Source organism: Talpa europaea (assembly GCF_964194135.1).
Source record: "Talpa europaea genome assembly, chromosome: 7".
In the NCBI taxonomy this organism is placed as follows: Eukaryota; Metazoa; Chordata; class Mammalia; order Eulipotyphla; family Talpidae; genus Talpa; species Talpa europaea.
Genome location: NC_140074.1, coordinates 3,701,685 through 3,812,472, shown reverse-complemented (window position 1 = coordinate 3,812,472; position 110,788 = coordinate 3,701,685). Strand labels below are relative to the sequence as shown.

At 52.7% G+C, this 110,788-nt stretch overlaps 2 protein-coding genes across 14 annotated transcripts; one reads left to right on the top strand and one right to left on the bottom strand.

Annotated features, from left to right (window-relative positions):
- Nucleotides 1-11,659: 11,659 nt before the first annotated feature.
- Nucleotides 11,660-38,662, top strand: USP20 (ubiquitin specific peptidase 20; the record flags this gene model as incomplete). The annotated part of the gene is made up of 24 exons (XM_084236568.1): nt 11,660-11,740; nt 15,268-15,321; nt 16,981-17,043; nt 17,333-17,464; nt 18,067-18,163; nt 18,579-18,648; nt 19,965-20,078; nt 20,969-21,047; nt 23,101-23,545; nt 23,773-23,916; nt 24,163-24,278; nt 24,444-24,616; nt 25,243-25,337; nt 31,437-31,470; nt 32,083-32,128; nt 33,029-33,209; nt 33,291-33,417; nt 33,784-33,953; nt 34,041-34,122; nt 34,867-34,975; nt 35,642-35,744; nt 36,740-36,811; nt 37,191-37,366; nt 38,151-38,662. 23 exons carry the CDS (start codon nt 11,660-11,662, stop codon nt 37,349-37,351), a joined length of 2,748 nt encoding a protein of 915 aa, XP_084092694.1. The 3' UTR covers nt 37,352-37,366; nt 38,151-38,662.
- A 5,241-nt stretch (nt 38,663-43,903) lies between these two features.
- Nucleotides 43,904-102,567, bottom strand: FNBP1 (formin binding protein 1; the record flags this gene model as incomplete). 13 transcript variants are annotated; one of them, XM_084238964.1, is made up of 15 exons in its annotated part: nt 43,904-44,038; nt 47,431-47,589; nt 49,472-49,611; nt 49,695-49,816; nt 50,809-50,941; nt 53,329-53,438; nt 56,424-56,438; nt 58,761-58,844; nt 62,086-62,181; nt 63,205-63,402; nt 67,476-67,622; nt 68,469-68,597; nt 87,648-87,752; nt 88,158-88,220; nt 102,445-102,567. In XM_084238964.1, 15 exons carry the CDS (start codon nt 102,550-102,552, stop codon nt 44,031-44,033), a joined length of 1,617 nt encoding a protein of 538 aa, XP_084095090.1. In that variant the 3' UTR covers nt 43,904-44,030. The 13 variants fall into 13 exon arrangements, with proteins under 13 accessions (XP_084095090.1, XP_084095092.1, XP_084095085.1 ...); XM_084238966.1 differs by lacking the exon at nt 43,904-44,038 and having other exon boundaries at nt 47,284-47,589; nt 62,086-62,268; XM_084238959.1 differs by lacking the exon at nt 43,904-44,038 and having other exon boundaries at nt 47,284-47,589.
- Between the last annotated feature and the right edge of the window lie 8,221 nt (nt 102,568-110,788).

Here is a 110,788-nt window from a genome sequence, read left to right as displayed (position 1 = left end):
GGCGCCCCACGGCGCGCCCCCGGGGGCTCGTCGCCTCCGGGCACGGGGGCTGCCGTCTCTCGTCCCCGCCGGAGCCCGGGCCCCCGAAGCACGCCAGAGGTGCCTCGGGCGTGGACTTGCCTCCCCGGGGTCTGGGCTCTGACGTGCATTTTTTTCCCTTTGGGGACAAAAGGTGACCACTTCTTGGGGTGTTACAGCAACGTCCCAGCGCCTCTGCCCCGCCTGTCGCGGCCTTAGCCTCTTCTCCCCAGGAGAGGCGCACCTGGGGCTTGCAACCCCCTCGGAGGTGTCGGGTGGAGGGCTGCACCGCGTGTGTGCGCCCTCGCCCCGGGCCTTGGGCCTTTGTCGGGAGGGCTGTTACTCTGCCCTCCGCCCCTTCCATCCCGAGGATGCTATGAGATTGCAATTGACTTGAAAAATGGGGGTCCAGAAACGCTTAGGAAATCACTCAAAGCATAAAGAATGGCTCACGGGACTTTGAGGACCCTTAGATAGTAGTTTTCCTTTTGTCAACATAGGCCAGGCTTTTCCTTTGAAAGAACTATCTCTTAAAGCACTTGCTAGGTGGCGGGCACAGAGCTAGCTGGGCATTATCTCCTCAACCACCCCAGCAGTCCTATGGGGTACAGTCAGTTGTTTTTCATTTATAAGTGGAGATACTGAGGCTCAGAGGCTATCAGAGCCTCGAGTTGCCCAGCTGGAAGGTGGGGCAGGCATGAGTTCCAGGCCTATCTCAGCTGCTGCACGTTTGGCAGTACCTGGCACAGTAAGATTTTGGAAATGTTTGCTGCAGCCGCTGCTATTGCAGCTACATTGCTGGGGGAGGAGCTGGAGGCCTCTTTTCCTGGTTCCCTCTCTGGAAGACCCTTTTGAAGCAGGGCAGCATTTCTGGGATGCTTGGCTTTTTTTCTCTGGAACCGTCTCTTCTGAGACTGTTGTTCTCTTCCTCGGACTGAGACAAATAGTGTACTCAAGACAAATAGTGACTCAAAGCCTTTTGGCTTTGGTCAAAAGCCATATATTAAATATGTCAAAGTCTTGCCCTCTGCAGTCCAGTTCTGCCAGACCCAGGTGCATGTGGGAATTGCTGGACGCGGTAGTTGAAGGAGAGGCCCCTCAGGAGTCACTGCGGGAACCTAGGGTGTCTCCCACCACAGCATAACACTCGCAGGCAACTCAGATTCTGCCCTCCCTCCAGGGGTACTGGACAGCGCTAAGGAGAGGGCCAGGAGGCCACAGATATCTCTGGTCCCCCCCTTGGCTGGAGTCCCAGGGAGGAGCATCTGGTACAAATGAGCTGCCTCCACCGGGCGAGGCCAGAGTGCCCAGTGGTACCACCTGGTCTCTGGCACATGGAACTAAGGCTTGTTTAGCAAAGTACTGCTGAAAAACTGGAGCTGTGAATCTGGCGGTGGGAACCTGGTTGGAGGGACTGCAGACCCCCTGAGGTCTTGCTGGGCTGTCTCAGGGGCGGGGGGATGAAACTGCTTCTCAGAGGGAGCCTTCAGGAAACGTGGGCTCTTTTCAGGTCAGAAATGAGTCTGTGGCTTCGATTTTGTTTGCGTTTCATTGTTCAGGGAAATATACAAGTTTGGCTTGGATTTTGGTTGGTTTATTAGCTCCTTTCTGAAACCAGATGAAATGACGGCTTGTTTCAGGGTTCATGAGCATTAGTGTCTGGTAGACCTGAGATCCAGCTAAGTGATCACATTTCACAGCCTGGCCAGAGTAAGTATTCAGTGAGTGTTTAAGAGATTAATTTACTTATATTCAATAAATAGTGAAAGCTTTTATTTTATGAAACGGGCATCGTTCTAGATGCTTGAAGTCAGTGAGCAGAAGAGACAAAGGATCCGTGATCTAGTGGACTCTACATTCTCATAACGTAGTACCTGAAGCATGTCCAAGGCAATGGATGTTCTAGAAACCAAAGGAGGCAAGGGATCAGGAGTGGGAGGGAGGATCGGGTTCCACATTTAAGTTAATATATCCTTGTTTGATATGGTCGATAACTTGACAAATGCAGCAGTGGACTGAAGAATAGGCCCTGAGGTCAAGTCCCAGTTCTGGCAACTTCCCATGTGACTTGGGGCAGATGCCTTTTTCTCCCTGCCATGTCCCTGCTCTGCCTTTCCTAGCCGTGTGATATTAGTCATGAACCCCTCAGACCCTCACGTGCTTTGTGGTCTGTGGTCTTAGTCCAAGATCTACGTATACCACAGGGTTTGCAGCTTCTCAGTGATCTGTCCAGTCTCTGCTAGCAGCCTGCTAACCCCCAGGGACTGCCAGCCTGTGACAACCCCAACCTGTGCATGCTCCAGTTAATTGGCTTATGGGGCCCAAAGCAGAGTGTAGTACCAGACTTGGGGCTCTCTAGCCATGTTACCCTAGACTTAAGGGATTTAAGTTGAGCAGAAAGATGCACTGTGAAGAATGACTCAGAAGAGGCTCTTGTAAGGGAGGCCCCCAGGGGGCTGGGAAGGCTTCCCCTTGGAGTGTGAGGAGGTAAAGATCATGCCATGCTAGCTGGAGCTTTGGGAGAGGTTGTAGAAATGACTCTTCAGACCCATGATGATGAGCAGATAGTCCTGGGTTTGGAGCTGGTTCAGTTACTTAGTAGCGGTGTGACCACCCACTTCCCTCTCCCAGTCTCTCCAGTTCTGATGGCAGTGCAGGGGATCTTGCTCCCACCCACCCTCCCACCTCCCCACCCCCCCACCCCCCCAGGGTGGTTATGAGGATTCAGTGAGGCTTGTTCATATCAGCTCCAGCACAGGGGCCTTTGGGGCAGGAAGAGGCCTGAGGGCTCTGCTGTGAGAGCCAGAGGGTGCGCCTGTAGGGAATGGAATCTGGCTTCAAGGAGGGCTGATTCAGTGTTTAGGGAAAATAGAGTTGTTTGGAAGTAGAATAGAGGGTTGGGGGAGCAGGGAGGAATATGGGTGCCAGTGTGAGGGGGTGGGATGGCTAATGTCAGGAACAGGGCAGGAGGGTGTCCCTGTGTGGGTGGGTGGCTTGGCGGCCTCACCGTCTGAGGAACTTGGCTCTTGCCTGGGGGGAGGATGTAGCCAGAACCTTCAGGAAAATGATGAGTAATGGGCACCTGAGGCCTGGACTCAGCTGCTGGTGCCAGGCCCCGGGGGTGGAGGAGCACTTACCCCCTCATTAGCTGCACGCATCCGGGAGAGAAAAGTGCCTGCCTTTAATCAGGATGAAGCCTCTTGAATGAACTTCCGGGGCCTGGAAAGGGAGGGCTCTTTGCCAGACCTACCTCCCAGCCTGCCTCCTTCCCTCTTGCTTTCTTGTCCCCAAGAGAGGAGCGGGACTGGTGGGTCAGGTGGGAGAAGTGCTCTGTGGGACGCAGCCCCACAGCTGGCATTCAGGCACTGAACTATGGGGTGGGCACCTCGCTACCCCCAACACAATCGGGCCAGCTGCCCGGATCCAGATTTCTAAGCAGCAGGTTTTCCCCTCTGAACTTTTATTAGATGCCTATTGTGCACACTCCATGTGTTTGGGGGGGCCCCGGGGGCATGTGAGGTAGGGAGGAAGGACTGAGGATGCAGACCCAACCTGCTCGCCCCAGTTGTGTCCCTTCCTGGCTGCGTGGTCCTGGGCACGCACTTCCCATGCTCGGCTCCCCAGTGCGATGAGCAGCGGTGAAGCTCTCGGCCTTGTGCCTTCCTCCAAGTAGGCGCTGCATCCTGGGCTGCTGCTGTTGAGTTTGGGTTGCCCTTTCCAGTAACCTGTCCCCCCTCCCTGCTCCTAACTCAAACTAGGGGAAAATACAGAAAGTTACCAGAATAATAGTGAATTCCCACTCATACCCTTTACCTTAACTTACTAATTATTAACATTTTCACCCTCTTTACTTTCTGTGTGTTTAAATGCAGGTGACCCTTGAACAGTGTGGGTCTGAGCTGTGCACACCACTTGCGCAGAGGTTTTTTTTTGACCCTGGGGCTCTGCATTCATCAATTCAACCCCTGCAGAGCCCCAGCCCTCCTTGTTCAGGAGCCAGCTGTGCTCATTATCATCATCCCTATTATTGCTGCCCCATTTAGGAATAAGTTGCAGACATCACGACCCTTTACCTCTAGTTTCAGGGAGATTCTTCTGAGAACAAGGACATCATAATATGAACCAGGAAACAATTTTTCTCTGCAGGAACTTGCCAGGGCTGCTGTAACCAGGCACCGCAGCCAAGGGCCTCCGCGCGGTTCTGGGCTGAAAGTCCTCAACAGCCTCTCCTGCTGAAAGTCCTGCTGCAGCCTCTCCTGCTGCGGGGGGCTGTCTGCGGTATCCTCACCCTTTCCTGTGTGCAGACATTTTGGTGGCTTTCCTGGAATCCAGATTCCCTTCTGACCAAGTCAGATTGGTTTAGGGCCCACCTAATGACCTCATTTGAACTTATCTCCCTATAAGATACATCCTGAGGACCTCCCCTGGTGGCACAGCGGTTGAGCTCTGGGCTGCGAAGCTGCCGCAGCCTCTGCAGCACCAGTTCCATCCCGGCCACCAGCAAGGGTCCCACATGGTGCGCAGACCTCTCCTGCAGCGCCCGCTGCTCCCCTCAGCAGTGTATTTCGTCAGTCTGCCTGCTCTGCTCTCCGCTCTGACTCTGGTGAATTCTCTCACCTTCCCGCGCTTCTGACTGTACCCAGTGCTTGTATAAATAAGTAAATCAATCTTTAAAAAAAAAAAAGTTAAAAAAAAAAGATTACATCCTGAAGTATTGAGGGTTAAGGCTTCAGCATATGAATTTGGGGGTGGAGGGGTGAATCAACCCATAGCAAATACTGTTATCTACTGTGTAGTCCACTTTAAAATTTGTAGCTTCTCCCAGTAATGTCCTTTCTCCCCACAATGATTCAGGGTCCAATACTATCTTGTCTCTTTAGTGCCTTTTAGCTAGAAGTTTCTCAGCCTGTGTTAAAAAGAAGGGTGTCAAGTTGCCAGGAAGCAGAGGTGCTGGCGGCATCAGGAAGGATTGTGCTCCATTCCCTGGGGTTGCTTTTCTGATGTCAAAAGTGCCAGGAGATGAGCTCCCTGAAGAGCGCCATTAGCCAACATTAGTCCCCGGCTGTGTGCCCCACTTCCTCAGCCTGCATGTTTCTCAGCTGGGCTAGTGACCCATCCCCACCTGGCAAAGGAGCCCTTCGAGGAAAGTCGGTTGGAGGGTCCCCCTGGACTCGTGACACGTTCTTCCCAACTGCAGTTTCCTGATGTACAGAACATGAACAGTAACACGAATTCCAGTACTAAACAATTTTGAACATTCATGCTGGGCAGATAAATGCCGAGCTCTGCCGGAAGTCCACGTGTTCTGAAGTCAGGGACACAAAAAGATACGTGCTCTATGCAGTGTCTCGCTTCATCCTTTAGTAAGCCCATCTGTTAGCAGCTGTCTTTGTCCCCATTTCATGGATGAGGCAACTGATTTCTCTAAAGACACACACCTTGCAAGTGACAAGAACACAGAGCTGCTACAAACACGAATCATCATATTGTACACCTGAAACTAATATGCTCTACGTCCAAGATATCACAGCTCATTAAAAAATTGAGCTTTTATTTTTTAAAAAGATTTATTTACTCACGCATACAAGACTCGGGGTACAGGCCAGAGGTGTGGGAGGGTGAGAGGATTCACCAGAGACAGAGCAGGGAGCAGAACAGGCAGATCTACTGAAATACACTGCTTATGGGAGCAGTGGGGGAGAGAGGAGAGGTCTGCCATGCCATGTGGGAATCTCCCTGGCCAGCCGGGATGGAACCGGCACTGCAGAGACTGCAGATAACTTCACAGTGCTGTGCTCAACCGCCTGCGCCACCAGGGGAGCCCCAAAATACGAGCTTTTAAAGAAAAGGAATTTGCTAAAGACAGGGCTAGCTGTCTGTGTTACAACGTTCTGCAGTCACAGTGAGACGCAGGGACACCAGTATGCAGAGCATCTGATTCATGGTAAGAGGACCAAGTGGCTGCCTTTGGGTGAAGAGAAGGCCCCTAGTGGCACCATTCAGGTCCCTTGGAGCTGAAGTGGATCTCTGCACCCAGGAGAGCAGGGCCCCAGCCTGCTTGTTTTCACCATCCAGGTCATCACCTGAGTTGGTGTGGGGTCCGTGCTGGTTGGGCACCAACATAGAGTGCAGACCTTCAGGCAGAGGAAGCAGGTCATGTGCAGTCCTGGCAGACCCCCGATTCTGCGGTGTCGGGTCCGGGGGCTGGCATCTCAGGCACCTAACCTTTTCCATACTAGAACTCCACTTCCCCCGCTATTTTTTTTTATTTTATTTTTTTAAAGATTTGTTTATTTTTTATATAAGAACCGGGGTACAGGCCAGATGCGCGGGAGGGGGAGAGGATTCACCAGAGACAGAGTGGGGAACAGAGCAGGCAGACTGATGAAATATACTGCTGAGGGGAGCAGCGGGGAGACAGGAGAGGTCTGCCGCACCCTGTGGGATTCTTTGAACCTATGCTGCAGAGGCTGCGGGCAGCTTCACAGCTCTGGCCTCAACCTCCCGCGCCACCAGGGAGGCCCCCTCCCCCTGCTTTTAAACACCTCTTTTAAGCCTGTAACTTAAAAAAAAATGTATACCTTGAACTTTCTTTTTTTTTTTTTTTTAAATAGAGGCATGTTTTATTTATTTATTTATTTGTTTGTTTGTTCGTTTGCTTTTGTTTATACATGCACTGGGTACAATCAGAAGCGCGGGAGGGTGAGAGAATTCACCAGAGCCAGAGCAGGGAGCAGAGCAGGCAGAAGGACCGAAGCACACTGCTGAGGGGAGCAGCGGGCGGCAGGAGAGGTCTGCGCGCCATGTGGGACCCTCCTCTGGTGGCCGGGGAGCAGCCGGGGATCGAACCGGCGCTGCAGAGGCTGTGGGCAGCTTCGCAACCCAGCGCTCAACCGCTGCGCCACCGGGGAGGCCCTATACCTTGAACTTTCTAGGTTGGGTGTGTTCCTGCACTTTGGTAGGTAGATAGATATATATGGTCTCCCTGGAGGGAAGTTTGTCACTGTAACCCAGAGCCTTCAGGACATACATTTTGATCTGTAATTTTTCTTCTGGCCAAAGATGTATCAGATTTATATTCTGAAATATTTCTCACAGCCTTACTTACAATGGACAACCACCCTGTGTGCCGCAGCAGAAAGTGTTATGTGTGGCATTGTAGCCTATAAACTGTTTGTGGTATAATAGTCAACCCTTAGCAATGAAGTTGTTAAAAAGACAGTGACATGGGAAATGTATATGCTATAAAGTGGGAAATCTGTGCACAGACTGTTACATTCCAGTTCCATACTTGAGGTTATGTGGCCGCACGCATGAGTAAGGCCGGCGGTTCTAGAGTCCCCTCCCTCTACCCCATAGTAGGGCCTCAGGTGATTTTTTTTTTCATTGTCTTCCAGCTCCTACAGAGTAGCGTATCCATTTTATTAAAACCAAACAGAACTGCCTTTTTCCACCTCATTTTCAAGATAGGTAGAAGAATATGAAACATGGTAATCCAAAACAGGTTAACAAGGCAGAAACGAAGGTGCTAAGAAATCTCCAAATTGTGGGGAAAATGTTGCTTTAAAGCCATCCTGGCAGCAGCTTGGGCACTTCCTCCGTTGGGGCTTCTGGGACCACTGAGATCCTGCCTCTGGAATGGACTGCAGGTGTCTCGCTCACACCATGTGGGCCTGGGGGGCTGCAGGGATCGAGATTCCTTTCCCCCCCGAGTGTTCTCAGGGGTCTGAAAAGCAAGGGCAGTCCCAGGAGGGAAACCTGATGTAGGAGAGAAGTCAGACATACTTTTATTTTGTGAACTTCAAAAATAAAAGTAACCCAATCGGTGATTTGTTGTACAAAGGGAGCACAAATTCACGGTGGAAACTGCAGACAAAGCCTAAAAGGACTCTCCTTCCCAGTGGTAGAGCTGAAGCAAGTGTTAGGGATGAAGGCGAAAGAAAAGGTTCAGAGGCTGGGGCACTCCGAAGCTGAGTTCCAGCCGTGCCTGGGAAAATGACCAAGAACTTGGAAGCCCGAGGACTTAGAGGGAAATGTCATTAGTTTCAAGATAGCAAACCTCGAAGCAGGAGGAACTCCGAGAACCTTGGAAAAGATAAAGTCAGAAGGGGAGAACTTTTAAACCTCTGATGTCTACCAGTTATGTAAAGTTTGTGATCTGTTGCTATTTAATTTTTATATCTGATAGGAGGTAAGGGATAAAGTTAATTTTTCCCTCATCCAAAGTTCTCTTAACCATTCATTTATTTATTTATTTTTAAAGATTTATTTATTTATACATCCAAGAGCTGGGGTTAAGGCCAGAGATGTGGGGGGTGAGAGGATTCACCAGAGACAGAGTGGGGAACAGAACAGGCAGACTGACTGAAATACACTGCTGAGGGGAGCAGCGGGCAAGACAAGAGAGGTTTGCTGCACCATGTGGTTATCTCTCTGGCTGGCTGGGGATAAAACTCGTGCTGCAGAGGCTGCGGATTGCTACATGGTGTGGTGCTTAACTCCTTGCGCCACCAGGGAGGCCCTTAACCATTCATTTAAAGGACTGTCTTTTGCTTGTCTGCTGAGTTACATCGGTACCTTTATTGAAAATCAGTTGACCACAGGTATGGGAACCTAATTCTAGATTATTCTGTTGAGCTGTGTCTGTTTGAGCCAATGGCCCATTGACTTGATTACTGTAGCTACATAGAAAGTCTTAAGTCAAGAGGGATAACCCCACTTATTTTTTGTTGTTCTTTCTCAAAATGATCCTAGGTTCTTTGATTTTCCATGTACATTTGAGAATCTGCTGGACAATTTCTACCAAAAAAAAAAAACCACACCTGGGATTTTGTTTGCAACTGCATTGAGTCTGTAGTTTGTGGGGAAGGGACATCTTAGCAATATTGGGCCTAGTAATCCATGAACATGGTCTGTCCATTCATTTAGATCTGATTTAATTTCACAGATAGAAAAATTCAATATTTGTCCTTTTGGATGACTGTGTAGTGCAATGTGTGGTTGTGCTGATGATTATTTTTATTATTCCAGAGAATATGTTATAAAGATTGATAGTTGCCCACAAAGCCTAAAATATAGAATTACATACCATTTTATAAAAATATTTAATATTTATAGAAAAGTTTTCAGACCCCCGATTCAGAGCAAACCTCTGTACCTTGTCCGTGTTTGGTTCCTTTGGTCCTTAAGCTCCAGTTCTGTTCCTTCACCTGTAAAAGGGGGCAGTGAGGGTGTATAGAGGTAGGTTGGCCACCGAGTTTGCTTTGTTTTTGCTATCTGAAGTGGCAGTTAGTCTGATTGCTTGTGTGAATCAAGTGTGGGCCTGTCTGCCACCCTCATCCATTCTCGCGGTACCGGGCACCAGGGTCCTAACTCAACTCCCATGTCATAGCAAAGACGCAAAAATCCCACCTTCTGCATCTTAAACTGGTGTGGGTCTGGCCTCATGGTCTCTGATTGGTCTAGGGAGGGGACACCCCCTCCTAGAAGAATTCTGGGCTATATTCAGCCTATAGACAGTACTCAGGGTGATGTTTAAATGACGGAACTACAGGAAGTGTTGGCTTGTTCCCCCAGGTTCCCGCGGAGGCCTGCCCTCACTCCAGCCCTCTGCAGCCTGCCACTGCCAGCTGTCACCGGGTTGCCCACGGAGGATGCAGATGTGGATGGAGACTGCTTCCTGGGGCCCTGGCTTTACTCAGAGGTAGGCCCACTGCCTCCCCTCTGCAGCCCTTGAGCAGGGACTGAGGAAGAAGTAGGGTGTTTTCTCTTTAGGTGCAATAATGGGATTGTGACTTTTTTCTCAAGGCCCTGTTAGAGAAAGATACATAAGTGGAATGATGTGGTGTCTGGGATGGTCTGCAAAAAGGAGGTGGAAGGTTGAGATGAAGCAAGGTTGGCCTTGAGTGGCTGCTGTGGAAGTTGGGGATGGGCACGTGAGCCTGCCTTACCAGTCTGTTTCTGCTAATGTTTGTTTTTTTCCCTGACACAGGCAGAGTGAGCAGTGGCCAGGCTGCCAGACTCTGGGCCACTATGGCTCTGCTTTAGCTCCAGCGCACCTAACTGCGAGGCTTGGGACAGGGAGTCTTGTCTCCTAATCTGTGGAATGGGCTGATCACAGTTTCCTCCAGTATCACTGGGGGTGGTGTGATATGCGCTAATGCATGGATTCTGGTGCCTGCTCCTCACCCCTACTGACTTGGGTTCTGGCTGGGAGTCTAGACCAGTTGAGCTCTGGCTGACAGCTTGGGTGGGGAGAAGACTTCCGGGAGGAGCCCGGGGTCCACCTCCTGGGTCCAGTGGCCATACAGCCCCCACCTTTGATCAAATCCTTTTCTCCACTGACATTTGGTGATTTTGAGCCTTTCTTGGCAATAGCTTAGAGCTAGAATTTGCAGTCATTCTGGGGTTTGCTCAGAGAGTGGGTGGTTGAAACACTTGGTTATCTTTAAGCAGTTTCTTTTGAAATAGAGATTCACAGGGAGTAGCTAGAAATGTACCAGGAGGGTCCCTGGGCCCAAAGGGGCCACATTTTTGATGCTCCTAGAACAATGTCATAGCCAGAAAAGTGGCGCTGGTACCACCTGCAGAGCTTGCTGTGACTTCACCAGTTTTACAGGCACCCATGTGTGTATGTGTGTGCAGTTCTGTGCACTTAGTTCTGTGCAGTCTTACTGTGTAGAGCTAGAGGACCCACCACAGTCACACAACTGCTGTTGCCACCAAGGGGTGCCCTCCAGGGAAGCATTTATTTTTCAAAACAGAAATAGCTTTTTCTCTTCAGATTTAAAAAGAAATCACACACAGAAGAGTCGGGAAGGACATTTGCCGCATGCCCTCAGCCATGGGCATGTTGCCCTTTTTTATACCGTCCGAGTTTAGTTTTTATCGTGGGCACTTTCTTTTTTAAAAAACAGCAGAACTTTTTTTTTTTCCCATCGCTTGACATCTGTCACCCAGATGCACTGCTGCTGACGCTGGGGAACATCTCTCCAGGCCTCTTTCTAGGTTGGCTCAGGCGCTCGCCCCTCTCAGAAGGCATTTTCCAAAGGAACCACTATTCTGACAGCCCCCCTGGCTCATGTTAAAGGGCTTTGTAGGTGAGGATCTCATGGGAGGTGGGATCAGTGAGCCTTGGGGCGCTCGGCTTCTCCGAGGCTCTGAATGGAGGGTCGTGCTGGATCGGAGAAGTCATAGTCTCCGTCTGCTTCTTGCCTGCCCACTCGGCTTTGGCACCCAGCCTCTCCACACTGCCCCCTTGGGTGGCGTGGTCTCATGGTCACGGATTTGGTCTCTTTCTTAAAAAGCACCAGAGCGTGGGGGCTCTCTGGCTGGCGGCTCCCTGAATGCAGGCAGGACTCTGGCATCTTCTCTGTCAGTGCCTCTAACCACCAAGTGCAGTGCTGACCACCTACCCTCCTGTGTGGGCCCGCTGCTTGGCCTTCGACACATCATCTCTGGGAGTCCTCCAAGCAACTGACTGGGAAGATGTTCTCCAATAAGAGGAGGGAGGCTCAGAGAGGTCAGGTGCAGCCAGTCACCAGCTGACGCGGCGCAGTGGGGACCAGTCACGCCTCCCCCCTCCAGGGGCTGCCTTTAACCCAGGACTCTTGGATTCTCTTCTAGGTGAGCCCAGGCCAGTATGGGGGACCCCAGGGACCTTTGCCCTCACCTGGACTCAATCGGGGAGGTGACCAAAGAAGACTTGCTGCTCAAATCTAAGGTAAAGGGCCAGGCCCCTTGGGGCTGAGATCCACACCCAGGGCCTGCGGTGCAAAAGTTTCTGAAGCAGGGGAACAGCTGGCTCCCGCATAATCTCTGCTTCACCTTTTGTGTAAAGCACAGCAGGCATCTGTGGGAGGCTTGCTCCCAGGCTGTGGCCTAATAGCCATTACTGATCATTTAAAGCAGCCCTCTGGGAGCCACTAACTAATGGGCCTGCCCATTAGCTGGTGGGGCCGAGGCACAGAGCCTTACTGAGACTGGGGCTGAGTCATGCCAGAGCTGTCCCTGGGCATGAATGTGACCTGAGGGGGCACAGGGAGGCTCAAAGCCAGAAGCGGGCCTCTTTGAATGAGGAGGGTGCAGTGTTGTCTTTTTTGCTCAATTAAAGGTTTTTGAATAGGTAACACTTTCCCATGGGTTAAAACTGAAACAGCATTAGATGATAAATATTAACAAGTGCCCCTCCCGGCCGGTGCCTGTCCTCCGATCCCACCCTCCGGTCACTCCTAACATTAGTTTCTTCTGTATCTTTTTTTTTTTTTAAGATTTATTTATTTATTTATACAAGCACTGGGTACAGTCAGAAGTGTGGGAGGGTGAGAGAATTCACCAGAGCCAGAGTGGGGGAGCAGAACAGACAGACTGACTGAAATACACTGCTGAGGGGAGCAGCGGGCGTGGCAGGAGAGGTCTGCGCGCCATGTGGGACCCTCACCGGCGGCCAGGGATTGAACCGGTGCAGCAGAGGCTGCGGGCAGCTTCGCAGCCCAGTGCTCAACCGCTGCGCCACCAGGGGAGGCCCCTCTTCTGTGTCTTTTCAGAGTTTCCTTAGGTGAATAGATGCAAATGTACTTATTTTTCATTGCCCCTATATGTATGTAAGTGGCAGCTGCTGGTGACCCTTCTGTAACTTGCTTCACTCACATGACAGCGTGTCTTGACGCTCGCGCCACATAGCCCATGACACGCATTCTTTGGTTGTCTGGAAGTCGTGTCTCTTTCATTGTGTGGATCCTTCACTCATCCTCTCTGGGTGGACACCACGGCTCTTTGCAGCCTCTTTCTGGTGCAGAGATGCTGCTGTGAGTGGGCTGGGAGGGATGGCCCTGTGATGTGGACAGGCAGGTAAGGGCTGCACTCCCAGCAGTGGAGTCCTGGGCCAGAGGCCTGGCACACCTGGCTCTTCCTTCCAGCCGCCTTGGGGTGCTTGTTCAGCCCTCTGCACCAGCAGGTTCTAGGCGGCCGCCCCAGCTGATTTAGTCTGGGCCTGCCTGAGGGAGTGGTTCTTCAAAGGAACGGGGGCTGCTTTTGAAGTAGTTTGGCTGCTAGAAGTGGGGCAGAGCCAGGTGCTGGTGTGCTCGCCCACGGAATGCTGGGCTTCTGGAACAGGTGAGACACATCAGGAAGATTTCCCTTCCAGAGGGCTCAGAAACTAGGCTGATCCAAGATCAGGAAGAGGAGATGAAGGAGGTGGGGAGAAAGAGAAAGAACCTGGGAGTCTGGGGCTGGAACAAGGTGGGCTTTGCCAGTGTCAGGGCTTCTAGGGCAGCAAGAGCCTTCAGAGCCTCCAGGCCTGCGTTTCACAGTGTGTTGGCTGTGCCTCTCTGAGCATCTAGAAATCGACAGAAGGCGTGGGCCTTGTTAACAGTGCCCGAAGTGGCCAGGGTATAAACAGGTGGTTCATGTGAACTGTAGTGAAAGTGTCGATGACAGAGTTTATTAAATCATCAAGGCGGGCTTTAAGCCTGTGAAATAGTCTGACAGATTCTCCTACAGTCCCCAGTTTGAGTCCAGCTTCTGTGCCTTTTACAGAGTCGCATGTGTGCAGAAGCAGCACAGGGACAGTGTGTCATTGATGCCAAAATGTAATCATCGCTGACAGGTTTTGGTCCATAGGTTTAGATCTTTTGATTTCCCAAGTTACCTTGATCTAAAGAAATGTCGACGTCACCTACGCACAGAGGAGGGCAAATGCCAGGATTAAATCATGACCCTGACTTCCAAAGCATTGGTAGTGGGGACACAAAGGCCAGGTATCTGCCGTCCACATCTTCTTTGACTGACTTCTTTGGTCATAAGCAGGGTCGTTTCTGCAGGCACCAGATTCCTGCCTGCTGCTTCACAGAGCAGGACGGAGCCCACACTGCCTTCCAGCTGCTGCTAGGCCAGGGGATGGGATCCCCGATCCTTCACACTAAGTTCACTCTCCCGATGGAGGAAATGCAAATGGCTGAGGAAGGTTAGGAAAGAGGGGAAAAAAGATGTTTAAGTTCACTGGTGGCTCAGGATGCGGCTAATGAAATCAAGTTGATAGCATCTCCAGGCGGGCCTGTCACGGAGCTGCTCCTTGAGGGCCGCTGGAGCAAGGGGGAGGGAGCCCCGTACCTCAGAGTGGGGCAGAAAGCACCATAATCCTCAGAGTCCACCTCTGGGAGTTTACCTTGTAGCCATCAGTACCACTCAGGGAGGCACAAAGACAGCAGATTTATAGCAATGGTTGTGAAAGGGAAAAAGCTGGTGGCAGTTTGAATATTCATCAAAAAGAAAATGGGCAAATAGGTTGTGATGTGGCCTACAGTAATCGCCACAGAGGGCAGCACTCCGAGTCCGTCTCCCCACCGCTGGAGGCATGTTGGGCATTGTAGAAGCGTAGTTGGGCACTGCTAGGCTAGCTGTGCACGGACATTATTCAGGGTACGGATGAAGTTGTTACAAAAGACCCCGAAATAAGTGGTTCAAATGACTGTAGTTTAATTTCCTCTCACAGAACAGTCCAGAGGTAGGTTGGATGGTAGGTGGCTCTGCCATTCTCGCCATGTGGCTCTCACCCCTGAGTCCAAGGTGGATGCCCCAGCTCCTGCTGCCACAGCTGCACACTACCTAACGGGAGGGGAGAAAGTGCAAGGGTAGTAGTGCAGGACCAGCCAGCACTGGCCCCCCCTGTCATGCCATCAACCGGACCACCATCCTTGATAGTGGTGTCATCCCCTTTGGTAGAACTGAGCCCCGTCATCGCAGCGGGGGGCGGGAAGCAGCCTGGCTGGCCATGTGCTCGGCCCAGAACCATGCATCCTGTCAGGAAAACCAGAAAAGGGAGACACTGTCAGACAGGAGGCAGCCTCTGTTCCCAGATCACCAGAAACCTAAGTGTTTCTTGTGGGCAGCAAATACAGTGAATCCTAATTTGTACCAGGCTCTGTGAAGTCATGGGGGCAGGCAAGACAGCCTCTCGCTCTCTCATGCAGCCTGCACTCGGGGCGGGTGGCTTTAATGCCTGCAACAGAGAAGGAGCCGGTAGTGTGAGGAGAAACTCTAAGGGTGCACCCTGTTTACTCAAGTTTTGTTTATTGATACTTTGTAGGTCTTACCTGATCACACTTGAGAATGTTTTTGTGGGCACAGAATAGAAAACAGCCCGCTGTACAGGAAAGGTGCCCTGTGCGATCTGGAGGCCTTTCCAAGCTCGGGCTCCGCGAGCGCCTCCCAGGCCCCTGACGTTTTGCTCTCCTCCCTCATCTCACGCAGGGGACCTGCCAGTCATGCGGCGTTACCGGGCCGAACCTGTGGGCCTGTCTCCAGGTAAAAGCACCATTGCAGCCGTTTGGCTGGTTACCCAGGCAGGAGCTCGGCCTGCATGTCTCGGGTGTGGAGCCCTAGCCAGGAGGGCGCCCGGGTCAGCTAGTCCCTGGGCCGGCATTAGAACTAGCCAGAGGAGAAGGCCACTGGGAAGATGCTGGCTCAGGTGATCCCATCACACGACAGGCAGGACTCCAGAGCCGCCGGGTGCATGCAGCATGTCTCCGAGCCCGGGAACCACTACCCAGCAGCCTTCTGTCCCGGGGCCAGCCGGGGCTACATCCCTGGCTCTCACAGGAGATGCTGCCTGTGTGGATGCAACCCAGTAAACTCGGACCAGGCGGGGTGGTTATTGCTCACTGGAGGGCTCATGGCGGCGCAGCGAAATGTGACGCTTTCTACTGAACGGTGGCATTTGGGACCATTTTCTTTTAACTTTATGGTCTTTTCCAAAATTTCTGCAGTTAAGTATTGGGTTTTATAGTCAGGAAAAATGAATGCAACTCAAAATTTCTTTCTTTTTTTTTTTTAAAAGATTTATTTTATTTATTTATGCATGCAAGGATGGGGGGTCTAGGCCAGAGGTGCAGGGGTGAGAGGACTCACCAGAGACAGAGTGGGGAGCAGAGCAGGCAGATTGACTGAAATACACTGCTGAGGGGAGCAGCGGGTGAGACAGGAGAGGTCTGCTGCGCCGTGTGGGTCAGCTCCCTGCCTAGGGATCGAGCTTAGGCCTCAGTGGCTGGGGATAACTTTATAGTACTGAAACTTTACCCCTGCACCACCAAGGAGGCATAACTTGAAATTTCTTTAAAAACAAAAACACAAATAGAATAAGCTAGCCAGCCTGAGGGTGTGAGGACCTCACAGTTCAAGTCTCTTGGCAAAAGAGCTGGGGCTCCCACACCCTCTGACCTGTCACTTGTGGTAGAGGCTGCTGCCAGACACCATCTGGGCCCCCAGGGGACAGTAAGAGGCACAAGACGTGGTCCTACTTGTGGGAGCCCATAGTCCCCGCAAGAGACAGACAGAGAAAACTCATGCAGAAAATGACGCAGCCCTCATGACTCAGCAAAGGTCATTTCCTCAAAGGCCCTTCCTTGCCTGGGCCACAGACCACCTGTGGAAATGGCCCCTGCTGGTGGGGAGGAGGGGCGCACTGGGGAGGCGCTTGAGCTGGGCCTTGGAGGATGGACAGGTTTGAGATGGAAAGTATAAGGCTAATGGCAGGGGCTCCTCCCATCTCCTCCCCACATGGGGCACTCCCCACGTGGGTCAGCCATGGGCCTCAATAGCCTCTGCCCATTCAGTTCTCCCCATTAGAAAATGGCCATGAGGCCCAGCCTTCCCCACAAAAGTGTGGTCCAGATAACGGCCCTTCAGGAAGTGGGGTTTTAGGGGCCAGGGTCTGGGTGGCCAGTAGCCGGCCTTACCTTGGCCGAGGTCCATCACAGCTCTGCCTACACTGCTTGCAGGAACTCAGTAGCCTGGGCATCCTGCCTGTCTCACTCCAAGGGCAGGGGCAGCTTTTATAGTGGCCCTTGCCCGATGTGAATGTAACCTCAATCTCAAGCCCCTGTGGATCCTATTGGGTAGAGATGGGGCACTCGCTCCTGGCACTGCCCACCGGGCCAGCCCCATCCACCTCCTCCCTCTCCCCAGGTCTCCTGCCCCTATGTTGGCTGTGGAGAATCCTTCGCCGACCATAGCACCATTCACGCACAGGTGAGTGTGGTGGCCAGGAGCGCTGGCTCTGCCAGGGTGCAGCCCCAGCCTACAGCCGCGCTGACCTCACGGAGCCTCGGTGCTGGTGCTATGTGTGTGACAGTCACAGCGGGCTTGCTGCAGGCGGAGCCCTCAGCACAGTCCAGCACGCGGCAGCCCTTGGCGGGGTCGGGGTGGGGGGAAAGAGCCTCTGCTGCCGGGTCTTTTACTGAGAGTCCAGGGGCCCTCAGCAGACAGGCACCAGATAGGCCCATGTCTCCTTGTCCTTACTTGGGATTTTGTCTTCCAGGCAAAAAAACACAACCTGACCGTGAACCTGACCACCTTCCGCGTGTGGTGCTACGCCTGTGAGAAGGAGGTGTTCCTGGAGCAGCGGCTGGCGCCCCACCCACCAGGACCCTCGCCCAAGTTCTCAGAACAGGTCGGGGGTACCATGTTGGGTTGGTGTGACAGTTGTTGAGGGTGGGCACTGTGACCCCAGCATCCGTGGGACCCGGGCTGGTGGGGCCCAAATGGCATCTGCCCCTGGCCAGTGTCCCCAGGTGGCTCTGAGGAGCTCTTGTCAGCAGATGCCCCCTGAGGCCCATCCACATGCCAAGACCCCGGGGTGGGGGGTGACGAGACACCAAGGTGACTGAGTAGGGCCTCCCTTGGGGAGCTTGCAGGGGGGAGGCCAGGTGTAAGTGCGGGGTTGGGACTGGGGCCTGTGGGGAGCTTGGCCACCCCAGGTCTAAGACACTTCCCAAGGGCATCACAAGTGGTCCCCGCAGCTCACTTCTGGAGCACCCTAATACACCTGAAATAGAAGACAGCTGCAGTAGAGGCGCGTTGTTTGCCTGTTGTTTTCCTTTGTTTCCATTTTTCTCTAACTTATTACCAAAAAGAATGATGAGGATTCATTATTGCAAACATAATCCCAATCTAGGAGTTCCCAGGGTGAGGACACCAGTGTCACCCCTTTACATAGAGTCCTCTGCCCTTCTCCTCCTTCCACCATGATTCCTCACTCTGAGCCCTTAACAGGACCCCCCACAACACCCCCACCCTCTGAAAGCCGTCCCTATTGCCGTGGCTGACGAAGGGGAGTCTGAATCAGAAGATGATGACCTGAAACCTCGAGGTAAGGGCCCCCAGAATAGTGGTGGGGGCACTTGTGGGTCCCATCAGGGGCTTCGGTGGCTGCTGTGACAACGTGGTGGCTGCCCTTGGAGTGCCAGCTGCCCAGGCAAGCCCCAGAACCATGGCCCCCAACATCTTGCTCGCCGCATGGTCCAAGGCAGTCCAGCCCCTGCGCCCTGGCCTCCTGCCTGGACCATGCACATGGTGGGCCGGGCTGGGTGGAGGCAGAGGAGTGTTTGATGCACTCAGGTCACCGTGGTCATGTGAGCCTCAGCCACATTCACTTAGGGTTAGGTTCCCGCAGCCAGCCGGGGCCACCTTGTGCCGGGTCTGGGGGCTTGGGAGCTGCAGCTCCTCTCTAGGTGTGAATCAGGAGCGTCCTTGCCAACTCCCTCCTCATGTGCTTTGGCTTCTAGGCCTCACGGGCATGAAGAACCTGGGAAACTCCTGCTACATGAATGCGGCCCTGCAGGCCCTGTCCAACTGGTAGGTTGTCACCGTGTCTGGGAGGTGGGGGAGCGCGCCCTGTCCCTGGCAGAGCCCTGAACCAGCTGCATCAGCCCCCGGGCTGTGCTGTGGGTGTGCGTGGACGCCTCTGCAGGGGTGCGCACCAGAATCCCTGAAACTTACATGCCCTTCGACCCAGCAATCCCTCCTTCTGGAATTTCCCCTGAGCACATAACCAGAGAGGTTGAAAAAGTTTTCTGTACCAGGATGTCCGTCATGCTGTTGGCTATGGTGCACCGAGCCTGAATTCCCAGGAGGCCGGCCTTATATTGCGTGCAGGAGTAAAGGGTGCAGGGAAGCGCTGAAGGAAACCCGACAGGGTGACAGTGCATTAAATGGGACAAGGCGGTTACAGAGCTGTGGTGCCGCCCTGATTTAGGGAAAAGATTAATTTCCATTCAGGATAGGCCGTCAGGTCTCCAGAGTCCCTCCTGGCTCGGGATCGGTGCGTGTCTGTATGTGAGCGGGAGGGCTGAGGGGCGTCTGCATATCTGGAATCTGCCCAGGTCTTCAGAGTGTCCTCACGTGGCAGGATCACGGTTGATTATTACAGTCTGCTTGTCTGCATTTTCTACTTTTTCCACCATGAAGGTGTATTTGCTATGTGATAAGTTTTAGAACTAGGTGGGAAAGGGGAGGGGACTCGCCCTTGGACCTGGGCAGTTCCCACGGAGCAGGCTGGCCGAGGCACAGGTGGTGGTCTCCCTTCATGCACCAGTCCCCGGGCCACAGGCCCGAGGGGGGAGGCTCCTCCCGCCCGGAGGCTGGTAGTTTCCCTGGGCCACCATCACAGGGAGCACAGACAGGGCGGCCTCAACAGCGGTTTATTCTCCCACAGTTCTGGAGCCCAGAAGGCCGAGGTCAAGGCGTCTACGGGGGTGGTTTCTCCTGAGACCTCTCCCCTGGGCTTGTGGACGGGTTTTCACGTCATTGTCCCTACGTGCATGTCCATGGCCAGATTTCCTCTTCTTACAAGGGACCAATCCTATTAGATTAGGGCCCCCCCGAGATCTCATTTTCACTTAATTACCTCTTTACAGACCCTGACTGCAAATACAGTCACATTCTGAGGTCTCTAACGTGAATTTGGGGGGCACAGTACTGTGGGATACGCTGAAGGAATCCAGACATCTGGATTCCCATACTGTGGGATCCAGACATCTGCAGGCGTTTCTGGCTCCAGGGGGTCCCCTGTGTACCCCCAGATGTTACACCTCTACCCTCCACCTAGCCCTTTCTGAATGCTGCCGTCTCCTCTGTTCTCTCCTGACCGGGCTCGCTCCGCCGCCCCCCAGCCCTCCGCTGACTCAGTTCTTCTTGGAGTGTGGTGGCCTGGTGCGCACGGATAAGAAGCCAGCCCTGTGCAAGAGCTACCAGAAGCTGGTCTCCGAGGTCTGGCACCGGAAACGGTGAGCGGCCAAGCCCCTCCGCAGCTGCGGGAGGATGGGTGCTTTTCGCTTGCCCCCTCAATCGAGCCTGGCCATGCTTTGCCCGGTCGGTGCTCACAGGAGCCCTGCAAGGTTGCGTCTTACACTTCGGGGAAACTGAGACCCAGAGAGATTGAGATCCCTGCTTAAGCTCACGCAGTGGCGCAAGGTAGAGAATTTGGACCTGGCAGTGATCTTGGCTGGCAGCCGCGCCTGCAGACATGCATGGTGACCACGCCGGGGCCTTGCTGGCGGTGCACCTGGGCACTCTCCCTAGCGGCGGCGGTGCTGACGGGCCGGGGCTTTAGCTCCGTGTGAAATGAACTTAAAGGCCAGAAGCTTGGGTTAGGTCCAGGAAAAGTTAAAACTGGGTATAATTTATGATGGGTACGTGCAGATATATTAAGTGTAAACGATTATAACACATTGTCTTGCTGTTTAATTGCAGCTCTGTAAGGAGCCACGTCTGTGTGTTTGCGTCTGTGTATTTCCATGGAAAAGTCTGGATACCTTAATGGTAGCTCTTGCTGGGAAGTGCTGTTAGTGGTGATGCCTCTTTGTTGGGCGTCTCTGGAAGTTTAGATTTTTCAACAATGAGCATGTGTAACTTTTGAAATGAGAAAAAGTGTAATATTTTAGAATGGAACAGTTTTAAAGTGGGCTTGTCCTGGGTTAGCGGGAAGTGATGCCATCTCAGCCAAAGCTCTGCCCGGTTGAGTCACAGCTGACCTTTCCCCTCTTGCCGTAGCAGTGCGCATGCCCGCCTGGGCTCCTGGCACTCTCAGTCCGGCCCATACTGCTGGCGGCCGCCGCCCTGGGAGGAGAGAGGCCCTCGGCAGGGCGCCTGCGCTAATGGTCTCGTCTTCCTACAGCCCAAGCTATGTGGTGCCCACCAGCCTATCCCATGGGATCAAGTTGGTCAACCCGATGTTCCGAGGCTATGCCCAGCAGGTAGGCCATGCAGGCTGCCCCAGGACACCCAGGGCCACTACCGAACAGGCCTGGCTTTGAACCCAAAACTGGCGTGGGGAATCGTGACAGCAGCTGAGTGTTGTGAGGTATCCTTTTGCGACCTGAGTCCTTTGTGTGCGAGAACATGGAGCCTCCCAGCCCCACTTGGCAGATGGGGAGACAGGCTCAGCGGATTAGGTCCCTGGCCTGGTCACTCAGCTGCTCCATCGCAGAGGGGAGATGTTTGCTGCAGCTGACCCCAGGGTCTGTGCATCTCAGCGCTGCATTCAACCCACACATGGTTTCTCATTCCCTGAACCATTGGGGCATGTCACTCGGGAAACCTTTTAATGATAAGTGTCTTTAAAATCTAGAGAACCCCTTTTGAAGCCAAGGCTGCCTTTCTGTTGCGTACAGACATGGGACCACAGCAAAGCAGAGCACTGTGTGTGTCTAGTCCCTCCAAGCGTGGTTCCGTGGTCCTGTCTCTGACCCAGATGGCTGTGTGGCTTAGGGTTCCTCCACCGGGCTGTGGGTGCAGCTGGACCTCTCTGGGTGGCTGTTTCTACTGCCTGGATGTGGGGGCGACGTCACTCCAGGGATGCCGTTAGCCCCACCACTTACTAAACAGTCTCTGCCACCAAGCGGACCCCATCCCAGGGGAGCAGCTTGGCACAGGCAGGTCCTGCTCCTCACTCAGGTTCCACAGTATGTAGTGGCAGGGGTGGAGTGCAGGCCGTGGCTAGGCCATCCCTCCGTGCAGAGTGTCTCATCTGTGCGAGGCACCCTGCCAGGCCCGGGCTTCTCCGTGCGGACACTGTGGATAGGACCCGGTATCCATCGGGACCCCCGAAGTATCCTCTCTGGATCCTGGGCCTTTGAGTCTGAGGTGTGGATGCAGCTGTGAGTTTCTGTGGTCAAAGGATGAGGGCCTTGGATGCTGCTGCTATGCTGCCACATTGCTGGACAGGTAGCGGACACAGAGCCCCTTTGTTAAAGGGAAGAATCAGAAAAGGAAGTTGATGGCTTACTGAAGGCCTGTTTCTTAAAAGAACTTTCCAGACACGGAGCACACATCTCTTCCTCCTCTCCCCACTGAAGATCAGCCAGCAGCTCATTTCTCTGATCTGAATGCTTGACACTTGGCTAAGGAAATCCATCCAGAGTCCCATCCTCCTTCCAGTAGAACTGAGGGAACAAGGACACTGGGGTTCTTGGCTGGGTCTGGCTACAGCACAGCCCCTGCCTCTCATGATCGGGAGCGGGGCCCAGGGCTGAGTGGCCGGGCACCGAGCAGCCCTGCTGTGGAGGGGGGCCGCCACCATGTCCTCTGACCTACTGCACCTCCCGTGTGCCAGTTCTCAGCTGGGCCAGAGGCCTCAGCACCCTGGCTTCCTGCTGGCTTGGCCAGCTGGTCCCAGGGAAGCCTGAGTGACAGTGTCACTGCTGTGACTGGAGCCTCAGCCAGCCTGCAATGGCAGCTTGGTGCAAGGCATGTCCGGACTGGCAGGAAGGTGGGAGGCACAGGGCCACAGGTCATGTCGTGGGAAGGAGTGGGCACTGGTAGGACTGGGAGAGCAAAAGGCCTGCGGGAAGACCAAGTATATAATCGGCCTGGCCTGCCAGGGGGCAGTGTTCCCATGGCACCCAGCCAGGTGCTCCAGGTGCACACACCACTGGTGTTGCTCACTTTGGTCTTTCCACGTGCTCCGTGCCCACCCACTCACCCGAGGTGGCGGCAGTGCTGCTGGTGGCGCAGAGCAGAGCAGGGTCCGATAGACTTGGGGCAGGAGTTCTCGGCTCTGCCTCATCATAGCTGCCTGGCCCAGAGGGTCCCTCGGCCTCTGAGCCTCAGCATCCTCAGCACAGCAGCGGCTGGGGCTGAGTGGCCAGGAGACCGCCGCGAGGAGGTAGCAGTGTGTCTGCTCGGGTGCCTTGGAGGACCCTCCAGTGACGTAGCTGGCATCCTGGTCAGCAGAAGCAGGGGGTGCGTGGCCAAGTCCTGCCCTCTCCCGGTGCCCTGGCAGCCCTGCTGATGCAGCCCCCATTCCAGGACACCCAGGAGTTCCTGCGCTGCCTGATGGACCAGCTGCATGAGGAGCTCAAGGAGCCGGTGGTGGCGGCGGCCATGGCGCTGGCAGAGTCCCGGGACTCAGACTCGAGTGACACAGATGAGAAGCGGGAGGGTGACCGGAGCCCATCAGAGGACGAGTTCCTGTCCTGCGACTCGAGCAGCGACCGGGGGGAGGGCGACGGGCAGGGCCGCGGTGGGGGTGGCTCGCCGGCTGAGACGGAGCTGCTGATCCCGGACGAGGTGGGCCGCGCCATCTCCGAGAAGGAGCGGATGAAGGACCGCAAGTTCTCCTGGGGCCAGCAGCGCGCCAACTCCGAGCAGATGGACGAGGACGCTGACGTGGACACCACCATGGCCGCCCTGGACCAGCCCGTGGAGGCTCAGCCACCATCCCCCCAGTCCACCAGCCCCTGCCGGACGCCAGGTACCCATCTGGGACCCACAGCACAGTTTGTCCCGCACTGTGTCAAGTAGCCCACTCGGCTCGCTGACCCACCCTCGGGTGCCCACCCAGGCTCAACTTCGGAGCCAGGACTCGCTTAGTTAGTGAGGCTGGTTGCAGTCCAGAGCCCACCCTGGGGTGAGCGCAGGCAGAGGAGAAGACACAGTGGGCTCTCGCCTCTGTCGCAGCCTTGTCCCTTCTGCCCCCAGAGCCGGACAACGAGGCCTACATGCGCTGCGCCTCTCGCCCCTGCAGCCCTGTCCACCACCACCATGAGGGCCATGCCAAGCTGGCCAGCAGCCCTCCTCGCGCCAGCCCCGTGCGGATGGGGCCGTCATACGTGCTCAAGAAAGGTTCGGAGGAGTGGGTGGGAAGGGCGCATCGGGGCTGGGCCGGGGGGATATGCAGTCTTGGGGCTGAGTGCGGGATTCCTGCCTGGGGCTGCCACCCCAGTGCTGGCTGTGGGGCGGGGCCATGCGCTGTGACTCCCCCTGAGAGGGGAAGGGAAATGCAGTCACACGATGTGTGTGGCCGTGACCGTGCCCCACTGCCCCAGGTAGGCCTGTGGGCGCTGGGCCTAGTCTGTGCTGTGTCCTCAGCCCAGGTGCTGAGTGCTGGCAGCCGGAGGCGGAAGGAGCAGCACTACCGCAGTGTCATCTCCGACATCTTCGACGGCTCCATCCTCAGCCTCGTGCAGTGTCTCACCTGTGACCGGGTCAGTTCTCCAGGAGGATCCTGGTTCTGGGGCTCCCGTGTCCCAGGCTTGGGGACAAGGCCCTCTGCCCTCACCTGCCCTCTAACGACTGGTGTACAGATATTGCACCATCTGGGCAAGGCAGCTCCGGGAGGTGGAGACCCAGGCTGACCTTCGCCTCCACAGGTGTCTTCCACAGTAGAGACTTTCCAGGACCTGTCACTGCCCATTCCTGGCAAGGAGGACCTGGCCAAGCTCCACTCGGCCATCTACCAGAATGCTCCGGCCAAGCCAGGTGCCTGCGGCGACAGCTCTGCTGCCCAGGGCTGGCTGGCCTTCATCGTGGAGTACATCCGCCGGTAGGCCTGCCCTCCTGCCCGCCGGGACGTGCTGGCCTTCCTGGGATTCGCAGCCTGGAGGGCTGGCGGGACTGAGGGCAGAGTCTGGGAGGGAGCTTGAGTGGAGGGTGCTCAGGAGTTAGCTAAGCGGGTGGGGCATGACCTGGGTTGGGGCTGACTGGGCAGCAACTGGATCCAGCACCTCCCTCCCCTTACCCACTGTCCAACAACATGCAGGACCCTGCTTTACCTGCCTGACCTCAGGACCCCACAGCCAGCCCAGGGAGGGGCCAGTGTGAGTGGGAGCCCTTCACAGATGAGAAACGCAAGGTTGGGAGAGATGATGTCACCTCTAAGGACATGGAGCTGGTGGCTCCAGGTGTCTGGCTCAGACCTCTGTCCGTACCTCTGTCCATTCCACCCTCTCTGGGTCTGGACAGACTTCAGCCCCAAAGCCCCCCAAGTCTATTCTTGCCTAGCCTTGTCAGCACCCAGCCAGAATGCCGGCCAAGCCAGGCGACTGCAGGGACAGCTCTGCTGCCCAGGGCTGGCTGATATGATTAAGGGGGACGCCTGCCGGCAGGTCTGCCTTCCCACCTGCCAGGACGCTGGCCTTCCTGGGGCTCCACAGTTCTTTGTCTCTACAGGTTCGTGGTATCCTGTACCCCCAGCTGGTTTTGGGGGCCGGTCGTCACACTGGAAGACTGCCTCGCTGCCTTCTTTGCTGCTGATGAGCTGAAGGGTGAGTGGACTGGCCTGGCTAGGGTGGGGTGCAGGGTTTGGTGGGTGTCTGTGCAGAGCCCCACTGACCTCAGATCAGCATACAGGTCAAGGTTTTGGGGACTCACTGACAGACATTGCTTCCAGAGTCGCACACGTTACTCCCCACCTCTCCGGCTGGGTCTATCCTCCTGAGCACGCCACCTTGTAGCTCTTTGGCTTTGCTTATTTTTATCTTTTACGCATTTTGGTGGTCAAAAAGGATTTCATGCTTTAGTTTTGCATTTCCTCAATTATTAAAGCTCCAGCATTGCTGCATAAGTGTATTGGCTGTTTATATTTCTTGGTAGGAAATTTCCCATTCCTGCGCTTTTTGTATTTTCTTGTGTTTGGGATCTAATGAGATCTTTTTCAAAGGGATTTTTTACTGAGGTAAAATACACATAAGCTAGCATTTGCCACCGTAGCCATCTGACTATGTTCAGATGGTCACACACGGTTGTGCGAACAATATCCAAAAAACAGTTCATTTTGCAAAACAGAAACTCCTATTAAGCAGCAGCTCCCAGGCCTCCCCAGTGACACAGCTGTTGAGCGCTGGGTTGCAAAGCTGCCCGCAGCCTCTGCAGCACTGGTTTGATCCAGGGCCACTGGGCGAGGGTCCCACATGGCGCACAGACCTCTCCTGCCGCCCGCTGCTCCCCTCAGCAGTATACTTCGTCAGTCTGCCTGCTCTGCTCTCCGCTCTGACTCTGGTGATTCTCTCACCCTCCCGCACTTCTGACTGTACCCAGTGCTTGTATAAATAAATAAGTAAATCTTTAAAAAAAAAAAAATAAGCAGCAGCTCCCTCTACCTGCCCCAGCAGTTCCGCTGGACACTGTATCAATGACTTACCTCTCCAAGGCCTTCTTATAAGCACCATGATAGACTATGTGTCCTTCCATGTCTGGTGTATTTCACTTGGCATAATATCCTCAGGGCCCAAAGTGGATGGCATCGAAGGCTGGGTACCATGTCTTTGTGTGGCTAGACCAGGTTTTGTTGGCCCAGCTGTGGGGCAGTGGGCGCTCTTGCTGGTAGCTGTTACGGGTGATGCTGTGAGCGGGGGGTGCAGATACCTCCCCAAGTCCCTGCTGTGTGTACTTTTGGGTCTCTCCCCACAGGCGGGATCGCTGGTTCCAAGGGATGTTCTGTTTTTAACATTTTGAGGAACTCTTTTACCATTTCCCATAGCATTTGCACCATTTTCCAGTGTCCTCAATGGCTCACAGTTGTTCCTGTCCACGCCACGTGGGTTATTCTGGTTTCCCCATGGCAGCCATCCTGGGGGCGTGCGGTGCTATCTGGTCTCCCTGTGGTTTTGACTTACATCCCCTGCTGTTTGGGCACTGAGCAGCTGTGCCTGCAGCCATTTGTTTATCTTAGAGAAATGTCTGTTCAAGTCCTTTGCCCATTTTTGTTGTTGTTGTTTTAATTTTTTTTAATTTATATACATTTTAAATCATTGTTCACTTTTAAACAATATTTGCTTCCCCCCCCCAGGGTAGTCCCCATAGAATTTCCTCCACCAGTGCACCCGAGCACCGTCACCTCAGTCCCCTGTGCTCCTCCCTCCCTCCCTCGGATCCCGCTCCCGCCTCCTCCCCTGCAGGATGTCTCTGGTTTATAATTGTCTGTCTGTTTTTTGTTGTCTTGTGTTGTGTTTTGTACTGTTATTATTTTTTTCCTCTGATGTCTTTTGGTTCCCCTGTATTCCTCCTATAACCATCTGATATTTTTCTTTTTCCTTCTGTCTTACCTCACCGAGCATAATTTGCACACCATACAACTGATAAGGGACTGATCACAAAGATACATAAAGAACTCACACGACTCCACAAAAACAAAGTAAACAATCCAGTCAAGAAAGGGGCAGAAAAACTTAAAAGACATTTCTCCAAAGAGGAAATGCAAATGGCCAACAGGCATATGGAAAAATGTTCAACATCCCGTATAATCAGGGAAATGCAAATCAAAACCACACTGAGATACCAGCTTGCACCAGTGAGAATGGTACATATCAAAAAAACTAGCACAACAAATGTTGGTGAGGATGTGGAGAAAAAGGAGCTCTCGGGCACTGCTGCTGGGAGTGCAAACTGGTCCTTTGCCCCTTTTTTTAAATGGGGCTATGGGGCGGGAGGGTTGCTGCTATTATTTACTTGTCTGAGTTCTTTCTTTAGTCTAATTATTGAGCCTTTATCAGATCTGCCGTTTGTAGATGTTCTCCTAAGCCATGGGCCACCAGCTTTTGTGCTGTGTTTCCGGGTCCACCAGGGCTTGAAGCTCTGATGGCGCCGTCAGTTGTGCTGCTGTGTTGCCCAGGCCTAGCGTCAGGCCCGAAGAGCCAGGCCCAGCACTGGATGTCCCCCTCTGTTTTCTTCTAGGAGCTGCACAGTGTGGCTCTCATTCTCCCTTTGGTCCCTTTGGTGGTGATTTTGCAAATGTTTGTAAGCGAAGGGGGACGGGCTTACGCACGAAAGCTTTTAATATGTTTTCTGCCTTTAATGTTGCAGCCTCCCCTCCATTTTCCTTTTTTATTTTGTTTTTGGTGCTGTCTATACAGGAGTTTTAAAAGTGTTTCTAGGGTCAGACATGTTCATTTTCTGCTTCGTGTGGATTCCATCCCTGGGCCTTCCCTCTGCCTTTGTTTTGTTTCCTTTTCCTCCTCCCCAGCTTTGTTGAGATGTGCCATGTGGCAGTTTAAGGGGCACATAGGGTATGTGGATCTGATAAGTAAGTGTATGTGTCTCAGAATGACCCCTGCGCTTAGTCACATAGTGTGTATAGTAAAAACATTAGTGATTTTGTGCACTATATGCCCAGAACTCACTATCTTTTAGCTGGAAGTTTCTACCCTTTCACCAGTGTCTCCATTTTGGCATTTTTAGATTCCACATGTAAGTGAGATCCCATAGTGTCTTCCTTTCTCTGCCATTATGTCACTTCCATCATGCCCTCAAGGTTCATCCATGTCACAAATGGCAGAATTTCCTTCTTTTTATGCCTGAGCAATATTTCCCTGTGTATATGTGTATCACGCATGTTCTTTATCCATTTACCCACTGTGGAAACTTAGATTGTTTCTGTCTCTTGGCTGTCATGGATAATGCTGTAATGAACTTGGAGGTGCAGGTAACTCTTCGAGAGAGTGATTTCATTTCCTCTGGACATGTACCCAGCAGTGGGGTCGGTAGAGTCTGTCTTTAACATGTCAGGGAACCACTGTATGGTTTTCCATCTTGGCTGTACCGATTTGCATTCTCACCACAATACACAAGGGTTCGCACATCCTTACCAACACTGGGTTATCTCTTGGCTTTTTGATGATGGCTGTTCTAACAGGTGGGAGGCAGAGCTCAAGCTCATTGTGGTTCTGATTTGCATGTCCCTGGTGATCCGCTTGTGGGCACCTTCTCCAGACCTGTCTTGTCCTTTGAAAAACCATGTCCAGTTCTTCTCACTGTGCATGGTTTTTTTTTTCCCTTTTTGCTATTGAGTTATATGAGTTCCTTCTGTGTTTTGCATATTAACCTCTGATAAGGCTTGCAAATAATTTCTCCTATTCCATAGCCTGTTGCCTCATTCTTCATTTTGTTAGATTATTTCCTTTGCTATGAGAAACTTTAGTATTATGGACACCTATTTGTTTATTTTTGCTTATGTTGTTTATGCTTCTGGTGTCATAGCCAAAAAATCATCAGGAAGGCTACTGTCACAGAGTTTTCCCCTGTTTTCTTCAAGGACTTTTACAGTTTCAGGTCTTACATTTAAGTCTTTAATCCATTTCCAGTTAATTTTTATTTTTTCCTTTTTAATCCCATTTTAGTCCATTCTGAGCAGCTCAATATAAAACTGAACACTAATTCTGAATTGCTGTAAAAGTGCAAGCTCTGCCTGCAGTTCAACTCTTTGATTAAATTACCTGTCACTTGGTAGATTTCATATAATGAAACCATCAAAATAATTAGTGCACTATGCTGAATTGATTGGAAAAGAACTTTGGAAAGAAAGGCTGGAAGATTACTAGTCATATGTTGCAAGAGTGTTAGTAACATTGCAATGCACATGTTATCAGCAGTAGATACATTGTTTTTTTTTATGATTCTAGCCTGTGTAGGAGCAGCTGAAGCTCCTTCCTTTCAGTTGGGGTGAGAAGGAAAAAATATTTTGTATGCAGTTTCAAACTTTCGCATGTGAAGATCAATTTTCCTCAGCAGCATTTATTGAAAAGGCTATCTTTCACCCATTTTGTGTTCTTTGCACTCTTGTCAAGCATTAGTTGACCACATGTACCCAGAAGTATTTCTAGGCATTCTATTTTGTTCATTGGGATCTGTGTCTGATTTTGTACCAGTTTTACCATACCATGCAGTTTTGAGTACCGTTACTTTGTGGTATAGCTTGAAATCAGAAAGTACAATGCCTCCAGCTTTGTTCTTGCTGAAGTTTGCTTTGGCTCTTTGGGATTTTGTGTGTGTGTGTGTGTGTGTGTATGTGTGTGGTTCCATATAAATTCTAAGTTGGCTTTAAAATGTCACTGAACTCTTGAAAGGGGTTATATTGAATCTGGAGATGACTTTGGGTATTATGGACATTAACAATATTCTTCCATTTCATGAACTTAGCATGAGTTGTGTCATGGTGTAGAAAAAACTCAGTTTTCCTCCTGTGTTTCTTTCCTATATTCTCACACTACTGCCAAATCCACAATACCTGTGACGCTACATGTATGTTGGTCTTCCTATCCCGAGCAATTCTGTGACACCAGCAGGGTATCCTAAAGTTTAACTCAATTCTGACACTATCCACCTGGACATTACACGAGGTCAGGCATCAGTCATTCAAGATTGCTCCCCCTCCGACTTCAAATGCCACTCACAAGTCCAGGGGGTCAGCAGTTCTCATGAACTGATTGTAGCCTCAGAGGTTCTGATGACCCTGATCTTGGGTTCGATTAATTTGCTCGAATTTCTTATAGAACTCAGATAAACGTTTTATGTACTAGATCACTGGTTTATCATAAAAGCATACAGGACTAGGATGTGGGATAGAAAAGGGTATTATACTCAGGAACAGCCAGATGAGATGGAAGAGTCACAGGCATGTGAGAAGGGGCATGGGGTTTCCATGCCTCTGAGTGCCTCTCCCTGAGTGTCCACGTGTTTGCCAACCCAGAAGCTCTACAAGCCCCATACTATGTGTATTTGTATGGAGGCTGCATTGTGTGGGCATGGCCAGTTATAAATGCCATTTCTAGCCCTTCTCCCCTCTCTGGAGAATGGGGGCAGGGGGAGGCCAGTGCTAAAAATCCCAAGTTTCTAACCATGACTTGCTTTTTCTTGTGATCAGCCCCCATCCAGGAGTCCACTAAGGTCACCTTGTAGAACAAAAGATGCAGCCATCACCCAGGAAAATTCCAAGGCTTTTAGAAGTTCTGTGTCAGAAACCACCAGGGTCAGAGACCAAGTATTAGAACAAGAGTGCTCCTAGTCCTGCCACTGCTTGGGAGATTACAAGGAGTTTAAGAACTCTGCACCATGAACAGGGGTGGAGGAGGGTGGGGGACAGAGACCAGTATGTATTTTCTGTTATCCCAAAGTCATCTTCAGTTTCTCTCAGCAGCGGCTTCCAGTGTTCCGTATATAAGGTGTTTTACCTCCTAATTATTTTATTGTTTCTGATGCTATTGTGTTGCTGTTTATTTCTCCTTTCAGTTCTGTTAATACTTGGTTTAAATACTCATGTGCGCCAATGTTGGGTGCATATTTGTTTCCAATGGTTATACCTTCTTCATGGGCTCCATTATGCATATAACGACCTTCTGTGCTTCCCGGGACCATTTGGACTGACAGTGTGTTTTACCTGATGCAAGCACAGCCCCGCTTGCTCTCGTTTGCACACGTCTGCTGGAATCTCTCTCCACCCCTCCGCTTCCCCCCTGTGTGTGCTTACGGCCCAGGCGGATCTCTTCAGGCAGCGCGTTGTGGTTTGCTTTCTGGAGTGTAAGTCGCTGTGTCTCCTCCCCTCCTCCACCCCTGCTGACCTGTGTCCCTTATTTGTGTATTTTTTGCTGCAGGTGACAACATGTACAACTGTGAACGATGTAAAAAGTAAGTGCATCCTGAGGGCTTCTCCACTTCCTGTTTCTGACCTCTGTGGCCCCGGGTCCTCTCTGAGAGCCCCATCACATGAGAACGGGCAAGGCACGGGGCATTTATTAAAGACCTAGCCGCGAGCCACCTAAATCTGGGAAAGGAGCAGGATTTCTGATTCCGGAGACTCAGAGAGTCCCAAACATCAAAATATCAAATAGACACACCCCAAGATAGAGTCCCATCGAGCTTCTGGAAACAGATGACAAGGAGGGAATGCCAAAAGCATCAAGAGAAAGAAGAGTAACCTCCGAGAAAACCCCCCCTGGGCTGTCTGTGGACTTCTCAGTGGAAAGCTCGCAGGCAAGAAGGGAGTGGCAGCAGATGTGTAAGGTTCTCAAATGAAAAGATTTCCCAACTAGAAAATTTTATCCTGCCAGATTATCTTTCAAGACGGAAGGTGAGGTAAGGAGCGTCACAGGAATATAAAAATTAAAAAACAAAAGATGCAGCCATCACCCAGGAAATTCTGCCCTGACCACGTGGAGGGGACAAGGGTAGGAAGGGAGCACACCTAGCCCTGCCGCCCCGACACTGGGGTGCTCACCATCTCCTGCTCTTTCCTGGCAGGCTGCGCAATGGGGTGAAGTACTGTAAGGTCCTGCAGCTGCCTGAGGTGAGTAGGGCGGCCTCCTGCCATCCCGCCTGCCAGGTCTGGACCATGGTGAATGGTGGTGTTTGGGCATAGACTGACCCTCCCTGCCTGGTTTTGAGCTAATGAGACATAGTGATTCACTGCTGTGGTCGAGAGACCTGGGGGGGTCTCGGGCATGGAGAAAGCTCAGTGTTGGTGTGGTACTTAGCACCCCCTCTCCACAGCCTCAGCTCTTTTGTCTCAGCAGAATAGAGGTGCCCTGAGGGACCACCTTGAGTAAGACAGCTGTGGGGGGAGAACAACTGTCGGAAGGCCTTTCTGAGGAGGTGACCTCTGAGTGAGCCCGGAAGAGGGCAGGTGCTATCTGCTTCATGGAGGGAGACTAAGGTAGAAATAGGGGAGCAAAACCCTGAAATAGGAACAGATTTGGCTGAACCAAACCCTGTGACTGGAGCATAAAGAAGTGGCTCAAGATGCAGGTGCCTGGGGTGGTGCTGGGCAGGTCTGAGAGAAGTCTTCTAGAAGTTGGCGCCCACAGAACTGGTTATCAGGGTTCTTTAGATGTAAATGCAGGGCCAGTAACAGCCTGCTGTCCAGCCCGGCCAGGCTCCGCGGGCTCCCATCTCGGCCACCCATCCTGTTCGTGCAGCTGGGTCTGGCCGGCACATCTGCCTTAAGCATGGGGTGTCAGGCAGCCTTGCTCTGCTGCCGTGCGCACCCCTTACCTGTGTTCTAGTGGAATTGGCCTGGGCTGTAGCCAGGACTCTTCCTGTCACTTCCACCTCGATGGCAAGACTTGAGTAGCTCAGGCGGTAGACTCGTGGGTGTCCTGGAGCCCTGTCTCAATGGACCTGTCAGGTTCCTGGAGTCCCAGGACCCCGGCCAGCCCTGGAATCACCTCCCCCTTCCCCTCCCCTTCAGATCCTGTGTATTCACCTGAAGCGCTTTCGGCACGAGGTGATGTACTCATTCAAGATCAGCAGCCACGTCTCCTTCCCGCTGGAGGGGCTCGACCTGCGCCCCTTCCTCGCCAAGGAGTGCACGTCCCAGATCACCACTTACGATCTGCTCTCGGTCATCTGCCACCACGGCACGGCAGGCAGTGAGTGCAGCCCTCCCCCGCTCTGGCCCCGCGCCCCGGAGTGTGTGTGACCCGCCTGTCCCCTGTACCCCCCCCCCGCAGGTGGCCACTACATCGCCTACTGCCAGAATGTCATCAACGGCCAGTGGTACGAGTTTGATGACCAGTATGTCACTGAGGTTCACGAGACGGCGGTGCAGAACGCCGAGGCCTACGTGCTCTTCTACAGGTGTGGCCTGGCGGCCGGCAGGCTGCGACAGCTGAAGGACAGTGGTGGGGCCCCGCCACAGGCCGGGTGTCCTGCCCCTGCTCCCCTGGGCTTTCCTCTGAGTGCGTGTGTCTGGGGAGGGTGGGAGAAGTGAGGGGGTGGCACCCCGACGGGTCTAGGTGGGAGGAGCTTTTAACCAAGAGCCTTCTGGCTGCCAAGGGAAAAGCCAGAGACCTGGAAGTGGAGTCGGGGTTTCTGGGGTGGTCCTGGGGGCGGTGGAGGAAGCTAGAGCTCAGGCTGCCGAGATGTGGCAGGTCGCTGAGGGTTCCGGCTCTGGATGCACCCATATGGGTGGCAGGACCCAGGCCAGCCACTCCCCCTCCCCAGGAAGAGCAGCGAGGAGGCCGTGCGCGAGCGGCAGCAGGTGGTGTCGCTGGCCGCCATGCGGGAGCCCAGCCTGCTGCGCTTCTACGTGTCCCGGGAGTGGCTCAACAAGTTCAACACCTTCGCCGAGCCCGGGCCCATCACCAACCACACATTCCTCTGCTCCCACGGAGGTGAGGGCGCCTCCTCTGGGGCCTGAGAGCCGGGGGGTGGGGGGGACAGGCTGAGCCCCCAGCTCTCCTCCCCATCTCCCTCCGCAGGCATCCCGCCCAACAAGTATCACTACATCGACGACCTGGTCGTGATCCTGCCCCAGAACGTCTGGGAGCACCTCTACAACAGGTCCGTGCCGGGGAGCCTCTTCAGAGGGGCGGCTGGGCTGGGCAGGAGAGGAAAGCGGGGGCAGGAGGCCACGTCACCCCCACACTGCCCTGCAGCAGGTGGCAGATCAGTCCGGAAGCAGTGCAGGGGCCTCGCACTGTGCAACTGCAAAAAATGTCAGGCTGAGTCAGGCACAGGAAGCTGCGGGCACCTCTCTCTGCGTCCGGCTCTATATCTAGCCTGTTCCCTCCTGGGCTCAAATCCACCAAGACCGAGAGTGTGTCTCTGCCGCCGGGGACCTGCCTGGCCTGCTCCCTCTGTGTCCGGGTCGGCCGATGTTCCTCAGCTGGGTGCTCAGGCAGGTGGGGCAGGAGAGGCCGTTGTCTGGTTGCCCCGTCTGCTTGCAGGTCAGCTGCAGAGTCTGCCCTCCTCGTGTGGGTGGGTGGGTCAGAACCCACAGGAACGGGCAGCTCCCATGGGCATCTCCCCTCCCACCTGCAGGAGGTCCTGCAGCCTCGGGGTCTGCCAGGCAGGCTTTGGGGGGGCTCCAGGTCCTACCAGGAGCCCGGAGAGGAGTGGGGGTGCCGCTCCATGCTGTATTTCATTGCCTGCCCGCGCCGGCGGGTGCCAGGCCAGTCTGGTGAGGGGAGGCCTGTCCTGGGTGCTGAGACAGTGTCCTGGATGGAGAAGGGGGAGCCCCTCCACGGAGGACAGTCGTGGCTGCCCCCCTGCTCAGGGCTCCTCTCTCCCTCCCACCTGGTGCAGGTTTGGGGGCGGTCCCGCCGTGAATCATCTGTATGTGTGCTCCATCTGCCAGGTGGAGATCGAGGCACTGGCCAAGCGCAGGCGGATCGAGATTGACACCTTCATTAAGGTGCGTGGGGGGCTCTGCCCCCGCCTTGCTGGGCACCAGGGGATGAGCACCTCTGCGGTCAGACTTGGTGTGGCACTGCTGTGGGGCTGCTTCCTCCTCAGTTGGGGGCGCTGGCCTATGTGTTGTAACCTGTTAGCATCCTGGCCTCTGCCCACTGGATGCCCATGGCCACCAGAATTCCTTCCAGACACTGCCAGGCGTCTGGGGGCGGAGATCCCCCATGAGAACCCTTGGGCTCTACAACTGACATGGGAAGTGCATTCAATGAAAAGAGCGAATTCCAAGGGAGAAGCCAGTGGGTCCCATCTGGGAGGGGACTCCTGCCCCCACGCTGCTCAGGGCTGGGGCATGGCACCGAGGCTCACCCTCATCCAGCTTGGGGCTGTCAGGGACGCTATGGGACACCATGCTTTGTGGGTACCGCCACATTCTCTCAGGTGGGGAGTATGGCACCTGCTGAGTGTTCTCCATTGAGTTAAAAAGTGGCCTGGAAAGAAAGTCACAGGTCAGCGGCCGTCTGAGCGGCAGGAGTCTCCTCGTTGACCTTGTCTGGGAGTGCTTCCCTCTCAGCCTTGAGTGTCTGGTATTTTGTACGCAGTGGGGTGAAGATTTGGGGGTGTGGAGACCTTGGTGTTGACCTTGCCTTCTGCCCCCTCCCCCCGCCAGCTGAACAAGGCGTTCCAGGCCGAGGAGTCGCCCGGCGTCATCTACTGCATCAGCATGCAGTGGTTCCGGGAGTGGGAGGCCTTCGTCAAGGGGAAGGACAATGGTGAGTGGGGCCAGAGTGGGGACTCGAGATGGACACGGGGCAGTGGCCCCTGAATCCCAGCGCAGCCGACCCGTACCTGTCCAGTAGGCTGCCAGTGCCACCCTTCCTGGCGTGTGCCCCCAGCATGAGCAGAGAACAGAGGTTCTCAGCCACGTCACTAGGACCCTGTCCCCCGGGCCAGGCCGCCCAGCACCCACCTCCCTGCTGCAGCGGGACAGAGCATGTTGTTCTGCCCTGCCTCTCCATGCCCCTCTCTCTGCCAGTGCCCAGGGGAGGCAGGCCCTCCTGCCAGACCCTACCCTTTGACGATTCTGTTGCCCTAAATAATAATTTAGCTGATGGGCATTTGAGACCTCCTAAGAAGCACTTGGAGACTGTGTTCTCTGGCCCCTGGATTTGCAGAGGTGATCATCACAGGGCAACTCCCAGAGCCCCCACGGGCCTGCGCGAGGAGCGGCAGAGCCTGGGCCCTGGCCCACGGGTGGCAGCTCACCTTCTCTTGGGGTTCACGTGGGCTCCCACACAGGGGTGTGGGGTGAGGAGCCAGCCAGCTCCGACCTGGTTGAATACTTTGCCTATCTGGGCTATTGTCATCCCAGGCTGGAGGATTCCCCGAGATCACGGGCACATGGGAAGGGTGCCTGGAGCACGCTGGCATCAGGGACAAGGGTGTTCGGCCAGCACCAGCTCCTGCCCCCCCGACCCCAACACAGCAGGTCTAACACTAGCACTTGAGTCCTCAGACTCTGCGGGCTCAGGGTGCCTCAAGGCCCCAGCCCCAGGGCTGGTGTAGCGGTGCACTTGACATCACAAGAACCTCCCCACAAGGAAAGTGCCCCTATATCCGGCACAACCTCTCTGGATAGCAGGTGTGGGCATCACACCTAGAGGGTGGCTCTTACCTCTCAAGGAGAGGGCATGGAGAGGCCGGGACTGGGGGGCTGCCACAGCTAAGTCAGCCCAGGGGTGCCGAGTCTGAGCTGTGTCTGTTCCAGAACCCCCTGGACCCATCGACAACAGCAGGATCGCACAAGTCAAAGGAAGCGGCCACATCCAGCTGAAGCAGGGTGAGCCTGCCCCTCTGGCTGCCAGTCCTGGTGCTCTGGGAGCACCCCCCCGCCCCCGCCAGCTGCCTGTGCCGGCCGTAATGTCTACCTAGGGCAGGCCCGGCGGCCCAGATCCTGGCCCTTTGCTCTGACCATGCCTCCCCTCGCCTGCCTGCCCTTCGGGTGAGCCTCACCCTGGGAAGTGAGGGGCAGCGGCCAGGGGCATGCCCTCTGGGTCTCCAGAGAACCAGCTTCTGCTGGGAAATCCCCCGGTTTCGTTTAACAACTTGGCACAAAGGCCAGTGGTCCCCCGACCCCCAAGGTCTGCCCTCTGGAGCCCCCCTGCTTCCCTCAGGGGCCAAGGCGAGCCCCGGCTGACCAGTGTGCTCCTGGGGGGCAGGGGCTGACTATGGGCAGATTTCTGAGGAGACCTGGAGCTACCTGAGCAGCCTGTACGGCGGCGGCCCGGAGATCGCCATCCGCCAGAGCGTGGCCCCACTGCCGGACCCCGAGAGCCTGCACGGGGAGCAGAAGATTGAGGCTGAGACCCGGGCCGTGTGACTTGGGGGCCCGTCTGTAAGTCTCCCCCATCCTCCAGAGACCCTCTGGCGTCCCTCTGAGTGTGGAAGAGCACGTCCTGCACAGCCACCCCCCGGGCTGTGGGGGGGCCCCGGCTGTCCCCACAGGCCCACCTGGGCCCTCCCCCTTGCGGAGGGTGTTTGTGCCTGGAAGACAGGCAGCCGCTTGGGGAGCCGGCCTGTGAAAGGTGGGAGAGTGGTTTCGGTTCGCAGCGGGGAGCGCCGCGACCCGGCAGTTCCTGCACAGGTGGCTGTCGCGGCGGCCCCAGCTCTGTGACCTTAGCTCGGGCCCCTGTCCTGGCAGTGCCCCACCCCCCACCCCCCCCCCCGTCACGGACATCGCTCCCCAGATCGGCCGTCGCGCTAGCTGGGGCCCAGCGTGGGCCCCTCGTCAGGGGCTGTGACCTTGGGACGAGGGTCCGGGCGTGCCTGTTGCTTCCCCGCCAGCGCCTGGGGCCTCGTGCAGCCCGAGGCTCCCGTCGCCGACTCCTCCTGAGGGTCTCCCCGCACCTCCGGGTGTCCCAGAGGCTCCTGCCCTCAGAGTTTCCTGCAGGCTCAGGACTCCTTCGTGGCGGGCACCCAGGAGCGGGCGCGGGTTCCTGTCAGCGGGGCTGTTTGTGCCCCTCGCCCTGTGCTGCTGAGCGGCCGGCGGCCGGGCTGACCGCGCCCCACCCGGGGAACCGGATGATGACACAGAAATACCTCCTGTTGCTCCCGTTTGCTCACTCGCGCAGTTTCGGGGGGCTGGTACCAGAGAAAACGGACTCCTCCTCTCTCCCCAGCATTGTCTGGAGCCGGAGCCGGGGCCGGGGTGGGGCGGCGCTGGGCAGCTCCCACACGTTGGTCCCGGCAGTGTGTGGTCCGGATGAGGATGGAGGCCTTCTGGCCGCAGGAGCCGCCGCGGGTGGCACCAAAGCCCCGGGATGAGACTGCAGGGGACGCACCTCCTGAGCACCCATGCCGAGGGGGCTGGGGACGGGGTCCTGGGACCAAACCCCCAAACTACGGTGGCCTTCAGTCTCCGCAGAAGCGGATGTCGGGATCCCAGCAGGCGGCTCTGGTGGAGCCTGAAGCTCTTGCAATGCGCCGCTCGCGTCTGCGATCCGGTTCCTTCCCCACAAGGCAGCGAGTGGAGCGGAGAACAAGCCCCCGCTGGAACCCCTGGACCTCCATGACCTCTGCCCCAGCAGCCAGCGGCTCCCCTCGCAGACCTCTCCCAGAAGCGGGGATGTCCCCGTCTGCGCCGGCTTGTTTGTGTTGAGAATGTCACAATAAACCCGCAGGCTCCCCTTGCTGCCCCGTCTCCAGCTCACTGCAGCCTGTCCGGGCCGGGGCGCGGTGGGGGTGAGCGGCGCAGGTGCCCACGAGGAGGCGGCGCTGCCTGGCTCCCCGAGACCACGGCCGCCTCTGCTGAAGCACCTCCGGCCTCGGCGGGGGTGGCGGGTCGTGGTCGGGCCAAGGCCAGTGAGTCCACCCAGCCTCCCACTGGCCTCAGCCACCCTTGGGAGCGCCTCGCGCCTGTGGGCCCGGCAGGGGCCCGCCCCATCCCGGCCTGCCCTCTCCAGGCCGCCTCCGCTCCATCACAACACCTCGGTTTCTGGGGGCCGGTGGGGCTCTGAGGTCCCAGACTTGGGTGCCAGCGTGTTACAGGCCTGGTGGGTTGCGTTTTGTTTCTGCTCTTTGGGGGGCAGGGTTTAAGGTTGTTTTTTTTTCTTTCAGTATTTAAACATTCACCTGTGAACTCTCATTAGTCTTGAGTGAGAAACACGTTCCACATAGAGCTGAGAAAGCGGCCGTGGCCAGTGCACAGCCACCGGGACCCTCTGAACATGCTAGGGCCGGGGCCCGCCCAGCCCCCCATGGCCTGATCACACATGCGCGTGAGGCAGTTTGAGCCTCGCTCACACGTGAAGGTGTGTGCGGACCCCGCGCACGCTGTGACGCTGCCTAGCTGGGCACCAGTGAGGATGGAAGCCCGTCTGGAGGCCCAACTCTGGAGGTTTGAGACCTGTGGGAGGTGCCGAGTTGCCTCACAGCCTTGCTTTCCTAGCTCCCGTGAGCCATCAGACGTGTAAGTGTCTCCAACTCAGACGCCGGGGCCGGCCGCCGGCGCGTCTGCTGTGCTCCCCTCATGCCGCGGAGGGGGCTGCGCTGGGGGTGGTGGGGTGCTGGTCAGTCTCTGCCCTCAGCTGGGGCCAGGGCTCCTGGCACAGTGAGCGTCTTTAGAGGCACCAAGTGCCCCTGCAGACTGGGGAGCTGCGTCGGAAAACACCTACTGATGGCATCGCTTCCTACCCGGCTGGGCTGCCTCGAGCTCCGTGCAGACGCCAGTCCTCAGCACAGCCCTTCACCGCTCTACTTTGAGGCCTAGAGAGCCTTCGGGCAAGTGAGCGGCCTGTGGGGCGCTGCCTCCCTCGGCTCTTCAGCTCCACAGCTTTACCCACCGCAGAGGGAAGCTGAGGGCGGGGGGCGGGGAGCCAAAACGAGGCCTTCCGGAAGAGCCAGGAGAAAGCCTCCACCTTTTAGCAGGACGCTCTGGGGTGCTGTCCCGGGACGGCCACCCAGTGCTCCCTTGGACTCCCTGCCGGCAGCAGCCCGAGTGGGACGTGTTTGGGGTGAAAGTGGCGCGGGGTCCTGCAGCCCCACTGCCTGGCTGCCAGTGCCCACGGGGAGGAAGAGCCTGTGTTTCCCCTGCGGCCTCTGTTCCTGCTCTACCCCTGGGGGGTCCTTGCTCACCGGAGGTCATTTACGTCCGTATCACCCAGCTGGACAGACTGGGGTGTTTACATCAGGACCAGCGGGCTGCGGGCTGGATTGTAGCCTCTGCCCCGGAACCCCAGGTCTCAGGGGCCGCTGGCATCGCGGGTTACCGTCTCCCCTTCCTAGCGCAGGACAGCAGAGAGGGGGGACAGGCGAGGCCTCCTGGGGTGTGGGCAGCGCCAGGGGCTGGCCCTCCTGCTCCAGACAGGGCGAGGGCCCTTCCCGGAGGCCTCTGGCCGCTGCCCTGCCCACCTCCGCGGGGCCCGTCCCGCAGCCGCTTCGGTCTGGCTCCAGGCTGCCACCTGGTCCCAGCGGCGTCACCATTGCAGAGACGTTTTGCTTCATGAAAGGCGGGGTGGGGCTGCTGACCCCTGCCCACTTGGGGGCCTCAGCTTGGCGTGGTCCCGTCTCCGGCGCGCTGACTCCTGCTTCCACCAGGGGTCGCCAGCGCCCCCCACGCGCCGGCGTCAGGCCTGGGTGTGGCCCCGCAGCCTCAGAGAGAGGCTCCAGGGAGACTCCGGTTCCACCGGAGGAGCCTGACCGGCCGGTGGACTATGTCACCCAGCACCTCTGAGTCAGGAGTTTCTGGCTTCGGGATGCACCACCCCAAAAAACCCGAACCAAAACCCTGGCAGGAACCAAATGGTCTGGCGGCGCTGTCTGTGTGACCCCCACTTGCTTCCAGCCCCACGGAGGAAGTGGGGGCCTGAGTGTCCAGTGGAGGTAGGGTGAGGGGCTGACTTCCCCATCGCTTGGGCCAGGCAGGTGCTGAAGACCCAATATGCCCGCCATGTCTGGTGTGTCCATTGACCTGCTCGGGGCGCGCCCTGGGCCTGGCCCGGCTGAGTCGGCTCACCCTGGGCCCCTGCAGTTGGCCAAGTGCCTCCCCACATCCTGGTGCCGAGGCCCGGGGGGGTGGCACCACGGCCCGCCAGCAAACCCAGCCCCTGAGGTCCAGGCCCTGGCGAGGCTCCCAGCCCCTGCCGAGGCTGTCAGAGAATGTCCTGGAATGTGACCAAGCCCAGGAGGAACATGCTGGGGAGTCTTCCTAGGCTGACCTTCCACTGGCAGCCTGAGGGGTAAACGAAGTTATCGGGGTCGTCACGCCCTCCGTGACCGCCTCCGTGACCGGCACCTGCAGTGCAGCTCCATGATCGTGGACACTGGGCCTAAGACCGCGGCGCACGCGCGTGTGAACGTGCACACCTGGGCCTGGAGGTGAGGGCTAGAAGGGCGTCACTACGACACCAAGGGAGAGCGCCGGGGAGCGTGGAGACGGGCTGGCGGTGAGGGGCTTGGTGACCTCCCAAACCTCCCGGCCCCCTGCCTGACTCCAGGGGGCACCTGCCTGCTCCCCTGTGCCAAGGTTAAAGGCCTATAAAATCCTCTGAGGGCTCCAAAGTTTTTTACCCCCTGCCTGACTCCAGGGGGCACCTGCCACCCCGGGCGTGCTCGCGCTCCACAGCCTCGGCGGGAGGGACAATCATGGCCCCGACTGCCCGCCTCTTAGAGAACCATTGCTTCTAGATGGTTCAGCAGCTGTGGCTCTCAAATCCCACCTCCCCGAGCCCGCATGGCGGTGCAACTGCCAAGTGGGTGCTTCCCAGGCTGCTTCCTCGCCTGTGTGGGTGGAGGCCAAGGTCGCGGGGGGCCAGGGCAGCCCCAGCGCCTCCCTCAGCCTGCGAGTGGTCCTCGCAGCAGCCCGGCCACCCTGCTGCTCCGCTCACCCACGGGAGGTCCACTCCCCTCAAACGGTTCTGAGCAGCCTTAGGGTGCACCGGCCAGGCCGGTCCTGGGGAGGCTGGGGTGAGATTTTCAAGCTGGAGGTGGAAACGCCCCCACATGTCCATTCGGGGGTGCCAGGCCCTTCAGCTCTGAAGTGGGGGTCCCACCAGGCTCCCAAGAGGGTGGGCTAGAGTACTTGGGTACCAAACCCCATGCCCTGCAGACCTGCCCCCCCAAACCCCCCCCACACGGGCCCCTGAAAAGCTAGAGTCGCAGCGGGGCCACACAGACCCCCAAGCGGGACCCCAGACCCCCGCCCACCCCGGGGCTGGTGCTCCAGGCCGTCCGTCCTGGGGGCACCGCCACGGCGAGAGGCGCAGCCGCGGACGAGACAGGAGACCGAGACCACGGGGATGAGCGTTTATTGACCGCGTGGAGGAGGGGCAGGGCCAGGGCGGGCCGACGCCTCCAGGGGAAGCTTGTTTAGTTCCTTCTCCAGGAGCCCCGCAGGGCGCCCGCAGAGTCCGAGCCCCGCGCCCGCCCGCGCTCCCCGTCGGGGAAACAATTTCGGAGACTCTGGAAAGAAGCTGCGGCTGAGACGCCGGGCGGAGCGTCAGGCCAGCCGGGCCGGGCCGGGCGGCCCCAGGAGGTGCCCGTTTCCTCCCCGTTCCGCGGAGAGACGGGCGCGGCGGGACGCGGGGGGGGGTGGGGGGTGGGGGGCGGGTCTGAGGGCCCGAGGGCGCCCCAGGGGCAGGCGGGCGCAGCCGGACGCGCAGCTGCCGGGAAGGCCCCGTTTCCACGTGTCCCGCGTGAGGACGGGCGGTGACGGCTCAGCAGGTCCCCAGGGAAACGCCCGCGCTGGCGAGGAGGGAATCTCCGTCCCGGGACGGGGCTCCGGACCCAGGGCGCGTCCGGGCGGCCATCGTGGCTGGGGGGTCAGAAGTTTCTGGAACCCCCGGACACCCCGACGGAGGAGCCCGCGGGCCGCTGCCCCAGGCGAGGTCCCGGCCCGTCCCAGCGTAGACGCATCTGCCGGGCGGGCCCTCGAGCAGGAGCCCCCCGCGGCCCGCGCCGCCCCCGTGCCGGCTGCCCCGACGCCCCAAGGCCTCGGCTGGGCTGCGCCCCCAGGGAGCCTGGCGTCCCCTCCCGCGCCCCCCGCGCTCGGAGGGCCCCTGCGCTGCCACCACCCCAGGGCCCGGGCACCGGGGCACCGCCCTGTCTCCATTGGGGCGCGGGAGGCGCTGGGGCGGGAGGAGCTGGGGCGCGGGCGCAACACCTGCTGCGAAAGCCAAGCCAGAGGGGTGCGGCCCCCGCAGGAGCCCCCCGCCCCAGCGACTCCCCGGCAGAAAGACCCGCTCGGCGCGCCCCCGAGGGGGGAGAAGCCGCTGCGCCCCCAGGCGAGCCCGGGACGCCCCTCGGGAGCCACGGGCGGAGCAGAGGCCGGCGGTGGGCGGGTTGGGGGGGCTGCGGACAGGGAAGCACCAGCTCCCAGAACGCGAGTCGAGTCGGGCTTCCGGGGAGGGGCCGCCCCTTCGGGGGTGCCGTCCAGGGGGAGTCCAGGGGGAGGCGCTCCCCGAGAACCAGCGCGTCCTGGCCCCGGGCGCCGGGAGGGGCCGTGGCGGGGCTGGGGCCGGCGTCGGCCTCACGGGGACAGGCAGGGCCCAGCCAGTGCGTGGGGGCGCGGGGTGCCCGCGGGCCGGGAAAAGCCTCCACCGCCCCGCGGGCGATCAGGAGGCCCCGCGGGCTGCTCCACGGGGCGGGGGGGACAGGAGTGTTTTCTCGCGCCAACAGGGGCCGCGCTCCCAGGCGCCCGTCCAGGTTCCGAGGCCTCCCCTGAGCCCAGGCGCGAAGTTGTCACGAAAGGCACAGTGTGAACAGGGCGGGCCTGGGCGCAGCCCGCGGAGGGGGCGCTCTGCTCTCCGGGGACCCTGCGGGTGGGGGCTGGGGGCTGGGGCAGACCCGCCCCCAAGAGGCCGCCAGGACAGGGGGGAGCATGCTGTGAAAAATAAGAAAGAAAAAGGCGAGCGGCTGCAGGGCGTAGGACCTTTGTCACTCGGGCTGCGATTCCGGGGCCGCTGCCCCAGAGCACAGGGGGCCTGGGGTCCAGGCCCCTGGAGACCGGCAGACCGCAGGGGTCCTCCAGGACAGCTCCCCCAAGGCTCCGCTCCCTGGCGCCTCTAGGAATCTACAACACAAAAAGAGAGAATCCCAGTTAGAGAGGAAGCAGCAGGCCCTGCGCAGCCACTCCTGGGGCAACTGCGCAGCAGGCAGCGGGGGACAGGGACGGGGCTCAGGAACGCGGGTGACCCCAGCGGGGTACGGGGATGAGGAACTTTCACGGTTTTCTCTCCTGTCAGGCCCTCAAGCTAAGAGGGCAGAGGCAGCCCCCACCCCCAGGCAGCTTTCTAGTCAATCCACCTTTAAGAGAAAGAAAAATGCCACCAGCTTCCCCGGGTCCCTCCTCAGGACCCTCCAGGGCCTCTGGCCGGAAAATGTCAACTCTGGCGAGAGGCAGCCGGGCGTCCCGGCCTGGCATCCCGGCCTGGCGGGCAATAAACAGTGAAAGTTCGTCATCCCAGACGGGCGGGGACCAGGGAGACAGACTCGTAGAGCCCGGGGTGCACACAGGGAGAGACAGAGGTGCCCTCGCTCCAGACAGGAAAGGGCGGAAGTTTTAAAAAGCATTGGCTAGAAAACCCCCAATTACTGAAGACGAGAGGTTAAAACTCGCATGACAGAAGAATCATTTTCTTGGAAAGGTGAAAAATCATTTAAATACACAACGCTGAGAAAAACATCACGTTTATTAGAGAGGCAGATACGAGGGTACAACTAAAAGATGCCAGACAGAGTCTTGTCTTTTAGGGTGAGAGAAGAGAGACAGAGTCTTGTTGGCCGCGTTCAAACAGACTTACTCAGAACCCAAGTGTCTACAATAAACTCAAGTGTGGAGCAGCCGTGGGGCCCCAGCTACCGGGTCCTTCCGGCCTCCCCAGCGGTTACAAAAACCCAAAGGTCATTAGGCAGCAGAATCACCCATAAAACAAACAGATAAAAGAGTAAAACGTTAAAAACAACGAATTCAAGTCATCCTTTTCGTTTTCAGTGGCAGCATAGACACGTGCACGGGCACGGGAGGTGACAGACACTTCACAGAAGGCAGCTTCACACGACAAAGCCATCCAAGAAGACAGGCGCTCAGCCCGTCAACCATTTACACGCTAGTCTAAATGTTTTGGCAATTATGAAATAGTCACATCGTAGGCAACAAACACACATGCTTTGCGTACACACGCACGCACGCACACACACACACACAATTGCTGGAAATAAAACAGCTGCTGTGAGTTCAGAGCACCCGGGAGCAGCACCCAGCCCACTCGGGTTCTTAACAAGGGGCGAGGAAGGGCTTCAACCTGCACACAACTGAGCTCCAAGTGCATCTCTGAGTAACAGGAGAAATCTCTGTAACCTGACAAAAGAGACTTCTTTTAAGCCCTTCTTTTCTTTTAACTCTTGGGAGACCTATTGCCCCTGCGTGGAGATTTCCTGAATCTTTGGAGTTGTTCCGGTGCTCTCTGCTCACACGGCAGCGTGGGCCACAGGGGCCCGAGGCTGCAGATCCTCTGCTCAGCCGCGGTCCCTGGGTTCACCTGCTCGCGGCGCCGACACAGCTGAAGGTCATGGCCACAGCTGGGATCCCACAGGCAGCCCTGGCCCCAGCACTGAGCTATTTTGGGACTCCAATTTGCACGACTCCAAACAAACACACACTTCCTGGGCTGCCGTGGAATGCTCTGCAGGGTGGGTTTTCAGGAGGCCCACGCGCTCTGGCCCCCGAGGCCCTGAGCTGCTGGAGCGAGTGTTGGGCTTTCTCAGTCGCCCACGGTCTGGGAGCGGCGGGGCGTCTGGACACCTGAGGCCTCTGCGCCTGGGCTCACGCCTAAAGCTGTGAGGTGCCACGGCTGCTGGAAAAGGCCCTTGACGCCGGGTCAGCTGACTAGCCCCAAGCCCTTAGGACGGAAACCAGCCCCCAGGAGCCGGGCCGGGCCGAGGGGCCGGGTGCTCCAGGTGGAATCATTCAAAAGAAATCTGAGTGATACTGAAAAGAGTCTGGCTGAGCAGCGCTGGGCTCATGTTTTTCCTGCCCTGGGACGTGTCCGGTGGGCACTAGGGACGGGGTGTGGGGTGTGTGCATGGATCGCGGGGCTCTCCGAGGCTCCCCGAGAACCTCCGTGATGGGACCAGGCTGTCACTGAGTAGCGGTCGCTAAATTCCGTGGTGGCAACTCTTAGGAATGAAAGCAGCCTCTGTGCTTGCAGGAGCAGCGAGCTCCATGGCAGCCGCCAGGCCCAGAGCCTCGGCCTCGAACATGGGCTCTCCGCGGCCTTCAGCCGGTGCGAAGTGCACACGCAGGGGCCGGGAGCTGGTCCACCGAAAAACAGGAAGGCCGCGGGGAATTCCAAGCCAAATAAGGGCCTCTGGGCCGGACGCCCTCATCCCCGCGCGGGCGGCCCTGGGTGTGCCCTCACGTGGGCCTGGAAGTGGGCACGGCGCTGCCTCCCCCTCGCACCCAGGCCCAATTTAAAACCCCCAGGTGACCCCTAACAGCGTGAAACTTGTTAATTCTGATTACAGTTAATTATATAAATTAAGTGAGCATTTCTACAACAGCGTGCAGTGCACTCACACTGGGGGCGTGAGCTGGCGATGACTGAAAACCCCCCCCCAAGAGTGGCGGGTGGCATGGGTTCTGCAGGCCAGGCTGTGTGGGGGCCTCCACGCTCGGCGGCAATTTCTAGCCCCACCTGGGGAGGTGCGTGCTGAATGCAGCTGCACCGGCTGCAGCCCCCCCATCCCCACGCACTGCTCTTGTGTCAGCTTACAGCACCGGCCCGGCCCAGCAGCCGGCGCAGGGACAGCACCTCGTCCCGCTCGAAAATCACCGGGTGGTGGGCTGGCCCTCTCCCGACCTCCGTGGGTCGTTGGGGTGACGTCATAGGGTCTTCAGGGCGCCCTAACCGTGATCTTTACCAAGACAAGTCAAAGCACACCCTGGGGTCCCTTCCCTCCGGAAGGGGCAGCCGTCCTGGCTGATGCCTCTGGGGGGTTGGAGGGGGCTGCAAAAACCAGTACCCCCGCCTCACCGGGCATCTGTCACCAAATCTAACAGTCTAAGGGGGCTGGTTTACGGCAGCTCCTGGCGTCAGGGAGCCCCGATGCCTTCTGCACCCCTAGGGCGTGCGTGCTCGTGAGGTCAGAAATATCAGAGCTAGAAGGTAACTTCTGCTTTTTGTCATCTCTGGCTGCTGCCAAAAGAACAAAGGTTTATCAGACTGCAAGGGACACCGGGGTGAATTGGCAGCTGGCAGCCTTCCAGAGAACATGTCATCAGCCAGTGAAACTTGATTACGGTCAAAAGCAGCCAAGAAAATGCAGGAGTCCAGTGCGCCCCGCCGGCCCAGGCCGCCCTGCGCTCCGTCCGGCCGGGCCAGGCGCTGCCCGTAGCAGTCACAGTGGTGGGGAGAAACAACTCCAAGGTTTTTTTAAAGTTGTATTAAATATAAGTCTTAGCACCTTTGGCATTTTTGTCCAAATAGACTTCGACGTACGAGGTGGGGACGTAGCCCTCCTCGTCTTCGCTCCTCCGGATGCGCGTCCACCCGTCTCCCTTGTCTTCCTCGATGACGTACAGCGTTTCTCCCTCCGCCACCGAGATGGTTCCTTCATTCTGACCTGAAAAGGCAGCAGCAGAACAGCTCAGGTTTTTGTCAAACCCAGGCCGGGAGCAGGCCGGAGGCGTGGCAGAGCCAGGGGTGAGGCGGGCCCAGCTCCGTGCCATTCACCCCCTGACCTCTCGGTGCCCATTTTGGCCTGAAATCTCCTTCCATGTGGAAGCTTCCAGGGCCTCATCTTTGGTAGATCAGGACATGCAGGGAACACGGGGTACTCGGGCTCGCTCTGGCCTCCCGCCGCCCCCCTCGACAGCCGCCACCTGCGGCCTCTCTTTCCTCCTAGCTGCATCACCTGCGCGGGACATCACGTGGACGCAAGAGGTGCTGGGGAGCCCGGGCGAGCACCCGTGGTTGCGGGCGCCGGTGGGCCGGGCGCGGGCCTGCAAATGCAGACACGTGGGCCGAGAAGCAGCAGATAAAAGGGGAGGTTCGCGGGGGCTGGGTTGCTGCCTCTCTGCCTGCGTCCAGGCCTCCGAGTCAGCACTAAGGGCGTGCTAGAGATACCGAAGGCTCCAAAATTCTCTTTTGCCTGCCGTGAACCTGCCCGGCCTGGGGGGCACAGCAGGACCCTTCTCTCTTCTGTCTCTCCTCTCCCTCCCAAGCGCCAAGTGGTTCCACAGGGGAATCTGGCTTCTCTCTTCTCTCTGGCATTTCTCTCCTGGCTTGAAAGTACCCGGCCTCTCTAAGCAGTCCCCCACCTCGCCCCCGACTCTGGTTTGTCTGTGACTAAGGGCCCAGTTCTTCTGCCTGAAACCCGTCTCTACTTCGCGCGGCCCTGCAGCCAAGGCAGCGTGGGTGAAATTGGGTTCGCGGCTTCTCCCCCCCAAAGAGCCCCCTCCTCCTTCCCCACTCGGTGGGCACCTCCACTGCCCCAGAAACGCAACTTCTGAACTCCTGTGTATCCTCCCCTCCTGGCCCCCGACTCCATCAGCCAGGAGCCGTGTCCACCAAGGTCCCCAGAATGTTTAAGAAAATTCCCCAAACAAGCCACCCCTGCTAAGACCTTGAAAGGCACGAGCTACCTGTGGGGAACTGGGGGGTTGGGGGGGAGGGTGGTGGGCCGTGGGGTGCTGGTGGAGGGCAGTGGGCCATGGGGAACTGGGGCAGGTGGGCGGGCAGCGGGCTGGTTTGCCCGGGAAGTAAAGTCAGGGATGTTTATCCTGGCACTTTTTGGGGCACAACAAACAAGTCATTAAAGGCTCTGAAAAGTCCTAGTAAAACGAATCTGTAAGCTTCCCCACCCCGGGCCTTCCCAAGGCTTCCTGGCACCAATGGCCGCTTCTGAGCCTGGTGTAGCCACTCCGCTCGCGGCCGCCCCCAGCTCTTCAGGTCAGGAAGCATTTGCCTGCTTTCTGGCTGATCCTATACAATGGCAGCAAGCGTCCCAAGGCCGCGCTGACTCCGTGTTGGCCAAATAAAATCCAAGTGTTTCCAGCTGCCCCCGTTGGAACCACACTCTCCAGCCTCCCATTCCACGGTTGCCACGAACCCCAGCTGAGCTCCGGCCACCAATCCCAGGCTCCCCGCGCCCCTGCTGGGGCCTCCGGCACCCGCTGTGCAGAGCCTCTCTCCACTCCAAAGGGCGTGACCTCACTCCACAAAGCCCAGCACCCCGGGCTTCTCGGGCCACCCATAGGGCAACTACCCTCTGCTGGCTTCTCCCAGGGCCCACCCGTCCCTGGCTCCCGCCCCCACCCCCAGGGGCCTTTCCGAGTGGGCCTGTGTCCACTCCAGGAATGGATGAAATCCTCACCATCCCCCCCCCAGGAAAGCTCATTGGAAAGTGGCCAGAAACTCCGCGGACCCAAAGCCGACATGCCCAGCCCCGGCCCAGTAGCCAGGCCCTGAGCAGAGCCCCCGGCCGGGTGGAGACGGGGCGCTACCTTCAAAGGTGTACAGCGCCTTGCAGGTGCCGATGGCCGGGAGCGGCTCCTCGTCGTCAAATTCGTCGTCGAAATCCGTGGCCAGCACCTTCACCTCGCTCTCCTGACTCTGCTCCTCCGTGTAACTGCCATCGGGGCTGCTCAAGACAGGAAGGCACGCGGCAACTATAGCGACCGCCCGGCCCGCGCCCGCACCCGCCCAGCGCGGCCGCAGCGACGGTACCTCTCGCGGTCCTGCGCGCAGTTGGCCACCGCCGGCGGGTTCTGCGCCTCGTACATCCCGCTCTGCCGCCGGGCCTGGTCGCCGCGCGCCGGGAGCCGGCCCTCCACCTCCGCCAGCCAGGCCTGCGGAGCAAGCGGGGTGGCCTGAGCGCCCGGCCCCCGCGGGGCTCTCCGGGGCACCCAGTGGGTGCAGCAGGACCCCCGGGGTGGGTGGCCGGGGGTTTGCATCTGACGGGACCGTCCCCAGGGCGCTGCGCCCCTCTGCCCCCCTGGGGAGCGGAGGGGACAGGAAGAAAGAGCCTGTGAACACGCTCGGGCTTTGGGACAGCTGTGTGACTTGGGATAAGTGGCTTCTAGTGCTTTCTGGATCCCAAAAATCTAACCCCGAGGGCCCCCTGGGAAATGTGCCCCTGGGAAATCCGCGCTGCAGGGATGCTGGCTCCCTGAAAGCCAGATTTCCCGCCGCCAAGGGAGGGGCCTTTCTCCTCTGTCCTGAGGACACGTAGCCAGGAAATGAGAGCAGATAAGATTGTCTTCAGCTGCGTTTGAAATGGTGCAAAAAAGGCAAAAATAAAACTGACCAGAAAGGCCTTTGGAGGTTCTAAAAACTGGCGGTCTGGAAGGGCGGGGAGCGGTGCTGCCGGAGCCGTCGTCGCTGGAAATTCCCTATTCTGATTGAAACGCTCAGTAATTTCTCATGACTCCAAGGCCTTAAATTGGGGGGGGGGGGGCAGAGAGAAGCCTTCTGTCTAATTCCGAGGCTTGCTCCAAAAACACGCGTCACGTGTGTTTCCTCATTCTTCATGCGAGTCCCGTGGGTTCCCTCTCACCTGCTCACGCCGACCCCGAAAAGCCCAAAGCCGTGTTCCCCCGATTTCTTAAATTGTGTCTGTGGTTCCCTGCGATGGCCGGACACCCCCACTGCGTCCTCCATCAGCAGGAGGCGAAGCCGACCCCGCACCCCAGATGCATAACATCAGCACTGAGCAAAGGCGACAGCGAAGCCGAGGCGGGGACGCGAGCTCGGGATGCCCCTCAGTGGAGGGCCCGGCTGTGGTTGGGCCAGGGCGCCCCAAGGCCAGGCTCAGGCGGCCCCCACACCGCGGTTCGCGTACCTCGAACTTGCGGGCCTCCTGGCGCAGCTTGTCGATGCTGTGGCTGACCTCCGCGAGCTTGTGGTCCAGGCTCGCGGGGTCCCCCATCTGCGGGTTCTTTAAGTAAACATCTTTCATTTTCGTGATGGCCTCTCTGAAAGGAGAACGGGCAGGTCACGGAGGGCGCGGGCCGGGGGCGCCTCTCCTCCAACAGCCCCGAATGCAGAGTGGAAGGGGGTCACTGTGTGGGGGCTGGAGGGGGAGGGACCCCCGTTTCCTCCAAGACGCTTCTAAGAACCCCTCCTCCGCCTGGGTCTGTGGAGCCAGAACCCAACATTGAAAATCCCATTGTTTTCTGAAGGGGGCGCCCTGTTGTCTTCAGCACGAAACAGAAATTGATGCTGCCCGGCCCTGGGCCCCAAACAACAGCAAAACAAGCACCCCAGAGATCTCCTGGGGCCTGCTGGCACCGAAGCAGACCTGACGCCGCCCTGGGGGTCCCGTACCCGAAGGCACAGCTCATCGCTTTGCAAGTTGTACCCCACACCACTTCCACTAGTAAACTGCACCCTCGGGGGCCTCGCTGACGGGGTGCAGAGCTCAAAGCTACAGACCCCAGATTCCACAGCCCCCTGAAACCAGACTTGGAAAGCCCGCCCTCAGCTGCCTGAGGGGCATCCCTGGACTGGGGGGGTGGGTGCTGGGGGTTGGCCCAAGGGCCAGAGAGCTGAAGGAACGTGAACCCCAGCTTCAAGGGACTCCCAGCAGGGTGTGCGGAGTTAGACCAAAGGTCTGCTGGGAGGTGGGGGCAACTCTGAAGTGTCCCAGCACAAGGAAGTCTACACCCATGTGCAGCACAGACCAGCAAACCAGACCATCCTTTGGGGCGTGGGGGAGAGTCTAACTGAAAATGCTGACACGGCAGGAAGGGAATGGCCCTATGTCCTCACCTCCCCTGCCTGCGCCTGACATCGGAGCCCATCACTCCAACACCCCTCCCCGCCGAGTCCCCACCAGAACCTGCCATCCCCAGTACCCCCTGGCCCCTGGCGAGCTCAACCTCCTTTTACCTCCAGGGCCTGGACCACTTGCCAGTGTCCCGCCTGGTATTACTGAGCCTCTTCCCACTGCTGGAAGCTCCTGGCAGAAGCCCCAGGGCTCAAACTTCCTGTTCACTCGCTGGACTACCCAGTGCAGGTCTCCCCGCCCCTAACCCGCGGGCCTCGGACCATAACAGCAGACGCTCTGGAGGCGCCTGACAGATGCGTAAGTGTCCTTGCAACAAAGGCAGGGCCACCGCTGCAGAGCGCCCCCCTCCACTTCACGGCTATGCTGCCAGCTACTGGCCCCCTTCTCAGCAAAGCTTTTCTCTCCATTCCCCACTTTTCTAAATTCTCAGTCGTTGAGAGGGTGGATTCTGGAGTTGGTCAGGCCTGTTCTCAGCTGGGAATCCTCCCAGGAGCTGGCCGGCCTGGGGCTCATCAGTGCCTCCTGCAACTAATAGTGACGACCGTTCTTTGTCTTAGATTCCAACTGAATCCACAGAGCTGCGTGATTTGGGAAGTACGACCTCGTGAAGTGTATTTCTAAGCCCAAATGAGAACAAAGTTAATAACAGGTGCTCCTCTTTTTTATAAGTCGCAGCAGTGTTTATAGAGCAGCTTCCAGGAGTTACTCTGGCAGAGGTAAAGGAATAAAGAACTTCCCTTTCGCATGTCTGTAAGCTGGACTGTCTCACCAGCTTTGCGCCTTTGTCACACGGCCCGATTCTCACCCCAGGCTCCTTAGAACTAAATCCTACGCAGGACCACCACTCGCTCGGTCTGCAGGTGGATAATAAAAATCTCAGGTTTTCTATTAGAAAATCCCAAGTTCAAGTCTCAAGTCAGTGACTCACCAGTTCACTGACTGGGGAGCGATAAGGAGAGGGACATAGGGTTTCCATCAGGATCACCAGCAAGTGTCTCCCGAGTGATGTCAAGGTAATACAGTTTGGCATGGGAAAGACAAATGTTTGCCTCCCGCCCCCCCCCCATGTACACCAGCCCTACTATCTCTAGCATCAAATGTAGAAAACTGCTCAGAAAATCCAGGAGGGGTGGGGGCCGGTGCAGCCCCTTCTTAAGAGCAGCCAACTCGGCCTGGAAAGGCTGGTGGCGTGAATAACGCGCTGTGCTGGGCTTTACCTGCTGGCACCACCACGCTCCCGATAACAGGCAAGAAGCTGTGAGAACCCAGAGGAAGGTCGAGTTCTACTACTCAGACAGAAAGGCAGGTACCTACTGGGCCCAAAGCTAGGATGTGGGACATGGGGAAGTCCTGCTACTTTTCTCTTCCTCCCTGCTACCTAAAAAGGACTCACCTGTACACTCACGACAGGCATTTTGTTTCCCCAAACCCCAAGTAAAACCTATTGTATTAGGCAGGCCTGAAATCACCCAGCAGACCCCCGATGACACAGTCACAACCAGCACTGGGCCACGATCGGATTTAGTACCCCCCCGTCTTCCCAGAAGGAACCCGGATTTCGGTCCACTCTACCTTTGGTCCATCTCCTTTTGAATTTCTTTATTTAATTCATCGACTTTCTGCTGTAGCTTTTTCCTTCTCTGTTCCGGGGGGAGGTTGCTGAAATCCTCTGGCGTCGCACCCTGCAGAGGCAAATATAAATGAGCCAGGGAGCCTGACGGTGCTCCTGGAGAAAGATACCACAGAAAGCCTGCAGGGAGAGTCCCCCAGCACCAGGAGGATGAGGCGCCTGCCTGCCGCATTTCCACCAAGTAAACAAAGCTTTTCCCACGGCACCCAGCTGAGAGGCAACATCGGTGCATGCAAACAGCGAGTCCCACGGCCATTTCACAGGCCGTCTCTGCTGGCCACGCGCCCGCGGGAAGGCAGGGAGGAGAGAGGGCAGGAAACACCCGATCGGCCCAGGAGCACCCACTGGAGACTGAGCCCTCAAGGCCGTCAGTGCCTGAGGCAACGCAGAAGCTTAAGGAAGTTTTTCTCCATTTAAAACAGCAGCAATGCGTGGGCTGCTGTTCCCGGGGCTGCGCATTCCTTCCTGTGTCTCCACTCAGGCTGAGGCCAAGGGTTCCCATCCCCGGCCAGGGACTGATGGGAGTCGAGCTCCCCTGCTCCGAGGATCCCCTGTGTTCCCCCCGGAAGAGCTTGGTCATTCCTTTTTGGTATCTTTAGGGTAATCTCAGAACACCCGGCCTAGGTCAGTCTCCCCCCGGCAGGAGACCTCGGCCGCTGTCAGTCCAGCTCAGTCCGTTGTGGCCTCCGATTCCCTCTCGGGGCAGGGCTAGCTTTCAGCGGTGCATGTGATGTAAGCTGAAAATGTCCAGGTTCCAGACGTTGCTTCCTTGTTAGAAAGTTCTGGTTCCTTGTGGTTGCTGGACGTTTTCACTCTGGTGGGGCTGATTTCATAAGGAGAGAGAAATCCAGGGCCAAGCCAGGGAGCGAGGGGAGAGATTTCACCTTAGAACGCAGTAAACAAGGGCAAGGCTGGCCGGGGGCGGCTGGGAAAGCTGGGACCCAGGTAACGTCAACCCAGAATCGAGGCCGAGGTGCCAAGCAGCGCCCGCGGGGCTGGTGACCCAAGTTCTGAGGCTGCTTCCAATAAAGCGAATTCCTCTGCAGTGTGAACCAGGCCGGGTTTCTCGTCCACAACGACCGTGTTCTGATACTTGAAGCCTCCGCTGTGTTCCTCCACACACTCCTTTTCGTCACCGCCCGAAAGCTCACGCCTTTGTTCTTGGGCTCAGTGGACTTAGGACCCTCCACGGGCTTCCTAGGACGGAAGGCAGCCCTGCACGCAAATGTGCCCAGGGGACCATGGGCGTGAGTTTTTAAATTTAGGTTTTCACTAAAATGTCAATAGCCACACGTGGTGAGTGGCTGCCCTGCGGGGAGGGGGTCTGGCCTGTCCAGAGGGGCAGCGCTGTGGCAACAGCGGCAGAGAAATCTGTACGTAAAACACCCCGTACTTGTGATGCGCGGTCGGGCCCCAGCAACACAGCAAGTGAGGACGAAACACTAAATAAATGACTTCTCTTTGCTCCGTCAGGGCCAGCAGGTGGGGTCCCCTGTGTTTTTCTGCGTCATCAAAACCAATCTCAGGGACGATGCCTCCGACAACTTCTCGTGCTGTGGGAGACTCAGGACAGCAGCTTCCTCTAGATCCAAAGAAACTCAAGGTTTCTGGAAAGTTCTTAAAAGGTCACTTCACCCCATTGTCTGCTGATGCTTCGATTCTGTTAAACAATGCTCTGCCCTGTGATTCATTTTGCCTTGAAGGGATTATTTCTAGCTTTGAGTCAGAACAGACTTCCTGGAATGGCCCCCGGTGCAGGGACTGGCCATCCCGGTGGCACCAGGTATGGAGCAGGGAACACCAGAGATGGGAGCTGCTCTTCCAGGCGGGGTCCAACACCCGACAGGAGTCGAGCACCTGCTCCCGAGCCCCCCATCCCGCCCCCCAGCACCAGCTACTTCTTGAGGTTTTACAAACCATCTTGTGCAACACTTGGTATTAGCTTCAAAACAACGGTATGATTCAGTACCGGGCCGGTTCCGGGATCGTATGTTGAACAGAGAGCCTGTCTTATGCTACGCTGCTTGGCACCTCCGCCAGAAAAGTTCAGGACAGAACCCCGAGTGTTCCCTGCGGCACCCACATGGCCTTCCTTCCGGCAGAAGCCCTTCACAGGACTCTTCATGGGATCTTCTCTCCCATCTAAGAAACGTTTAACTGTATAAAATATTCTCTAGGGCTGGGTCAGTTGCCAAAAATACTGAGTTGGGCTGAAAAGATGCATGTGCACGTGTCGATACTCAGAGGAGTGTTTCCCTGAAATATTCCCCGTCACCCCCACAGTGCACGTGGTACTGACCTTACTCCCGGCTGAATTGTCTGTTTACCCCTGCAGATCATTCCAGAATATTCTCAGCCGGCGTGTGGGAGAATACTATGTAGCTTACGCATATTTGAAGTACAGTTACGGGTTATGAGGTTAAGAGTTTCTTTTAATAAATATGCTGATTAGTTTGTTTACTAGGGCTAGACAATTAAGGAGAAACTAAGACATACTAAGGAAATACTTTTAGAAAGGCTTAGGAGGCTATTTTCGCTAACATCACCTTGTGCGTTCTCAAATCAGCTTGGCACAAGGCGCTGCGTGTTTCAGTGGCACCTTCAGGATGGTTTCGATTCTCGCCTGATTTGAGGCTGGCATCCTTCTGGCAAGCCCCCCAGGGATTTCCATCACCCTTTAGACTCCTGGGAAGGAGCAGCTCCCAATTATTCAATTTACCTTTATTCAAAATGCAGGCCCCGATATTTCATATTTAGGATCATATTTAAATAAAGCGTATCATCCTCTTAAGGCTCCCGTAATGAAAGAAAACCAAAGCATGGGTTAAGAGTTAATTTTCTTAGCTCTTGAGGAACATTAAGATCACCTCTGAGATTCGGGACCTTTGCACCCCAGAGGGCAGATGAAGAAACACCCATGAAAGCAGCGAAGAGGCAGGCAAGTCCAGGGAGCTCAGAGACACACCACACACAGCACCCACAAACACACACCAGAGGCCTCCGCAGGCCCGGGACATGCAGGGGGAGTTGTGCTTACCAGCTTGAGAGAAAGCTTCGTGTAAAATGCCAGGGGAGGAGAGAAGGGGAGAGAAACAGAAACACATCAGAAGAGCAGCGACTCGCAGTCCCCGCTATAACATAACACAGACGTTCACCTGCCGCTCGCGAAATGGCGGTAGCGGGTCTGTGCGGAAGCTCACACGGGGGGCTGGACCCTACCGAACCCCTCTTTAGCTGCCATGTTGCCAGAGCAAACATTCAAATGGCGGGGGGCCCTGGTTTGCAGTTCTGGGTCAGCTACATCAGCCTAGAAGCACTGAACTAACACGACTTTGCAGTCGTGACAGATAATGATTATAAAAGACAAGGAATCCTGCCGGCTTTTGGTCACTGCATTTCTCCTGGAATGTTCTGGGCAGCCTAAAAGAGTCTGAAAGGCAATTACTTCCACGACGTACAAGCAATCCTTTTAGCTGAAAAAATCGAATCTATTCGAACTTTGGCATTTCCTAAATGTGAAGACAAACTGGCAAAGGGGTGTGTGGGCGACCAGGATGGAAGTGGAGGCTCTATTCTGAGCCTCCCCGGGGGGCACAGTGTGGGGAGTTCCCAGGAGTGGCTGCTCTGAAAGTTACTGTAGGAGATGATCGCCGTCAAGGAGCGCACGGGGTGTTCCTTGCTGCGGCTTTTTGGCTAATAATGAGCAGGGCCCTGCACCCTGTGGGGGCTGGAGAGGAGCGTGCATCTAGCAATCAGGTGGACCCAAAACTGATGACAAGGCGGCGCCAAGTGGGGAACAAAGGGAAACATCTGGTTCTTCAAACTAGCAGGTGAGACCGACGGCTGTGTAGCGGGGTTTTGAGGGGACAGTGTGCGTTTCCTTGGCTGGCGGCCATCGATAGTGCAGGTGCTGGTAATAGGGTCCAAAAAATGTAGGGGACAGAGCGCTGCCATGAGGAGAGGGTGTTCAAAATCCTTCACCACAGTTAAATAAAATCTTCCCCTACAGGTTAACTCAGTCGGCGCCTCTTTGTGAAGGGGCAGTAAGCTTGTAAAGAAAATGTCCCAAGGAGGGAAGAAGAGTTTTAAGGGAAGAAGCAGCAAAACACAAAACTTTGGGGGGCCCAGGAGTGGCAGGTGGGTGGAGGTCCGGGGCAGCGGGGGCTCCTCGGCCCTCCTGCGAGCTTCCGCACAGACCCCTTCATGGCGCGGGGCTGCTCAGAGACGACACTGACGGTGCGAGCAGAGCCTGGCAAGCCTGCCCTCCAAAGCACTGTCCTCGGCAAGTCTCCTTGCGCTTTTCTCAGCGCCGCTAACACAGAGAACCGAGTCTGAACTCGGCACGCTGTCTGCTCTGTCCCTCCCTGAGCGACGCCTGGTCTTCCCTCGGCGTCCCTGACGCGGAGTCCTGACTACTCGCGCGGCTGACGCCCGCTTCATCCTGAAAACCACTCGCTCAGATGGAGCCCCAGTCCCCGTGGAAACGGGGAACAGCGAGTTCTCGGCTCTGGGGTGACAGCGATGGGTCACGGTGGGAGGCGCCATCCCAGCATCGGGGGCGCTTCCCAACCAACACAGACTGGTGTCCGGCCCTGAGGGGTCAGGCCAGCCAGCTGCAGCATGAAGGGCGAGACGCCTGGGCACCTGCCGGGAGAGCTCGCGCGCAGGTACAGGTGCGGCACACTTGGGGACCGCAAAGCCATCAGTGGCAGGCGACAGTTATGGGGTCGGGGAGCCACACGTGTCAATAACACATGAGGGGCACAGAGCCGGCGGGGCCATGTGTTATTGGGCCGTCACAGGTACTAACCTCAGTACAAGAAAGGGGACAGGGGACATAAACACATTGGGAGGCCCGGGAGGCGCCCGGGAGGCATCTTCCCGCTCCCTGACCTTGCTCGTGCTTTATCCATTCTGTTTCTCCCAGTTCAAGCCTCCCTGGGGCCGTGGGTCACCGACAGGGTGTGTGGCCGAGTCCCTGGGCAGCCGCCTGCGAGGTCGTCTGCCCGCGGCCAGCCCCGCGGCTGCGTTTTAGGGGTGAGATTTAGACTCAGACACCTCGGTGATATACAATCACTGAAATATGGGGGTGCTGGGGACACCAAGTGCAGCTCAGTGGCACTTGGAGGAGTTCACTATTGCTGGAAACCTGGGTTCCGTTTTCCAAGCACATTTTCTGAAGGAAGGAGCCCGTGGCCGGGTGCGTATCCCGCAGGCTCTCCTGTGTCCGGGTGTCTCAATTGAAAATTTCATTTTGCGGTGGCCGGGGGGGGGGGGGGGGAGCCTACAGGGTCTGGGTCCCCAGTCTTGGCGCTGGCAGCGGGTTAGTGCCTGTGTCGTGACTGAACGACCTGGCCGTGGCAGGGAAACTTACAACATAGTCCCTAGCTTCAAAAGCATACGTGGGCTTCCCTATTGTCCTCTTCATGAGTTCTTTGTGAAAACAGAAAGAGTGAGTCTGCCAACAATCGGGAGGAGAACAAGGTGAGATAAATAAAATGAAAGGAACCGTAAGATTGTAACAGCTGACAACGGAAAGGATTTTCAACAGCTTTTGCTCACAGACTGTGATATCTTCCCATAGAATTAATTCCAGAACGCGGCCGCGGCCTCTTTCTGACGAGAACAGAACCGTCTCGTCTCCCCGGGCGCGTGTAGACGCAGCGAGGACTAGGGAGGCCGGGAGCGCCAACCCGGCCTTAGAGGTTCAGCGAAACCAAATTTCCTTACCGATGTCAGTGATTGACAACAAAAAAAATCAGTTGACAACAACCAAATCAGTTTAGCTAAGACATGCGTGCGCTAGACCACACGCTCTGAGAACACAGACAAACCGTGAGAACTGGATCTGAAATCAGCAAAACATGATCGATTAAAAGACATTGAAATGAGATTTGTGATCCTCTCGGGATACGTTCCCCTCTTTGGCACAATCGTCTAAAAGTTAAAAAGTAGAATATAAGCAAATAGCACAAAACCCAGTCGTGGGGCCTCCAGCCACGCACCTCCCAGCTGTCACTGGTTCAAGAGCCATTTCATTCCCCCAAACTCCTACTTTCCTCATTTTACTTCTGTGATGCATTTCCTTTCTCTTCCTTCCTGCACTCGTCTCTCTCCCCCCCCCCCTTTACAGGACTGCTGTTTCCTGAAGAAAAGGCTAGCAAATGGGACCGTGCCCATCAACAGGTGACGGGACTTTTTCACCCTTAGGACATTATTGAAGCAGTCATTTGCTGAGCTCCATTAGAGGAGTAAGAAATAAGGTTCATTTTGCTAATTATAGTTAAAAAAAAATGGTCTTTATCATCAAAACATCCTTTGTTTAAAAGGATCTTACATCTCTTCTCTCCTTTTCCTTACCCTTACTGATAGCAGACACTCTCTGGTCTTGGGCTAAACACTTATGTTGTAGGACAGGGAGAGGGGCAGCCCAAACCCCGCAAACCTGTCTATTCTAAGTGGGTTCTGCCATCCGCCGCATCAACACAAAACATAGGAGACTTTAATGAAAAGGAACTTTAATAAGACTAGGAAACAATACAGGTAAGGCAAAGAGTCTAGTTTCTAAGTGAAGCACCCAAAGTTACCCATCCCCTCGTGGGTAAAAGTCCATCCAAATGGGATCGGCCCAGAGCAAAGCCCCAAAGCCTGCCACAAGTCTAAAGCATCTTCCAGGGGGGACCCACAGAAAAGAGTCAGAAACAACCAAACAAGCCCGGAAGGAAAAGAGCAAAATCAACATCAAGATAAAAGCTGCCATGGTCACCTCTCCACGGGTCTCATCCACATCTGTGTCACCCAGTCCACGACCAAAAGACAAGCACAGTTTCTTTACGTGTCTCTAGGCTCCATGCGCCTCCTCCAGGTCTCCTGGCTCCATCCTGCTTCCTTCCTCAGTCTCTTCTGCAGCTTCTCCTCTTCCTGCTCAGCTCCACCCTCCCTTGGGTGGGGCAGGGAACCTGGAACTTCCCCCTTTCCTGGGGACCACCCTGTTACACTTAGAGGCCATGAGACACGTATGCAGAAACTGCAATTAGCAGATGGGGGTGACGCTGCGAGAATGGAATAAACCCACCAACACGCTGGGCATAATCATGAATAGTTAACATCCTCCACGCTGAGCTTCCAGAAGCCAGCACAGAGACATTTATCATGAGTGTAAACGAGAGCTCGTAAAGGTGTCGGAGTGGCAGGGGAGGGTTCACTGCCTACCGTTAATCTAACACTTCATGGCTCAGCCAGAACACCCTGTCCTGTGTGGGGCCTTCTCCAATGAAGTCGAGAGGATGGACCATTTCAAAGCTGGCAGGGGTGGGGTGGGGGTGCTAGGAAGAGCCCCATGCCCATCCCCCCCGCTCTACAGCCATCCTCTGCCTTCTGATAGCGGCTCTCAAGACGCCTTTAGGAAATTAAATTTCTACTTCTTGACCTGACTGCTGGGTAAATTTAAAATGAGATCATTCCACCAGCTGTATTCTGAGGGTTTATGCAAAGAACACAGCTTATAAAGGAAGGGCAGGGCGGGGTTGCTCCTTATCTAAACTAACAACTGAGTTATCTATCCTATGTCTACGTTCTTTCTTATCTAAACTAACAACTGAGCTATCTATTCTGTGTCTACGTTCTTTCTTACAGAGGGAGGGGAAGGTGAAATCAAGAACACACCCACTTGAAGGCATACAACACCCTCCAGACAGGCGAGGCCTCGGGGCCTGTCACCACCCTGCACGCTGGCTGGCTCTGCTGACGTATTCTGTGTTCATTATGAAAAATATTTTGGGACAGTTTAGTCTAAACTGGCTGCTCAGGTGTTCTCAGGAAGCTGCCCAGGACTATTCCTGTTTTTCTCAGCCAGACTGGTACCTACTTTGGGTTGCTGGAGAAATTCCAGAAGCCTGCGACGTAAGCACGGGCGCTGGGATTTGAGTGCAAACCCAAGGCCGATATCACCCAGGCGGGAGGCAGCCAGAGCCTGCAGGCCAGGGGCAGGCCTGGCTTTGCTGCTTCCTGACTTCATATTTTTCAGCCTCAATTTTCTTATCAATAAAATAAGGAAATCCTAACAGTCCTCAGGCCTCCCAGGGTGGTCGAAAGAAAGGAAATGAGCACAGAACAGGCCCCCACGAGTGTCGGCCCTTATTAGTTCACCCTTTCAGATAGACGCTGCTGAAGCCTCCAGGCAGCAGATCTTGTGTCGACCTCTCACAAACGCTCTCCCATAGCTAAGGGAACCGCTGTGACTCGCCACGTTTCCCTTCCAGCCCCGGGCACAGCTGAGGGTCCCCCTCACACACGCTGCCAGTGATGATGAAGCAAATATTTCCTGTCTACACAGCAACTTCCAATTCCTCATCTCCTATGTCACTAGCTGTAGAAATGGAATCGAAGTTTCTCTCTGAGATTTTTTGGGGTCACTTCAAGGCATAATATTTATGAATTCCATGTTCCCAAGGGAAATGGAGAAAAGTCCTTTCAAATTGTCTTAGAGACAAAAGGACTGGGGCCCGGCTCCCTTCTCTTTCCTTCTGCCCATCCTGCCTCCTCTTCCTCCTCGCTGGTCACCTTCCCAGCTAGCAAGAATCCCGGGCTCTGACTGTTTCATCTTAGGGGAAACACCCTGGGTTCATTCGCAAGCAAAGTAGGTTTTGCCAAACATGCGACGCAGCGCGGACGAGACAGGACTCGGCAGCAGGACTTACCCCACGCTTTAGGCTCCTGAAGCAGTGGATTTTGGGTTTGGAGGTCATGAACTCGTTGAAGCGATGGGAGAGGGGTTCCTTTTGCTGCTTGGGAGACTGGGGGCCGTTGGGAACAGCAGAGGGTGAGGCAGAGGCAGGGGGAGGAGGGGGGGGCTGATGGGGGGATGTTAAAAGGAACATAAGCTGTGTGTAAGAGATGGTGCAGTGACAGAGTAAAAAATCAGAGACGAGAAAATAAGACACAAAACGAAAATAAGCATCAAATAATATTTGAAATCCAAAGCAAGTAAAACACAAACAATTAAATATTTAGGCCATGGTCCAACAGAAAGCGTGGAGGAGATGGTCGATGAGGATGGGGTGAGAGGAAGCCTCTTAGTAGGTCAGGCGGCACCAGGAAAGCAAGAAACACTCCACAAGCTCATGCAGATTTCCCCATGCAAACTACCCGTTACTTCCTCGAAACCCGGGTAAGCCAGAGGGGTCAGTACTTCTAAACCACCTGAACTGACAGAGCTCGATGGGACCAAAAAGGAAAGCCCTCAGCGCTAAGGTTGTGGAAACAGCAGGACAGTCTCTACAATTAAATATTAAATGATTCTGAGGTTAAAGCGTTACGGTTGCCTCCATCCCATTCTATGCCCGGGTTAATTCCATCATGCACGGGGTGGGGGGCAGGCTACAGAGAGAAAATGGAAAAATGTGGATGGAGACACATGTTAACATGAATTCGAAACCAAGTTATCAGCCAGGGAGACCATTTCAACCAGCGAGGCGGATAAAACGTGACAGAAACGCCAAAGGAAACAGCCGCTCCCCCGCGTCCAGGGCACGGGTCGAGGACGTCGGGGGGACAGGCGAGAGGCACAGCAGCCGAGGTCAGTAACCGTTAGCGGGTGACACGGGACGGGTGAGTAGGCACCGGAAATCAGACTAGAGGCCATGGCCTAGGCCCGCCACCGGAGAGAAATAGTTTCCCAAGGAAAGAGCACACTAGCTGTTTTACTTTTTTTGCATTCTGAAACTACACGTTTAACATCTTTTTTTAAAAGACTAAATGATAAAGTCCAAATGTCTGCACTTTACCAAACTCCTTTCACGCAGTTCAACCATCAGTACCTTATTTTTTTTGATGAACGGCCATAGCTTTCCTTTGGATTTGCCGCCGAACTTGAGCTCCGATTTGCCTTCTCCTCTGGAATTCGAGAGGCTGTTCTCGGACACCGTGCGTTTCATCGACTGGGTATAATCCTCAAATTCAATGTCACCGGGGGGCTCGAACCCCGACTTATAGGCCTCGATGACCAGCTGGGAATCCTGCAATGACACAAGTGCATTCAAATGCAGGCCACGAGTGACTGGCACCCTGAAAGAATTCTAAGAAAGCTACCTTAAGTTAGAACAATTTTCCCCAGATTTTTTTATCATTAGAAAGGATAAGTATAATTCGTAAAACACAAGCATGATATGTCTGGTTGAGGTTTGAAGAACCTTTCCATAACTGGTTCTCTAGTTAGAAAAACATTAGATTAAGAATGAATCTGTGAAAAGCCGGAAAATAGGCCAATATTATGTAACTCCCTTGAAAAGTACAGCCATACAAAAATCTCCGTTGGGCCTCCCTGGTGGCGCAGGGGTTAAGTCTCAGCGCTACCAAGCTACCGCCAGCCACTCTGGCATGAGTTTGAGCAACATGAGTTCGCTCCCGGGCCAGGGAGGTGCCCACATGGCGCAGCAGACCTCTCCTGTCTCCCCGCTGCTCCCCTCAGCAGTGGATTTCAGTGGATCCACCTGTTCTGTTCCCCACTCTGTCTCTGGTGAGTCCTCTCATCTCCACCCACACTTCTGGCCTGCACCCCAGTTCTTGTATGCATAAATTAAAAAAAAATCTTAAAAAAAATCATCTGGCTCCTGCCAGCAGCTCTGGAAGCCACAGGGCAACCAGTCACAGGGAAGAGGACGGTCTCCGGTCGTGCCTGGCTCGCTGTGGTTCGAGTGACGTGACTACATGCTTTCCTGTGAGTGCCCTCAGCCTTCCCTCCACGAGAAGGCAATCGCGCTGCTCCTTTCCCTCCTCTGTGTTCCCAGAACCCGGATGCTGCCTGGGGAAACTGTGTAAAAACCTCAACTTGGTGTGCAGTGGCCGAATGGCAACTCCGGTGTGCTGCTGCTGGGGTCCAGGGCCAACATGGCGGGATGCAGAGTCAGGTGGTAGAGCCAAATACAAAAGGGAATCACAACCAGTGTCAGGTGGACGGACAGATGGGTGGATGGATGGATGGACAGATGATGGATAGATAGATACAGAAGATAGATGGGTGACAGACAGACTGGTATATAAAAACACAGGTGATTTGTAACCACATACTAACTCAATGCACAAAAGCTACCAGGGTAAACAATTTGGAATGTTTTCCACTTAACAAGAGCCCACATTTTATTTTCTTTTCTTTCTTTTTTTTTTTTTAAAGATTTATTTATTTATTTATTTATTTATACAAGCACTGGGCACAGTCAGAAGCACGGGAGGGTGAGAGAATCCACCAGAGCCACAGCGGGGAGCAGAACAGGCAGAGTGACGAAGTACACTGCTGAGGGGAGCAGCGGGCGGCAGGAGAGGTCTGCGCGCCATGTGGGACCCTCGCCCAGCAGCCAGGGATCAAACTGGCGCTGCAGAGCTGCGGGCAGCTTTGCAACCCAGCACTCAACCGCTGCGCCACCGGGGAGGCCCGGGAGCCCACATTTTCATCTGCTATCACTTAATGTGCATTTTGCCACAGTCTCCAGTCCTCCCAATACTCCATCACCCTTCCTTCTTGGTAAGAACCCCGACTTTAAGTGGGGTACGTGAGCACCCAGGTAAAGGCTTCACTCTCCAGCCTCCTGAACAGCAGTGGGGGGGGGGCCCTGTTTAAGCTGGAACCTCCAGGGTCCCCACGATGGAGGAGTCTTAGGGGCGGCATGGGCCCTTCTGCATGGCCTGGGGTTCAGGGTCCCAGAGGGGCTTCCAGGTCTCATGTCAAGGCTGTGAACTGGGAGGAGCTGGGTCCTATTGGACCCTCAGCCTGGAGACATGGTTCACATGGGAAAGGTCAGCTTCATGGGAGACACTCGGCTGCTGCACAGACGAGGCCCACGAGGCGGTTCCTGGCCACCAGGCAGCCGCCTGCTCTCGGGGACAGCGGATGTGAGCTCAGACGCCTCATAGAAACAGACCAGTCTGGCGTTTAAGTGGCCGTGCAGCTTGAAAACTGCAGGCAGTGGCGAGGGGCGTCCGGCTGGCTGGGGAGAGGGTGCGGGAGCAGGGGCTTCACCCTATCTCACAGAGTGACGGTAAATCGCCCCTCCAGGCTTCGCTGGCACTTCGTGCCCCACCGTCCTACTTGATTTTTTCCCAGTGTGCTCATGTTCTGCTGCTCTGAGGAATGTGCTCCTTGACTTTGCCGTCGCTCCAGAGCAGGGCCTACCTGGCGGTGCAGGAAAGCTTATGCAGGGGCAAGCAATAAAAAGGACAGGGTGGGCCTAAGGGGAGAGCAGGGCGCTGGGGCACGGCCAGGCGTGGCCTCTCTGGGCGGACGACTCTCTCCGGTGGCTCTGGGAGGACGATCGACAGGGACTGAACCAAATGAGTGTCCAGGGACCACTCACCAACAAGGGGATAAACACACACTCCGCTTCCTCCACGTGAAATCCGTGGGACGAAACAGCCACAACCAGGCAGGAATAAAACAGATACCATGACATGAAAACTGCAATAAAACACCTACGACCAAGGCAGCAAGCTCGTAATTACCTTTGCCAAGAACCGATTCTGCAATGGCAAAGACACTGGAAAAACGTTCAACACATAGCGAGGAAGTTTGGGAAGAGGACAGGAAGCAAAGAAGGAGGAGCTGACCAGACTCAGAAAGCCGAGCTGGGATTCTCGAAGAAGAGAGCAAAACGGAATATTCTTTCATTCGGGAAGGAGGTGAGGAAGGCCCCAGGCCGGTGCCGTGGGGGGCTCTTCCAGGCAAGGTTGTTTGGCGTTTTCAAAGAAAACCAATATGGTGTGAGAAATGGTCGGTTCTGATTGGCTTCCGAAGCTGAAGCCCGCAGGGCTGGCTGATAAGCTGATGCAGACATGGGGGGAAAGGGAGGTTCCAGGGAGACTCTGAGATCTGAGCGGGAACGCTGTGCCGGGGACAGTGAAGACACCCTGGCAGGAGGGGCGGGAGCTCCATTTCGGATGTGCTGAGCTGGAGGGACATCTCCGGTCCGCGTGGACGGGACACTCGGCCCGCCGTGAGCGGGGAGACAGCAGGCGGGAGGGTGAGGGATGCGCAGGACAGAGAGAGGCTGAATGCTCTGCGGTGCGCAGACACGAGGAAAGAGCTCAGCCGTGGGGTGCCCCCAAAGGTCCGCGGGAAAGGACCAAGTGGAGGAGCCGAAGCCAGCGGGAGGGACAGAGCAGCAATTTTCCGAGAATCTAGTGAAGGAGCAGGAGGAGGGTGGCCAGGTGGGCGCCAAGCTGCCCCAGCCCCTAAGACGCGGAAGCAGAACAGCCCCTCTGACGTGCAACACAGCGTCGCGGGTGAACAGCAGCCACCTGTGACACAGAGGAAAAGGAGGCGCCACCAAGGGAGGCTCAGCCGACAGATCCAGGGCTCACGCCGCCCCAGAGCAAACGGTAAAGGGAAACCGTCATTCAGACAGAATCTTTTTGAAAGTGAGATTTTAAGGAAAATGAAAATTCTGGGCTGCTCACCTAAGGGACTAAAATCGGGCTTCCAAGATTGCAGCCAAGGCCAGAGTCACTGACGCTGAAAGGAGCCTTGGGGGTGGGGAGGCGCCACATAGGGAGGCCCCCCTTTGAAGCTTGACTGTAAACCTCACTGTTACTATTGCCCTCTGGAAAGGCCTCTCCTCACATTCAGTTTTGCAGATTAATATGTGTGTGTCAGACAAAAAGCCTAAGCCGGGAGTCCATGAACTCTGTCAGAGAAACAGGCTTCCAGGATGGGAACCCAGGGGGATGGTCCCGGCCCCACAGCAGCAGCCTACTCTGCTCCCAAGGGACATTTGGGACCAGGGGGCCCCCAGGGGGCAGGTGCCTCTCCACCACCCTCAGGCCCCGAGGTCAAGGCTCGCCTGGCCCCAAGGCTGACAGTGCCCTGAGGAACCGGGTCCCGTCTGAGAAGCCCCTTGGCCAATGGACACGAGAACGTCCAGTTTTGTGCGTCACTCGCGTGCGATCCCTGCCAGAGGAGCTGGGAGCTGAATGGAAACACCCAGCGCCGAGCTAAAACACTAACTTAGTGCTCGTGGCCCTACGCACAGCCAGACGATGGCATGAGGCCGCCCTGGAGAACTCCAGGCTCGGGCGTCAAGAGCCAACAGGCGACGCTTACGTTTTTCTGGTCAATCGACTCAGCGGCCTTGACGATGCCGTCCAAGCACTTCCCCAGGATCGGGGTCACCTGCCGGTCGACCTCGGCATACGTCTTCATGGACTCTCCGATCCGCACGATCCTCCGCTCCTCCATCTCTTGTATTTTCTGCAGGGTTCGAGTTTGCATGTATTTAGTTCAGGGAGCTGTGTCTCCACAGCTCGGTTACCCCTAGAGGAGGGTCAGGCAGAAGGCAGGCCTCACAGCAGGCAGAGGCGGCAAATCTGCATGTCTTTTGTACTGCCACTTTAGCCAGCTTTACACTTTTCAGGGGTCGTTAGGGGGCCCAGATGTGCACCTCCCACCACCCCCTGTGCCCACGAACGTTCTCCCTCTTCAATCTGCCAGTTCACCTTCACCAAACGCTTAGTCCTCAGGCAACCACCTCAGCCCAACAAGGGCTGACACGGCCTGTGTGCCCCTTCACAGGTGGAGGTTCTCCTTGGCAGCAGGCGTAGACGCCAAGGGGCAAATATTTATTATTTTTCTATAAATGAAGTTGAATTTCTAAGCGATTCCTCGAGTGGGAGAACACACCTATGTATTTTTTTCTGATTTCATTCTTGACAGCATAAAGCAGTCAAAAGGAAAACTATCCAGAGGGGGAAAAAACTCATTTTTCAAACCCTGGGAATGCTGCTGTGGGACCGCTGCTCGGAGCCTAACGTTAACTTGGCATTTTGGAAAGCAAAGTGGACCCTTGAGCCAGAATGTCCACCTGAGAGCGGGTCCTGAGGCTGGAGAGCCTGGTGGTGGGTGCCAGGCCTGAGCACTGCAGAGGCGACTGACTCAGCTTGAGGTTATGCCATATTTCAGCTTATAGTGAGGAGGTGCTTGATCCGGGTGCTTTAGAAAATCCTCTCAGAGGAAACTTAGGATTATAGGAGTAGACTCGAGGTCCACGAGCCACGATTCCCCAGCAACGTGCTTCTGAAGCAGCGGCGCCTCCCTTACCTGGAAGATGCTGGGAATGTGCGTGTAGTAATATTCGTGCTGCTCATGGTTGAATTTCTGAAGAATGGACGAGTAATCGGCTTTGCTGTCCTCTGCCATCTGGTGACGGAGCTGAGCTTGCTGTCGTGCCTTTGGACAAAAATAAAAAAGAGAGGATGCCCTTGTGTTCACACGTGATAAAACTCTAGGACTGTAAGCTGAACGGGGCTAGGGGCCAGATCACCCTGAAACAAGGTGTACAGCGCAGGTGCTACTTTTAAAAAAATCACATAGAATTTTCATTTTCTCTTAAGTAAGGATGTGCATCCCCATTTGTCACAGTCCACACCATTCTCTATTGTCTTAGGCTGGCATTGTTTCGTAGTTTCTCACAAGAGCCACCGTTCTCTATTGTCTGCCTTTGGCCCCATTCACATACTTGTTACTTGGAAGGCCCCTGCGCAACCACTACTCGTGTGTGTGTGTGTGTGTGTGTGTGTGTTATGTATTATAATGTACATTATAGACATGTGGGAGAATTTGCAAATATTTTTCACCAGTTCTCCATGGGGTCCCTGAACTAACAAGGCATATGGACCACTGATCTAAGGGAGTGTTCTAGAATTTTCCACTACGTTTACTTTTCGCTGTACACCTTGAAGCAGCAGCAAGCACAGAGCCTTCTTTGTGGTTTGGATGGTGTGTAAGTGTTGCTTTGTGGTTTGTTGCCATGCCTTCCTCCTAAATACGCAATCATAAAGTTCATGTATTTGTTCTAATTCATATTTTGGTTAATCCCACACCCAAAAGAAAGAAACAAAAAGCAAAAATATCTGTAAACTCTGAAGTCGTCCACAAACTGGGGAGTGTCCCCAGGGCCGCCCCACCTTCCATTCATCTGGCACTTCAGATGAAAACACCTCAGGCATCTCAACGCCACCTGAGGCCCACCTGGCACAGCTACCCCCTGCCAGATGACGAGATGGCTCGTCCTGTGGGTGACTTGGCAAACATACGAACGGAGCCAAAAACAACAGGAAAAGGGCTTTGTTCCAATATAACCAAGGCAACTTTTTGCTTGTTCACTTGTTTGTGTTGCGTTAAACCACAAAGACACAAACGGCCAAATGTGGACCCAGGGTGGGGGGCGCCCTGGCCCCTGGTGCGGCCGGCCCAGCATCTCTGAGCCTCGCTGGCTTCCTGCCTCTGGGGAGGCGTCACCTGGCTTTCACTTCCTCGACCCGCCGGGCCCCGCTGCGTGCTGAAGGCACCAGGCAGGGCGTGGGGCGGCTTCCTCTATCTTCTTCCCCATTCACGCATAAACACTTCCCACATGAGGCGACAGCGTCGACGTGTGCGGCTGTCACACCCAGGGTTTGGTCTCATAGGCCTGTAGGTGCCGCGAGTTCATTCTACCCACGGCTCTCCTTCAGTGATCTTCCCCTTCGGGGCGCCTGGCAGCTCCCTCCCCGACCATATGCTCTGGTTTCCGCTTCTGCTGTGTTCACTGGTGAGTGTTAATCTAGTCCCCAAAAGGTGAAGTCCCAGCCACCCTCAAAATCCCCAGGCCCTGCCCGACAGCCACCCTGCTCCATGGCACGCAGCTGCCACCCACCTGCGCTCCATCTGTGCCCACGACACCGAGCCCCTCCCCTCCTCCAGCCACCGCAGGTGGAGCGTGCGTGGCATAAAACAACACAAACAAGGACATTCCCAGCTAGACCTCGATTTCTAAGATGTTCTGTATTTTATCACAGACCGTGCTCAGAGACAGGCCGATAAAAATCCAAGGGAAAGCGGGCTTCGGCTCCCGAGAAGAGGAGGAACAAGTACCGGGCGGCGAGTTCCCTTATTTATGTTGGAGAAATGAGTCGATGTTGGTGGATTTTTAAAATAGCTCAAGTTCTGAGACAGGTCAGAGTGTCACTATGTATGTGTGTCTGTGCGTGTGCAAGCACACACGAATGCACACACACGAGCAGATAAGAGCTCAACAGTGAGTCCCCCCACTCATGGACACTTTATCAGAGCAGGAGGTGAGCTGCGCCCCAGCACCCAGCTCCACGGGGCTGGAAGTGACTGACACCCTTTTCCTCCTTACAGGATAAGTAAAAACTCAGGCTTTGCTGCACCCCGCCACGGCTGGCGTGGATGCCCAGGGCTGAGGGGTGTGAGCGCGGGCTGCGAGAGGGATGCAGGCAGCGGCAGTCCAGTGAGGAGGACCGCTCTGGGGTGAGACCACAAGACTGAGAATGCCAGGGAAAGGCCAGAGAAAGTGCAAAGATTCGTGGGGGCCTAGGGAGCTCAGATGCTTCCTGGGCAACCCCCTCCCACCCGCCACCTGACTCCTTGCATGCCGGCCTCCCTGCCTGTGCACCTGGTTCCCTGGGAGCACTAAAAGTCTGTAAAAAGTCCACCAAGGGCTCTAAGACTCTAAGGTTCTCTTTATCCATCTGCCCAAATTGACAGTGGACACACCCACCTGATTGCACCTCACTCCCAGTTTGCCAGAATCCCCAGCAACGGCCTCCTTTGCTACACAAGCACTTTCACGGAGCATATCATGCCTCAGCGTTTCATGACACCCTGACACGGTTTACCTGCAGACCCTGAACCATCACAGGCGCCGGGAGGTGTCAACTGCAAGAAGCTGAAATGAAGGGGAACGTGGGTAAAACCCAGCCTGGAAATGAGCCGAGCAGAAGAAAACAATCACACGTCACCCTTCAGGGGCACGGGTCTGCAGAAGGCCCCAGCAGCCTCTCCGGGAGTTCTGCTTGAAGGCCAACGCGGCAGACGCCTACATATCTGAGCTTGAAACACAGACAAGCAGTGGCCTGTCCCCGAGGTCAGATCCCATGAGGGAGGCGACGCCGGAAGCCAGGACAGCCTGAGTCTCCCTCCCAGCATCCAGCTGCTTTGAATTAACATCCACGCTTGAATCCCAGGCCCAGGAATGTGCCATCATCCCAATCAAGTTTTACTATGGAAAATCTATTTTGTGTTTATGTTTATTTCATTTAGAGTCTTTCTAAAAAACCAGAGTTGAGTCAGTTATTCATTATTACACATGTATTTTTAAAGATATCTTGCAAGTACTTTCAAAAGCTCATCTGGAAGCATCAGCGAGAAACCAGGTATTCTAGAGTCCTCTCCTAAGTCCAGGGCCCACCGAGGCTCAAACATAAGCATCAGGACTTTGCAGCTCTTTTCAAGTCAGTCTAAAAATAGCAACAGTTATCTTAAAGAGGTACAATTTCCTTTCCAAGTCAGGCCATAAGCGATTGATTTTGTTTTTAATCAAATTAAAGTTCCCAGTCTAAGAATAAAAGGCACCGCCTCTAAGAGCAACGTTAGAGTCGGGCAGTGAGAAGTTCAGAGGATTTGGGTTCTTTTAATGTTTAAATGACTCAGAGTCTCAGAATTTAGAGATAATAGTCTAAAAAAGTCCAGGATGACCACAACCACCCCAGGCTGTAAGTCACAGACATGGTCCAATAAGACCTCGACCACATTCACAGTCAACCAGAAAGACTGAATTTTAACTTTAGAATTTCCTGGATAAACCCTTGGGGATCTCCCCAAATAAATCCAAACAGGCCTAAGTACGTGCTGCCCACGTGACACCTCAACAGCTTATGGAAGCAAAGCTGTGCCCCTAGAAGGTTGGGTTGCAGCTTCTAAAAAACAAACAAACAAAAAAAAACAATAAGAAACAGAATTGCAGCCCAAGTCTTTCCGAATCCTCATGGTTTGTTAAAGACCAGAGGACTAATCCAGTTAGTTAAACCCAGATCATTAGCTTGACCAAATGTGTGGCCACTTCTTGTTTAGTTCAATATTATCTTTCCTTTCTGTTTCGAATGTCAAGGAGGCGCGAACACTGCGGAGGGCACGGGCCCGGGGTGGGGGCAGGAGAATTGCTGACCTGCTTGCTCATCATTTTTCAGGGCTGCTTAGAAGCCCTTCTAACAAAATGAAGAACCTATGGTAGATAAATCCTGGGCCTCATTCTGTTTCTTTGACCGTGACCTCGCCGCCTCAGGATGGCACCCACTGCTGTTGCTTAATAAGCTGCTCATTGCAGAACTTTTTGCAAGTCGCTCTTTTCCCGGGTTAAGAGCGTGTAAGATGACACTTAGACAGGCTCCTTAGACCTAGCACTGGGGAGGGCACAGCGACTCAGCTTTATGGCTGCAGCTCCACCTACTGAGACTGTTCTCTGGATCTTCTGGGTTGGCTCACAATCTAGGAAGAACCCGATTGCATATTCGGTATGTGGAAAGGAAGGTTAATGGACACTGGATTTGCAACCATTTCTGCAGCTAGGATCTCCATCACCTTTGTCCAGTAACCAGCCACCAGGGGTACGTCATGTCTGGAAGGCAGCAGGGGTGTGGGGCCTGCGAGGGAGGGGCAGGAACCCAGCTGGGCCGGCTCTCTGACACCCATCAGCTCTCCATCACCCATCAGCTCCCCATGACCCATCAGCTCTCTGTCACCCATCAGCCCGACCTCTGAACCTTGGGGAGCAGGCTAAACTACACTTACAAATCTAACAACCAGGTTAACCGGCCTCTCTTCCTCTTTAGTTCTTTTTTTCCACCCAATTCCAAAAAATGTGCTTGCTGTAAACAAAATGTATCCAACTCTATGGTTTAGAAAGTAAAAGGCCCTGCAGTGCCACGCACTGACAATCACTGTTCACGGTGACTTGGGGTTCGTTGTGGGGTCAAGGGGGGGCCTGAGGAAACACGGAGGGAAGAAGAGCTGCCCCAGGGCAACCCCCCGGGAAGTTCCAGAAGCACAACTGGAAGGACAGTACCAGATAACTGCCATGGGACAAGAGTCCCCCCATCCATAGCTGGCCAGCTGTGGGGGTCTCCAAGTCCCCACGGAGCTCTGGCCTCCGGAACCCACCTTTTGAACATGCTAGGCCAGTGGCCTGCCAAGGACACATGCATGTCAGGAACGTGTATTATATGAGGGAGGGAGGCCCCTGAGTGTTGTGACTGATTTTCTAGGTGTTTGTTGAGATCGGGTTTTCAGCAGGTGCTAAAAACTCTAATTGGCATATTCGATTTTTCTGGGATATATCAATGATTAGGAATAAATCTGCCTTCACTGTAGTCAGTGATCTACTTGTGGGAATTTATCTTAATAAAATAATCTTAAGTGTTCAAAAAAAATAGCCATCTTAGTATTGCTTCTATTAGCTAATAACTTGAAACAAAAACCTAGTCATGTGATTGGTTAAATATATGTTCTGACCTTGATGGACTAATGTGTAGCCAATAAAAAAATAATAAATGAATATTTAATGATAGAGTGAAAGCTCTACATAATTTTTTAAGTTTTAACAATAGCATTTACAGTATAATCCCATTACAATAAAAATTATAAACATGAGTAATGATCCCTTCTAAAAAAGAGGGATTAAGGAATATTTTATTTTTGCCAAAAGATTAGGACAAGTGGCTGACTTTTAGCAAAGAACTGGTGAAAGTTTGGAAAAATTTGCCTTTGGGGTCCAAGAGGAAAAAAAAGCCCCAAAAGGATCATGCAGAAAGCAATACTGACAAAGGAAGAGTTGAAAAAGCTCTCAGACTGAGTGAAGCTGTGTATGATAAACGGCATTGTTGAAATTTCCCAGCGAACTATTGCATCTAGAGTACATTTTCAAGTTCAAGACTAAGAATGCATTTAAAAATTCCTATTCAGAGTGCTGTAAGTTTTTGTTGGAGACTTCCAGGCCGGGACTTGCCAAAACAATGAGTCTGTCTTTGATAAATTATGAGGGCAGCTAAAATACAAAACAGAGAAAAACTTCAAAATAAGTTAACCAGAGAAATATGCTTAAAATATTCCAGCAATTTCCTGATTTAAAAAAAAAAACAACACTGTCTTACAACTTCTAGCCCCAGTATCGTAGGCTACTGTAGTGGTGGACGGTCCCTCAAATGGAAGGAGGAAGACAGAGAGATAACAAATCAGACCAGCAGCTCAATCCCAAATAGGCCTTTCACTTGCTAAACAGTTTTAAGAAAATGTCTTCTCAATTTTGAAAAATGTATACATTAACAAGAACATCTCAAATGATTAAAGAAATAAAAGATGTCCTAGGAACCACAAGAAAATAATGACATTAGAAAGATGCATAGCTTAGCCAACTGAAACTTCTAAAAATATAAAAAATCAATGATAGACGATGGAGTGGTAGATTCAAAATGTCTAGAGAAAATAATTATCAGCTTAGACTTCTATACAGAGCTAAACTATCACTTTAGAATGAGGACACGAGAAAGACATTTCTGACTAAAAAAGAAAGAGAAAGTGCTCCTCATAAATCCTCGTGGAAAAAAAGTAAAACAACCTATCACCCAGGAAGGAGGAAGTTTAGCTCAGAAAGAAGCTCTGCAAGAGGCAGCCACACTGGGCTCTGGATCACAAGGCTGAGGCCCTAAGGGCAGTGGGAAGAAATGGCCTTCCTGTGTCTCTTCATCCCACACAGTCCACCTGTCTCTCCTTACTGGTCCCCAATACTGAAGCTTCATGTCAATTGCTATTTGTCAATTTGCCCCCAACCCACTCTCGCCTGTCTGGTTCTACGGGCAGAGCAGGGGCCAGCAGGAAGGACCACCAGGAGTGGTCATGTGGGGTGGCAGACCGGGGCACAGAAGCTGTTCCTGTCTAGGCTGCACCGCATCCAGAGGGCCACCTCAGGCTAACATAATTTAACATCTTATGGCCTTACCTTTTTTAACGCCAAAGGAATAAAAGAACTGTGCACACAATTAAAACTCCTTTGAACAATATTCAACAATTTTCCAGTGTACGTGAGTTAAGCGGGTCCAACAGCGTTTGGCCGGGATCACAGTCTGTCTTCCGGCTTTTCATGTCCTTCACCATCTGTTCTCGTCACCCCTCCAGCCCGTGCCACTCAGCTCCCCTGGCTCTTGGGGAGGTCACATAACCTGGATGACACCCCTCCGTCTCAGTTGCTGACACTTCACCCCATCTTTTCAATGTTACCCTCTTTCCTACCCAAGTTCCAAGTTTCCCTTCGGGCCCATCCCAACAACTGGGAATCTGCATAGTACCTTTTCAGACACAGCATCCAGGTGAGCTCGTTTATGATGTAGCTCGTTAATCAGCTTTTAAGTGTGACTGCTCCGATCACCTTCGGGGTGCAAGCCAGCAGGAAACATACGACGCCCTATCCTATCCTCCAGTTGACTCGAGCATTCCTTGACTCCCCATCTCATCATTCTGGCTGACCAGGGGCCTCCTGAAAGGCCTCTGTTACGATCTTAGTGACGCAGACACCATCTGCTCAGAGGATTTCCTTGTGGAATGTCACGAGGTCTAGGATGTCCAGAATAGTCCAAATACACCCAATTTTAAAACAAAATATACCCAACCTACAAGCAGTAGGTGGAAGGGGAAGGAGGAGCCAGAAGTAATTCAAAGAGAAACACACAAACATGCAAAATACAGATGATAAAAACTGTCAACCAATTCACTGCAACAAAAACAGACCACTTGACATGCAGCTAGCACCAGGACTCCACACCCCCAGCCCTTAAGGCATGAGTTGATATTTTATAGAATAGGAAATAGGTTCAGATGGGCCTCCCTGGGGGCCTAGGGGTTGAGTCTCAACACTATCACCACTGTGACCTGAGTTCGATCCCCAGCCAGGGAGCTACCCACACAGCACAGTAGACCTCTCCTGTCCCCTTGCTGCTCCCCTCAGCAGTGTATTTCAGTAGATCTGTCTGTTCCACTCCCTACTGTCTCTGGTGAATTCTCTCACCCTCAAACCTCTGCCCTGCACCCCAGTTCTTCTTTGCAAAAAAAAAAAAAAAAAAAGGGAAGGGCCTTCCTGGTGGTGCAAGGGGTAAAGCCACAACTTATGAAGCTGTCCGCAGCCACTGCAGCATGAGTTCAATCCCTGGCCAGGGAGCAACCCACACGGCGCAGCAGACCTCTCCTGACTCGCCCGCTGCTCCCCTCAGCAGTGTATTTCAGTAGAACTGCCTGTTCTGTTCCTTACTCTGTCTCTGATGAATCCTCTCACCCCCCACACTTCTGGCCTATACCCCAGTTCTTGTATGCATAGATAAATCTTTTTAAAAAAAGGAAATAGGTTTAGAGATGAAGGAAATGTCTTCATGATATGCCATCAACTCACTTCTGTGTAATATGTCAAGATGAAGACTATGCCCTGGCTAAGCTGGGCCACTGGCTAGCAGGGAGAATGAAAGTACTTTATTAAACGAGTTACCATGTGAAAGTCTCTACAGTTGAGGGGCACATGGTAATGCCAAGTGTTGGAACCTCCACACACACACAAATAAGGCAGTATCATTTTAATTTAACTCTTCTAACTTTACGTCCGTGTTACGATGCTTATATAATATTGTCTTCATTTTTATTTTCAGATGTAGGGGATGAGAGCAATCTGCCATCTTACTGCGCTCTCTTGTCACCTTGCATGTTTCTTAACGACGGCTTTCAGGGGAGCTAAAGCGCAGCCAAGACAGCCTGGTGGCCACATTTTAATGAATGGAATAAGCCTCCTGGGATCCTGACCTTGCCAAGGCCTAGTCTGTGTAGTATTAAACTCCTCTGGAGGCACCCTCGACCCCAACACCTGATTCTCTGAGATTCTGACATCTTGATTCTCCTGTTTCTTTCAGATGTTTATTTAATCAACCTCCACTTTTAGTGTCAAAGCCACTTACTCCTAAAACTAATAGGTGAAAATGAAGATGATCCACGTGAGGACACTACTAACTGCAGATGAACGCAGCCTTGGAGTTGAATTCAGCTTTAAGACGATGAGACACTGAGTCACTGTAAATATTTTTAGGTTTCAAAGCCCCTACCAGAAATTCATTTTAATAGTAAAAGAAATATCAAGTATCACAGCCTTAAAAACCCTCATTCCACAAAGTCATTTATGACATTTGTGGAAATGATACGTTATGTTAATTTCGAAACACATTTATTCCACAGCTAATAATTGGGGGAAATTGCCATTAAATTTGATTTCCGTTGTGCAGCATCGAAAGAAGAAAACATCCATTATTACTCAGGAGAAATATTAAGAATCAAATGAACTAGAATGACTCGGGCTGTTCGTTGAGTCCAGCCACACTCAGAGGCAGAGTTGCAAAAGACGCCGCAGACAAGCTGCTTTCGGGGCTGATATAAACAAGAGAAGGACAAACATGGCCTTTCTAGGAGCTTCGATGTGAACATTGACCCGCTTGAACGAACAGTTACAGGAACAAATCTACTTCTTACATTCTCTCTCATTCTTCGTGTTTTTCTCGTTATAAATAAAATGCATTGAAAACCAAAAAAACCAAGCTGACATTGCAAAATGTATTTCCTGTACTCTTATGAACCACTTCCTCTTAAAAAAAGAAAATGACCTCTAAATTATTACAGTGAACAATTCCTTTAGATAACCATCGGACATTTTACATAAAACAGATTTGGGAAAGCATTCAAGATATTAACAGGTTCTATAAAGATGTCGACCCACGGCTCCAAAGCGGTGGGGGGCGGGCTGCACACAACTCCTTATACGTACAATGACTGAGGGAGCCGTCTTGCTAGGCTGTTTCCCCAAATGGTAAAAAATCTCACAGGCTGCTCCTCAGCTGGCTTCAGCCAGAACAGAACCAGCGGCTCGGCCTGCACCGGAGCCAGTGACACCGACTCCCTTGCAGGGCTTCATCCAGCTGTCGATCCAGCTGAGAAGCCTGCAGTTAATTCCTTCGCTCTTGCTTAAAACTGGCGTGGATTTCTTACTACCATTTCCTTTTTCAAATATTCTATTCTGTGCTGGAATGCATGAGGAGTATATTTTATGTGCTCGCTACCTAGGTGAGGGTATATCTCACCCCTCTTAGAATTCTGTCTTGTTCCTAAATGACTCAGAATTTCCTGGTCTGCTACATGATTCACCAACTACAGAGAACTTACAAGCTAATGATGTTCAAAGCTTCTAGAAACATTACCCCAAGTGCACGGCAGCCCCACTAAGAAACTGATAGGCCATGCTAAGTGGTCCAGGTCAGGATTTTAATTTAATTTTTCAAACATTTCCTCAAATCAGATTATATAATAAAACTCATAACGAAGCCAAATGAGGAAAGCTCTCGCGTGGTCGAGAACCGTTCTGGCTGGTCACCGTCCGGAAGGGTGAGGACTCTGAATAAAGACACCCATTTGAGACAACTGTCTATAAAACCGAGCCCCCCAGAAGCCAAAGAATCCTACAAGATCAATGAAACTAGGCCTTCTATGAAAAGGAAGAAATTAATAATAGAGATTATTTAAAAAAACAGCTTGAACTCGCACACAATTTCTACAGTTATTTGTAACCACCAACTGCAGTCGCTGTTTAACAATATCCTATTTTGCATTTAGAAATTACGTAAGAGCCAACAGTCACAAGGAAGAGGGCATGGGAGAAAGAGGATTATTCATCGCCTGACATGGATGAACTCGATTTAATGCATGCATTTAGAAAACACTGTTCTCTCTGTTCAGAAATATTAGTTCACATTCCATTCATTTTGATAACCTTTTCCTTTTCATCCCAACGCCACACTAACCAGCAGCAGCACCAGCTGAATGGGGCGATTCGGTGCCACCTCCGGCCCGAGTCTGTCTAGCTTGGTATGAACCCCACAGCGACAGATGGCACCGGACTTTGAAGTTTTTGTCACCAAATGCAATTCAGTGAGTTGTTTAGGGGGCACATGGGAACAGTCTCAAAGTGATGAACTGAATGTTAGGGAGAAAATGGGAGGCAAGTTTCTTCAAGTCAAGGATTGTGTGGTTGCAAATTGGTATCTGCCCACCCCCAACCGGCACCAACACTGAGCTCGGGAATAACGGTGAGGGGTGAGCGGATGTGGATTGTCAAATTCGGGAGTTCTGGCAACAAGCTACACGTCTTTCTCAAATGAGACTAAGGCCATGGAGTTCCACAGAATTCCCTTAAAACAAAAAGTGTGAGATAAATCATCTGGTGGCTACGTGCACCTAGAAATAGAACAGATCAGAATTCAGCTGGATAAAGAACGGTACCAGTGAAACAATTACTAGAAAAGTTTTTATAAAATGTCTTCACGAGGTCTGAACAAGGTGGAGCTTGCTTGAAATACCGACCCCCATTAAAAAGTAGCCTCCTCCCACTTGCCCACACACCATATTCAAACCCCGCACAAAACCAAAAAGCCCAAGAGCACAGTACACAGCCCAAGTGACCAGGAGCAATAGTCCTTGGGCCACGTCCACGCTGGGCCCCTGAGGGCAAGACTTCAGAGCACCAGCCTTACAAAGTGCGGCTTGGGGAAAACAAAATATTAAATAAGTAAAGTGTGGTTTGGGGTGATAATCTGTTCCTCTAGGTTTTGTTCTCTTGGGCAACCATATTTTAATAGCAATGATGAAAATTTGAAAACAAAAGATCACCTACATATCAACTAAAGGCATACCAGTGGCTTTGGGGAGGGAAGTAAAGATTTTTCCAAAAGAAAACATGTACTAACCATCCAAAAAATAGGACTTTATTAAAGTTGAACCTTTGGGAACCATGGTTCCCAAACCATGCGAACCATGGCGGCGCAAAGGGGTAAGTCTCAGCACTATGAAGCTGTCCGCAGCCACTGCAGCTCAAGTTCGATCCTCGGCCAGGGAGCTACACACGTGGCGCGGCAGACCTCTCCTGTCTCCCCACTGCTCCCCTCAGCAGTGTGTTTCAGTTGATCTCCCTGTTCTGCTCCCCACTCTGGTGAATCCTCTCACCTCCCGCATCTCTGTCCTGCACCCCAGTTCTTGTATGTGTAGATAAATAAATCTTAAAAAAAAAAATAAAGTTGAACCTCTGTGGTCATCAGAAGAAGCCAACACAGAGTGTGCTCCACAGTTACAGGCGCACACACCTGTATATACGTGCATGTAGCCACACGCTCCGGCCCAGAATACCTGCAGGTCAGAATCCATGGACCTGGTTTTTGGACACAGGGTTTTATTCAAACACCAGTCTGGCTGCACAGGTAGGAGAACACGCAGACAATAACCAGAGCTCACTTGGGTGCTGAAGACGGGCCCTTGAGCATCATGACCTGGGCGGCCAGCTTTGCCCGAGCTGTCAGCGACATAAAGCCACAGCCACACCTCAGAGGCCACCGAGCCATCCAGCAGCGCTTCCTCACTGCAAGTGGTCTGGAGCCATCCGTTTTAGCACAACTGGCTACTTGATTTTTCAAGCCCTGAATAGCTGCAGGGATCGTAGCTGGGGTGGAGGAACCAGCTCAGACTGCAGACAGCAGGTAACGCAAAGCCACTGTCACCTAGCCTCGGCGTTTTCATCCTTTCTTTCAACAAGAGACGCCTTTGTCACCACAGAGCAGGTAGAAAGGACCATCTCTTCACCTTCACTAAAGGGGAAAAGATTGGTTTCTACCTGCCCTTCAGCACACGAGCCAGGAGATGCTCTACGCCAGCACACAGGCTTCCTTCACAGACCCAGAGTAGCGGGCCCGGATCACGAGAGCATTTCTCGGCGGCAAGTATGCGCGTGTCTGACGGCTGCCATGCGGTGGAGGGGCAGCCTACACACGCCGAGTTTCCATTGTTGCTAAAATCCACTCCATGGAGCTTACCCCCTCCCTCATCACCTTCTCAGGAGCATGGCTGGCACCATCCTGACACCCGACACGTTCCTGCGCTGAGATCACTGCCTCCTCTGTGGACCTTGAGCTAGCAGCACCCCTGGGAGACGTCTGGCCACACGGGAGCAAACAGCCAGCAAAAGCCGCTGGCTCCAAGCAACACGTGGGACACTGAACTTTCCCTAAGGGAAGATCAGCTCAGGCCCAGAATCTAGAGAGTTCAGAGCTGCGGCCCCTGCAGTTTCCCTCCACCGGGTCTGCAGACTTGACACCATTTGGGGAATGAGGGGTAGCGCAGGGGGCCGGCACCACCGTGTGCCCACTGGGCACATCACTCCAGGGGCTGCCTGCCAGGATGGGGGGCTTACCTCCAGCACAATGGGGTCACCTCAACGCCTGCAGAAACTGGGGGAAGGGCATGTATGTTCGATTCAAAGGGTGTCGGGGGCAGAGAGACGGCACTGAAAATGAGGAGGAGACGCTGCACCCTTTAAGCTTGACATGCCAAGAGGCTTCCACAGATAACGCCAAAGGCTGGCAGAGCCGTTCAGAGGAGGACGGGCCTCACGTCACATTCACAAGAAGCACAGGGCGTAGGCACTTGGAGGCCTAGACTCAGCTCCATGCAGACAGCGTCCATGTCTGCAGTGCCCAGATGGGTGAATTTACCCCATCCTTGGGGAGGAGGTAACAGCCCTTCCCATAAAAACAAGAAATGATGCTCTTAGCTTGAGAAAAAACAGGACACCCCTGGAAATATCACAGCGGTTGAGGACAGCGATGTGATTTGGCCATAACTACCACGAAAGGCCCTAAGCTTGCCTTTGGGTCCAATTATCACCATTTTGGTACCTACTAGAATCTGACCCCAAGAGAAAGGCCGAGAGAAGAATCATCCCAGAAAGGCTGAGCCACAATGGCCAGAACTCACCAGTGTGTGTGGTCGACAAAGATAGTAGAAAGCATAGTTAGAGAACTGTGCAGAACTTTTTTTTTTAGTTAATTTATTTTCTTACATCATTGTTTGTACAGAATTATTTAAGCATAATTTGTGTTGAATGAAAAATATTCACAAATAAATTGCAACGGTGAAAAGGGGGGTGGTTTTAGTTAAAGTGGTGGGAGGGCATTAGTCAAGATCCCAATAGAATTTCTAGTCTAGGTTGAATACCCCTGTCAAAGTGTGTAGGCTAAGCCAGAAAGAAAAAGAAAAATATCGGATGGTTTCACTTACAGGAGGAATGTAGGGGCATCAAGGAAAAAAAATAATTTTAATAAATTAAAAAAACAAAATGAACAGGCAACTTTTAATCAGAGATACTCCACAGGGAAGGGAGAGGGAGAGGGATCAAGATAGAGGAGGGGCGAGCACAGGGGACGATGGTGCTGGTGCAGGGTTGAATTGGTGATGGGAATTTTACAAGGACTACACCTGAGAGAAGAAAGCATATATTGTACAAAAAGGGAGTGATGTAAAAAAAAATATATATATATAATATATATACACATATATAATTTTTAAAAGAAAATTATAAAAAGAAAAGGACAATTATAATTTCCAAAACAAAAGTGCAGACTACCAGTAACAGTCCAGAAGTAGAAGGCACCATCTCCAAGGTAGTAGAGGAGGGAAAGGCATGAGGAAAGTAAAGCAAAGTTTTCAAAATCCAAGCAGGCAAGAAAGAAAGAGTATCACAGGAAAGAGGAAGGAGACACAGAAGGGAGATGAACAGAAAACACAAGTAGGATGGAGCAGAGAGCCCACCGGCTCCACGCAGAAGCCGGAGACCATGAGGCTGGATTAAACGGGCCGGTGTCACCTACAAGAGACACAGCTAAACATGAGGGCAGAGGAAAGTGAAAGTATAGAAAGATCTGGTAGGTAAAGGTAACCAGGAGACCAGCCGGTAACATCAGCCAACACAGACATCGAGGCTCGGCGAGATGTGCCAGGGTCCCGCACAGCCAGGAAAATTAAATCACGGCAAAGAAGTTCCAATTTTAAACTTTACTTGTTTAATAAACTTCAGAATAGAAAAAGCAAAATGGACAGAAAATAACAACAAATCTCCATCATAATAGTTGATTAGGATCACTGGCCAGCTCCACGCATGGCTGTGGGGACTTTGCATGTATTAACTCAAACACATCAATCCTGTCTTCTGTGTTTCCGTTTTGCAGGCAAAGAAAGTCAGGCACAAAGAAGTGACACCTCTCAAAAAATGTTACAAGCCAGAAAAAAAAAAATCCCTAATGATGGGGAGATTTGGATAACACACTACAAATACAGAGAATCAGCAACAAAGAAGCAACTGAACATTCTTTTCAGTTACTTACGGAAAATTTGTCAAACTCAACCGTTACTAGGCCATACAGCAAAATCTCCACAGACAGGAAAGACCCAAACTCAGGCTTTCTACACCACAGTGCTACTAAATAGACATCAAAAGTAAGCAGATGAACTTAAATATGCCATACAATAAGAAATTTTTTTAAATGCTTCTAGTTAAATCGCAGGAAAGACTAAAATAGTAAAAGAAAAGAAAGCTATCTGAAAATGATCAACAATAATACTAAAAAAACTAGGTGGGGTTGGTTTCCCCCTAAAGGTCAGGGTTTTCTCAATGCCCCCAAGGAAGAAGGCTTCTTGTTACCTTGATGTGGGAACTAGAGGTCAGTGGGGCCCCTCAGCCTTAGTTAGGAGGTGTTATCAGCACTAAAAGAATGTGGATGGTTTGGGTTGGGTGCAGCGAGGGCACTGAAGTCTAGACAAACTCCTGTTCTTGCCTAAATCCTCTGCCTCACCCTAATCAAAGATGACATCAGTGAGTCCTAAGCTTTTGTCCTTCCCCTAATCAGAGACGCAATCTCTGATTGCGGCACCTTTTATGAGCCAGAAGAATGTAGTTTGAGTGGTCACAGCCAGTTCTAGGCGTATCAGTGAACACCTCCTCTCTATTAAGGATGAGGTCACCCCCTCCCTTCTGTCCTGGGAAGTCTCCCTTACTCGCTCCTTGATGCTACAGGTCCCTAAATGCAGGAAAAAGAAATGCTTCATTGGTTCGTTGTTCTTTAGAACTTACAACCATGTAGGGCCTCCCTGGTGGCGCAGCGGTTGAGCGCTGGGTTGCGAAGCTGCCCGCAGCCTCTGCGGCGCTGGTTCGATCCCCGGCTGCTCCCTGGCCACCAGAGGAGGGTCCCACATGGCGCGCAGACCTCTCCTGCCGCCCGCTGCTCCCCTCAGCAGTGTACTTCGGTCCTTCTGCCTGCTCTGCTCCCCGCTCTGGCTCTGGTGAATTCTCTCACCCTCCCGCGCTTCTGACTGTACCCAGTGCTTGTATTAATAAATAAATCTTTAAAAAAAAAAAAAAAAAAAGAACTTACAACCATGTAAATTCTCCAAACATATGTCTCTAAACTGATTAACACTGTTATTAGGTTTTCTTTTGTGAACCCATTTGACTACTCATCCATTCCAAGAAGAATCCAGAGGGATGATTTCCCTTGCACTTCAACAACTACATATCCAAGTCTGTGGGTGGCAGATAAAGTAGTGCTTAGAGAGGAAAGTTATTACTTATGCTTTAGTCAGAAAAGCTGAAATGAGGTAAGCATCTGAAGAAGGAAAGGGAGAAGAAAAAGAAAGTAAATGAAAGAGAAAATAAAATTCGAAAGAAGCAGTGTAAAGATAAATTTTGGTTCTTGGAAAATACTCAGAGTGATTTTAGCAAAATGATCCAAAAAAGAATGAGGTTGGAATACACAGCATTGGGCATCAACAAAGAGGGCCAACAACATATGCAACAAAAATTTAGTAAAAATAAGTGAGAAACAATGTACTGAATGAAAAATATTGTGGGCAACTTTGGGTCAGTAAATTTGAAAACAGGATGAAACAGATTATATTTCTAAATAAATACAACCCACCAGGGTCAACCAAAGAAGCAGACAAAAAAGGAATCACATCCATAGCTAGAAACGTTCTGGCAATGAACTACTTACAAGACTTAAGGAACAGTTCATGGCATCACACATATATTATTTCAGAAAATAGTGGAAAAACCAACATTCCAAAACTTAAGGAAAGTGAATTCAAGAAGACAAAAATATATAGACTAGTGTCAATGAATACAGATGCAAAATCTAAGAAAGCATTGACAAAACAAATTCAGCTAGGTATAACAATAATTAGAATAATCATCACAATATGATGGGAGTGCATCATAAAAAATACATCATAATCTGGTTGGATTTGCCCCAAGAATGCTCATTGGTTCGATATAATAAAACTGATTAGTCAGACATCACATTAACAGATTCAAGGAAGCAGAAAAAGAATTTGGCAATACTGAAAATCAAATCAAACTTTAAAAAACCCTCTTGGCAACATAGGAGGAGAAGGGGAAACACTTTAACCTGATAAGGCGAATGCCCAGGTCATGTTATATGTTAACACTGTGCTTCGCGAAGGGTGCTAGAAACACCCTCTTTTTTTTTTTTTAATATTTATTTATTTATTTTATTTATACATACAAGCACTGGGTACAGTCAGAAGCGCGGGAGGGTGAGAGAATTCACCAGAGCCAGAGCGGGGAGCAGAGCAGGCAGAAGGGAGACTGAGGGGAGCAGCGGGCGGCAGGAGAGGTCTGTGTGCCATGTGGTACCCTCACTTGGTGGCCGGGGAGCAGCCGGGGATGGAACCGGCGCTGCAGAGGCTGCGGGCAGCCTTGCAACCCGTCACTCAACCGCTGCGCCACCGGGGAGGCCCAACACTCTCTTCTTAATCAAACAAAAGAGAGTCATGGCTCCTCTCAATTTATGGAGGTAATAACCAGCAGGGCAAGATAAGAAAAACAAATAAAAGGCATACGGATTGAAGAAGAAGATATAAGTCTAAACAAAAAAATCCAAAACAGAAATAAAAATCCAAAATAAAAATAAGAGACATAAAAACTAAGGCACTTTGCTTCAAAGTTGTGCATTCTCCACGCCACATGAATTCAGTAAAAAACATGCTATTGCATGAAAAAAATCAAGTCCAAAGAAAGGAAAGGACGATGATGCTTTTATAAAGGTGAAGAGAAGCAAAAGTGGAATATACTCTTTGGCGATCCACACACTTGCAGTCAGGTTGTACCAAAGGAGGAGACAAAACACCCAGCAGCGGATGAGGTTTAGCTGTAGGGATGCGATAAGGGGGGCAGGATGGGACTGGGGGGCACGGATGTCAACGGCACTAATCAGATTGCATCTCGCCGCGAGCAGACAGTCCTTTTGCTGTTTACTACACACTATTGTACACATACAATGTAAAGAGTAAACATTCATTCTTGACCTTAATAGACTATTTTTTATTGAGGAAACGTTGGTTTGCAGCGCTGCCGTCATCACGCCCCACCCATGCTCTGATTTCATTGAGGAGAGGGAACCATTCCCTAAGACTGTGCACTTTTGTGCCGGATATATTTCCAGATAGAACATTTGCTGAGCATGTGATTTGCTCAGCAAATGATTTGACCTTGTTTCATCCAAAGTGAGTTTTTAAAAAATAATCCATGTCCACCTAATTCATTTTCAATACTGGGGGGAGGTGGATATTTAATGAGAACTTGGGGCCAATTGATGGTAATGTATGGTAACTTTGCTGGCAAATTAATAGATCTTGAGGTAAAGAGCAGATCCCCACTGCAGATCAAGTTCAGATACGGAGAACATGTATTTCCATAGAGCAGATCCTTTTTGAGGAAGACCCACCACTCCCTGCACGTGGTCTTCAAGCAGGGACGTGGAGAAACCGGGCAAGTAGTTAAGAACTCATTCACACTATTTTCCAACCAGACTCTTCGCCCACCAACCCGCGAGAGCACAGGAAGTCCACGAAGACACAGGCCTCTCCCCACCTAGAGCTCGAGGCTGCCGGGGCAGTGAGGAATGAATACTGTTATTGAACAGCCTAATTTCGTTTGCTCGGTATTGACGCTTTTCTAAAAAGAAAATTCAGCGTCCCGGGCAAACACACAGGGCACCTGAGGAAGGCACAGCAGGGGCGCTGAGGTTCCTCACCGCCAACACTAATGTTTAGAGATGCTGCCCGCCACCTGCCACCAGCCGGGACCAGCGACCGGACGCCTGGCCAGCCTGCGGGGCTCCATCTCCGAAGGAAGCATTCGAAGCTGCCTGCTCGGGCTTCTCAAGAGGCCGCCTGTTTCTCTGAACAGCCTTCACTGAGGGCAGGGCCGCCGTCCCTGGAATTCACCCTCCTACCCTCTGTTCACCATGTCACCATCGGGCTGACTCAACAGATAAAGCACTCAAGTCCTAACACACAGGAGCCCCCCATGGGAGCTCCTGGGACCTCAGGCTGGTTGACACAATATGAAAACGACCCCAAGTTGAATGACCTTTGGTGGTTTCATCAGAAAGGAGAACTTGGGGCACGCGCAGACTGCGGGGTGAGGGGAGAAGGGAAACGAAAGAGAGACTGTCACTTTCACCTCACCTTTTCAACATCCGCTTTTGTGACATTGATGTCGGCGTCCATCTTCTCAAAGTACTGCTGTGCGCGGTCGGCCTCCTTGCAATCCCGCTCAAACCGTCTTTTACTCTAAAAGCAGAGGAAGATGGTGGCCGGGAACGCAGTTATTAGTGGGCCTGTGGGTTCCCAGCGGAAGGTGGTTCTCTTGCCAACCCCCCACCCCCCCGACATTCCTCTCTGAACAGGGCTGCGGCAGGTGGACACTCAGGGGTTATTCTAGATCTCACTTATGTCCACCTGAACTTGGCTCTTCTCATGGAGTTTTAGAAAAAACACTCCACTCGAGCTCTTTTGGTGCAATGTTTTCCTTTGGAAAAAAGTTTTCTAGAAATAAATCCAATCCGAATCAGAAAAATCTTGAAAGACATTTCTTGGGTGTTTTTGTTTGCTTTGTACTCACGGGTTGACTCAAGCTTAAATACACTTCAAATCAGAAGATCTTTAAAGACGGTTCTTTGGCTGCTTATCACTTACAGATTCGAGCTGCTTCCAGCAAGTCTCTATGTGTTGCTGCGCCTTCCGTCCGTCGTGAAAGTGCTAGAGGGGGAAACACACCAGGGATTAGGGATCAGCACCCCTCTTTCTCATAGTCACCCCTGAGTGAAAAATCACCCATTTAAATAGCATTTAAATATCAATCAGGTGGCAGGTGTACTCCAAAGAAGTGAGAGTTAAAACAAGAGCCAGGGAGTTCCCACTAACACATGAGATGACGTGCTGAATTCTGAGGCTGACGGGCACCCTGAGCGAATGCCGGGAAGGCTCTACTAAGACAGCATTACTCAGCGCTTGAGTTTTGTGGCCGTCCAGAGAGAAAATGCACACACGCCATTCACTCACCTACGTGGTGCAACTTTTAGTATCATCACAAAGTCATGGAACCATCCCTCAATCCATTTTAGAACATTTTTTTATCACCCAAGAGGGAAACCCTGCATCTCCCACTGTCACCTTCCTGTCTGCTCATGCTCTCCAGCCCCCGAGTCTGCTGTCTATCCCCATAGGTTTGTCTGGCCTGGGGGTCTCCTATGAAGGGACTGGCACTATCTGAGGTCCTCTGGATGGGCGTCTGCTCTGTTATTCCTTCACGTTCACTGAGCACAACGTCTTCGAGGTTCATCCATGGAACATGTCCCGTGGCTGAATCCTTCTCATCGTCTCGTGAAACCCCCGTGTCGACGGAGCAAGTGATCCACCCCCAGCCCCGCCAGTGGACACTTAGGTCGTTTCCACTGGATCATGAATAATGCTGTTTCCTCGTGGGGGTGGATAGTTCCATTTTCAGATCTTTTTATTTTACTTTCTTCGCTCTATGAATGTAAGGCTTTATTTTCCTACTTCACTGTAGTGCTCTGACAAGATGACATTTGTGTACCAGAGTCTGTGCAAACGGCAACAGTGAGAGCTTGCTGAGACGCCACTGCCAAAATATTTAGCTTTTTGTAGGACACTGGACATGTTAGGTGGCCATGCCAAAAAAAATTTGTTTTTCCTTGGATAATTTTTTAAAAGATTTATTTATTTATACAAGAACCAGGGTATAGGCCAGATGTGTGGGAGGGTGAGAGGATTCACCAGAGACAGAGCGGGGAACAGAACAGGCAGACGACCAAAATACACTGCTGAGGGGAGCAGTGGGCGAGATAGGAGAGGTCTGCCTCGCCATGTGGGTATCTCCACAGCCGGCTGGGATCGAACCAGCACTACAGAGGCTGCGGACAGCTTCACAGCGCTGAGCTCAACCGCCTGCGCCACCAGGGAGGCCCTTGGATAATAATTTTTGAATTAGTACTACCTTAACCTCACTGTTAATAGAACTGTAAATTCTGGGGGACGAGGTGTGGGGGACGGGGAGGGATCATTCAACCATGGTATGCTGCAGTTAGTCCCTGGGGGAATCTCACACACCCCAAGGGAACTGTCACAGTCACAAAGGGCCAGTTGCTGAAGTTCTTTTGAGAATACTGGCCAGCTCGCTTATTTAGATCTTTCTAAATGGAAGGGAACCTGCACTTTGCTGTTACCCACAAAGGCTCTGAGCCAGGTAGGTGCCTGCTGCTTCGCAGCAAGGATTCCTGTGGGCTGGATGGGGGGGCACCTCTAGACTATTAGGAGGTAGGGTTGGAGGAGAGGCGCATTAGTGATGAGGGTGACAGAGACTTGGACCCTGGGGTATTGGTGCAGCTGGGGAGAGTGCATTGGATTCTGGGTGTGCTCTGGTCGGGAAAGCCACGGGGTGTGCTGGCAGTGGTGTCGGGAGGGGCCGAGAGACACTCAGGTGTCAGGAAGACTCTGGGGTCACTGGTCTGAGCCATGGAGGAGAAGCAAGGGCAGAGAAGCAGGTCTGAGGAGGGCAACCAGACTCGGGGTTAGACACGTGGGCTGATATTTCTAGAAGCCTCCAGGAGGAGGGTCTAGTTCTAGGCAGTCACGGAGGTCATATGAGAGATTCAAGCTCAGAGGAGGGTCAAGGCTGGAAAGATCGCCATGAGAGTAAGTCAGCGGCATCAAGTGGGCCCTCAAAGCCAGGAGACCGGATGAGATCACCAAAGCAGCCGGAACCCCCAAGGAACAGCAGCTGGAGACAAGCAGGAATATGAAGAAAATGATCTCCTCTCCTTGCCAGTCGCCTCACATCACCAGTGTTCCCCAAATCCTCTGACTGTGACATCACTGACGTCATCAGAGTCGTAGCAACTTCCCAGCGCCATTCTCCAGGCTGCTCTGTGTCCCAGCGACTGACCTGCAGGGACCCCGTCCCCAGGGTCTTCCAGATCTGCCAGGGAGTGGTTCTGGCATGCCAGGGGTGGGAATTTCGGGGTGGCTGGTCCCTGGACCATGGCTCCATCAGGCAGCTCACCAGTGGGGTCCCTGGAAGGCCTCCCCACCCCTTGAACGAGGGGCCACACCACAGCAGCTCGCTGTGATTAGCCCCAGGGTGGGCATCGACCAACTGCTTCTCCTGAGCCCTCTCCACAACCTGTAAATGCTCCTTTAATAACCGACCTTCCTCCGATTACTGGGCTTGAATGTGCTATCTGTTTTCGGGCAGACAAGGCAGGCGCTGGAGGTGGGGTGCGATGGAGGAGGAAGGTGGGAGGACACAAATGACGTGGCCCCTCAGCCGAGCAGGCAGCTTTCGGCCTCACCTGGTCAGCCCCGGGCTCAGCGGCGTCACTAAAGGTAAGCTGAGGACCCGGAGGCTCGGGAGGAGGGACAAGTCAGCGTTCTCTCTCTCTAAGAACCGTGCTCCTTCACAAGGGAATGGGGCGTCTTTGGAAGTCACCTTCGCTGATTTAAGCGCCTCTCGACAGCAAGTTTTATCCATCCATTTACTTTTTTGGTCTCTGAGCCCAAGAGGAGCTGCATTTCTTAAGTCTCATTGTAGACACGGGCGAAACAGGAAGGGCAGAAATGACCAAGCCAGGGAGGAGCAAGCTGTGGGGGAGTCAGAAGTCGAGCTGAGGACAGCTGGGGAAACCTTGACCTCTGGAGCAAGCTCAAACGCAAGCCAGCTATGTGACGGTGGCATGGATCACCTTAAAAAAGAATTGGAGGGAAGGAGTGAGGAGTCCTCAGGGAGAGCCTGGCGGAGAACAGGCTCAGGAGAGGCCGAGGCTCGGCCAACCCCCGGCAGCAGGGTACCCGCCCTCCTGGAGGTCCCTCGTCCACTCTGAACTCTGACTTTCCCATCCAGCAAGAGCACCCCTTTTTGCAAGCAGGACCACAGGCCCTGCACTTGACTGAAAAGACCTCTCCCTGCTCCCAAGTTTTACTTTGAGATTCAAAGACGGACGCAGAAAGAAAACCCTCAGGCCTCATCAGAGCTGTGCTGCAGGTGTGTGCCGTGTCTCTGCCCTGGGGGAGACAGGAAACGCAGCAGGTAACCCACAGACAGCGAGGAGGCAGCACAGGAAAGGCTGACCCGCTTTATCTCCTGGCGGCATCTTTGCTGCACTCATCTTGGAACAAAGGGCCCTCCTCTGAGAGGTACCCGATGGCTTCGCTAGTCAGCTTTCCCGCCACTTTTACATGTAAATGTTTAATCGTAAATATCCCCACTCAGGACCCCCGACCACCCCACAATTCGGTGCAACTAAAATCAATGCTCTGGAAACCCCACTGGAAACATTACATGTGTCTTAAGAAAAGACAATCTAGGTGTTTTCCTGCTAGGTTTTCTTTCACGGTCCTTATTCTTCCTGAATTTGTTTGGCCCTGACGCTCACAAAATCACTTTGTGTGCAGCCCGATCCCTCGGGATGTGAAGGGGCAGAACAAAAGCCCTCCTTAATGGTGCTGCGCATCGGGTGACCTAAATAGCGGTGTCCTTTGTAACCAGCCGAGCGCCCTCCTTGAATGGGAAAAGCTACTTGAACAGTTACAACGTTAAGCAAACCGGGGCCAGATGTATGTGGCTTATTAACCAACAATGCAAAGCATTTCTTCCCTGGACAGTGAGCAAGTGTGTGCTAGCAACTGGGCCTCCGAGCTCCAGATAAAGAGGAATTGTCCTCCAGAGCGAGATAATAAGCACTTCTTTTGGAGCTGCGGGATGATGTCAGCAGAGCCCTCTGCTGCCATCAGAGCAGCGACAGGAAATGCCATCTCTGGGGACCCCAGGAAGGCCCCCCACTTTCTCCTGTACCAAGAGGCTATAGTTTCTCTTCCGACGTCATAATAGACCCTTCTAAATGTCTGATGGGATCTGGGGGGACAGCTAAACTTACTTGTTTTCAACTTTTTGGTAGAACTTTAAAAACATACAAATAAAATCTAGACACATGAACTCATTCTCCAAAATATGTTTGAGGAATCTCCCAGCGATCAGGAGTAGCTGAGCTAAAAAATCCCAAGCCTCCTAAAATAAGCCAGCGTTCACTTAAAAGGAAAATGACGAGGAGAGGATTTTACTGCTCGGCAAGAAATCCCCAGGCTGAAAAGAAGAGCAGTGAGGACAATTGTCATTCACACTCCACCCTTAGGTGCCAGCGATGCTCATTTTTACAAGATACGTAACAGACCATCCTTTTATAAAGGACATTAGACAGCAAAATACGGCCTCGGCGTGAGGACAGGCCCTTCTTTAACATGCAGAAAAAATAAAAGAAGAAACACTCCATTGAGGACAGTCAACCATCTGGAAATTTAAGTAAAACGCAGACTGCACAGATAAAAAGAGCACAAAGGCTTGAAAAGGGCCAGAAAAGGTGTTTCCAGAGAAACTGTCTGAGTCATTCTCGTTTCCTCAAGACCCTCAGCAGAGCAGGCTGGGAGGCCAGGGGCTTCCAAGCCTGACTCGCACGCCCGCTTTTAACTGAAGGAGAAATCAAGGTGGGGCAGCTCGACCCATGGGCTGTGTGGGGAAACCGGGAAACACCCTCGGACCTGCTGTCACCCCCTCCCCGAAATCCCAAACTGCAAACCTCCCCACATGCAGGAGTCCCGCTCTGCTTTTATTCCACAAGCCTGTTTCCCCACAACCATTTATAATAAAAGTATCTTTTCAATGAACTTGTTCAAGGTTCCCAAGACGCCTCCCTCCCAGCGCCCCTTAGTTGTTTAGCTTCACCCGAAACGCTGTCCATCTGGGCTCCGGGCAGGGGCCTGCCAGGGCCTCGGTCCAGTGCTGGGCACACGAGCCTGCCTTCTCCTGGGGCTCCTCCCTCCTTATCCCCCCCCCCCCCCCAGAATCCTGATGCTCCAGAAATCTCCGCATCCAGCAGCCTTCTATCCGCCTTGAATATAATCCCTGCTTTCAAATTCTTGAAAATTCTCATTCCTCTGAAGACGCCCTCATCAGCTATTGGGATGAAAGGATCTTAGCACAATCCGTTTCCAGCAGGGAGGGACTAGTCTTCCCTCACCTGATCCCTTCCGAGGGGACAAAACTGTTATTTCCACAAGGAGACTGGTCATTGACGAGAGTTTAGACACAGAGCCGGTGATGGGGGAAACTTCAGATGGTAATGCCCCGGACTGAAAGGTTTTAAAGTCTAATCACTCATTCCTCAGCTCGCTGCATGCTGACCGCACGCCCACCGGGCAGGCTCCTGTATGCAGAAAGCAGCGGGACTAAACAAAGTTCTGTGATTTTTTTGAGACTGAAGCAGAGATGTGGGTGCAGGCGGCATTTTACATAGGGAGGTCTGGGATGACATTTGAATCAAGTGTGGGAACGATTTGCAAAGGTCTCGGATGCCCCCTCCAAGCCGTGGGCACAGCAAATAGAGCTGCTCCAGAGCAGGAAAGGCCTTGGCAGGTGCAGGGGAAAGCTGGCACCGGAGCAGTTACACTGAGACCGGGATCAAACAGGGGGCGCGGGCCAGGGCCAGGCTCTGGGGGGCTTCCAGGTCCCAGTGAGCCTGATGGGGGAGTCTGTGGCATGATCTGCCTTATTCCGAGGTTGCGCTGGCTGGTTGCCACCTGGGGATGGACTAAGCAGAGGAAGCTGACAACAGAGCCAGGAGGAGGAGCTACATTTGCTGCAGGGAGAGCGGCTGGGGCTGGGAGCAGACCACAGACTGCAGGCGAGTGTGGGGCAGAGAGATGAGTTAGGAGGCTCAGACCAGCGGTGCAGGTGGGAGCCGATGAGGGGCTGGCCTGGGGTGAATATGGAGAAAGCAGTGAAAAGGGTTTGGAATTAGTATTTACTGCAGCCAGGGCCAATGGGACTTGATATTACAGGGCACCCCTGTCCACAGAGGAGCCCTTTCAAGACCCCCAGGGGCTGCCTGAGCTGGGGGTAGTGCTGAACTATCTGCTGGTGTTAGCTCTGCACATGCAAACTGACGATTAAGTTTAGTAACCGAAGGAGGCACAGCAAGACATCACCACAACAGCTAATAAAATAGAGCAGGCACACCAATCCACTGTAATAAGTTATGTGACTGTGGCCCCTGCCTCGGAAACTCTTACGGTAGGTCATACTCTCAGACCGTAGTGGACCACGGGTAGCTGAAACCACAGATAAGGGGGGGCTGTAAAAGGTGGGGTGTAAGGGAAAAAGAAGCTGTGGCCACCCCATGCTTTGGGTCAGAACACCCAGGTTAGAAGACAGCGTCGTCCCCTGGAGAAAAGGCTGCTGGGAAGGGGCGTGGGAGGAGAGTGGGTCCGAAGTTGACTTGGGGACACCTGGAGGTGTCCCCGCATGGTCGTCGGGCTCCGGGGCTGCCCGCTAAGGGCCCTTTTGGTGGCAATTGATAAAAATGTCAAAGTAGTTGAAACAAAACTAGAGTAACAAAGTCTCCTTTTGTTCCATTTCTAGTGTCACTATATTACAACTGAAGAGTTCCCTGTGCACACAACCGTACTCAGAGGTTCAGGCAAAGTAAAAGTGCTCTCTCTCTCTCTCTCTCTCTCTCTCTCTTATCTCCATCCCCCCCAGTCTAGTCAGGTCATCCATGCAACCCACAAGCCTCATCCCAGCATACAAGGGAGAAGCAAACACCCAGTCTTGTTACCTAGCTAGGAAATCAAGGCTGGAATTTAAGGACCTTAACAGGTGACAGAATCATTTTCCTTTGGTTCGTCGCCAGGACCACAGAGGTGACCCCCAGCTCCTGCTCATCACGAGCAGATGCTCTCGGGAAACGACATAACAGAGCACACTGAGACAGGCGTCCAGGCCCTTCAGCTCGCAAAGAGCAGAGTCCAGTCCAGAACCACAAACCATGGACAGGCGCAAACCTGCATGCTGCCCCATGCCCGCACTTCTGGGGGTTTAGCTAAAACAGCTGGAATAACACAGTCACTAACGTTTCAATTATTACCCCCCCAAAAAACATGAAAAATAAAAAACATAACAATTTATTGTGACTTCATTTAGAAACAGTAAAAGTACTAATGCTATAAAATGAGAATAAAGAAAATATAAATTATATCTAGATTAAGACTAATAATATGTATCTATTATCTTATCTGTTATCAATTATATGTATATGTAATAGATACTAGGTGTCTATATAGCTATTTAAAAAAACAACAACAGGGCCTCCCCGGTGGCGCAGCGGTTGAGCGCTGGGTTGCGAAGCTTCTGCAGCGCTGGTTCGATCCCCAGCCGCCTCCGGGAGAGGGTCCCACATGGCGTGCAGACCTGCCGCCCGCTGCTCCCCGCTCTGGCTCTGGTGAATTCTCTCACCCTCCCGTGCTTCTGACTGTACCCAGTGCTTGTATAAATAAATAAAAATTTTTTTAAAAAGGCAACTTGGGTTTGAGGCTTTGGAGGTTATAAGGGATTATGAGGTTTTGTTCTTTAATTCAGTTTTACTAATATTCTTAAGACATTTTCACAACTGATAAATGAATCACAGCACACACTCCCAAAAGGGGAGAGTAAATAGAAGAAATAAAAGTTCTATTGATATGTGGTCAGCTTAAAGAGCTGCCAAATATTGTACTTATAGCAAATGTGTAAAAATCTAGAAAAACCAGGCAAGTATAAAATCTTCAGATTTTACACATTAAAATGAGTCGTGTTGCCTTACTTAGAGCAATTGATTCCTCGGTTATTTGTATTCACCATCACTGGACACCACAAAATTCTAGACATTGTCACAGGGTACGGACTGACTGATTTCATATTTGTGAATAAAAGACTGAAATTAGGGAAAACACCGTGGGCCTGGAGCCGTGGTGGCATCTGTGCCCCCACCGGCACGGCAGGAGGTGCAGAGCTGAGACCACGCAGCGCTGTGTGCAAATCCACAGCAAGTCAGTAACACTTGATTTTAAAAAAATCATCTGCTTGTGAAAACTGGACACGCCCGAGCTTTGGTGACCAAGCAGACCCTGGCCATTGAGAAGGCGACGTGGGTGAGCTGCACGGTCACGTGAGCACCCAGCATATTCGGTCAAACATCACCTCTTCTAAAGCACCAGCAACGAGCGCTATCCTAACTCACGGCTGGAGATGTGGAAGCGCGAGCAGCAGGCTCTAGCAGCTCGATCACTATGTTCCTAGAGGCGGCCAAGGCCCCCCACCCTCTCCTACTTCCTCCCCAGTTTACACAGAAAGGGAAGGGAACCCTCTCTTTTGCAGTCAGTCATTTTTCACCATGCAGACTCTTGCTAGAGACTCAGCTCTTCAAAGACAGTAAAATCTAGATAATAAATTTCTCCTGCTGTTCAGAACTAAGCTTGATGCAAGAGCAGGACCCAACAGTCATCCCTCTGGGCAGACAGGATTTCGCCACCACATCGAATGGACCCAAAAGGTATGATCCTAATAAAACATTAATTAAAAAAAAAAGGTATGGGGCCTCCCTGGTGGCGCAAAAGGTTAAGCACCACACTATGAAGCAGACCCGCAGCCTCTGCAGCACGAGTTCAACACCCGGCCGGCCAGGGAGCAACCCACATGGCCTGGCAGACCTCTCCTGTCTCGCCCGCTGCTCCCCTCAGCAGTGTGTGTATTTCAATCTGCCTGTTCTGCTCCCAGCTCTGTCTCTGGTGAATCCTCTCACCCCCCTCATCTCTGGCCTGTACCCCAGCTCTTGTATGCATAAATAAATAAATCTTTAAAAAAAAAAAAAAGGTATGATCCTGATGGTTAGGTTATTTCTCGACAACCATGAGAAACAGTAGGTAGACCCCCAAACTTAAAAGCAGCCTGTTTTTATTTATTTTTTTAAAAAGATTTATTTATTTATGCATTCAAGAGCTGGGGTACAGGCAAGAGATGCAGGGGGTGAGAGGATCCACCAGAGACGGAGTGGGGAACAGAACAGCAGGCGAGACAGGAGAGGTCTGCTGCACCATGTGGGTTGCTCCCTGGATGGCTGGGGATCGAACTCGTGCTGCAGAGGCTGCGGATTGCTTCATAGTGTGGTGCTTAACCCCTTGCGCCACCAGGGAGGCCCCAAAAGCAGCCTGTTTTTAATGCCACCCACCAATTCCACATTTTTTAGGAAAGTCATTTGAAATTTACCGGACAACTCATCTACCATATGCTCACATATTTGCTCCTGTGTTCTGGAGTAAACCTTCGATCAGAAAGCTCTGGTGTGGACTATGGCTGGAGCAGCAGAATGCCCGTGGTCAAAGTGTGGGAGCACACGTGCCTGTACCCCACATACAGAGCCCTAGCCTTGGGGTTCTCACTGGTTTTCTCCGAGTCCCCCCCCCCATCCCTATAAGGAGCTCATCATAATCAGCTCTCAGCTTGCACAGTTGCAACCAGGTGCTCCGGATTCTCAACCTACATAAGGGGGTCTCACAGCTCGGGGTGGGGGTGCTGTGGATTCCTGGGCTCAGCTGCTGGACTGCAAGCTGGTCCTGTGCCCTCCTCACCCACAACCTGCAGACTGCAGGGAGCTGCCTCGTGGACTCACTCCCGAGGGGGGCGCCACTCTTCTGGGGAAGGTCTGGGCTCACTGGGCTCATGGCACAGCAAAAAGGCAGCGAGATTTGCCATCACAGGGCCAGCTTTGAGCCCTTGCTCTGTCCTGCCACGTCTGCTCGTGAGGAGCCTCATCAGGAAGGTTGCCCTTTGGCAGATCAGATCATGCACCAAGAAAAGTCGAGTGGACAATGGTGAAAAGTCTAGAGGAGAAATATGGCTTAGCATGAGGCCTCAAGGGGCTCCCTCTTTAAAGCTAACCCCCACGAAGATGTTCATACCATTTCAGCCAGCACCCTGGGGTGGGAGGTGAAGAAAACAACTCAGCGGAGATAAGAGCACGTGCTTGCACATGCACCACCTCAAGGCAGCTGCCTGTCCTGAAACCCAGCCAACTTCTCCCCGACAGCTCCAGGCTCCTACTCCTGTGCAAACATGCAAAACCAGGGTCCTCATCCTAGGGGCAGTGGGAGGCATCAATGCATGGCTACAACCTCAGTTACCAAGGTCCATGAGCGAGAATGCTTGAGACTAATTAAATATCCAATATTGCCAGAATCAGGGTTTTTTTAGATTTATTTAATTTTGCATAGAAGAACTGGGGTGCAGGCCAAAGGTGCAGGGGATGAGAGGATTCACCAGAGACAGAGTGGGGAGCAGAACAGGCGGATCTACTGAAATACACTGCTGAGGGGAGCAGCAGGGAGACAGGAGAGGTCTGCTGTGCCATGTGGGTCAGCTCTCTGGCCGAGGATCAAACTCAGGCCACAGCAGTGATAGTGCTGAGACTTAACCCCTAGGCCACCAGGGAGGCCCCATCACCAGAACAGTTTTTAAAAGGGCATGTCCACTGGTGGGGATGTGAATGGTACATTCACTATGGCAAACAGTCTCATGGGTCCTCAACAAATTACTGACAGGACTATCATGTGATCCAGCAATCCCACTTTTGGGCATCTTCAGTGCCCATGGGTGGGTAAATGGGGGTGGGGTGGGGCGGTGGGGGACACACACACACACACACACACACACACGATCCTACTCAGGTATAAAATAATGAAATCTGAAGATCTGCAATAACAGGGGGAGACGCAGAGGGCACCATGCTCAGTGAAGCAAGTGAGACAGAGAAAAACAAATACATATAATTTCATCAGTAAGTAGAAGATAAAACAAGCTCTTAGGTTGTGAGAACAGGAAGGAGGTCTGGGGTGGGTAAATCCACAAAGAGGATCAGTTTTAAGATGGAGCACCGACACCGGACATTTGCTAGCTGCCAAAGTGTAGCACATACAGGGAGTGGAGGAGAAGGCCACTCACTCGAAATCCATATGCTGTTATGAGCCAATGTCACTTTAATAACACATTTCTTTGACGTGCAGTGTGCCCACATACAGCACACCACCATGTGAAGCGGCCATTCCCCCAAAATGTGACTAGTATGTAGGACAGAGCAAAAATGTCCATGAAGCATTCATGAAAACATCACGGACACACACTTGCTCACTGATATTCACTTTAGAAACTGCCAAGGCTCCCGTGTTTGCTGGCATTTAATGTCATTACAGATGCTTCCAGAGAGCCCAGGGTTTACAGCTTCTCCCAACAGAACTTTTGACCCAGAGTCAAAAGTTGTCTTGTGTGTCTTGTAATTTTCCTTAACATAAAAGCAGGATATGTATTGGAAGATATTACTTAATGTGTATCTACACTACCTGTAATTTACTCTATGGATGACTATAATTTCTGATTAAAAATGGAACAGAATTCAAAAGACAGATCCAACAGACTGTTAAAAAAGACCCATGATTAAGTGAGTAAATAAAATAAAAGGACCCAATCCTAACCCAGCAAGGAAATACACGGGTCCTCAACTAGTTAAACTAAGTCTGAGGACTCAGCCAAGCTGAGAACTAGGCCATGGACACGACTCCAGAAGCTCAGGATACAACAGTGGACAAGGAAATTCCTGCCTCGTGGAGCTGACGCTCTATGGTAGGATGAAAGAGAAACAAACCTGGGCGTACATAAAATGTTAGGAGGTAGGGAGCACTAGGCAAAAGGTAAAAGCAGGGGAAAGGGGCTGAGAATAGGGCGACCACAGGGTTTGTCACTTTAAATAAGGCGAACAAGCTAGACCTCAAGACAAAAAGGTGAGGTTCTTGAGAAAGAAGTCAGGAAATGAGTCTGCAGGTATCTCGGGGAGATTTCCAAGGAAAGAAAAGTCATGCAGGGGCCTCCCTGGTGGCCTAGGGGTTAAGTCTCTGTGCTATCACCATGAAGGCCTGAGTTCGGTCCCCAGCCAGGGAGCTACCCACAGGGCGCAGCAGACCTCCCCTGTCTCACTCTCTGCTCCCCTCAGCAGTGTATTTCAGTAAATTGGCCTTTTCTGCTCCCCACTCTGTCTCTGGTGTGTCCTCACCCCCTGCACCTCTGGCCTACACCCCAGTTTTACAATAAATACATAAATGAATAAACCTTTAAAAAGTCATGTAAAGGTCCTGAGGCAGGAGCACATCAGGCAGGATTAAGGGGCAGCAAGGTGGGCAGGTTATGTGGACCTCACAGCTGATGATTCACTCTAGAAATAGAACTGATATTTCCTACTAAGGTAAATGCATAGTTTTTGTTTAGGGTGTTGGCCAAAATGCTAGACTGTATGGGTGGAGGAAGGTCAGTCAAGAGACACACCAGCCATGTAGCAAACAGGAAAAAGGCTAAACCGTGCAAGGTCTACGGAAGTTCAGGAACCAGGGAAGCAACATCGAGTTCAGATTTATTGTGTTTGTTTTATGATTACATTAGGCATGTGGGCTTCATTCTGAACCTCTTTGTTTCCTTTACCTCATATAAAAGAAAAAATCTTCTTTAATGTTCTGGCGGAGACTGTCATTTAACCTGGGCTCTGGCGCTTGGCTTCTTAGGCTCTGCACTAGGGCATTTTGGCCCCGTGCATCTAGTGGGCTAGATGCCAGCAGCAACCACCCAGCCACCTCCACCCCTGACCATCCCCCAATTCCACCAAGAATGTCTCCAAGACACTGACAAATGTTAATAGCTGGAGAGCAAAACTGTGACCAGTTGAGAGCATCGCTTCAGTGTGAACAGATGGAGATTCTTCATCTCAGTCTGTTAGCATGTTTTGTTTTGTTTTGTGTTTAGCCACTGGGTTGATCTTAAGACAGGTATCTCTTCTTAAGCAAACCCAAAGCCACATGCTCCATATTTATAGTTGAGAAAGAACTAAAATAAATGCTCAAGTACCTTCTGCCTCAGGACCTTTGCAGCGGCGGCTCCCTCTGTAAACGCTTGTCCCATGCAGCCCCTCCTCATGAACCCAGATCTGGGGAAGCCCCAGCTGTGAAGCCCCTTGGGAAGCTCAACCCTCATGGAAAGCATGAGCATTGATGAATTGCCATTATGTGCTTCCCTGGCACCTGTCTTGGTATTTTAGGAAATCATATGTAGGAACCATCACCATGGCAATTCAGTAATTATATTTTTGGTAGCATTTCTAAAATAAATTCTCATTGGTTTATAAGAGCATGTAAGTTTCAGGTGTCCAGCATTATAATCAACATCTGTCTACATGACATTGTGATCACCACTGAAAACCTGCTCTCCACCATGGTCATGATTATTTAATGTCTCCTCCATTTCCGCAGGAACCAGGTCTATCTGCTGGCTCATGGGTCTCCAGAGCACTGAAAGAATCATTATGGACTCAAACTTAAGTAAAGTAGCTCCCCCTGCCAACTTTGGGGCTTTACTGCTAACAGATCATCACCCCTTGCAAGCGTCAAAGTATCATCCAGATCAGGTTAAGGGTAAATCTCTTCAGACCGCATATCGAGAATAAATATACTCTACTTAGGTGTACACTTTTCTCTTTTGTTAATAAGAGCTATGAAAAGCTGCAAGAGGAACAGAAAGCCCAGGGAACCGAGTAGGTAGAGCTAAATAATTAGGAATTCTTTATAAGCATTTAGTTTGCTACAACTTGATACTATTTATGCCCTTCAACATACTATGTTGCTTACTCTTTAGATATCTGCAATCCTTAAAAAGAGTTAAGAGGCACCCTTTAAATTGTACATTACATATATGTCATAAAAAGTGTTTATTGAACACTTGCATAATGTATGTTATTAAAATTTTTAGCAAATTATTTTGAAATAAAACCCAAATCATTTAATCCATGAATGTTTAGACCCCACTGTGTATATTATTTATTGCTAACACACAGTAGTATGTAAAACACCTCGACACTCTTTCAAGGAGCAGGGGCCACAATTTTTATACGATTCTCAAAGGTCTCAGTTTAAGACCCACCATCGGCCGTGATTCTATTAAGGGCCAGCTTCTGGGGACAGTCCCATCAGCTTTGGTCCTGACTTAGGAAGAAAACACAGGTTCTGTTACCGATTTCCTCTCCTGCTTCAGCTCCTGCACGTAGCGGGCCAGCTCCACCGTGATCTGCGAGGTCATGTTCTCCGAGATGACTTCGTGCTGCCCGGCATAGTCGTTCATCTCGTTCAGGGTGGAAATGAAGGCCTTGCATGCCGTGTACCTAGGGCAGAACGCAGTTCCCGTTCAAACACTGCCCCTCCATCCTAACACCGTGGAATGCTCATTAATTAAGATCAGGTTAATTTGCATTGCCCTCCCATGGGACCTTGACAATTCATCACACGGCAAGAGTGCTCATCCAAATGGCTCAGACTTAATTACAACTGGAACAATTTTGATTTTGTGAAACCCAAATGCCACATTGTAAGGCAATATTTGGCTTGGTCCCAATAAAAGCCAAAATACACCTGCACACTCTATGTGTAGTGGACATTCGGATCTAAATTAGAGACTTTTCGGCTGTCCAGGTGAAGATGCCTTAATTGCAACTGTAGTGGACATCTCTTTTTTGGAAGTGTGAGCAGCATGATAAAGATTCTGGCTACTACAAAACCAAACAGAGACTGTAAAGTATCCAACCCACACTTCCTGTATTTGCCTAGATTATTTTATACACTTTCCCCAATTACGTTCACTAAAACAATCTGGAATAGGCGGAGTGACTCAGTGTAAGAAAAGTTCATTGAGTCCGTTTTTATTATCCTCTCTCCCGATTTAAAAAGGACACAAAAATGGGCAGTGTGATTTATTTCTATTGACATATATTTCTCCTTTTCCTCCATAAGCCTCACCAGTTGCATAAACGTTATCGTGTAACGATCAGTGACAAACACACCTGTATTCTTCTTCCTCCTTTGAGTTCTTTTTAGGTTGGTATTTCTTCGAAAGATTCCTAAAACAAAAATGCAGACATATCACCTTACACAGTGAAACAAAGAGAAATCAGGAATGAAAGATGGAATGGGTGCTTCTGTTTGCAAGCTTTAAAAAATAAATCACAAATACCCATGGCTGGAATCCACTCATCTCCTTCCATCCTTCCATGTGTGAGACGAAACTGGGTTTATTAAGGGCTCGCATGGCCTTGATTCTCTAACCTCAACGGGAGAGCAAATCAGCACAGAAGTGGTTGCTAGCTGGGCACTCACCTGAGTGCACATACCTGACTTGCCCTAACCTGGGTGTCCGGACCCGTGCACACAGCAGGGTTTTCCTCTGTGGCTGGGTTGGGGACTGCTTCTCCCACCAGGTCACCCTACTCTCAGAACCTCTTTAGCTGGGGTTACTGCTCTAACTTCTAAGTCCAAGGGAAGCATAAGGATGGTGTCCAAAAATTTAAATTAAAAATCTATAGGGCCTCCCCAGTAGCCTAGGGTTTAAGTCTCCGCACTATCACCACTGAGGCCTGAGTTCAATCCCTGGCCAGGGAGCTGACCCACACGGCACAGCAGACCTCTCCTGTCTTGCCCGTTGCTCCCCTCAGCAGTGTATTTCAGTAGCTCTGCCTGTTCTGCTCCCCACTCTGTCTCTGGTGAATCCGCTCACCCCCCGCATCTCTGGCCTACACCTCAGTTCTTCACAAAAAATTAAAAACCTAAGTGCCAGGGGCATGTTTTCAAGGCTGTGTGGCTGCTCCCCACAAATATTCATGAGAGCTCCTGGTGAAGAAGTCTCCCCAAGGAAGTGGAGTCCAGACTTGAGAGAGGGCCTCAGAGGCAGTGAAGAGATCTAACTGGTGGGACTTTTGATCTTTAACAGGTCTGACCTTTAACCGAGCAGCCCAGCCTCTGTCCCTAACCCCATCTCAAGTCAAGAACCCAAATGCTCTGTCTACATCCAGCAGGTTTACATTTGCATAAAACGGAAGAGGTCACAGACAGCAGGAAAGCACACTGACAGGGGTCCCCCTGGCTGACTTCCCGGGGGCCTGACTTTGGTTTCTGGTATTCAGGCAACAGGCCGAGGCCGACAAGGGACTCTTCATTTGACAGCACCTTCTCCACTTCCCGTTTAGTCCACGTTGCTATTCCTCTTTCATAATAGCTACTTCATTATTTCACATTTTATTTCTTCCATTTCCCCAGAACCTACATATTTGCCTAGGGGAAAAAACGTGAGCTAATACATTTGCAGTTTATGGTCCACTTTACATACGAAGTGAAATGTGATCTCTATAAAGTGCTACTCAGTGTGGACTTTGGTAAAAAGGACACTCTCCGGGGTCCAGACCTGAGTCAAACCTGGATGATGCAACTTGGGACAAACTGGTGAGCACGTCTGTGTTTCCAATTTCTCATCTGTAAGTCCAAGGGGGTTGGGGGAGAGACCTTAACGGCCCCTTCCCATTTGGACACTCCAAGGGGGTGTCCAGCCTAACAGCAACTATTGCGATTAATGAATTGCAATAATTCATTATCATAATTCATGTAACAGAGACGTGTCTAAAAAATTTTTAGAGTTGGAGTAATGGATGAAAACAGGATGTACTCACTTGAAAGTTGCCCTTGCATGAGCTACACTTCAACAAAAGAAGCCAAGTTTGCTCTGCTGAGACTCTGCATAGATAGCCAAGTGTATCTAATACAGCTAGACCCGAAAGAAAGACAAGGCAGGGGCCTCCCTGGTGGCCCAAGGGGTTAAGCATCAGCACTATGAAGCAATCCGCAGCTACTGGGAGCTACCCACATGGCACGGCTGACCTCTCCTGTCTCCCTGCCGCTCCCCTCAGCAGTGAATGTCAGTAGATCTGCCTGTTCTATTCCCCACTTTGTCTCTGGTGAATCCTCTCACCCCAACCCCTCGCCCCGCACCTCTGGCCTGTACCCCAGGCCTTGTATGCATAAATAAATAAATCTTTAAAAAAAGGTGGGGGGTGGGCCTCCCCGGTGGCGCAGCGGTTGAGCGCTGGGTTGCGAAGCTGCCCGCGGCCTCTGCGGCGCGGGTTCGATCCCCGGCTGCTCCCCGGCCACCAGAGGAGGGTCCCACATGGCGCGCAGACCTCTCCTGCCGCCCGCTGCTCCCCTCAGCAGTGTACTTCGGTCCTTCTGCCTGTTCTGCTCCCCGCTGTGGCTCTGGTGAATTCTCTCGCCCTCCCGCGCTTCTGACTGTACCCAGTGCATGTATAAACAAACAAACAAATAAATAAAATAAAATAAAACATGCCTCTATTAAAAAAAAAAAAAAAGGTGGGGGGAATGAAAAGGCAGTATCTCCTTAAAGGTTGTGCCTTAAGGGTTAGTTGAAGTTAGTTTAAGTAGGGTTAGTTTAAGTTTCTTAACACAATCACTTGGTAAGGTCAGGTTTGGGAGGAACCACACCAGCACAAGCGCAGGCACACATGGGGGGGCTCGTGGCAACCCTGGACTTGGTGATTGGTAGATTCCTTCCCAGATGCATTGAGAGCAGCATCTATAGGAGATGGAGCACTGAGAAGAAGAGCGGTTTACATGTGAGATATTTTTAGTGTGTGCTTTTAAATATTAACCATTTCTTCTGTTAATGGTAACTCCTGAATTGAAAAGGTCACTTTTTTTTAAAGATTTATTTTATTTATTTATTTATGCATACCAGAGGTGGGGCAGCGGAGGAGCGGCTTGAGAGGATTCACCAGAGAGAGTGGGGAGCAGAACAGGCAGATCTACTGAAACACACTGCTGAGGGGAGCAGCGGGGAGACAGGAGAGGTCTGCTGCGCCACACGGGTAAGCTCCCTGGCCGGGTATGGAACTTGTGCTGCAGTGGCTGCAGATAGCTTCATAGTGCTGATGTTTAACTCCTTGTGCACCAAGGAGGCCACCTGAAAAGGTCCCTTTTGAATTCACACCTTAAATAAAAATTCTCTCAAAACTGTTATGTTAAAGGTTTATTTAAAATCCATGTTTTGTTGTTCACTTCTAGTCCTTAGCAGCCATAAAAATAAGTACCCTATGCATCAAGTTGAAGGAAACAGCTTGGACAGATGCAGGTGAAATCAGCAATCTCTAAGGTTCCCTCTGCCACTCAAGTCCTGGGCAGGATGAGAGGCTGATGGTGGTGGGGATCCCCTGTAAAGACCTTCCAGGTCCACGGGGCTATCACCCCCACATGTTGGCAGGTACTGCATTCAAAGTGCTCCTTAAAAGCACCCATGAATAATTCACTCCACAAATGCCAGCAGAGAACTAAAAGCTTAAGGGGTCTGGAGGAGAATTTCAAGTCTAAGGCTATTTCTCTTGGGAATCACTACAAAAAAAAAGATCCACTTTCATTTCACTCTCTGGAGACGGGCTTTCTGGCCCTCTCTGTATGAGACAGCTAAAGAAGAAGTAAGCAAATAAACCACAAAACACATCTTGAAATGTATAGGGTCTTTCTGAGAAATTGTTAGTGCTTTATGCTCTTAACTTGCTCTGCAGAAAGGCTAACAAAAAGGTCAGGGGGATTCCTATTCTTTCAGAGGGCACTGGCTCTTACAAAGGGCAACCCGGGGCCCATCCAGACCTGCTGGAACAGAAGGCCCCAGGCAGGACCCAGGAATGCCTTGTTTTGTTTTGTGCTTCTTTATTTTTTTGAAAATTCACCACAAGATTCCCAGGTACAAATAACTGAATAAAATTCAATGAGAGAATCATACTTTTCTAACAAAGGGAGAAAACTAAAAGCTGGAAAGTTTTCAACAACAGAAAATAAAACGATGACAAGCACATCAAGACCTGAGGCCGGGTGGGAGGCACGGAGATGGGGCGGCTCTGGCTGACGGAGCCCCTCCATGGCCACCAGCGGGGAACAGAGTCACAAGACCTGGAAATGGATCCAGACTGAGGTCACCTGGGAGGGGGGGGTGAGGCACTCCTGTGACAGGAGAGTTCAGCAGAAAGGCTTTGGGCCAAGCACAGGCAGGAGCACCAGGTCTCCACATTCCAGGGCTCCAAGACAAATGCACCTTGGGGGTGGAAACACCCAAACTAGGGATTCCAAAGGACTAAGACCCACCTGATGGGGCGAACTCAAACAGAACCTCTAGCAAAGTTTCAAAAACAAAGCTCAGCGTCTCAAAGGCAAGATGTGCCAGGCCAGGCCCTCACCCCACCTGTGCCCCACCCAGAGCTCAGGGGTGGGGTTCAACTAGAAGCAGAGCCAACTGGACCACTGTGTTATTTACACTAATTACAAAACCTGCCGAGGCGTGGGCCAAAGACCTTCAAGCTTCATCTCATTAAATCCCCTCCACAACCTCATAAGGCGGGAATTACTATTGTTCACCTTTTACAGATCTGAGAGCTGAAACTCAGAGGCCCGATACATCTGTAACGCGGAAGAACCAAGCCTGCCCCCCACCCACCCCCCTCCCCCGGGCATCGGGAGAGTAGAGTCAGTGCTCTTTGCCTCTTCGTTAGAGGAAAGTTTTGAGATAATCACCATGTGGAAAGCAGCCAACATAGTCAGAAAATGATGATCTAAAAAACAAGGTGATGTTATGGGAGGAAAAACTGTATCCCTGAAGTATATAACCCGATAACTAGAATAGAAAAAATACTCAGATAAAATTTGAAAAATTTCCCCTGCAATAGAGGAAGAGTTGAATCTGCATTTGAAAGGGGTCTAAAGAAAATGGGTAAAAAAAAATTATCAATAAGGCGCACTGCTTGGTGAAGTTATCCATCTGCTAAGTCAAACCCAAAAATCCACATCTGTGGTAAAAAAAAAAAAAAGCAAATCACCTGCAAGAAAAAAAGAATCTGGCTGGCCCCAGGCTTTTCCATCAAAAACAACACAGCAACACAACTTAGAGAAGGAAAGTGGAACAATTAAATCAAATTGTTGCCAAGTACACTGGCATTCTCAAATAAGAAAGAAAAGAACAGGAGGATAACCCACTAGCTCTAATTGGGGGGGAGATATTCCTATTTTTCTTGATGCCAAGAAACAAGAGTTTAGGCAATGGTAGAAGGAACTATGGGGAGCATACGTCTATGTTTAAATATAGAATTAAGACAAATTAACCATGGGGCTCACGTTACAGACCAAATGACATAGCTCAACTCAAAGAGGAAGCAAAACAGGTAAATATTATTTTCTTTATCTTTCCGCAGCGAGTCAGTGAGCATGTTTAAAATGACAACATGGAGTTAAAAAATAAAAAACAACAACAGTGAGGCCATCGTACAAGGTTTTCATAACCTCTTGGCTAAATCTTGAGTTTATTACTTATTTTAAGTTCAACTAATGCCTCCATTTCACTTTAATGTCTTTTTTTTTTTAAGATTTATTTATTTATTTATACAAGAACTGGGTACAGTCAGAAGCGCGGGAGGGCGAGAGAATTCACCAGAGTCAGAGCGGGGAGCAGAGCAGGCAGACTGATGAAGTACACTGCTGAGGGGAGCAGCGGGCGGCAGGAGAGGTCTGCGCGCCATGTGGCACCCTCGCCCAGCGGCCAGGGATGGAACTGGCGCTGCAGAGGCTGCGGGCAGCTTTGCAACCCAGCACTCAACCGCTGCGCCACCGGGGAGGCCCTTTAATGTCTTTTTTTTTACTGTCAAAGTAAATTGAAATGTAGTTATCTTCAGAGCGGGATTTCTACATAGTCACCCTTTCTTTATAATGTGCTCCAATAAAAGAAAAAAAAAAAAAAAACACTGGGCGTGAATGGTTTGAGAAGTACAAGTGGTTCAAATGTATAAAAACCTGCTCTCCCTCGTTCACAGGTCAACACACAGGCACAGCTCAGACTTAGCAATTTTTAGTGACCAAATTGGCAAAGATAAGCAAAAACCAGTAACCAGAAGCTCTGAGGGTCAGGGTTAATGGCATGACTACGTCTGCCAGGAATGCTCAGGATCACAGCCTCCCAGGAGGCCACTGGGCAGATTCTACAGGAACTAGAGTGATATTTTTTTGGACCCTATCTCCTCGATGGGCTGGCCCAACTGCAACTTTGTTCAAAGTGGCAAATAATTCAGAATAATCAAGACTCCACAGATGAGAGGCAGCCGCAGAAAGGCCAGGGCAGACTGCTGAACTGCTGGGAAGGGAGGAAGAAAACACACATCTCCTCATCTGGGTAGGCATAAAAATCTCCCTGGAAGGATACAAAAGAAACTGATAGCTTTATTGTCCCTGCGGACAGGGGTAAGAGAAAGGGCACTTCATTATAAACCATTTTATACCTTTGGAATTTTTAATCACATGAATTCATGATCTAGCCAGAACAAATAATTCAGTTCTTAAAAAAAAAAAGAAAGAAAGAAAAAAAGAAAGAGTTGCTCGGGGCAATCAACAGTTGGGTTTCATATAGGCCATAAAAGATGTTTACAATTATATTAGGAACTTCACCCAGCGCTGTCTTGAGTAAATAACTACAAGAGGGGTCAGCAAACTTTTTCTGCAAAGAGCCAGGTAGTGAAGGTTTTAGACTTCCGTAAAATCTAGGTCACGCTCAAGTGGTCTCTCTTGCCAAAACTATTCAACGGCCACTGTCGGCCCAAAGCAGTCATGGACGATACATAGAGGAATGGGCCTGGCTGTGTTTCAATAAAACTTTATTTATACAAGCAGGCAGGGGGTGGACTTGCTGAGGGCTGAAGTTTGCCAGCCCAAAGCCCTAATTATCATCTTCTGCATCTAAAACAAGGGAGCACTTTTCCTTCTAATGTAGAAAACATAAATTATCATGACAGATGCCTTCTCAAAAAGGTCAAGTGGACGCTGATACTCCAAGCAAGCATTTACGGAACGTGCTGCAGTCACATGGCCCTTTGAACATGTTGCTACCCCAAGACCTTGGCACACACCCATTCTCACCCTGCAGAGCTACTGGCAAATCTTTCCATTGTGTCAGCTTGTCCTCAGTTCTCCAGTCAGGGGTTTTCCCTGGCCAGTCCAGCTCAGGAGCCCCCCGCCCCCTCATCACACCCTACTGCATCACTGACTGAGCGTATTTGGGAGGAGCAATGCTATCTTTAAATGCTCTTTATTTGCATGTGGCCCATTTTCCATAGAAGGTGAGCTCCCCAGACTTGGGTACTTCCTGTGTCTCATTCATCAGAGTCCCCCTGGACTTCCCTGGACATGTTGTCAGGAGTTTTTGTTAAACTCTCATCAGCTCACAGGCCAGCGGGGTGCAGACACATAATTCTCCTCCCAGAATCCAAAGGCTGAGACCTGGAGGCCCCCTGTGGGTTCACTCTTTCTGCAACTATTTACTGAGCACGTTTGATGGCCAGGGGCACTAGTGAGTATAACTCAAGAGCCCCGAAAAACTGAGCAGCGCAGTAGGGGACAGAGGCAGGCCTCTCTGGATAGGTGACATTTGAGCAAAGACTGGAAGGTGACGGGGGTGGCCAGGGGGATCCTGCGGAAGAAGGTAGAGATGACAT